The sequence below is a fragment of the Phyllobates terribilis genome, unplaced genomic scaffold, assembly GCF_046119375.1.
Source record: "Phyllobates terribilis strain yellow unplaced genomic scaffold, ASM4611937v1 Scaffold_7__3_contigs__length_470593459, whole genome shotgun sequence".
Taxonomy (NCBI): domain Eukaryota; kingdom Metazoa; phylum Chordata; class Amphibia; order Anura; family Dendrobatidae; genus Phyllobates; species Phyllobates terribilis.
In genome coordinates, this window is record NW_027362767.1 from 111,149,208 (window position 1) to 111,274,455 (window position 125,248).

Genomic DNA, 125,248 nt, shown 5'->3' on the forward strand with positions numbered 1-125,248 from the left:
TGCCATCCATAACTGTATTGTCGTGCACATTATATATTTAGTTATACTTTGTGGCAGCGCAAGGAAAAATGGTCACGAGAATCCTGAGGAGGCAGATTGTCAAAAACCCATGAGTGACTGCTAAAGACCTGCAGTAAGATTTGGTGGCAGCAGGAACTGATCCAAAAGCACAATAAAAGTTAATGTCAATATCTCTGTAACTGGTCTGGGAGGCGGAACCTCTGAGCTACTATACAAGGGGGCGGTCCTTGTAAGGGAGCGGGTGGCGACCAGGGTAGACGGGCAGGCAGTCACAGCAGGTGACTGGGACAGTCTCTGAATGAACGGACAGGAGGTCACGGCAAGTGACCGGGGCAGTCTCTGGATGAACGGGCAGGAGGTCACGGCAAGTGACCGGGGCAGTCTCTGGATGAACGGGCAGGAGGTCACGGCAAGTGACCGGGGCAGTCTCTGGATGAACGGGCAGGAGGTCACGGCAAGTGACCGGGGCAGTCTCTGGGTAAAGGATTGGTACGACCTTTGGCGGCAGATGATAGACGTGAGCTCCCAGGTGAGCAGGCGAGAGTCTCTGGATAATCGGGTGGTCACAGCATGTGACGTCGGAGCCTCCAGGAAGACCAACAGACAGGTAGCAGATGAGCGCTCCCAGGTGAGCGGGCAGGAGTCTCTGGACAGGCGGGTGGTCACAGCACATGACGGCAGAGCCTCCTGGTAGGCTAGCAGACAGGCAGCAGATGAGCGCTCCCAGGTGAGCGGGCAAGCTGGTCCTTAGACAGACTGACAGGAGTTGGAAGGCAGACCGTCGGACCTCTGGCAAGCAGGCAGGTAGAAGATGTGCGCTCCCAGGTGAGCGGGCAAGCTGGTCCTTAGACAGACTGACAGAAGTTGGAAGGCAGACCGTCGGACCTCAGGCTAGCAGGCAGGTAGCAGGATATCAGGCAGGAATTAGACAGCAGACTGGCAGGAATCTGGCAGGTATCTGGCAGGTAACTGGCAACGGGACCTGAGGGCTGAAGCAGAGTAGTGAACAGTGCTACAACATTGCTCGGGCACCTCCATTTTGGAGGAGGTGCCTTTTATATGGGAGGTCCTCCGGCAATTGGCCGGGGACTCCTTAGGACGGCGCGCGCGGTCCCTTTAAGAGAGGGGGAGCGCGCGCGCGCGCCCTAAGCACACTGCCGGGGAAGGAGCGCGTGCCGGAAGCAGCGGGGAGAGAAGCGCTGGGGGACGCCGCGCCAGGAGCGGGGAGGTGAGAGGGATGGCGTCTCTGCCTAGAACGGGGCAGAGACGCCGATGCTACAGTACCCCCCCCTTTAGGCCCCCTCTTTTTTTGGCCAGAAAGAAATTTCTCAAGGAGAAGCGGGGCGTTGATGTTCTCCCTGGGTTCCCAAGTTCTCTCCTCAGGACCAAACCCCTTCCAATCTACCAGAAAAAAGGTTTTTCCTCTTACCCTCTTGGAGGCCAGAATACTCTCTACCTCAAAGATGTCATCAGCGGAAACCGGAGCAGGAGGGGCACCTGGATTTTTGGAAAAAAAGTTAAAGACAACGGGTTTGAGGAGAGATACGTGGAAGGAGTTGGGGATCCGTAGGGTGGCCGGGAGTTTTAATTTGTAGGCCACAGGGTTAATTTGCCTGAGGACTTCGAAGGGGCCGATGAATCGAGGACCCAACTTGTAAGGAGGGTACTTTGAGCCGCACATGTTTGGATGAGAGCCAAACCTTGTCTCCCGGACGGAATTGGGCGGATCCAGACGTCTCTTATCAGCATATCTCTTCATCCGCTCAGAGGAGAGAAGAAGAGCGGACCTGGTGCTCTCCGAAATAGTAGAAAATTCGCTGACAAGAGACTCCGCAGCAGGGTTGTCCACAGAAACGGAGACAGGAAGTGGAATCCGGGGATGTTGGCCACCGACTATAAAGAACGGGGATTTGGAAGAGGACTCGCTCTCATGGTTGTTATAAGAGAACTCGGCCCATGGTAGGAGATCCACCCAGTCCGAGTGGTGAGCATCAACGAAGTGTCGGAGGTAGCTGGACAAGATCTGATTGATCCGCTCCACTTGACCATTGGACTGAGGGTGGTAAGCGGAGGAGAAATCCAGGGTAATGTCCAGCAGCTTACATGTGGCTCTCCAGAAGCGAGAGGTGAACTGAACCCCACGATCCGACACGATGTGGAGGGGCAGACCATGGAGACGGAAGATGTGGCGGATAAAGTCTTTAGCCAGCTCGGGTGCAGACGGAAGACCAGGCAGGGGAATGAAGTGGGCCATCTTAGAAAAACGGTCAGCGACAACCCAAATGACAGTACAACCGGCAGAAACTGGAAGGTCGGTGATAAAGTCCATAGCGATGTGTTGCCAAGGAGCAGCAGGTACGGGAAGGGGCAGGAGATGGCCGGCAGGTAGATGTCGGGGAACTTTGTTACGGGCACAGGATGAACAGGCCGCGACGAAGTCTACCACGTCCTTACGCAGGGTAGGCCACCAGTAATGCCGGGTAATAAGTTGGAAGGTCTTCTTTTGGCCAGCATGGCCAGCTAGTTTAGAAGAATGTCCCCAGCGAAGAACCCTCTCCCGATCTGGCACAGCTACGAACGTCTTACCGGGTGGAAGACGAGTCAGATCCAAGGGGGCCACATTCATCACCTTGGAGGAGTCGATGATGTGCGTAGGTTCCTCCTCTTGATCGGAGGACAGGAAGGACCGGGACAAGGCATCAGCTTTGACGTTCTTGTCCGCCGGACGGAAATGAAGAATGAAGTCGAAGCGGGCAAAAAACAACGACCACCGGGCCTGGCGAGGATTGAGTCTCTGGGCATTTTGGAGATATGCCAGGTTTTTGTGATCCGTGTAGATAATTACCGGGTAGAGAGCCCCTTCAAGCAGATAGTGCCACTCTCCCAGTGCCAATTTGATGGCTAGCAATTCCCGGTCTCCAATGGAGTAGTTGCGCTCCGACGAGGAGAAGATTTTGGAGAAGAAGCCGCACGTTACCATTCTCCCGGTAGAAGACTTCTGGGTGAGCACCGCTCCGGCTCCAGAGGAGGAGGCATCAACCTCCAGGTAGAATTGTTTATTACAGTCCGGACGGTGCAGGACGGGAGCAGAGGCGAAGGCTTTCTTTAGGGAAAGGAAGGCCTCCTCGGCTTCAGGCGACCATGTCCTGGGGTTAGCCCCCTTACGGGTAAGTGCAGATATGGGAGCAGTCCGAGACGAGAAGTGTGGGATGAAAAGACGATAATAATTAGCGAAGCCCAGGAATCGCTGTATCGCCTTCAAACCTTCAGGACGAGGCCATTTTAGAACGGAAGAGAGCTTCTCGGGATCCATTTGCAGACCTGTTTGGGAGATGACATAGCCCAAGAACGGAAGGGAGGTCTGATCGAAGAGGCACTTCTCGTATTTGGCGTAAAGGTGGTTCTGCCGAAGCCTAAGCAGGACCTGACGAACATCCCTCCGGTGTGTGGGGAGATCCGGAGAGAAGACCAAGATATCGTCCAGGTATATGTAACATACCTGGCGGCGTCCTTGCATGGTGGTCCATCTCCCACTGTGCAAGAGGGCGCACTTGATCTCCTGTCCAGCATGTCTCTCTGGCTTCCCTCCATGCTGTCTGTTTGTGTCTGTCTCTGCTGCTTAAGGGCGGCGCCCGATCACTTCCTGCTTTTTGTACCTGCTGTGGGTCACACCCCTTGTGCGTCCTCAGCCTATTGCTGTCTGACACTTGGTATATAGCTCAGCAGCTCCCTTCTATCCCTGCCTGAGCATATGTGTTTCTTTCAGTGTGTGCTTGCACTCTGAAGATGCCAGGTCCCGTTCCTGTTTCCCTGTCCGCCTTTCCTGGAGGCTGTATTTCCAGGCCTGTCTGAACTAAGTCCTGTATTTCTCCTGCCTTGCGGTGTCAGCTCCCGTGTCTGAACTGTGTCCTGTATGTCTCCTGCTTTACGGTATTAGTTCCCATGTCTGAACTAAGTCCTGTATGTTTCCTGCTTTGCGGTATCAGCTCCCGTGTCTGAACTGTGTCCTGTATGTCTCCTGCTTTACGGTATTAGTTCCCGTGTCTGAACTAAGTCCTGTATGTTTCCTGCTTTGCGGTGTCAGCTCCCGTGTCTGAACTGAGTCCTGTATGTCTCCTGCTTTACGGTATTAGTTCCCGTGTCTGAACTAAGTCCTGTATGTTTCCTGCTTTGCGGTATCAGCTCCCGTGTCTGAACTGTGTCCTGTATGTCTCCTGCTTTACGGTATTAGTTCCCGTGTCTGAACTAAGTCCTGTATGTCTCCTGCTTTACGGTATTAGTTCCCGTGTCTGAACTGAGTCCTGTATGTGTTCTCTTGTCTGTCTTGTCTGAACACGCTCCTTGCCTGTTCGTTCCGCCTCTCTGGGGGCCGTATTCCCAGACCCGCTCCTGTATTCTGCTGCAGTGTCGGTCTCCTCCGTACACTCAGTTCCAGTCTGAACTCTCTCCTATCCTTTACCTGTTTTGCCTCTTTGCCTGTTCCCTTCCTTTTTCTGCAGTGTCTGAACTCGTACCTAACTCCTGCCTGTTGTCTCTGTACTCCCGTTTGTGAGTTTGTGGTCCACTCGCTACTTCACTGTAAGTACCCTGTGGGTGTCTGGCTCTGCCTTTCCCTTCCTGTCTGTTCAGTGTGAACAGAGCCCTGTCCTCCCTGCTCAGTCTTCTGCACTCTAGTTGTGCTTGCCTGTACCCCTCTGCCTGTATTGTTCCTGATTCCCGGTGTGTACTGGGTCCTATCCCGCCTGTGTTCCTACTTGCTAGTGCCTCCCTGTCTGCTCTCTAGCTGTGCTTACCTTTACCCGCCTGCCTGCCCGCCTGCCTGCATACCCGCCTGCCTGCATACCCGCCTGCCTGCATACCCGCCTGCCTGCATACCCGCCTGCCTGCATCCCAGTCTGTGTGCCAGTCTACCAGTCTGTTCCTGTATTCCCCTGTGTGGGTCAACAGCCGTGTCCGGGGTCTGTCCTGGAGTAGCACCTGGTCCCTCTGCTCGGTTCCTCCTTGGTGCTCTGGCGTCGTATGCCGTCGTGCCACCTTGGTCGGATCGGGCAGATACTTAGTTACGCCCCTCCAGGCATTCACTCTCCGGCACGGTCCAGTGGAATCACTACCAATCACACGCACACGCCGCTTAGCCCGGGCGTGTGCATAACAGCATGCTCAGGCCATGGTTCCCGTTGAGCCCCACGGCCTTCGCCCTCTGAGAAGTTTTCCAGCGAATACATGCATTAAAATAAATAAATAATTTTTTTTTCCCTTAGCTGAGTTCCAGGCGAATTACGCACCGTCCAGATGGATCTATCAGCTCTCGTTCCTGCGGATCCGCCACGTTACTATGGGGATCCAAGACAGTGTCGTGCATTTGTGGAGCAATGCATGCTACACTTTAAGGCCTACCCTCTTTATTTTCCTTCCGATTGGGCTAAAGTGGCCTTTATTATGTCTTACCTGGTGGGGGATGCCTTGGAATGGATCAACCCCCTATATGAGACACAGGATCCGATCCTCCGGGACCTAATGGCCTTCCTGGTGGCCTTTCTAATGGTCTTCGATGATCCTAACCCGGAGGCTCCTGCTGAAGCTTCACTTCCCAGTATCCCGGAGCAGCCCCAATGGGTAATGTGTGTGGGTAGCGCAATAGTTCTCCAGCCCAATGAGACTACTGCCCACCCAGAATCCTCACAGGGTGACTACGCTTTCCGGAATACTTCTCCCAACCTCAAGAGGCAGTCCAGACGTGCTAGACTTAGAGGCAAGCAGTCACGCCTGGGTCTGTCCTCCCTGAGACCTCCTGAACCCTTCGGGGTGCTACCTGGTAACGAAAGGACAGAGACTCTCCTATACTCTGTACCTGATACCTCGCTCGCTTCGTCCAGTGAGTCCAACCTAGTGTACTCCGAAGCAGAGGTTACTTCCGAGTCTCTACACCCCTCCGACCAGGCGGAGGACCTCCAGTTGTGTTTAGAACCCTTCGGGGTGCCACCTGGTGGTGAATGGACAGAGACTTTCCTATTTCCTGTACCTGATACCTCGCCTGCTTCCTCCAGTGAGTCCAACCTAGTGTACTCCGAAGCAGAGGTTACTCCCGAGTCTCTACACCCCTCCGACCAGGCGGAGGACCTCCAGTTGTGTTTAGAACCCTTCGGGGTGCCACCTGGTGGTGAATGGACAGAGACTTTCCTATTTCCTGTACCTGATACCTCGCCTGCTTCCTCCAGTGAGTCCAACCTAGTGTACTCCGAAGCAGAGGTTACTCCCGAGTCTCTATACCCCTCCGACCAGGCGGAGGACCTCCAGTTGTGTTTAGAACCCTTCGGGGTGCCACCTGGTAGTGAATGGACAGAGACTTTCCTATTTCCTGCACCTGATACCTCGCCTGCTTCCTCCAGTGAGTCCGACCTAGTGAACTCTGAAGCAGATGTTTTCTCTGAGCCTCAGTACTCTTCTGACCCGGCGGAGGACCTCCAGTTGTTTCCTGAATCCTCCGGGGTACCACCAGATAACAAAGAGACAGTGACTTTTCCTCATTATGTACCTGATAACCCGTCTATTTCTTCCTGTGAGCTTGACAAGATGTACCTCGAAGCAGAGATTACCCTCAAGTCTCTGTTCCCCTCCAACCCAGTGAACGACTGGTCCTCGAATTCCCTGCGGAAGATTCTGGCAGGCCTGAAGAAGAGGGGGCGTAAGGGGGGAGGTACTGTAACATACCTGGCGGCGTCCTTGCATGGTGGTCCATCTCCCACTGTGCAAGAGGGCGCACTTGATCTCCTGTCCAGCATGTCTCTCTGGCTTCCCTCCATGCTGTCTGTTTGTGTCTGTCTCTGCTGCTTAAGGGCGGCGCCCGATCACTTCCTGCTTTTTGTACCTGCTGTGGGTCACACCCCTTGTGCGTCCTCAGCCTATTGCTGTCTGACACTTGGTATATAGCTCAGCAGCTCCCTTCTATCCCTGCCTGAGCATATGTGTTTCTTTCAGTGTGTGCTTGCACTCTGAAGATGCCAGGTCCCGTTCCTGTTTCCCTGTCCGCCTTTCCTGGAGGCTGTATTTCCAGGCCTGTCTGAACTAAGTCCTGTATTTCTCCTGCCTTGCGGTGTCAGCTCCCGTGTCTGAACTGTGTCCTGTATGTCTCCTGCTTTACGGTATTAGTTCCCGTGTCTGAACTAAGTCCTGTATGTTTCCTGCTTTGCGGTATCAGCTCCCGTGTCTGAACTGTGTCCTGTATGTCTCCTGCTTTACGGTATTAGTTCCCGTGTCTGAACTAAGTCCTGTATGTTTCCTGCTTTGCGGTGTCAGCTCCCGTGTCTGAACTGAGTCCTGTATGTCTCCTGCTTTACGGTATTAGTTCCCGTGTCTGAACTAAGTCCTGTATGTTTCCTGCTTTGCGGTATCAGCTCCCGTGTCTGAACTGTGTCCTGTATGTCTCCTGCTTTACGGTATTAGTTCCCGTGTCTGAACTAAGTCCTGTATGTCTCCTGCTTTACGGTATTAGTTCCCGTGTCTGAACTGAGTCCTGTATGTGTTCTCTTGTCTGTCTTGTCTGAACACGCTCCTTGCCTGTTCGTTCCGCCTCTCTGGGGGCCGTATTCCCAGACCCGCTCCTGTATTCTGCTGCAGTGTCGGTCTCCTCCGTACACTCAGTTCCAGTCTGAACTCTCTCCTATCCTTTACCTGTTTTGCCTCTTTGCCTGTTCCCTTCCTTTTTCTGCAGTGTCTGAACTCGTACCTAACTCCTGCCTGTTGTCTCTGTACTCCCGTTTGTGAGTTTGTGGTCCACTCGCTACTTCACTGTAAGTACCCTGTGGGTGTCTGGCTCTGCCTTTCCCTTCCTGTCTGTTCAGTGTGAACAGAGCCCTGTCCTCCCTGCTCAGTCTTCTGCACTCTAGTTGTGCTTGCCTGTACCCCTCTGCCTGTATTGTTCCTGATTCCCGGTGTGTACTGGGTCCTATCCCGCCTGTGTTCCTACTTGCTAGTGCCTCCCTGTCTGCTCTCTAGCTGTGCTTACCTTTACCCGCCTGCCTGCCCGCCTGCCTGCATACCCGCCTGCCTGCATACCCGCCTGCCTGCATACCCGCCTGCCTGCATACCCGCCTGCCTGCATCCCAGTCTGTGTGCCAGTCTACCAGTCTGTTCCTGTATTCCCCTGTGTGGGTCAACAGCCGTGTCCGGGGTCTGTCCTGGAGTAGCACCTGGTCCCTCTGCTCGGTTCCTCCTTGGTGCTCTGGCGTCGTATGCCGTCGTGCCACCTTGGTCGGATCGGGCAGATACTTAGTTACGCCCCTCCAGGCATTCACTCTCCGGCACGGTCCAGTGGAATCACTACCAATCACACGCACACGCCGCTTAGCCCGGGCGTGTGCATAACAGTATACCACTACGCAGGAGTACAGGAGGTCACGGAAGATGTCGTTGACTAGTTCCTGAAAGACCGCGGGAGCATTACAGAGACCGAAGGGCATCACAAGGTACTCGTAGTGACCGTCCCGGGTATTGAATGCCGTCTTCCACTCGTCTCCTTGACGGATACGGACCAGATTATACGCTCCTCGTAGATCCAGCTTGGAGAAGATCCTGGCGCCCTTGAGACGGTCAAACAATTCGGAGATGAGTGGCAGGGGATATTTGTTTTTTACCGTGATGAGATTGAGTCCTCTGTAGTCAATACAGGGACGTAGCGAGCCGTCTTTCTTTTTGACAAAGAAGAATCCGGCTCCAGCCGGGGAGGTAGATTTTCGGATAAATCCCCTAGCCAGATTCTCTTCAATGTACTCAGACATGGCTTGGGTCTCGGCTGCAGACAACGGGTAGATACGCCCACGGGGAGGAGTGGTGCCAGGTACCAGGTCGATCGGGCAATCGTATGGCCTATGGGGTGGCAACGTCTCAGCTTCCTTCTTACCGAAGACGTCCGCATAGGGCCAGTAGGGAGCCGGGAGACCAGGTAAGTTAGCTGGAGTAGGCTGAGGGCGAAGTGGACGGACCGGGACCAGGCAGGTCCTATGGCAGTCAGGACCCCATCGGAGTACTTCACCGGACCGCCAGTTCAATACGGGTTCATGTGTCTGGAGCCAAGGTAGACCTAGCAACAGGGAGTGAGAAAGTCCGGACAGCACATGGAATGAGATCTCCTCAGAGTGCAGCATTCCCACCTGCAGGGTTATGGGTTCGGTGACGAGCAGGATGGTCTCCGAGAGAAGTCTTCCATCCACGGAGGCGACTGACAATGGTTCAGCCAGGGACTTGGTGGGAATATGGTATCTCTCTACCAGAGACTGGGAGATGAGGTTTCCAGCAGCTACAGAATCCAGATGGGCGAGTTCAAAGAGACGGTTTTCTCCCCAAGCAATAGAGACCGGTAAGGTCAGAGATGGAGAGGGCTTACTTTTGTCTAGGACGACCTCTCCGAGTGGTCCTAGACACTGGCGTTTCCCGGCTTTTCCGGGCAGGAACGGATGAAGTGCTTCATACTGCCACAATAGAAACAGCTTCCCTCGGCTCGGCGAGATTCTTGGCGAGAACCGACCATCTTGGTCTGGTCGACCTGCATAGGCTCAGGAGAGTGTAGCTGAGGAGAGACGGAGGGAGTGACGGGTTTCTGAAAAGTAGGAGCTAGACGTGGAAACCTCCTCTCACGGGTGACCTCTTTGGCACGCTCCTGGAACCGCAGGTCAATCCGGATGGCAAGAGTTATTAGGTCATCGAGAGTGGTAGGAATGTCCCGACCGGCAAGTTCATCTTTAATACGGCCGGACAGACCCTCCCAGAAGACGGAAACCAGAGCGTCATTATCCCAGGCCAGCTCCGAGGCAAGGGTACGGAACCGTATGGCATATTGGCCCACGGTGAGACTTCCCTGACGGAGGCGTAGCAGAGATGATGCGGATGAGGTCTTCCGTCCGGGTTCGTCGAAGACTTTCCGGAAAGCCGTGAGAAAGGCAGGCAAGTCGGACACCAGGGGGTCTCCTCTCTCCCATAGAGGATTTAGCCAGGCCAGGGCCTCTCCGGTGAGATGGGACATGATGAAGGCAATTTTGGCCCGGTCGGAGTTAAACTGGTGAGACAGGAGTTCAAAGTGCAGGGTGCACTGATTTATGAAGCCCCGAGCCTGGGCGGAGTCGCCTCCGAAACGAGGAGGTGCAGAAAGCCGGGGTCCGGGGTAGGACACCATGTTATTAGTGGGCAGTGGAGCTGCCGGATTGCGAGTCATGGCACTGGCGGTGGTTGCAGGCAGAGCAGTCAGAGTGTCCAAGCGAGAATTGACATTCCGCAGGTGACCCAGGATGGACTCCTGTTGGGACCTCTGACGGGACAGTTCATGACACAGGTCCGAGAGCGAGGGAGCTTGGGTGCCACCGGGTTCCATGGCCCGAGCAAACTGTAACGGGTCTGGGAGGCGGAACCTCTGAGCTACTATACAAGGGGGCGGTCCTTGTAAGGGAGCGGGTGGCGACCAGGGTAGACGGGCAGGCAGTCACAGCAGGTGACTGGGACAGTCTCTGAATGAACGGACAGGAGGTCACGGCAAGTGACCGGGGCAGTCTCTGGATGAACGGGCAGGAGGTCACGGCAAGTGACCAGGGCAGTCTCTGGATGAACGGGCAGGAGGTCACGGCAAGTGACCGGGGCAGTCTCTGGATGAACGGGCAGGAGGTCACGGCAAGTGACCGGGGCAGTCTCTGGGTAAAGGATTGGTACGACCTGTGGCGGCAGATGATAGACGTGAGCTCCCAGGTGAGCAGGCGAGAGTCTCTGGATAATCGGGTGGTCACAGCATGTGACGGCGGAGCCTCCAGGAAGACCAACAGACAGGTAGCAGATGAGCGCTCCCAGGTGAGCGGGCAGGAGTCTCTGGACAGGCGGGTGGTCACAGCACGTGACGGCAGAGCCTCCTGGTAGGCTAGCAGACAGGCAGCAGATGAGCGCTCCCAGGTGAGCGGGCAAGCTGGTCCTTAGACAGACTGACAGGAGTTGGAAGGCAGACCGTCGGACTTCTGGTAAGCAGGCAGGTAGAAGATGTGCGCTCCCAGGTGAGCGGGCAAGCTGGTCCTTAGACAGACTGACAGAAGTTGGAAGGCAGACCGTCGGACCTCAGGCTAGCAGGCAGGTAGCAGGATATCAGGCAGGAATTAGACAGCAGACTGGCAGGAATCTGGCAGGTATCTGGCAGGTAACTGGCAACGGGACCTGAGGGCTGAAGCAGAGTAGTGAACAGTGCTACAACATTGCTCGGGCACCTCCATTTTGGAGGAGGTGCCTTTTATATGGGAGGTCCTCCGGCAATTGGCCGGGGACTCCTTAGGACGGCGCGCGCGGTCCCTTTAAGAGAGGGGGAGCGCGCGCGCGCCCTAAGCACACTGCCGGGGAAGGAGCGCGTGCCGGAAGCAGCGGGGAGAGAAGCGCTGGGGGACGCCGCGCCAGGAGCGGGGAGGTGAGAGGGACGGCGTCTCTGCCTAGAACGGGGCAGAGACGCCGATGCTACAATCTCAGTGATGCTCTTTTGCTAGAATGCTTTCACACTGGAAATCTGCATGGTAAAGGCAAGATTCAGTTAGGTATAAGAAATTTTAGGAGAAAACATCATGTCTTCTGTGAAAAAGTTGAATCTTGGCCGCCATTGTCCAACTGGACAATGATCCCAAGCATTCCTCAGAGTCTGCGAAGGTTTGGCTTCATGAGAAGTCCTCAAAGATTATGCAGTTGCCCTCACAATGATCTGACTTGAACTTCATAGAAAATCTTTGTTGGGTTTTGAAGAAGGTGGACTGCAACCCCAAGAATATTAGTGAATCAGAGGCCATTGCCAATGAGAAATGTGCTAAAATACCCCAGGAACGCTGCCAGAAGCTGCTGTTTGGCTATGCATTACATCTGCATCAAGTCATAACAACCAGAGGGGCTTTACTAAGTATTAAAGACCCTTGTCATGAAGGGAGGAATAATTCTGAGACTGCAGGAGTCAGTAAATGTGGTATTTTGTGATCAATTTGGAGAAACATTTGTTATATTAGTTGTGTTGAGCTTTCTATATTGTTCTTGTTTCATTGTTTTATTAGAAACAGCAGAAATTTGTACATTTTTGCTAATAAACCTAATCTTCAATGGGGGGAGGGGTGTGTGAATATTTTGATTGCAAATTCAACTATATAGAATATATATCATTGGACAGTTAGATATACATATATGGGTGAACATCTGCCTTCCCCCTCCTCTTGTTTTTTAATGCTTTTATGTGGTTGAATAATTATACAATAAGCAGATATATTTTTGTCACTTTGTGTATAGTTTTCAAGAGGAAAAAGCTGAATGGTAGTAATAATATTTTATTTGTGAAGTCATGAAAATTACTTGAAATTACAGTGTAAACCAAAAAGAGGAGCCCATCCGAAAACTTCAGTACAATCCAATACAACATGTAGATTATACTGCTATAAATAATACAAACATCTTTATTCAATCATGAGTATATTAAAAATTTCAAATTAAAATAATTTTATGAGTCATCGGGGAGTGGCGGGATGACACTCATTGGACGCCGAACCCGGAGTCTTTGGTGCGCAGCTCTGCGATGTGAGCGCCACACCAAGCTGTCTCATTAGAGGTGAAATCACTTCAGTACTGACGTCTCTCGGTATTCTGTGTATAGACAAGCTGTAGGCCCATCATACTGTGTATTGAGGAGTTGTGGGCTCATCATGCTGTGTATATGGGAGCTGTGGGCTCATCATGCTGTGTATATGGGAGCTATGGGCCCATCATACTGTGTATAGAGGAGCTTTGGGGTCATTATACTGTGTATAGAGGAGCTTTGGGGTCATTATACTGTGCATAGAGAGGTTGTGAGCCCATCATACTGTATATAGAGGAGCTTTGGGGTCATTATACTGTGTATAGAGGAGCTTTGAGGTCATTATACTGTGTATAGAGGAGCTGTGGGCTCATCATACTGTGTATAGAAGAGCTTTGGGGTCATCATACTGTGTATATGGGAGGTGTGGGCTTATCATACTGTATATAGGGAAGCTGTTGGCTCATAATACAGTGAATAAAGGAGCCGAGGACCCATTATACTGTCTATAGGGGAACTGTGCACGGGGGGCATAGCGTACATTATTAAATGTTAAGTGGGCACTTAAGAAGCATTATTGTTATAGGGCCACTAAGGGTATTGTGACTGTCAAAGGTTTACACAGGCATTATTACTTTCTAGGGGGAAAAATAAGCGCACTGTTTTCTAGGGCACTTGCACAGGGCATTAATATTTTCTAGAGGGCAATTTTACCATCTGGAGGGCACAAAGAAGCATTTTACTTTGTAAGGAGCACAATAGTGGGCAATATTGTGTGAGACACTAAGAGGAACACTTTTCACATAGCAGATCCTGTAATTGAGGAAATTCATTTCTAAAGTCGATCCTCAACAAATTGATCCGCTCATCTAATGTTTGCATTAATATGCATATGTATGTTTGGGCTAAAGGAGTGCACACTCTTTGGTATGCATGAAAATTATTAACACCACACACTTAGGAACAGGTAGTTAGTAATTGTTGCGCTTCAGTGCTTTCCTTTAAACTATGTGACCCGGACATGCCTCTTCCTAGAACCTGATTTTCAGTTGAAAGGAAATGCTGCGAAGTGTTGACACATAAGATAACTCCTGCTGGACACCTCAATGTTTGTCTTCCTTGCCTAGCCGCTTTGTTTTGTTTTAAATTTTTAGTATAGCCGCTGCATTCTTTTGGTATGTATGTGACTCACCCCCTGGGCCATGGGGCACTCGGAACCGGGCTTCTGCGCAATGATGGGTGTAGTAGTGGCAACCCGATCCTGTGGCTCAGGGTGGTCAGACCAGTGGCAATCTTTTATATGTTCTAGGTTAATGTCCGACTATGCCACCCGTGGATTGCGGTCAGGGCTAACCGCCGCTGCAGTGCAGACCGCTGGGGCAGATGTAAATGTGCAGCACTGAATAGTACAACTCCCCACGGGAGGAGTGTGGCCCCAGGGCAGTATATAGATGGATGATGGAGGGGATGATTCCGATCACAATAGCCAGGAGACGGAGGCCTCTTAAACAGTTCAGGGTCTTTATTTGAACAGGTGAAATGACCCAAAAACAGTCCCGGCTAGGAGGGGGCCTGGATGTCTGAGAATAAGTGGGAAGCCCTTCTGGTCATTGTGAGGGTGTAGGCCTACCGTGCTCTCTGTGCTCCTTCTGGCTATTTCCCTCCTCGTGGTGTAATAGCCCACGTTTCTGAGCTTGCCGTGTCTTCTCGCCCGTATGGCTTGCAACTTGGGTCCCTTTCTACTCTTGGCCTGGTACAGCCTTGCTGGTCCCTTCTGCTGTGGCGGAACCTCCGGTTTTCTTAGGCCAAGGGACATACAATCCCCTGCGGGCTGGTTATTTGCTGTAGGACTTGGAATCCTAACAGCCTCGGACATCAAAGTCCAGTAGTTCAGTTCCTCTCTCAGCCAGGACAGGCTCACGTTGCCTTCCTTCCCTGGCTCGTGGCTCCTCTACTGCCACTCGTCCTCCTCAGCCTCAGCTGAACTGGCTCTCCCTTCTCTGGGACACCTCTCACTCCAGAGACAGGTCGTCCAGAACTCCCTAACCCTGCCCCCAGTTCCAGCTTTTATAGGGGCAGCCTGCTCCCCCTACTGACCTGGGACAGGAGGTGCTGCATGGTAATGGTCCCTGACCAGAGAACCTCCCTCTTGCTCTCAGACACAGCTTTATTAAACATTTGTGGCATCCAGGCCTGGGTGACACATTCCCCCCTAGTAAAACTTAGTACTCCGGGACTAAGCGTAAAACAAGAGTAACATGCATGACCATAAAAACATTATTAGGCAAGTAAAAGCAAACGACGCACAGGTTGAGTTCTTAAGGTCACAGTGTGGTCTGTGACCGGGTGTCCATTTCACCAACAACAACGGGGAGCTTTAACCAGGTGGGGGGTCTGCCTTAGCCCCAAGTCCTTGACAGTCCTTGTTCATTCCGTTGGTTAAGCTCCAAACATATTTGCAGGAAAGTCTCGGTTACTCACAGTTCATAACCTGTTAGTCCATGTATTAACTGAAAGAAACTGTGAAAACGCGTAGTTACTGGTCATGCAATTACATTTTAAACAATTCAACATTTTGCAGGGTATTTACATTTTCTATCACACCCTACACTCTCCAGCGAGCTGGTATTTGCCCCTTAGTGCTCCGGGTTGACCTACGTAACCCACTGTCTGGTGGTGGTCTAACCTGGCTTTTCTCACTAGCGCTCGGGGTGCAGTCACTGGCTAGACTTACAGGCAGGGCAGGCAGCTGTCTGCGGGTCCTTTGGCTTATCGCAGGCATGGCAGGCTCACTGTCAGCAGAGGGTTGACTCTCCTGGGCTGCTGGTACAGGCTCTTCTGCCTCTGGGGCTGCTTGTTCTTCTTCACCTTCCTGCTCTAGTGTAGGTTGTTGCTGAATTGGTTGCAGGAAATGCAGGACGGGTACCACTATGGCATCATTTATTCGAGTCCAGGACTGAGGGAACTCCCCAAGAACACTGCTGATCATCTCTTCCTTGTCCTCTGCGGGTTCGAGGTCACTTTGATCCTCTTGTGCACTTTGTAGTTGCTCGGGGCACCATTTTAGGTGGTCTCTGGAGACGGTACTAGTGGTTTCTCCTCCATCCTTGGTGATCACGCACACCTTCGGGTTGTCGTGATCAGACTGCAGTACTGTGTAGGGTTCCCTTTCCCACTGGTCGTCCAGCTTGTGTAGCCTTCTCTTTCGCTTCAGGACTTGCTCACCAGGTTCTAGGGAACCAGCAGTGGCGTGTTGGTTGAAGAGTCTCTCTTGCCTTTCTCTCACCTGGGCCAGGCTCTTCTCCACACTCTCCTGTACCTTCTTGTACTGCAGTCGCCTTTCCGTATCCCAGTCTGCATCTGGGGAGGTGTCCTCGGGTGTTAGGACTCCCATCTCCAGGTCTATGGGCAGCTTACCTGGTCTGGCTCGCATCAGGTAAGCCGGGGTGCAGTTTGTAGCATTCACCGGGATATGGTTGTATAAGTCTACCAGGTCCGGCAGTTTTTCTGGCCACAGGCTGCGTTCCTCCAGGGGCAACGTCTTCAGGAGATCAATGACTATATTGTTCATTTTCTCACACATCCCGTTGGTTTGTGGGTGGTAAGGCGTTGTCCGAATCTTCTTACAGCCATAGAGGTTGCAGAACTCGTGGAAAATTTCAGCCTCGAACGCTGGACCCTGGTCTGTCAGGACCTGTTCCGGATACCCGTGTGGGCGGCAGAAGTATTGCTGGAAGGCTCTGGCCGCCGTTTGAGCTGTCAAGTCTTTTACAGGGACCACCACTAGAAATCGGGAATAGTGGTCCACGATTGTCAGGGCATAAACGTATCCTGACCGGCTTGGAGCCAATTTGACGTGGTCCAGAGCTACCAGCTCAAGAGGCTGCTTGGTGACGATGGGCCTCAAGGGTGTCTTCTGGCTGGTGTGGTCCTTCCTCCTTAGATTACAAGGGCCACAGTCTCTGCACCACTTCTCTACAGCCCCTCTCATGCCGATCCAGAAGAACCGTCCTCTTAGCAGGAACTCCAGTTTCTTCCAGCCGAAGTGCCCCGCTCTGTCATGGTAAGCCTCCAGGACCATAGCTGCATCATGCCTTGGGACCACGACTTGCCAGGTCAGCTAGTGCGTCCGGTGGTTGACGAGACTCCTGCACAGCTTACCTTCATAGAGGAACGGCCTGCTCTTTTCTTTCCATAGCTGCTTGGCTTCCTCTGGAGCATCCGGATCTAGCCGGTTGTCTTCCCGGGTCAGCAGGTCTTTGGCCCAGCTGTGGTGAGGTAGGGGATTGATCATGATGGTTGTTAAGTCTTCCTCCTTCACGCGGTGGGAGTATTGAGTGGCTCCATACCGGTGAAACGCAGGGAGTTCTACCTCCTCCAGCTCTTCTGGGTCTTCGCCTCCGTCAGGTAAGTGAGGCATTCTTGATAGGGCGTCAGCGTTGGCATTTGTTCTGCCTGCCCGGTACTTGATCGTGAAGTCATAATTCGAGAGTCGCGCCATCCACGTCTGCTCTAGGGCACCTAGTCTTGCATTGTCCAGGTGTGTCAACGGGTTGTTGTCCGTGTACACGGTGAACTTTGCGGAGGTCAGGTAATGTTTAAACCGTTCTGTGACGGCCCACACCACTGCCAAGAATTCTAGCTTGAAGGAGCTGTAATTCTCCGGGTTTCTTTCAGTGGGCCTCAGCTTCCGGCTGGCATATGCGATCACCCTTTCTCTGCCCTGTTGGTTTTGTGACAGTACGGCTCCCAGCCCCACATTACTGGCGTCTGTGTGGAGGATAAAAGGCTGGCCATAATCAGGGTAGGCCAGGAACTCATCCCCCGTGAGGGCCATCTTCAACTGGCGGAAGGACTCCTCTTCCGGCTTGTCCCACTTGAAGGGTGGCTTTTGACTTCTGGATTTGGATTGACCTATCAGGAGGTCCTGCATTCGAGCTGCCATCTTAGTGAACCCAGGGATGAACCTTCGGTAGTAGCCTACCAACCCGAGGAACTGCCTCACTTCTTTGATGTTTGAGGGGCTTGGCCAGCTCTTGATTACTGTGACCTTGTCAGGGTCGGGGGCTACTCCTTCTGCACTCACCACGTGCCCTAGGTACTGGACCTTCGGTTTCAACAGGTTACACTTTGATGGTTTCACCTTCAGGCCATAGCCTGCCAGGGCTTCGAACACCTCCGCCAGGTGCTTCAGATGGTCCTCGTAGGTCTTCGAATAGACGATCACGTCGTCCAGGTAAAGTAGGACCGTCTCGAAGTTTCGGTGCCCAAGACCGCATTCCATCAGCCTCTGGAAGGTCCCTGGTGCGTTGCAGAGCCCGAAGGGCATGCAGTTGAATTCGCTCAATCCCATCGGGGTGGTGAAGGCAGTCTTCTCCTTGTCAGTCTCTGCCACAGGAACCTGCCAGTACCCGCTAGTAAGGTCCAAAGTAGAGAAGAAGTTAGCTGATTTTAGGGCTGCTAAAGACTCCTCTATCGTGGGTAATGGGTATGCATCTTTATGGGTGATACGATTGATTTGTCTATAGTCCACGCACATTCTCATGGTACCGTCTTTCTTTTTTACCAGAACCAAGGGGGCTGCCCAGGGGCTACAGCTATCTCTAATGACCCCAGCTTCTTTCATTTCTCTCAGCATGCCCTTTGCGTTCTGATAATGTGCAGGGGGTACAGGTCTGTGCCTCTCTTTTATTGGTGGGTGGCTCCCGGTGGGGATGTGGTGTTCTACTCCCTTTACTCGGCCGAAGTCTAGCGGGTGTTTACTAAAAATTCTCTCGTACTCCTGAACCACCCGGTAGACTCCTTGCTTTTGGTGCAGGGGAGTGGAGTCAGCACCCACATGGAGTTTCTGGCACCAGTCCTCCTTTTGTTTCTGGGAGCCATTACCCTCCGCCTGTGGAGATGGAGGCAAAGGTTCCACGGCCCGGATAGCTTTGTGCTCAACAGCAAACAGTTTGGCAAGTGTAGCGTACCTGGGTAAGTGTACCTCCCTCTCCCCAATGTTGAGAATGCGAACGGGCACCCTCCCATGACGGACATCAACCACCCCCCTGGCTGTCAAAATGGTGGGCCTGCTGTCTGAGTACACGGGTTCTACCATGGCTTGGTAGTCTCTGCCTCTCAACCCGATCGCAGTCCGACACCAGATCATCATTTCACTTTTGGGAGGCATGGAAATGGGGAATGGGTCACTCATTCTTACGCTACCGATCTCACCACCAGACGGTTCTACCTGCTGCCGTCTCATCAGAGCCTTTATCTCTTTGTTGAGGACTCTCTGTTGGCTGGAACTAGCATTCACCGCCACCTGCTGTAAAATTACAATTATCTCTGAAAGACAATTTTCAATCACGTTAGTACCCACAGTTATTTTAGGGTGACTTTCACGACGGTCAATGTCCACAATAATCACCCCCTGTGCAGGCAGTTCAACTTTACCAATCTTAATGGTCATCTCTTTGAACCCCATCTGCGGCACGGGCAAGCCATTACTGGCGATGATGCTCAAGTCATTGTCTGGATACCGTGTTATATCAGCATCAGTCCAATACTGCTTAAAAAGTACATAAGGGATAGTGGTTACTTGCGACCCGGTATCCAGCAAGGCGCTCATGGGGATACCGTCCAGCACCAAGGGTAAAACCGGGCGCCCCCCAACGTACTTATTACGCCAATTGTAAGGGCCTGGTGATCTTATGCCTGGGGGTTGGCCCTCTGCCCCAGGTTGGACCCGTTTAAATTACAGCACCTGGAAACGTGTCCGGGCTGGCTGCATCGACGGCAAATGGGCTGGCCATCCTCTGCGTAGCGGTCTGTGGGCCTCCCTCGGAACGACGGGGTCCTCCTCTGTCGACGCCACGGGACATCCTCCGGACTTGAAGCCAACTCGATGGGTCTTGACGGGTCCACTTGTAACGCCTGGACGTTCCTGGTCAACGCCGCGACGCTCCTGGTCAGCTCCTGGACTTGGTGGTGCAGATCTTTCGACGGGGCTTGGTTCAGGGCCTGTGCATCGGCCCCCACAGAGTCCATAGAAGAGGGCGCCGCCTCCTGGTGGTAGGTGAGAGCAGGGCGCCGGGGGTTTATAGCGCCACTTGGTGCAGGTTCACGGAGCACCCTTATGGCCCTGTCCTTGAATTGGGCAAAGGTTAGACCAGGGTTTTGAAAGAACATGAGGCGCAGCTGGGTTCTGTGGGCGGTAGACAGCAGACCTTCTATGAACTGTTCTGTTAATAGCTGATCTGTATCCTGCACGCTGCCAGGGTCAGCTTGTTTGGCTCTCAAGGCTTCCTGCAGATTTAGGGCATAGTCTCTGATGCTGTCCTGTGCCCGCTGTTTACAGCCATAGAACCGCATTTTGATCTCTGCTGAGGTACGGGTGTCAAAGGTACTCCGCAGCCGAGTCAGAATGTCCCTTACAGTCCTTTTCTCCTCATCTGACCATGATTTCACTTCCCACTGGGCTGCGCCGGTTAACTGCCCCGTCAGAATGCTCACTTTCTGTTCTTCTGTCAGGAAATAAACTTTAAATAGACTGTGTAGTCTTTCTTTAAAGTCAGTTAAGGTATGGGATTCCCCTGAGTATTGGGGCAGCCAGGCTGCTCCGGGGATGTAGGGCATGGAGAACGGCATCACCGCTGCTGCAGCCACGCTGGTGGTAGAAGGTCCCTCCGCGTCCGTCATCTTCCTCAACCCTAGTTAAGCGTGGCCTACCTTCCGTTGATCCTCTTTCGTAGGCCGCGGCTCCGCTGGTGCTGCTCCGGGCGAGGACCTTGCATCGCGTCCTGGTGACGTCAGCGTCGCTCTCACTCCTTCCAGGACCTTGCGCAGCGTCGGTGCGTAGGGCGGGGCTTCGGGTCTCACGCGGTTTGGACGTCCACGCCCCTCCTCTTCCCGCGCGGCGTCCTGAAGATGGCGTCCTATGGCGGGAAACGGCTGAAGATGGCGGCAAACGGCTCCGGATGGCGGGAAACCTCTTTTTCAGGTAAGTGTGTAGTCTTTTCCAGGCACGCAATACCCGTTTGTGGCGGATTGGTCACAATCCTGACGACTACGCCAAAGCTGACTCGCCCCCTGGGCCGTGGGGCACTCGGAACCGGGCTTCTGCGCAATGATGGGGGTAGTAGTGGCAACCCGAGCCCGTGGCTCAGGGTGGTCAGACCAGTGGCAATCTTTTATATGTTCTAGGTTAATGTCTGACTACGCCACCCGTGGATTGCGGTCAGGGTTAACCGCTGGGGTAGATGTAGGTGTGCAGCACTAAGTAGTATAACTCCCCACGGGAGGAGTGTGGCCCCAGGGCAGTATATAGATGGATGATGGAGGGGATGATTCCGATCACAATAGCCAGGAGACGGAGGCCTCTTAAACAGTTCAGGGTCTTTATTTGAACAGGTGAAATGACCCAAAAACAGTCCCGGCTAGGAGGGGGCCTGGATGTCTGAGAATAAGTGGGAAGCCCTTCTGGTCAGGGTGAGGGTGTAGGCCTACCGTGCTCTCTGCGCTCTTCCTGGCTATTTCCCTCCTCGTGGTGTAATAGCCCACGTTTCTGAGCTTGCCGTGTCTTCTCGCCCGTATGGCTTGCAACTTGGGTCCCTTTCTACTCTTGGCCTAGTATAGCCTTGCTGGTCCCTTCTGCTGTGGCGGAAACTCCGGGCTTCTTAGGCCAAGGGACATACAATCCCCTGCAGGCTGGTTATTTGCTGTAGGACTTGGAATCCTAACAGCCTCGGACACCAAAGTCCGGTAGTTCAGTTCCTCTCTCAGCCAGGACAGGCTCACGTCGCCTTCCGTCCCTGGCTCGTGGCTCCTCTACTGCCACTCATCTTCCTCAGCCTCAGCTGAACTGGCTCTCCCTTCTCTGGGACACCTCTCACTCCAGAGACAGGTCGTCCAGAACTCCCTAACCCTGCCCCCAGTTCCAGCTTTTATAGGGGCAGCCTGCTCCCCCTACTGGCCTGGGACAGGAGGTGCTGCCTGCTAATGGTCCCTGACCAGAGAACCTCCCTCTTGCTCTCAGACACAGCTTTATTAAACATTTGTGGCATCCAGGCCAGGGTGACACATATGTATATATATTTATAGAGGCAGCATGGTGGCTTTGCAGCACTGGTGTCCTGGGTTAAAATCCCACCAAGGACATTGTCTACAAAGAGTTTGTATCTAGTTCTCATGTTTGCTTGGGTTTCCTCAAGGCCACATATGTCAAACTATAGCCCGTGGGCCAAATCTGGCCCACAGGGTGAGTATATTTGGCCCGCTACACACTTTCACCCATTATCGCCTTTCAACTTCCTAGATGCCAATACAGTTGAAAGCAATGATGGAGGAGGGAGCATCAGCTGACGCTCTCTCTCCCATCATTCCCCCTCTTCATCTGACATCTCAGCACATGATCATTACAATGTGCCAGCTGTAGCGAGATGTGCAGAGGATCTGAAGACACCATGAAGAGACTGGAGGAGCGGGGTACAGGCAGAGGTATTTATCTTTTTAAATGTGGGGCCCATTATACTGTATGGAGGACTATGTGGGGCCATTATACTGTATGGAGGACTATGTGGGGCCCATTATACTGTATGGAGGACTATGTGGGGCCATTATATTGTATGGAGGACTATGTGGGGCCCATTATACTGTGAAGGCCAGACACTCTTTATCACCACCTATAACACAAAGTGGAATGATATGCGGGCAATTCTTAAGAGACATTGGCCTATACTCCTTACAGAACCCTCTCTTGTAGGATCCATCGGAGATTCTCCATCCATGACGTCCAGGAGAGCAAGAAACCTTAGTGACCTAATTGTTAAGAGCCACTATGTTCCCACTAATAAGACCTTTCTCTCCTCATTTCAACCCACGTTGGGTTGTTTTCCTTGCGGCCATTGTCTGGCTTGCGCCAATGTCCTGCGTACCCAAACTTTTGACTCTGCAGCAGGAAATAAACGGTATCAGATTGAACACCGTATCTTCTGCAGTTCCACTAATGTCATTTACTATGCCACTTGTGATTGTTCACTTATTTATGTTGGCCTTACATCTAGGGAACTCAGAGTCAGGGTTCGGGAACACGTAAGGGACATTGCCGCAGCCAGATTAGTGGTGGATCCCTCTGAGTTAAAAACTCTTCCGCGCCAATTCTGTCAATTCCATGACTGTAATCCTTCATCACTCTCCATCCGCATTGACGTTGTCCACTTTGGGGCAAGAGGTGGTAATTCTAAACGCATCTTGGCTCAACGTGAAATGAAGTGGATCGTTACACTGGACACTTTGTCCCCGAAGGGATTAAATGAGACCCTCAGCTTCGAACCATTTTTGTGATTGACACGTGCGTTCTCTTCCTCCATTACAATTTATTCTTGTCTCTCTCTGAGACTTAGTGGTGTTGTGTTTGCAGCTATTTTATTCTATTTTATATTTGTGTGGTGTTGTTTTTGATTGTTAATATGTGTTTTTCTTTTCCTTTTTTGTTTATATTTGCCCATGTTGGCCTTCTTGTTTCAGAGATATGCATCAACCCATTCATCATATTCCACAGCTCATCTCTCCTGATTATACGTCCCTCTATTTAACCTCAGTGATTAATATCCCCGTGTTTTATTTCATTCATTCTGTTTCTGGTTTCTCTGCTTGTATCAATATCTCTATTGAACTTGAATACTTACCTCTTTGGCATTCTGAGCGCGTGCGCCCGGCGCGGTCACGTCCCTGGCTTGGGCGCGCGGCGTTTTCCCATCTGTGGCCGCCGCGCTGCTGTTGCGGGACCTGGTCTGCTCAGTGCGCATGTGCCACATACATTATGCCATTGGTCGGGTTCCGATCATGTGGTGCATCACGTGACCGCCCTCCTGGGTATTTTAAGGTCCCTCTGCCACATTTGTCTACCTTCCCTTGATAAAGCCGTCCATACTTCATGCGAAACGCGCGTTGGGAAGCGGCATATACTAGATATCTTTGGCTCCGTAGATATACAGGGTAAGCGATGATTTTTCTCTACAAATAACTTTGCTTGGTTTCTTTGCTGACACCAATCCTGGCTACAGACCTTTTCCTTTACATTGTATCATGGCCAATACATATTTATTATACTGTTTATTCATTTAAAGGCCATGTTAAATGTCTTAGGTCCACATTTAATTTATGCCTGTTGATTTTGTCAGCTTCCATGCCATGTGACATTTGATACTTCCCCTGGCCTTGGTTGCGCCTTTACTGCTATTTTCCAATTCCTTCTATCCATGTCTGTTTTATATGCACTGTTGTAATGTAATTATTAATAAAGTCTATATATTTTTTACTCAATTTGAAACGCTGTGTTTTTCGTGAATGGAGGACTATGTGGGGCCCATTATACTGTATGGAGGACTATGTGGGGACATTATACTGTATGGAGGACTATGTGGGGGCCATTATACTGTATGGAGCACTATGTGGGGCACATTATTCTGTATGGAGGACTATGTGGGGCCATTATTCTGTATGGAAGACTATGTGGGGCCATTATTCTGTATGGAGGACTATATGGGGCCATTATACTGTATGGAGCACTATGTGGGGCCATTATACTGTATGGAGGACTATATGGGGCCATTATACTGTATGGAGGACTATGTGGGGCACATTATTCTGTATGGAGGACTATGTGGGGCCATTATTCTGTATGGAAGACTATGTGGGGCCATTATTCTGTATGGAGGACTATATGGGGCCATTATACTGTATGGAGCACTATGTGGGGCCATTATACTGTATGGAGGACTATATGGGGCCATTATACTGTATGGAGGACTATGTGGGGGCATTATACTGTATGGAGGACTATGTGGGGCCATTATACTGTATGGAGCACTATGTGGGACCATTATACAAGATGGAGCACTTTTGTGGCCACTATACAAGATGGAACACTTTTTGTGGCCATCATACTGTATGGAGGGGGAACTGGCAGAGGTATTTATCTTTTTAAATGGGGGGCCCAATATACTGTATGGAGCACTATGTGGGCCCATTATACTGTATGGAGGACTATGTGTGGCCCATTATTCTGTATGGAGCACTATGTGGGGCCCATTATTCTGTATGGAGCACTATGTGGGGCAATTATTCTGTATGGAGCACTATGTGGGGCACATTATTCTGTATGGAGGACTATATGTGGCCATTATACTGTATGGAGGACTATGTGGGGCCCATTATTCTGTATGGAGGACTATGTGGGGCCATTATTATGTATGGAGGACTATGTGGGGCACATTATTCTGTATGGAGGACTATATGTGGCGATTATACTGTATGGAGAATTATGTGGGGCCATTATTCTGTATGGAGGATTATGTGGGGCCCATTATTCTGTATGGAGGACTATGTGGAGCCCATTATACTGTATGGAGCACTATGCGGGGCCCATTATTCTGCATGGAGCACTATGTTGGGCCATTATACGGTATGGAGCACTATGTGGGGCCATTATACGGTATGGAGCACTATGTTGGGCCATTATACTGTATGGAGCACTATGTGGGGCCATTATACAAGATGGAGCACTTTTGTGGCCACTATACAAGATGGAACATTTTTTGTGGCCATTATACTGTATGGAGGGGGAACTGGCAGAGGTATTTATCTTTTTAAATGGGGGGCCCATTATACTGTATGGAGGACTATGTGGGGCCCATTATACTGTATGGAGGACTATGTGGGGCCATTATACTGTATGGAGGACTATGTGGGGCCCATTATACTGTATGGAGGACTATGTGGGGCCCATTATACTGTATGGAAGACTATGTGGGGCCCATTATTCTGTATGGAGCACTATGTGGGGCCATTATACTGTATGGAGGTCTATGTGCGACCATTATACTGTATGGAGGACTATGTGGGGCCCATTATACTGTATGGAGGACTATGTGGGGCCCATTATACTGTATGGAGGACTATGTGGGGCCATTATACTGTATGGAGGACTATGTGGGGCCCATTATACTGTATGGAGGACTGTGTGGGGCCCATTATACTGAATGGAGGACTATGTGGGGCCCATTATACTGTATGGAAGACTATGTGGGGCCCATTATTCTGTATGGAGCACTATGTGGGGCCATTATACTGTATGGAGGACTATGTGCGACCATTATACTGTATGGAGGACTATGTGGGGGCCATTATACTGTAAGGAGGACTATGTAGGGCCCATTATTCTGTATGGAGCACTATGTGGGCCCATTATACTGTATGGAGGACTATGTGGTGCCATTATACAGTATGGAGCACTATGTGGGGCCATTATACTGTATGGAGCACTATGTGGAGCCATTATACAAGATGGAGCACTTTTGTGGCCATTATACAAGATGGAGCACTTTTTGTTGTCATTATACTGTATTGAACACTTTTTGTGGCCTTTATACTTTAGGAGTGCTTTTTGTGGCCATTAGACTGTATGGAGGACTATGTTTCTTTGTAGCAATAATTTGTTTGCAAACACCAGATGGCTGTATTAAAAAATCCAAAAAAATTAAGAAGATAACTCGATCCGTGTGCAGCCCCATGTGTTCGTCCGCATTGAGGAACGGGTGCCGGAGCTGCCTTACATTGCATGCATAATTCTGATCTGTAAAATGGGGTACAGTAGTGCATGCTGTGATTTTTTTCATGAAGACCACAAGTCCACATGAAAAATCATCCATGTGCACTGGTACATCATTGGCTATAATGGGGCCATGTGCTGTCCGTGGTGCACATGGACTGATTATACAGTTCTCTTAATGAGCCCATATGTGGAGAGTTTGCTATGGATTTCATCCTTTCATTGCAAAAGAGTGAAATCTGCAAATCTTCAGCATGGTAGGCAGGTTGTGGATGTGAAAGGGGTTTTAAAAAGTGCCCTCACTTACAACGGACTGTCATTTGTCATGGACTTTCCATGTAAATCCATAACAATAGCCACATCTGAATGTAACTAATATCGGTGGCCTCACAGCAGCGTGTGCTAAAGGTTTCTTTGGAAAGTAGTGAGATGATCCAAAAGAAGCATTGTCAAATATATTACTGATACTATGAGTTATTCTTCAGTCTATTTTTCCTCTTGTCCCATGGTTTTGACCCCTAATCTGTACACAGGAATCTTGTCTTCACTGCAGATTGGGGTCCCTGGAGTAGTCTCTGATTGGTATCCAACAAACGTTGAAGGGAATCTGTCAGTAGGATCATCGTCTATAATGGCTTGTAGGTCATAGGAAGCTGAATAAAATGATAACTTGATATCTTATATGTAAATAAGCTGTTAAGATCTATGGGCCGGACATAGCTCTCCCTGAGAATCTGCCTCCAGAGATTATTTTAAATGAAAGGAGGCGTTACCAGTGTGAACTATGTAACTAACACAGAACTGTAGAACTGAACTTTGTCTTACAAACAACACTTTAACAGCTGGAGCTCTCACAGCTCTGCTGTATTTCAACCCTGTCCGCCTGTGAGCTGGAAGCTGCAGCACTGAGAGGAACCTGCTCATGTGTCCGTAATAATCACACACAGCTCTGCAGTGAGATCAGAGAGTGGCCATCACACATCACACTGGTAACACCTCCTTTCATTTAAAATAATCTCTGGAGGCGGAATCTCAGGGAGATCTATGTCCGGCCCAGAGATCTTAACAGCTCATTTACATATAAGAAAAATTTGGATTTCTCTGGAATAAGACATCAGATTTCAGATATCAAGGTATCATTTTATTCAGCTTCTTATGACCTACATGCCCATACAGACGGCTTAGAAGGATTGATCCTTCTGACAAATTCCCTTTAAGGATGCATAAAGGCTAACAAGAGTGTAACAAGAGAACCATGTCAGAATAAGGTTAGAGGCAAGGATAATAGTTCTGTGTGAGTAAAACCTGCTTCAGGCAAGGGCATTGGGACAGTGCCTGTGTTTTGAGAACCGATAAACGTTCTAAATCTGTCGTCTTGCTTAACTACAGGAGGAAAAATACACTCAAATTAACACCAATGTTGTGGAATCGGTCTAAAAGTAAATAATTGGTCTAAAAGTGTAATTGGAGTAAAAGTTACCAGTACAGAAGAAGGTAACCAGTTTGCGTTAACAAAAATCTTAATTAATGTTTTCATTCACTGGAGAGGACATGGGGGGTGCTTACACTGTTTTTATTTGTTTCCTTATTTGAATGTATCTGATGTGTTTAATTATTCATTACTTGATATAAAATCTCTTATTGTAAGATTGAGGTTATTGAAAAAAAAGAAAACAATAAAGAGATTTGCAAAAAAAATTTTATTATTTTTTTATTATGTTTTAACCTTTATGTTTAGTCCCTTGAATAGAACTATCATTTATTAGAGCTCCAACAATTTACTGCACCCGTGGATGCAGACTGAAGACTCACCGTCTGTAGGTGTTATTACAGGATAGCCCCCAAAGCATTACTCAAGGGGTTGTCCATTTAAAACAAGTTATCCGCTATCTGCAGGTGTTAGTGGTCCAGAAAAAGGACAATTTTCACTGGTTTATACAAATCAAAGGAAAATAAAGCAACTGCATTGGAACAACAAGATAAATTTGACATCTCCTAAAATCCGAGCAGCATCACATGAAGAAATCTCAGAATAAACGTAATTTAATGTGAATCTCCCAGTCCGCAGAGACTCCTAAGGACATGTTCTCCAGACTCAGGACAGAGAGGTTTTCGTTGTAGGTGTAGCTAAGCTTTCTCTTCTCTCTACCTGAAGTAGAATATAACAAAGATGTTGAAAGTTTTCTACAATAAATATTAGTCACAGATCACTGAGAACAACATTGATTCTTTATTGGGAGATTCTGCATTAATGACAATTATACATAATATCACTTGGATTGTTACATTTGCAACAAATAAAAAATTATAATACAGTGTAAGGCAGCGCTAGTCATCATAATGGGGGTAACTCGCTTTGCTGCGACAATCAATGCACACGTGCAATGTCTTTACGTTTTTCTCACAATGTTACAGTTTATTACATCATAAGCCACAGTTCACCGGGTCCAACTCAGTGGCACGCCGACACACATATCTACAATATTCATGAGACAAGTGGCACACAGGCCCACTTGCTCCAGGTTACAGCCTACGGCAAGGTAATAATAGCAATGTTCATATCACAATGTCCATATAGCACTGGGTATTACCTTTGCCGGGTTTAGCTGTCTCAGTCCATTACGCTTGCCACCACTGTGGCTTTGTGGCTTCCCAGGTGGGGGTCTCCAGCTGTCGTTCCCTCAAAGGCCACTGACATCCACACAGGTTCCAGGCTCTGCCTTTCAGGACTCCTCACCAAGCCGGCTCTCCCTCAAAGGCCACTGACATCCACACAGGATCCAGGCTCTGCCTTTCAGGACTCCTCACCAAGCCGGCTCTCCCTCAAAGTCCACTGACATCCACACAGGATCCAGGCTCGACCTTCCAGGTACTAGGCTTCACTCCAAAGCCGCTGCCTTGCAAGGCCACTAGCATCCGCACAGGATCCAGTCTTTGCCTTTCAGGCACCAGGCTTCACTCGGCCTCACTAGGCCTCTCACACACACGGAGCACAGGCCTTAAGGCCCTGTCACACATAACAAGATCGCTAGCGAGATCGTTATTGTGTCACGGTTTTGGGATCGCTGGGGAGATGTCAAACATGCAGAACTTTCCAACGATCTCGGCCGCCCCAGCGATCTAACCAATGATCTCGGTGGTCGTTGGGACGCTTTCACACAGCAGCTATTTCAACGATCCACACCTTGATAGGGACTGTACTGTGTCAGAAAGGCGTGCATAAAATTGCTTTTCCGCGCCCCCCTCATCTCCAGTTGGTGGACGCTACTGCATTCAGATTGGGTGGCCTTGGTTTAACACTGCGTCTCCGGTCAGATGGGATCTCTACTGTGTCTCCATTAAAAATGAAAACTCATTTGAGACCCCAAACAATACCTACCTCGCTAAAGATGCCTGATTTCTTCAAAGAGGAGTCACAGCCGGAGAACGCTGGTGGGATCTGAAAAAACAAGGACGCAGTAGTGACCACCAATCGGGGACGAGGAGCGCAGAAAAGTCCAATTTATGCACGCCTACATGTCTCAGTTCTGAATCGCTAACGAGGTCGTTGATAAGGTGTCAAATACAGCGATGCACACTGCCCAGTGGGAGCGCAACGACCCAGGAATGGTCCAGGAAGCTTTGTAATGATCAGCGATCTCACAGCAGGGGCCTGATCGTTGCTACCTGTCAGACATAGCGAGATCGCTAGCGAGATCGCTATTGCGTCACCAAAAATCGTGACTCATTAGCGATCTCGCTAGCGATCTCGTTATGTGTGACGGGGCCTTTATGCCTCACACCAAACACACCTGTCTCAAATTAAGCAGGGTTTATATATCCTGTGCACACATACACCCATACTGACAGGACCTAACTGTGTGCATCAGGACCTGTGTGATGTCACAGTCATGTGACCAGTCAGTTAAAGGGGAAGGTACATGGTCCGGTAAACACATCCTGGACCATTTACAGTAATGCTAGCAAGCTGCTGCATTACAACAGTCATAATCCACAACTGATTATCACAGGATCAAAACTATAGGGGCCTAAATAATCCCTTATGTAGGGACCAGAACGAATGTAGAATAGGTCAGGGCCAAGTTACAGATTTTATCTGATCTAATAACAAAGTAATCAAGTTATAGAAATATCCAATCTGTTGAATTCTGAAGGGAATCTTAGGTTATGTGCACACAGTGCGTTTTTGATGCGTTTTAGAAATGCAGAAATGGGCCAAAAAACATTGCAAACCTTATCCCATGGTTTCCTATGATATTTTGCAAGTTCTGTGCACATGATCAGGATTTTTTCTGACTGAATTTCATGTTCAGAAAAAGAAGCAGCATGTCCATTCTTTGTGCGTTTTTCCTATATAATGCATTGGAAAAAAAAACGCATGGCAAATCCGCAGGCAAAAACGCATCAAAAAATGCATGAAAACCCATCAAAAACGCTGCGGATTCTCAGCTATGATATAAGCGTTGCCCTCCTGTCCCCAGAGTCAGAGAGTAACTATTGTTTTAATTTTTCTTTTATAAATCAATAGTACATATGAAAACAAAAAACTTTGCAATGTATCTTATCAGAAATATATGCATCTTTCTCCTCCAGGACTGATCTTTCACTCTCAATTCAGGGGTAAAAGCAGTGAAGACAGATTTTTGTATTACTGAGATAGCAGATGACAATTGGTGCTTTTAAAATTCTATAGAGAAGGGGGAGGAGCTAGAGGCCAAAACAGGCATTCCGCTGCCTGTTCTCCTGAAGTGACAGTTACAGTTCTCCATAGAACTTTGTGAGCACCAATTGTCATCTTCTATCTCAGTAATGGGAAAATCTGTATCCATTGAAGGCAGATGTTACCCATGAATTGAGAATGAGAATGAATGATCAGTCCAGGAGAAGAACAAAGCAGATTTCTCTGATAAGATATATTACAAAGTTTCTTATTTTCATGTGAACTATTGATTTAAAAAAAAAAAATTAGACTGTTACTGTTTAAGCATCGTAGTCCAGTTCCAACTACTCATCCATGCCCCTTCATTTTAGTGATCAGAAGGGGTCTTATGTCACATGGCAAACTTATTAAAACGTTTATTTAGCCTCCATGTGGACACTGCTGACAAGATCTTTAACTTTATGACAAATGCTCATCCAGAAGATGTTCTTTCTCCAAAAATGTTGCTACTCTTTTGGAGTATGTGATCTGTTTTTAAATACATTTCTCAGTCCTCTCCTCACTATTTTGATGATTTCCTTTTTGTCTGCCCCCTACCCCCTTACCCCTCATGTTCTTCCCACTGTCAGATCTTGATGGTTTAATTTGGTCATTTTAGCTGGGGATTTTGATGACAAGTGCAGTTTCTTGTTGGTCATTCCTGGGCTTGAAATTGATGCTGAAGCCACTTTTGCTTTCTTTTGGGGCTTTATTATGCAGTTTCTTCCCTCTTGGCACCGTAGATATTGTTTGTGACTTATTACTGACTTTAGATATTTGTCCAGTAGGAAGTTCATTGTATTATATATTATAACTAATGTCTGGCAATGGATTTACTGAAAGCATTTTTTATATTTGGTCATTAGGGCTGTGGAATATCATAGAAGTTGAAATCTATGAATTATTCATTATGGGATTATTTATCAAGTATTATTTTTGATCTATCGGTCTCAGTCCGGTGCTTAACGATCACGGTGGCAGAGGGTGTGACCACTACCAGACCCCTGCAGGTGGGGTGCCCGCTGATGTTAGCGCCTATTTTAGCTAATTGTGTGTCCGACGAGCCAGCACCTGCACTGCAATACAAACCGCAGGCCGACAACTGACATCAGCATGCTCATCACGGGCGGCACATGGCAGTGACGTCATGCGTCACCCAAGGCTGGCACGCTGAAGTCAGCTGCCAGCTATAGAAGAGGACGCCAAACGTTGTGGGAGCAAAGGAAGGTAAGAAGCATCTTTTTTTGGGAGTTTATAATTGGAAGAGTTCCATGATTGGGGGACATTATTACTGGTAGGGGCCAGGATGAGGACATTATAACTGTAAGGGGCCAGAAGATGAGGGACGTTATACCAGGATGGGGACATTATTATTGGAAGGGTCCCATGATTGGGGGACACTATTATTAGAAGGGGCTTAAGATGGGGGACATTATACCAGGATGGGAGACATTATTATTGGAAGGGTCCCAAGATTGGGGGACATTATTACTGGAAGGGGCGAGGATGGAGGACATTATTACTGGAAGGGGCCCAGTATGGAGACATTATACTATGAAGGGGCCTAAAATGGGGGATATTTTAATAGGAATGGACACATGATGTGATACATTATTACGGTAAGGGGATATTGTTAGAAGAGGCCAGGTCCAAATTCTTCTGGGGTCCATTGGACTCTAGTTATGCCACTGGTCCCAGGTTTTGATGTATAGGAGTCAGGTGTTTATTCTTTTGCCTCATCACTTTTTATATTGTGTTTCATCAAGGTTTTCGAGCTGTAAATAAAGATTATGGTTTATTTCATTACTTTAGAGGTTTTGACTCTCCTCTTTGTTGGATATTTGCTTGACTTGATGCATTAGTTCCTCTTTGTGCCCAAGGTGCCATCTTTAATCCCATAGTCTGAAGCTGTTTACACACTGGATATGTCCTGGGGAAGGGTTATTCTCTTGGTGGTTTTCTTTGGTTACTATAAGAATCATGAATTTACCAAGTCCTGTTTTTTATACTTTATTCTCATGATCAAAGAGTCATTCTGCTTTTATTTTACATTTTATAATAGTCAGTGTAGTTATATAAGGGCCTGCTTCTTTTGTGTAACGAGTTGTATATTTCAACATTTCCATTCTGATGAACACATAATTTATCGATTTATTTTCAATAAGCAGATGGCACCACTGTCTGATCACTTGTTAATTTTACTTTATGTTTTTTTTTTTTTATATCATGCAGCAAGGATCTACGTCTTACCAGCTTGATGTACAATGACCTCAGATGGTGATTTCTTGAAACCCATTATATGAACATTTTCTAGGGTGGATTTCACTGGGAAACAACCTAGTTTGTCAGCAGAACTAAGACGAAAAGTAAAAAAAAATGGAATTTTTTATTGGAAATGTATTAATCATTTTAAAATAAATTTAAAGCCCATATATTCTTTAATAGACATAATTGAGCAAGCAGAAGTCTACTATGAGTTAGTACATAATGGTGGTCTTCACTGCACACATGGTCCTGCCATAGAAGTCCTCCCACGTAATATACAACATAATAGGTCATGTACTGTACGGACATTGCTTCTATAAACTATTAGGATTGACTGCTTGGCTTGGATGACATCATTTTTTATAACTAAAATAACAAATATATCTTATTAAAATAGGAAGAGGAGAAACATTCCCAAAATGTGTGTTTTCAGGGTTACTAACGGCATAAACTGATGTATATTGTAAGAATTATTAGAGAATGTTTCGCCCTCTCCATTGTGCCAGGGTTTAACCCTTCTTTTGATTCTTAAACGACTACTTGAGAACTAGTCCGATGTGATATAATCCTGGCCTTATATACTGGTCCCAAAACTTAGAATCTAGTTGATATTTTTGTCATTCTCTTACCGTGAGTACAAAACATTTTTTTTAAAAGTGAATTTTCTGTGGCTGAACATGTGCTCGTGGAGGTACTGAAATGAATGACCATCATCAATGTAGATTTCTCCCACAGCTGTACCCTGAAAATAAATACAAGAGATCCATTTAGGGTAAGACCACAGGGGCGGCTGGCCCAGCCAGAGATAGTGGCATAGGTCTCATGGAGTCTATGATCCATGCCAAGCAGACAGTGAAGTAAATGGAGGCAGACAGTGAAGTAAATGGGGGCAGACAGTGAAGTAAATGGAGGCAGACAGTGAAGTAAATGGAGGCAGACAGTGAAATAAATGGAGGCAGATAGTGAAGTAAATGGAGGTAGATAGTGAAGTAAATGGAGGCAGACAGTGAAATAAATGGAGGTAGACAGTGAAGTAAATGGAGACATAGCAAATGGCTCCAGTTTCCAGTATGGGACCCTTAACTGTAATGATTCTGTTATCATTCATGTTTAAATTTTTTTACAAATATACAACATTACTTATTGATCATGGAAATTTGACTCCCACTCTATGATCCTTAAAGTGCCCATACACCTATAATGAGTAGTAGCTAGAGATAAACCTACACGAGGAAAGACTCTCATAGGACAGTATCGTATACACTTAATCTCTGAGAGTGGGTAGAGTTGAGATACCCGCTGGTAACCATAAGGACTCATTCAGACGTCCATGCAAATCGGTCCAAGGCCGGCTGTCCATGGGTTTCCCGAACATGACGGCCTTATAGAAATACATAAAGTTGTCATGCTCCAATTGGGAGAGCCATGTCCAGTTCGTTAATTGCGGTCCGTGCTCAGATGTCTCAATTAGCCCTTAGGTGTTGTGTCTAGAAGTTGATGGTCCTGTTGTTGCTGCCCGTCCGATTTAAACAAGTAAGAAGCCTTACAGATCACAGTCTTGTAGATCAAGGCTGAATATGCGGTTGCAATGCGGACAAATGAAGATCCGTAAGCCAAAGGATGCAGGAACAATAGTGACTTTATTTAGGATGTCCAATCTACGCGTTTCAAACTGGTAATGTGTTAATCCTGATGAATGGTTCTGTTCATCCCTGACATGCTTAGATATGGACATCCTCAATAAAGTTAATATTGTTTCAGCATCCTTTGGCTTATGGATCTTCATTTGCCTTAAGCATCCAATCCTGATGCACAATATTGATCTTTTTAAAGAATACACCTTCAACAGCTGTTGATCAAAAGTTTGTTCAGCCGACAACTATTCCCGTTAAGCCTGCCACTCACATGCACACTCAGTTCAGTCGAGAATGCATGTGTTCGACCAGTGCGACCAAAATTGGGGGATGTGGTCGACTTTGCCCATGTGTATTTAAGCACCTTTTAAAATGAAATATTTACAATATTTCCATGCACAACAATGCAAGAAAAAGCCTAAGAGACCTTGATCTTTGTGTTCTCAAGCTTAGAAGTGTGCCATAACATTGTATGGGACTACTCATGTTAATAAGTGGTGACGAAGACGAGGGTTGGTTTAGCTGATGAACTGAGCCAAACAGACAGTGGCTTCAAACATGTCACAGACACACAGGAAGCGGGTGGAGGCTACATGCCACTTGAGGCTGCAAGGAAAACTTCTTGGACCACATGAAATTGAGTGTAATTGGGAGATCCTTGAAGTTTTGAAAAAAATGAATTTAATGCCATGTCATGATTAGGAGTGGGTTAAACGCGTAGGCTCTGTACCTCATTTTATGATGTTACTCTGTTACAATATGTTTGTGCTCAGTCAATAATGAAGATTTCATACTTTATCCATGTGGCTGGACTAAAGATGCATTTTTAAATTAATTTAATATATTAAAACTTATTAGCAAGTTGTTTTATTTCACTTCTGCCCAGCACAGAACGTTTTTCTTTTGACAAGAGACAACCACTTTAGTCAATGCCACAGACAATATTCTAATTAACCAACTTGTCATTCTTCCTGAGAATGAAGCCATTCACCTTACGATCTAGTGCTACACGTAGCTCATATGGAGAATTGTCCATCCAGCCTGATGATTTCCCAATTGTTGTCTGTAAAGGAATAATAGATCCTCCACGTTGATAAACTGGAATCTGCATGAAAAAAAAACAATGTAGTTATAGTACACCACCTAGTAATGGCCTCCAGGCTTACAATGCCCAGGTCTCACATTCCATACTCCCAAACAGATTGTTCTACAGAAATAGTCAGAAATCTAGAACTCATTTCTACACCCAGTTCAGTGCAATATGAAGGTATTGTGGAAATGCAGGTGACACAAGAGGATTTCACACTGAACTGAATTTTATGCTTTACTCTAGAACAATATTTTGGGGATAACAATTCACTTGCAAATGACAGGTAATATTAAGGCTATGTGCCCACGTTGCATTTATGAAGCAGAAAATTTCTGCTGCATAAATGCAAGTCCTCTCCCGGAAAAACGCATGCGGAATTCCGCACGCGTTTATCGCGCATTTTTCGCGCGTTTATCACGCGTTTTCCACATGCGGAATTGCCTTGCGTTTTTTATGCATTGGACAAAGGCAATTCCGCTTGCGGAAACGCAAAATTAAATGACATGCTGCGGATTTTTGAACGTGGCATAAACGCTGCGGAAAAATCCGCAGCATGTGCATAGAACTTGCGGAATCCCATTGGGGACCATGGGGTGCGGATATACATGCGTTTTTCAAGCGTTTACGCTGCGGAAATTCCGCAGCATATACGCTTGAAAAATGCTACGTGGGCACACAGCCTTACTTCTGTCCATCATCTCCTGTGCAGGTGCAGCTATCAGGAGTTGTATGGTGAAGGAGTCATGAGCTGAGCTTGACCTCTTTCACCTCTCGGACCCACTACAATATGAGCATGGGGTGTCATTGGCAGTCTGCAGTGAAATAATGGTCTCTGTGTCAGCCATACTGCTATAATAAGTCCTGTCAGGCATATAGGAGGCACTAAGTGCAATCCCAGTGTATATCATGGACGAATGAGCCTGGCTTTGGTGATGTCAATGATTTGACCCTAAAAGTTTCGACCCTAGTACCAAGTTAAAAAGCACAGCAAGAGGACACAAAAAATAACAAAAAAATAGCAGAAAAAAGGCAGCCGTACTTACCAATACAGGCACAAAATGAATGCACTCATAGGATGCAACAGTTCCCCAGGCGGAGGGGCAGCACAGGTGCAAAATAGTAATGGAGCAATCACTCACACACCGACCAATTCATGGAGGGGGTAGCTGCCTAGTATTATAAATGCACACAGATGAGGCTTTTATAGAACGCCAGTCACACAGATACCTGTGGTGCACAGTGTCTGGCTTATAGCCTATTAGTGATGCTCATACTATGAATATCAGGCGGGCTGCCCAGCAGTATATAAGTGCACCCCACAAGGACAGACAACCTTATATACAAGGTCATCATTGATGGGCACAACTGCATAGAAATGAAAGAAAATGTGCAGTATAACATATATGAGGTATTACATAAATGGAATACAAAAATATAACCAGCCGCCCCTTACCTCCTCTAGTGTGACCCCTTACCTCCTCTAATGTGACGTTCACTGTTTGTTTGTGGGAGATACCAATGGAATTGAAGTTTCGAAAGTCATACCAGTGCTATAGAGGAAAGATATTAGAATAGTTACATAGTTTGTGAGTTGAACAAAAACATAAGTTTATACATTTCATAAATAATTGATCCATAGAAAGGCAAAGTGACCTGTGAACTCCAAACACAAATTCCTACCTGACCTCATGTCAGGCATATCGCTGGGTTACCATTGTCCTTGTCCAGATCCCGGGCTGTTAGTCTGTGTGCCGCTCTCTTCTGTTGAGAGCACATGCCAGTTTAGCTATGTGAAGCAAGGCACGTGTACTGGGCTATGGGGGGCTCAGACAGGATAGGGCCACCCTTACTGTTTTACACAGCAGAGGGGAGGGAAGAAATACTCCCATATCTTTGATAATAGTGAGAAAGAGAAAATGCTCTTTACATCCACCCGCTTTTAAAAGAGTTTTTATGCTAAAACTGTGCGCAGTCCAGTGATTTTTTTTCATTCACCCTGTCACTAGTCCCCTAATATATATAATTATATTTATTTTTTTCCTTCTATATGAAATTTCATGGTTTGCTTCTCTTCAGTTAAGTCATGTGACCTCATGGTGACCCCCTGGGAATGACACGGCTTTATGATCTCTGAAGGTGGTCACCACCCCAGTCTCCAGAACTGCCTGTATGATGAAATTGCATGGACTGTAGCAATTAAGTTCTTCATAGGAAGGAATACAAACTCCTATCACCATTACTGATGATGACTAGTCAGCACTGGTTACAAAATTATAATGAAGGTGGTCACCATCCCAGTCTCCAGAACTGCCTGTATGATGAAATTGTGTAGCACCCTGAGGATTCGGCTGCTACAGGGGTATTGCACCTCAACCCAGAGGTGTGGTATTCCACTCCCGGGTAAGGATGGAGTGTGGAACTGAGCTCAGTTAGCTGCATGCACTACACACATCCCATTTCCGGAGGACAGACCAATGGTACTCCCACTTAATAATGTGCAGGTACGACCGAGTCTGTCCTTGGCTGGAGTGGGAGGGGGGTGGTACACCCCAGTAGTGTAGGGGCAGATAGGGGGAGCAGCCTGGGTAAAGTTAGGAGCTCATTGGGTGCTGGTCACCTGAGCTCACACATAGAGGGAGTATTTAAGGTGGGCGCCATCTAAGATCAGGGTCAGTCTGTGAGAAGTCAGCCAGTCAGTAAGTCTTTGCAGAGGAGTGGAAGAGAGCAGAGGAGCAGAGCAGCCCCAGAGCCAAGAGTGAGAGAGGAGTTTGAAAGACCCAGAGGGGGAGAAAGAAGGAACTCTGAGAGCCCAAATTAAATCAAAGGGTGAAGAGTTGGCAACAGGGTACCGGATCCCAAGCTGGCAGAGGCTACAGCACACCTTAGCCAGGAACCGGAGGCCGTGGGCAGAATCTGCCACGGCCACCCACTATATCCACCCAGAAGGCAGACCACGCATAGGGTCAGGGAACCCAGAGGCAAGGGTTCGCCAACAAGAGGCCCGAGGGAGCCGGACATAGGTGGATCCCTGGTGGGGAAGGCCAGAGACGAGGACAGGACAGAAAGGGAGCTCAGAACCACGCTCCAGAACTACTTGGGGGTTGGCCGAGTCCAGGACCTGGTGGACGCAGCACGGCTCGGGTGGTCACTCAAGGCCGGAGTGACCGGTACAAGAACAGCAGTAAGTAAAGAACCCTGAACTGCACAACCCGACTCTGACTCTCATTACCATCTTCCCTGCACTTCCACAACCACCATCCTCTGCACCTGACCCCCTGAGGCTATACCCCTCCCGTTGGGGGTTATACTACCTAAGCTGCACAAACACCATCAGCCTCAGCGGACCCTGCTGCAGCGGCGGCCGAAGTGACCGCAATTCAACGGGTGGCGTAGTCGACATAAAGAACTTTAGTAACATCAGTAAGGACTGCCACACACTGAGCTTGACACCCTGGGCACGGACCGGGTCACAGCCACTCGGAGACTACAACCCCCATCTGATCCGGCTCCGGGTATCCCTAACAACACTGGCCCAGGGGGCGCGTCAACTTTGGTGTAGTCGGCAGGATTACGTGCCCGCAACAACCGGGTACTGCGTGCCTGAAGAAAAGTTCACCGTTACCTTAAAAAGAAGTCTCCTGCCGGTTCCGGAGGGTCCCCGCCATCGGGCCCCATCACAGGTCGTTTCCCGCCGGTTGTCCGCCATTTGCAGCTTTTTCCCGCCATCCATGGAGTTTCCCGCCACTGGGAGACGATTCCCGCCATTTCCGAAGATTTCCCGCCTTGGAAGAGCGGACGCCATTATGGGCGTGCCAGAGGGTGGCAAAAGGCCACCTCCCATCGTGGGCCAGGTCGAAGAATGGCGCCAAAAGCGGAAACCGCGCCCACCAACAGAGACTGTGATGCTGGAAGTGTCCATCAGCGTGAGAGAACTGCCCCTGGAACTGACAATCACTAAGTTGCCCCGGGACCACCCTCGATGTGGGCGGAGACAGAAGAAGAGAACAAAGATGGGTGTCGCCTGGAGCAGTCTGGAGAGAGCGCACCCGGAGACAAGACGTCTGGAAGAGAGTCCAGAGAGAGCACACCCGGAGATGGAGGGAGAGCCAGGCAGCACCGACCCAGTGGTCAGGAGCCTGATGCGGGCCGCCACTCCAGGCAGCACCGACCCAGTGGTCAGGAGCCTGTTGCAGGTCGCCACTCCAGAAGGCCTGCTGGAGATCCTAACACAGCTCCCCCGAGACCGGGAGTGTGCACAGACCGCGCTGGAGGGCCTCGCACGGAGGATGGCCCGGGTGCAGCGAGAGACGTTGGCGGAGTGGAGCCGAGAGATGGCCCAGCAGACCGAGACTCGTCAGCGGAGCACGCCACCCGAGACGAGGAGACAGACCGCCTCTGAGGATGGCGCAGGAGGACTGAAGGCCGGAGACGGCGCCGAGAAGGGAGCCGAACGAATGGAGGCAGGTAAAGGGGACGTCACTACCCCGAGCCGGGAAACCGCGTGCCTGCCCCAGCTCCCCGTCGCAGAGCCCGAAGTACCCCCTGCCGTGCCCGTCGCTGCAACGTCACCGCCGCAGACTAGGCCTCAAACGGAAGCCGCGACCCCTGTGACGTCACACGCCTCGACCCCGAGCGTGGCCAAGCAGGAAGTACCATCGGCCTGGTCGCAAGGCCTAGTACCCCCGGGCGACGCAATACCAACAGCGCCCCCTACCTCCGCGGAGCCCCCGGCCTGGTCGCAGGGCCAAGTAACACAGGGCGCCGCCGTTCTTACGGTGCCCTTTACTTTCAAAGTGCCCCAAGCCTGGTCGCAAGGCCTGGGCAACCTGGGCGCCGCTACCACCACGGCGCCCATAACACCTAAAGTACCGCACCTGGGTGAGGACCTGTTCGCCCAGCATACGTGCCCGGATGGGCAGCCCTTCGTATGGCCCCAGGAATACATCCAGCTGGAGCTGCAAAAAGCAAGGGCCATGTGCGAACCCCTGATCCCGGCTCCAAAGCCCATGAAGAGGATCTCGCCCCCGCTAGAAGAGACCCAGTTTGAGTGGGATCCCACCGGAGAAGACCTCATGGGGTTCACTCAGGAGACTCGGGCAGCCGCAGCGGAGCGTGCAGAGTGCTGCCGCCAGCAGCTCGAGGTCTTTGAGAGGGAGCGGAGAGAGAGGCGGGTCCGGGAACAACAAGCCCAAATAAGGAGCGCGGAGCAGAAGAGCCGGACCAGGAGAAACCCCCGTGCAGCGCATGGTCCCCGTACCATCGGGACTGTGATAAAGTTCAATCTGCAGCATGGGTGGGGTTTCATCAGGGATCACCGCACCCCAGGCGACGTCTTCGTGACCAGGAGAGACGTTGAGTCCCACCTACCGGAGGGACACAGAGGTCGTGACCTGTATTTAGGGGACGAGGTCACCTTCACCCGGCACAAGTGTGCCAAAGGACCCTACGCCCTCCATGTGCATCGCCTGACGGAGGAGGAGCTGCGGTGTGAGGAGGAGCAAGAGGACCCGGACGGGTCTGAAACTGAAACTGTCCACAAAGAAAGGGCAGGAGGACGCCGTCGTTGAGTACGGTAGTGAAGAGACTGTATAAAGTTACCCGTTAGGGTATATGCCATGCTGCTAATTTAAATATGGTCCCCGTTGGGACAAGTGTGAACTGTTCCAGTGTGTCCCATTTCCCCACTGACCGAGGACTGAGAGCGGTCATCCCTTTCCTAATATCTGGCCGAGGACTGAGAGCGGCCATATCCCCTTGTATATAGTTGCGCTTCCTAAAGCGCCCCCTACCGGTTTTATAGGAAACCGTGTTTCTTCAAGAGACTGTCGCACTTTACCCGGTCACAAGTTGCACCGTGACCGGAGGTACCAGAAGACAAGAATGTTTTTATGAAAAGTTTATATGAAAAGTTTATGCTGATATGTATGATGTTTTATATGTTTTATATGTTTATGTTTATGAAAAAAATTGTATGTTTTGGTGTTTTTTTTTTTATCTTACAGCCCGAGGACGTGCTGTGATTTACCAGGGGGGAATGTAGCACCCTGAGGATTCGGCTGCTACAGGGGTATTGCACCTCAACCCAGAGGTGTGATATTCCACTCCCGGGTAAGGATGGAGTGTGGAACTGAGCTCAGTTAGCTGCATGCACTACACACATCCCATTTCCGGAGGACAGACCAATGGTACTCCCACTTAATAATGTGCAGGTACGACCGAGTCTGTCCTTGGCTGGAGTGGGAGGGGGGTGGTACATCCCAGTAGTGTAGGGGCAGATAGGGGGAGCAGCCTGGGTAAAGTTAGGAGCTCATTGGGTGCTGGTCACCTGAGCTCACACATAGAGGGAGTATTTAAGGTGGGCGCCATCTAAGATCAGGGTCAGTCTGTGAGAAGTCAGCCAGTCAGTAAGTCTTTGCAGAGGAGTGGAAGAGAGCAGAGGAGCAGAGCAGCCCCAGAGCCAAGAGTGAGAGAGGAGTTTGAAAGACCCAGAGGGGGAGAAAGAAGGAACTCTGAGAGCCCAAATTAAATCAAAGGGTGAAGAGTTGGCAACAGGGTACCGGATCCCAAGCTGGCAGAGGCTACAGCACACCTTAGCCAGGAACCGGAGGCCGTGGGCAGAATCTGCCACGGCCACCCACTATATCCACCCGGAAGGCAGACCACGCATAGGGTCAGGGAACCCAGAGGCAAGGGTTCGCCAACAAGAGGCCCGAGGGAGCCGGACATAGGTGGATCCCTGGTGGGGAAGGCCAGAGACGAGGACAGGACAGAAAGGGAGCTCAGAACCACGCTCCAGAACTACTTGGGGGTTGGCCGAGTCCAGGACCTGGTGGACGCAGCACGGCTCGGGTGGTCACTCAAGGCCGGAGTGACCGGTACAAGAACAGCAGTAAGTAAAGAACCCTGAACTGCACAACCCGACTCTGACTCTCATTACCATCTTCCCTGCACTTCCACAACCACCATCCTCTGCACCTGACCCCCTGAGGCTATACCCCTCCCGTTGGGGGTTATACTACCTAAGCTGCACAAACACCATCAGCCTCAGCGGACCCTGCTGCAGCGGCGGCCGAAGTGACCGCAATTCAACGGGTGGCGTAGTCGACATAAAGAACTTTAGTAACATCAGTAAGGACTGCCACACACTGAGCTTGACACCCTGGGCACGGACCGGGTCACAGCCACTCGGAGACTACAACCCCCATCTGATCCGGCTCCGGGTATCCCTAACAACACTGGCCCAGGGGGCGCGTCAATTGCATGGACTGTGGCAATGAAGTTCTTCATAGGAAGGAATACAAACTCCTATCACCATTACTGATGATAACTAGTCAGCACTGGTTACAAAATTATAATGAAGGTGGTCACCAGCGCAGTCTACAGAACTGTCTGTATGATGAAACTGCATGGACTGTACAAATGAAGTATTCAACAGTGGATGATGAAATTACTATCACTGAAACTGATGAATGCACAGCTCCTCTCACACATTATAATGGAGCAGCTCACCCTCTCTGAGTGTATACTCACAATCTATTAGCTTATCTAAGAGAAAATAGAGGAAAGGATATCCTCTGTGCTTCCACAGCAGGCAGAGATGATACTGATACTATTTGCCCATGTGATGCTGTACTGATGCATTATGAGATTTATAGCAGAGCATGTAGGAGAAAGAAGCAGAGTGAAATCTGGGAATCAAAATGGAGACTGAAGAAAAGCAAGGAGGATCCTGAACTGCATTTATTTAATTACGCCATATGCAAAAGAAGTACAGAATGTGATAGACAATCGGGTGTGGTGCAGGGATGGAAAACAAGTCATTAGACTAATCCTTTAAAAAGGTTATTACAACATACACCAACTGTCCTATGCATAGACCATAGACCATATCATTAGAATTTAGCAAAAAGATTTACGAGACCCAGGTCAATTTTGCCACAATGGTAGTTAATAGCCATGAGACCAGAGCACTGTGAACCTCCAATTACCTGCAACATCCTTGGGGCCTCCTCTCATTATTAGGCTGCCACAATGTCATGTGTGGGTTGTGCTGCAGTGTAAAGCCATCGGGGGTCTACTAATCAGAAGAAGCATCGTGGATGCTGCAGGTAGAAGGAAGGTTCACAGTGCTCTGGTCTGATGGCCATGGACTACCAACATGGCTGTTGGACAAGGATCCTCTCAATCTTTTTGCTGAACTCTACAGATTGTAGATCTGTAACAGCTCCATGTATTATGAGTTTTTGATGACAGTAATGCCATCTTATAATGCTTTCTTTACCTCCTTGCGATTGTGTATTTCGGCACATAGAGTTTTGTTATAGAGGCAGTCTAAAATTGCTGCATCCATCATTTTCCATATGTAAGTAATTTTTTCCTTTAGTGATTAATAAAGGATGTATAATTAGGTCCATATGTGAGCTATAACAGTGGCAATTTCACTCCTAAAATATGATACATCAGTTGTAAAGAAATAGCTTTAAAAATGATCTGCTACCTTACAATACCTTTACTGAATAAATATGGTACCATACAGAGCTGGAAGGGTGTAAGATGATACAATATGTTCCATAGTATTATGTGCATAAAGCTCTAACAGGAGAGAATGCCTACAGGCACACACCCAAAAGCAAACTGACAACTAGGCACAAACACTTCCATTCAAAGACTCATTTCAGTATTGACTTTGAGCGATATACCTCTCCATGGCCAGGAAAAATCACATCAATGGAAATGACTCCCGGGTCTAAAACTGGGGCAACTAATAAAGCATTTCCTATGAACAAAAATATAATAGTTATTATATTGGTAGCAGGCAGTGCTATGCATGACAAACGTGAATGCATGCGTCAGAATTCAGACTAGTCTTCATTGGAAAAAAAGGTGACAAACTTATAAACTTAGTAATAACAGCACTTTAAGTAGCCCTCAGGCTCACAATAGAAAAATCACAAACACATGATGCATATACAAAATATTTGGTGCCATCCTTTTTACTCTTTCTGGTGCAGCTCCTTTGATTTCTAGTTCCATATTAATTTCTGTAACTTTTCTGCCAGAGTTTAATCTATGCCCGCTGCTTCCAAGAGCAAGAAGAGAGTGTGCGAGACTACAATATACAAATAGCTCCTTCAGAGAGGAAGAGGACAGAACTCTAATGCCACTTATTGGAAGTAGCAATCTTAAAGGTCAATATCGACCCCTCAACGAGCCTTGTCACATGGCTATGGATACAAAGCCAAAACAGATTCTGCATTTGCAGACATATGTTTGAGGTGCTTGCCAGACAAAGTCCTCTCACCCTGCCAATCCAGTCTCCCTGCTTTACACTAATGAGGAGCAAACACCCTGAAACATGTGTCTGCAAATGGAGTTTCTGATTTGGCTTCTTATCCCATGTTATATGGCAAGGCCCTTTAAAGGATCAATATCGACTATTAGCTTTGGCTCACAAATACCGATGTAAAATACTGGCCAAATACTGAATGTATGAACATGGCCTTATAGTTTAGAGTTCTAATTCTCTTCCTCTCTGAAAATTATATTTGCATATTTAAAGAAGCCCTCCCATGAAGTTTTTTTTTCTACAAATGTGTATATAGTGTGTATGTAGTGAATATATTCACCTACTTTTTCCTTCTCCGGTCTACAACGCCGTTCCACTCCTTTTCTAAGTGACGTCACCGCTCTGCAGACTCCTCAGGTCACACTGCGCTCTGAGTGACCCGGAAGCCTATTTTACAATGAAGTCTGTAGAACATCAGAACAAAGCTCAGAACGAGGCTCCATAGGCTTTCAGGCTTATAATGTAAAAGAGACTTCCGGCTCATGCACAGAGTTATCCGAAGAGTCTGAATAGTGGTGACGTCACTGACAAGAGGAACTGAAAGGTGCTGGATGCCGGAGAAGATGAGTATATTAACACACACGCTACACTACATACACATTTACACACATTTAGTTAAAAAAAAAAACTTTAATGGGAGGGCTTCTTTAAATTCCCAGAAGAGCATTACTTGGCATGTCGATGGGTTACCATGTTGGTTCGGACTTGCTGAAGACTCCCATGACTGCCATCTTGGTACTCCTGCAACAAGCTGAGCTTCATAGGAGATTATCATTTACACTATATATTCACAGGTTCGAGTCCCCTACCTGTTTTATCACAGGAGTGACTGTTTTTACCATGTTTCTAGACCTCTCAGTTCACCATAAATGAAGTCAGTGACATATAAGCTCACTGGCCATTGGAGCTCGTACGTCATTGACTTCATTTTGGATGAGCTCAAACGGCCAGTGAGCTTATTTGTTACTGACTTGATTTATGATGAGCTCACAGGACTAGAAACATGGAAGAAATACTCACTCTTGTAACAAAACAGACAGGCATTGAAATTGTGTTCCCTCACACAAACAAACATCTGCAGCCCCTGCTGTTTCCTCTGATCGCTCACTTATCACAAGTGACTTATGTCCCCACTACCCCACCTCAGCCAGTAGCGGTGGTATGCTCCAACCATGAACTGGAGCAGAACTGTGTGGTCAAACACATCGCAAATAACAGTACGTAGCAGGAGCGCATTTATAAGATTATCTCAGCACAGGAACGTTTTTTTTAACACATCCTATTGTAGAAATTATTATTACTCCAAGATCTATTAATTAAAATGTGTTTTGATTGTGGGAAAACCTTTATAAGCAGCTATTCCTTTTGACTCCACAATAACCTTAACCTTGACAAGCCAAGCATGCAGAATGGAATTAATTGCATTGCACAAAAAAATAAATATACTTGTTTCTGTACAATCATTTTAATAGTTTTTTATTTCCTGTACAGGTTCCTTGGTGGGTCATGACAACTTGCAGTAGTGGCATACTAGAAGGTCCCAATGGATTCCCACTGCATTGAGGACACTGTAAGTACAACTTTGGGATGGGGTGGGTGCCTTTTGTTTTTTTGCAGGATTGATCACTTTAAAACTTCCCAAAGTTGAGGGACTGTTTCATGAAGACGATCCAGTCTACCTGACCATCAGGCCATTAGACATTATTGAGGGTAGTCCCTCTCCATAAGCCAAGGTGAAGAGCTGCTCTGTAGGGCCAGACTTGCCTTCTTCTGGCCATATCAGATGAGTGTTGTGTATACGATGCTTTTTTATCATCGCATTCTTACCTGTCAGAGTCTACATTCTATTTCTAGTTACTTTCAGTTATATCCAACTTACATTGTTTCTATTTGTAGTTACTTTCAGTTACATCCAAGTTACATTGTTGCTATTTCTAGTTACTTCCGGTTACATCTCCTTCGCATTGTTGCTTTTCCTGTTTTGTTGGATTGCAACCAATTGGAATGAAAATGTGTTTTAAATTTGACTTTATGAAATGGTTCTAGCAAAATAGTTAACATGGTGTGTATTATGGCATCCAAAGAGTTCAATTTTGGTCTCATCTGACCAGACTATATTCTTCCAGTATTTCACAGGCTTGTCTAAATGTTGTTGAGCAAACTGAACATGCTTTTTGTTCAGCAATAGAGTCTTGCATGATGAGTGTGCATACAGGCCATGGAGGTCAAGTGCATTACTTATTGTTAGCTTTGAAATAATTGTACCTGCTGATTCCAGGTCTTTCTGTAGCTCTCTACAGGTGGTCCTTGGCTCTGATAACTCAATTCACTCCTCTGTCTGAAATCTTGCGGGGAGCACCTGGTCATCGCCGGTTTATGGTGCAATTATGTTCTTTCCACTTCCAGATTATGGCCCCAACAGTGCTCACTGGAACCTTCAGTAATGTAGAAATACACCTCCATACACTTGTATTGAGCAAGGCCACGCCGCCCACCGGATGGTCACATCACTAGACAGGGCTCGGCTTCGCTTTATACAAGTGTATGGAGCGAGGCCGCGCCCACTAAACGGGCTCTGGCCAGGTGTACGCATAACGTATACGTGCCCGCCAATCTCGGCTGAGAATCCGGCTCACCACGACAGCAGACAGTACCTGCACTGGAGAGATTCATAAATCTGCAGTCGCATAGAGTGACTGCGGACTTATCAATTTAGACTGGACAACCTTTTAATTATTGATTCTCTCTTAAAACATTTTTTGCACTTTCGGTGTAAATAAAATTATAAAACCTCTCCTCAAAATCAATCTGAAATCCAAGTTGTAATACAACAAAACAGTAAAAAAAATATGAATACTTTTTGCAAGGCGCTGTACACCTAATAGCGGCAGCCAATTTTTTTTTTACTATTAAAAGTAATAATTGCAGCATATGACTTTATAAGTGTCTCACCGAGCATGTACTGCTGATCTACTCCAAAAGCATCCTGATACTTGGGAAATTCCACCCACAAAGGCCTGTTGGTTGAAAAAAAGAGGAATATTAATTATAGACTCACACACATACACACGTGGTCAAAATTGTTGTTACCCCTCGTTTATTGAAAGAAAAACCCACAATGGTCACAAAAATAACTTGAATCTGGCAAAAGTAATAATAAATTAAAAATCTATGAAAATGAACAAATGAAAGTCAGTCATTGCTTTTCAGCCCTGCTTCCACAGAATTTTTCAAAAAATTAACCTCATGAAATAGGCCTGGACAGAAATGATGGTTCTTCTTAACTTAATATTTTGTTGAACAACCTTTTGAGGCAATCACTGCAATCAAACGATTCCTGTAAGTGTCAATGAGACTTCTGCACCTCTCGTCAGGTATTTTGGCCCACTCCTCATGAGCAAACTGCTCCAGTTGTCTCGTGTTTGAAGGTTGCCTTTTCCAGACGGCATGTTTCAGCTCTTTCCAAAGATGCTCAATAGGATTTAGGTCAGGGCTCATAGAAGACCACTTCAGAATAGTCCAATGTTTTCCTCTTAGCCATTCTTGGGTGTTTTTAGCTGTGTGTTTTGGGTCTTATCCTGTTGCAAGACCCATGACCTGCGACTGAGACCAAGCTTTCTGACACTGGGCAGCACATTTCTCTCTAGAATCCCTTGATAGTCTTGATATTTCATTGTACCCTGCACAGATTCAAGACACCCTGTGCCAGATGCTGCAAAGCAGCCCCAGAACATAACAGAGCCTCCTCCATGTTTCACAGTAGGGACAGTGTTCTTTTCTTGATATGCTTCATTTTTCCATCTGTGAACATAGAGCTGATGTGCCTTGCCAAAAACTTCCATTTTTGTCTCATCTGCCCACAGGACATTCTCCCAGAAGCTTTGTGGCTTGTCAACATGTAGTTTGGCAAATTCCAGTCTGGCTTTTTTATGATTTTTTTTCAACAATGGTGTTCTCCTTGGTCATCTCCCATGAAGTCCACTTTGGATGAAACAACGACGGATGATGCGATCTGACACTGATGTTCCTTGAGCTTGAAGTTCACCTTTAATCTCTTCAGAAGTTTTCCTGGGCTCTTTTGTTACCATTCATATTATCCGTCTCTTTGATTTGTCATCAATGTTCCTCCTGTGGTCACGTCCAGGGAGGTTGGCTACAGTCCTATGGATCTTAAATTTCTGAATAATATGTGCAACTGTAGTCACAGGAACATCAAGCTGCTTGGAAATGGTCTTAAAACCTTTACCTTTAACATGCTTGTCTATAATTTTCTTTCTAATCTCCTGAGACAACGCTTTCCTTTGCTTCTTCTGGTCCATGTTGAGTGTGGTACACACCATGTCACCAAACAGCACATTGAGTATCTATAGCCCTATATACAGGCCCACTGACTGATTACAAGATTGTAGACACCTGTGATGCTAATTAGTGGACACAACTTGATTTAACATGCCCCTTTTGTCACATTATTTTCAGGGGTACCATCATTTCTGTCCAGGCTTATTTCATGAGTTTATTTTTTTTTTAAATTCTGTGGAAGCAGGGTTGGAAAGCAATTTCTGACCTTCATTTGTTCATTTTCATAGATTTTTAATTTATTATTACTTTTGTCAGATTCAAATTATTTCTGTGACCATTGTGGGTTTTCTTTAATTAAACGATGGGTACCAACAATTTTGACCACGTGTGTATATATATTCATAGCTAGCAAACATGTACAGTAGGTAACTCCACCACTGAAGCTAACTGACAGAGGCCACATTGATTAATAGTGTCGTAAGAACAATACAGTCACAATCTACATATACAGTTGTGCTCAAAAGTTTACATACCCCAACAGAATTTTTCCTTTCTTGGTATTGTTTCAGAGAATATGAATGATAACAAAAAAAAATTTTCTCCACTCATGGTTATTGGTTGGGTGAAGCCATTTATTGTCAAACTACTGTGTTTTCTCTTTTTAAATCTTAAATGACAACCAAAACATCCAAATGACCCTGATCAAAAGTTCACGTACCCTGGTGATTTTGGCATGATAACATGCACATAATTTGACACAAATGGGTTTGAATGGTTCCTAATATAACATCCTCACCTGTGACCTGTTTGCTTGTAATCAGTGTGTGTGCATAAAAGTTGAGTGAGTTTCTGGGATCCAGACAGACTTTTGCATCTTTCATCCAGCCACTGACGTTTCTGGATTGTGAGTCATGGGGAAAGCAAAAGAATTGTCAATGGATCTACGGGAAAAGGTAGTTGAACTGTATAACACAGGAAAGGGATACAAAAAAATATCCAAGGAATTGATAATGCCAGTCAGCAGCGTTTAAACTGTGATTAACAAATGGAAAATCAGGGGCTCTGCAAAAACCAAACCACGGTCAGGTAGACCAACAAAAATTTCGGCCACAACTTCCAGGAAAATTGTTTGGGATGCAAAGAAAAACCCACAAATAACATCAGCTGAAATTCAGGACTCTCTGAAAACTAGCGGTGTGGCTGTTTCAAGATGCACAACAAGGAGGCACTTGAAGAAAAATGGGCTGCATGGTCGAGTCGCCAGAAGAAAGCCATTACTGCGCAAATGCCACAAAGTATCTCGCCTAAAATACGCCAAACAGCACAGAGACAAGCCTCAAAACTTCTGGAACAAGGTAATTTGGAGTGATGAGACCAAAATTGAACTTTTTGGCCACAACCATAAACGTTACATTGGGAGAGAGGTCAACAAGGCCAATGATGAAAGGAACACCATTCCTACAGTAAACCACAGAGGTGGATCGCTGATGTTTTGGGGATGTGTGAGCTGCAAAGGCACAGGAAACTTGGTAAAAGTTGAAGGAAAGATGAATGCAGCACGTTATCTTAAGATACTGGGGGAAAATTTGCACTCATCAGCCCAGAAGCTGCACATGGGATGTACTTGGACGTTCCAACATGACAACGATCCAAAACACTAGGCCAAGTCGACCTGTCATTGGCTACAGCAGAACAAAGTGAAGATTCTGGAGTGACCATCTCAGTCTCCTGACCTCAATATCATTGAGCCACTCTGGGGAGATCTCAAGCGCGCAGTTCATGCTAGACAGCCCAGGAATTTACAGGAACTGGAGGCTTTTTTGCCAAGAAGAATGGGCAGCTTTACCATCTGAGAAAATAAAGAACCTCATCCACAACTACCACAAAAGACTTAAAGCTGTCATTGATGTTAGAGGGGGCAATACACGGTATTAAGAACTGGGGTATGTGAACTTTTGATCAGGGTCATTTGGATGTTTTTGGTTGTCATTAAGATTTAAAAAGAGAAAACACAGAAGTTTGACAATAAATGGCTTCACCCAACCAATAACCATGAGTGGAGAAAAAGTTTTTTTGTTATCATTCATATTCTCTGAAACAAGACCAAGAAAGGAAAAATTCTGTCAGGTATGTAAACTTTTGAGCACAACTGTACAGATGCTTCTCACAAAATTAGAATATCCTCAAAAATGTAATTTATTTCAGTTCTTCGATACAAAAATGAAACTCATATTATATAGAGTCATTACAAACAGAGTGATCTATTTCAAGTGTTTATTTCTGTTAATGTTGATGATTATGGCTTACAGCCAATGAAAACACAAGTCATTATTTCAGTAAATTAGAATACTTTATAACAACATCTTGAAAAATGTTTTTAAAATCCGAAATGTTGGAGCCTACTGAAATGTATTTTCAGTAAATGCACTCAATACTTGGTTGGGGCTCCTTTAGCATCAATTACTGCATCAATGCGACAATGTGGCATGGAGGCGATCAGCCTGTGGCACTGCTGAGGTGTTATGGAAGCCCAGGTGGCTTTGATAGCAGCCTTCAGCTCATCTGCATTGTTGGGTCTGGTGTCTCTCATCTTCCTCTTGACAATACCACATAGATTCTCTATAATAGATTCTCTATGGGGTTAAGGTCAGGCGAGTTTGCTGGCCAATCAAGCACAGTGATACTGTTGTGTGTAAACCAGGTATTGGTACTTTTGGCCGTGTGGACAGGGGCCAAGTCCTGCTGGAGAAAGACATTTCCATCTCCAAAAAGCTTGTCGGCAGAGGGACTCATGAAGTGCTCTAAAATTTCCTGGTAGATGGCTGCGCTGACTTTGGTCTTGATAAAACACAGTGGACCTACACCAGCAGATGACATGGCTCCCCAAACCATCACTGATTGTGGAGACTTCACACTAGACCTCCACCGGCTTGGATTGTGGCCTCTTCACTCTTCCTCCAGACTCTGGGACATTGATGTCCAAATGAAATGCAAAATTTACTTTCATCTGAAAACAACACCTTGGACCACTGTGCATCAATACGGGTCTTTTTCTCCTTGGACCAGGTAAGACGCTTCTGCCGTTGTCTATTGGTCTTGAGTGGCTTGACACAAGGAATGCGACACTTGTAGCCCATGTCCTGGATACGTCTGTGTGTGTTGGCTCTTGAAGCAATGACTCCAGCAGCAGTCCACTCCTTGTGAATCTCCCCCAAATTTTTGAATGGCCTTGTCTTAACAATCCTTTCAAGGCTACGGTTATCCCGCCTGCTTGTGCACCTCTTTCTACCACACTTTTTCCTTCCACTCACCTTTCCATTAATATGCTTGGATACAGCACTCTGTGAACAGCCAGCTTCTTTAGCAATGACCTTTTGTGGCTTACCCTCCTTGTGGAGTGTGTCAATGACTGCCTTCTGGACATCTGTCACGTCAGCTGTCTTCCCCATGATTGTGGAGCCTACTGAAACAGACTAAGGGACCTTTTTAAACACTTAGGAAGCCTTTGCAGGTGTTTTTTGTTAATTATTTTAATTTACTGAGATAATGATTTTTGTGTTTTCATTGGCTGTAAGCCACAATCATCAATATTAACAGAAATAAACACTTAAAATAGATCACTCTGTAATGACTCTATATAATATATGAGTTTCACATTTTGTATTGAAGAACTGAAGTAAATTCACTTTTTGATGATATTCTAATTTAGTGAGATGCACCTGTATATACTCCTCAACATTGAAATTGCAACAACAAAAAGGAAAAGTTGTGGAATTATGGAAATTACGGGATGGATAAACATGTTACTGATATGGAAATGATAAAAAAAATGAAAACAACATTTTCAAAATATCTTGATTTATTCAGTATGGAGTATGAGCGCCAAGGGCAGAAATCCCCACACTCACAGGCTTTGGCTGCTATCATTTGTTAATGGTTGTTGATGAACATTCTGCCACACTGAATACACTTGGCCAAATTATCAAGATCTGCTGCTGGCAGCTCCTTTTGAAAATACCAACCAATGGCATCTCAGATGGGAGACAAGTCTGTAGACGCTGCAAGTCTTGGTAGCACGTTTAGGCCACGCAGGCTGCTCACAGCAGCATGAGCAACATGCGAGCCGGTGTTGTTGTGTTGAAAAATGTCTCCTGGACACAATGGAAAATGGCCGTACCACTGGTTCCACGACTGATCTATTCTGTACTAAAAGTGAAATTGGAAGTCAGATACCAAGCCCAAGGTGCCAAAGTGTGTCTGCACAAACCAACAAAAGGCGTTTAGGCTACGAGCCAGATGTCTTATAACCACAGCAGCCATTTGGGCTACATGCGGTGCTGATTTGGTGGCTTCCTCTCCTTAAGTATTCCCCACCTCTCTCACATGGAGCCAAATGATCTGTACCGAGAAAAGGTCACTTCTTAAAACAAGTGCATGCGAGGCCCTCTTTCTCTGACCCCTCTTGAGCTGTCAGGAGACGGTAAGGCTCATCTCTCGCCCCCTTTTGGTCTCTGTTCTAAATTAGGTATTTATGTTTACATACTTCAAAAGTGCTGAAACATAAGCTTTTTTTCTAACATAACTTGTTTTTGTTATGTTATGTTAAGTAATATTTTATTGCAAATATTATTTTGGGAAATTGTCACAGCTGGTCAGTGGGAAGACCTTGGAGGAAGAACTTCCCAGTCATCAGGAGAGGCACCAAGGCAAACCATCTAAGTCATGATCACCATAGGAGTGGTGGCACCATGCTGGTGACCTCTCAATCATATTCACTCACGCCAAGCAAAGTGTTTCTTATTTAATGCTTTGATAAATAAATGCATTTATTTATTAATGGAGGGACATCATGCATGCTCTTGCGGTCTGGCAGGTCGGGTACAGAGTCCCATTGACCTTAAGCAATGGATTTCAAAGGCTATAACGGTGCAGCGCAGGACAGCAATGGAGGCTGAAGTGGAGGTTTATCCTGTTCAGCATTTAGTCCTGCTTTTCTGGAGACCACAAAGGAACTCCATCAGAGGGCCTTCACGAGGGAATGTTACATGGGTCCTACTCTCAGGATTAAGGTGAGGGATGGCATAATGTACGTTAGGATCCTCCTAGTCTTTCTAGGTACACTAACAGCTTGGGGTTACATTGATTTGGTCCTGGAACCAATGATTTGGTCATAGTGTCCCAGGAGTTGTTTTTTTTCACGACAACAACACCAGGTTGCATGTTGCTGGTGTTGCTGTGAGCAGAGTGCATGGTCTATACGTGCTACGATGGCCTGCAGCGTCTCTGGACTTGTCTCCCATCTCACGTATCTGGAAAGTCATCGGTCGTAAATGTTTTGATTTCCAGAATTCCACAACTTTTCCATCTTCGTGTTACAATTTCAATGTTGACGAGTGCATGTAATAACGATGAGATGTTGGTGAGTTTTTGATATTGCAGAATTTCTTGTGTTGTAAATGTTCAACACATCATGTACAAAAATAGATTAAAAAACTACAATTAGAAAAAAACAGATATGTTTCATTATCTGGTGGTACAAATTAACAAATATATAGGTGATACATTCACTTTAGGTAATGAAGTAAGGAATAATCAGTCTTACCTCATCACTGGCTCAGCAGATATGTGTGCACGATAAAACAGCAGATACCAAAATGGAAGCAGAGAGTAGCGTTCCCTTATTGTTTTCCGGATTATAGCAGTGTTGTCTTCACCAAACAACCAAGGCTCCCTGCGCCGCGTCCCCTGCATCGCGTGAGCTCGAAAAAAAGGTTGGAAGGAACCAGCCTGGTACCATCGGACAAGAAGTTCCGTGTCTGGGTCTCCAACAAAGCCTCCTACATCGGCTGGAGGAATGTGACAAAGAAGAATGAATCTTAGAAACCTCTTTCTATTGTTTATGACTGAAGAATACCTATATAGACATGTGCAAAGCTTAAAGTTACTCCCTGATGAAGCTTGATGCGAAACGTGAGTCAAGTGCATTTTTTTGATAGGTAAAGTGTACTCCATGTCACTGTGCATTAATATCATTATGTGAACATTTATGTGATATCACTTTCTCGCTGTTTATCTGTATGTACCTTAACCCCTTCAGAACCTTGCGATTTTCCGTTTTTGCGCTTTCGTTTTTTGCTGCTATTCTTCCCACAGCCATAACATTTTTATTTTTCTGTCAATATAGCCGTATGAGGGCTTATTTTTTGCAAGACGAGTTGAAATTTCAAATGACACCATTGATTTTACCATATAGTGGACTGGAATAATGGAAAAAAATTTCAAGTGCCGTGAAATTGCAAAAAAAGTGTAATTCCACAATTGTTTTTTGTTTTTTTTATTTATCATATTCACTAAATGCTAAAACTGACCTGCCATTATGATTCTCCAGGTCAGTACGAGTTCGTAGATACCAAACATGTATAGGTTCTTTTTTAATTAAGTGGTGAAAAAAAAAATCAGATATTTGTGAGAATTTTTTTTTTACTTATGGTCACAACTTTCCGAGCCACGTGAGGGCTTATTTTTTGCCTACCAAGCTGATGTTTTTATTAATACCATTTTGGGGTAGATACAATGTTTTGATCACTCGTTATTACACTTTATTGCAATGGTGCGGCAGCCAAAAAAACGCAATTTTGACATTTTGATTTTTTTCTCGTTATGCCGTTTACCGATAGTCATGCAGAAGACCCCCGTACCTGTCTCCTATGAACGCCGGCTCGTGGCTGGCATTCATAGGAGATCATGATTTCTGCTATACATATCAGGGCTGAAACTCCTAAGGAAACTATTGAAGCCAGTAAAAAAAAAGTTTTAAAAAATATAAAAAAAACCCTCACAAGTTAAAATACCCCCTTTTGCTCCACTGAAAATAAGACAACTAAAAAAACAAACAAACAAATTTAGCATCGCTAGGTTCAGAAACGTCCGACCTACCAAAATATAAAGTAAATTAATCCAATCGATAAACAGCTTAACGAGAAAAAAATCAAAACGCCAGAATTGCGTTTTTTTTGGCTACCGCAACATTGCAGTGAAATTCAGTAATGGGAGATCAAAACATCGTATCTACTCTAGAATGCTATCAATAAAAATTTAGGTCAGTGGGCAGAAAATAAGCCCTCACACAGCACTATATCTTGAATGTTAAAAGCGTTACGGGTCTTGGAAAATGGCAACACAAGCAAAGTTTTTGTTTTTTTTATACAAATTTCCCCCAAAATTTTCACCACTTAAATAAAAAAAAACCCAATACATCTCAGAAATCGTACTGACCTGGAGAATCATATTGTCAAGTTATTTTTAAAGTATAGTGAACATGGTTGTTACGGGTCCGGGTGGTGGAACCTCTGTGCTTCGGTGCAAGGAGGGACCAGAGGGGCGTGACTAAGTATCTACTCGACCTGACCAAGGTCGCACGGCGGCTCAATCGACTCCGTGAACAAGGGATGGACCGAGCAGAGGGACCAGGTGCCACTCTGGGACTGACCTTGTGTAAGAGCAGGTGACTCCCACGGGTCAGATGGCAGGAACTGATCGGTACAGCGGATGAGTACAGCAAGAAGGCTGACGGGTGGTCTGGGTAGATAAGCAGGCTGATTCAGCAGATAGCCAGATGGGTGCTCCGGGTAGGCGAGCTGGCGGGCACGACAGGTAACTGGCAGGTGCTCCAGGTAGGCAGGCTGGCGGGCACAACAGGTAACAGACAGGTGCTTCCAGGTAGGCAGGCTGGCGGGCACGGCAGGTAACTGGCAGGTGCTTCCAGATAAGCAGGCTGGCGGGCAGAACTGACAGGCAGCGGGACCTGAGGGCTGAAGCAAGTGTTAGCATACAGAACAACAATTTTGCACAGGCACCTCCATTTTGGAGGAGGTGCCTTATATAGGAGAAGTCCTTCCGCCATTGGCAGGGGACTCTTTAGGACGGTGCGCGCGACCCCTTTAAGAGGGAGGGAGCGCGAGCCCTAAGCACAGTGCCCGGGAAGCTGCGCGCGGTGTGTGCCACAGCAGCAGGGGAGCGGGAGGACGCCAGACCTGGACCACGCCGGTGAGTGGAACGGCATCTCTGCCCGGCAGGAGGCAGAGACGCCGATGCTACAGTACCCCCCCGTTATGCCCCCTCTTCTTCAGGCCCGCAAGAAATTTCTTAAGAGGATGAGGGGCATGAATATTCTCCCTGGGTTCCCAAGACCTCTCCTCAGGGCCAAACCCTTCCAATCCACAAGAAAGAAAGTCTTTCCTCTTACCCTCTTGGTGGCCAAAATGTTTTCTACCTCAAAGACGTCCTAAGCAGAGACTCTGGCTGGAGCAGTACCTGGATTGTCAGAGAAAGAATTAAGGACAACAGGTTTGAGGAGGGATACATGAAAGGAGTTGGGAATCCGTAAGGTGACCGGGAGCTTCAGCTTGTAAGCCACGGGATTGATTTGGTTCAGAACCTCGAACGGACCGATGAACCGCGGTCCCAACTTATAGGAAGGTATCTTGAGACGAACATATTTGGAGGAAAGCCAGACCTTGTCTCCTGGACGGAATTGAGGCGGATCCAGGCATCTCTTATCAGCATGTTTCTTCATTCGCTCGGAGGACTGAAGAAGTGCAGATCTAGTGTCTTCCCAAATAGCTGAAAATTTGCTGATCAGAGACTCTGCGGCAGGATTGTCCACTGAATAGGAGACGGAAAACGGAATCCGGGGGTGTTGACCATAGACCACAAAGAACGGGGATTTGGAAGAGGACTCGCTTTCATGGTTATTATAGGAGAACTCGGCCCAGGGCAGGAGCTCAACCCATTCGTTATGTTGAGCGTTGACAAAGTGCCAAAGAAAGCTGGTAAGAACCTGGTTGATACGTTCCACTTGACCATTGGACTGAGGATGATAAGCAGAGGAGAAATCCAAGGAGACATCCAGCAGTTTACACATAGCTCTCCAGAAGCGCGAAGTGAACTGAACCCTGTGATTAGACACAATGTGGAGGGGTAGGCTGTGGAGACGAAAAATGTGATGAATGAAGTCCTTAGCCAGCACAGATGCAGACGGAAGACCAGGCAGAGGGATGAAGTGGGCCATTTTAGAAAAGCGGTCAGCGACCACCCAAATAACAGTACAACCGGCAGAAACAGGGAGATCCGTAATGAAGTCCATTGCAATGTGTTGCCACGGAGCGCAAGGCACGGGAAGAGGAAGAAGACGGCCGGAAGGAAGGTGCCTGGGAACCTTGTTATGGGAGGAACAAGCCACGACGAAGTACGCAACATCCTTGCGCAGGGAAAGCCACCAGTTATGTCGGGCGATGAGCAAAAAGGTCTTCCTCTGGCCAGCATGACCGGCTAGTTTGGATGAATGGCCCCAGAGTAGAACCTTGTTACGATCCGGAACCGCTACAAAGGTCTTACCGGGTTGAAGATGAGACAGGTCAAACGGGGCCACAGTCATTACTTTGGAGGGGTCGATGATATGTAGAGGCTCTTCCTCTTGGTCGGAAGACAGGAATGAGCGGGATAAAGCGTCAGCTTTAATGTCCTTGTCTGCCGGGCGGTAATGCAGAGTGAAGCAGAATCGGGCAAAGAAAAGAGACCACCTGGCCTGGCGCGGATTTAATCTTTGGGCGTTCGGCAAATAAGCGAGGTTTATGTGGTCAGTGTAGATGACCACCAGGTGCAGAGTCCCTACCAGCAAGTAGCGCCACTCCTCCAGCGCTCACAATCTCCTATGGAGTAATTGCGCTCAGACGAGGAGAAGAGCTTGGAGAAGAAGCCGCAGGTTACCATTCTCCTGGACGAGGACTTCTGGGTGAGCACCGCTCCGGCTCCGGAGGAGGATGCATCAACCTCCAGGAAGAACTGCTTGTTGTAATCCGGACGGTGTAACACAGGGGTGGAAGAGAAGGCTTGTTTCAGGGAGACGAAGGCCTCCTCCGCTTCGGAAGTCCATTCCCTGGGATTTGCTCCTTTAGTGGTGAGCGCGGAGATGGGAGCAGTCCGGTAGGAGAAATGAGGAATGAAGAGGCGGTAATAATTTGCGAAGCCCAGGAATCGCTGAATCGCCTTCAACCCCTACGGACGGGGCCACTTTAAGATGGCAGAGACCTTCTCGGGATCCATCCGCAGACTAGTCTCAGAGATACTATAGCCCAGGAACATTAGACAGGTCTGCTCAAAGAGGCATTTCTCGAACTGAGCGTATAGGCGATTCTGCCGGAGACTTAGCAGAACCTGACGAACATCCCTCCGGTGTGAGGGCAGATCTGGAGAGAAAACCAAGATATCGTCCAGGTATAGCACTACAGAAGAATACAGAAAATCACGGAAGATGTTGTTAACCAGCTCCTGGAAGACGGCTGGAGCATTACAGAGACTAAAGAGCATCATGCGGTACTCGTAGTGACCATTCCGGGTGTTGAATGCCGTCTCCCACTCGTCTCCCGGGTGCCGGCAGACAAGGTAGATTAGCCGGAGTTGACGGGGGTCGAGCTGGACGAACCGGAACCAGACAGGTCTCATAGCATTCCTGACCCCAACGGAGCACTTCACCAGATCTCCAATTCAGGACGGGCTCATGTCTTTGTAACCAGGGTAGACCAAGCAAGAGGGAGTGAGAGAGACCGGACAGCACATGAAAGGAGATCTTCTCCGAGTGCAGCATTCCCACCTGAAGAGTTACAGGCTCTGTGACGAGTAAGATGGTCTCCGGAAGAAGCCTCCCATCCACGAAGGCAACTGCCAACGGTTCAGCCAGGCGTACAGTAGGAATCTGATACCGCTCCACAACTGAATGTTGAATGAGATTCCCAGCGGCTCCGGAATCCAGATGGGCAATCTCGAAGAAGCGGGTCTCACCACTGGAAATAGAAACAGACAGAGTCAAGGACGGAGAGGATTTACTCTTGCCTAGGACAACCTCTCCGAGTGGTCCTAGACACTGGAGTTTCTCGGCTTCACCGGGCAGGAATGGATCAGATGCTCTTTACTGCCACAGTAGAAGCAACTCCCCTCGGCTCGGCGCGTCTCCTGATGAGACTTGACCATCCTGGTTTGGTCAATTTGCATGGGCTCAGGCAAACATGCCCAGGTTGCTGGTTGCGTGGCTGGCTTTTGGAATACAGGAGCGAGACGCGGAAATCTACTCTCCCGGGTAGTCTCCTTAGCACGTTCCAGAAAACGGATGTCAATCCGGGTAGCTAATGACACCAGGTCGTCCAGGGTGGAAGGGATGTCACGACCGGCTAGCTCATCCTTGATCCGTCCGGAAAGACCCTCCCAGAAGGTGGACACCAGGGCCTCGTTGTTCCAGGCAATCTCAGATGCGAGGGTTCGGAAATGTATGGCATATTGGTCCACTGAGAGACTCCCTTGACAGAGACGGAGAAGTGAGGAGGCAGTAGAAGATTTTCGTCTGGGCTCATCGAAGACCTTCCGGAAGGCAGCGAGGAAAGCAGGAAGATCGGACACCAGGGGATCCCCTCTCTCCCACAGAGGGTTTAGCCATGCCAATGCCTTCCCGGTGAGGTGGGACAAGAGGAACGCCACCTTGACCCGGTCGGAGGGGAACTGATGTGCCAGGAGTTCAAAGTGCAGCGTGCACTGATTTAAGAAGCCACGACATAAGACGGGGTCACCACCAAAACATGGAGGCGCAGAGAGCCGGGGTCCAGAGCCGGGTGCCATAGCGCCAGTAGGTTGAGGTGCCGCCAGAGCGGGTGCCGCTCGGCTAGAGACGGACACAGACGGGGTGGACAGCGTGTCCAGGCGGGAGTTGACAGTCCGCAGATAGGACAGGATAGTTTCCTGTTGGGATCTCTGACGTGAGACCTCCTCGTACAGGTCAGAGAGTGAAGGAGCTTGGGGGCCACTGGGTTCCATGGCCTGTGCAAACTGTTAAGGGGTCTGGGTGGTGGAACCTCTGTGCTTCGGTGCAAGTAGGGACCAGAGGGGCGTGACTAAGTGCCTACTCGGCCTGACCAAGGTCACACGGCGGCTCAATTGACTCCTGGGACCGACCTTGTGTGAGAGCAGGTGACTCCCACGGGTCAGATGGCAGGAACTGACCGGTACAGCGGATGAGCACGGCAGGAAGGCTGACGGGTGGTCTGGGTAGATAAGCAGGCTGGTTCGGCAGATAGCCAGATGGGTGCTCCGGGTAGGCAGGCTGGCGGGCACGGCAGGTTACAGGCAGGTGCTCCAGGTAGGCAGGCTGGTGGGCACTACAGGTAACAGACAGGTGCTTCCAGGTAAGCAAGCTGGCGGGCAGAACTGACAGGCAGCGGGGCCTGAGGGCTGAAGCAAGTATTAGCACACAGATCAACAACCTTGCACAGGCACCTTCATTTTGGAGGAGGTGCCTTATATAGGAGAAGTCCTCCGGTCATTGGCCGGGGACTCTTTAGGACGGCGCGCGCGGCCCCTTTAAGAGGGAGGGAGAGCGCGCGCACCCTAAGCACAGTGCCTGGGAAGCTGCGAGCGGTGCGCGCAACAGCAGCAGGGGAGCGGGAGGACGCTGGACCTGGACTGCGGCGGTGAGGGGAATGGCGTCTCTGCCCGGCAGGAGGCAGAGACGCCGATGCTACAAGGGTAAAAAAAAAAATTATGGAATTTTTTCCTGCTTCCTAGTGCATCACATGATAAAATTAATGGTGTCTTTCAAAAGTACAACTTGTCCTGCAAAAAAACAAGCCTTCATACAGCTATGTGGAGGGAAAAATTTTAAAAAAAGTTATGGTTCTTGGGAGAAGGGGAGAAAAAAACGAAAATGAAAAAATGAAAAATCATCCCGGGGTTGAAAGGGTTACGTAAAGGAAAGAATTCTAACCTGTGGAAACAGCCCAAATTTCCATTGTGTAAGTAGAGCTACTTTACCCTTTTCTGGATCAAACAGCTTGGTATGAGAGAGATTGGATGTGTCTTTTATCAACCTAATTAACAACTCAAGTCATGTAATTAACATCTTTTGGGTCTCGATGGTTTAATTTACCTCCACAAAAGGATATTCCGGCCACACTGAGAGTTAGTAACATCGGTACAGAAATTTTAAGATACTCCCATTCTGCTTTATTATCTCCGGTCCATACAGCACCTAGAGTACAAAAACAGATGGATGTTTGAGGGGAATTTCTGTAGACATCTCACCTACCTTATGTTTCAATGGACACAATGTATTAATGAATGAACTTCAACTCCCGTAAAAAAACAAGCCCCAACTCAGATCCATCATCTGTCAATTAAAAAATCGGGCGTCTTCACATTACTGCCAGCTCAATGCTTTGGAAAATAAACATGGCCCACAAAACCCAATCCAGCGAAATCCATTCTCCCAAACTCAAATGAGCCAGTTAGCATCCACATGTTTGGCATTGGGGAGAGCCCACTTAAACAATTTACGGGGCGCATGTCTCCAGAAGCACAAGCTGGGCACAGTGGGGGAAATTTATTAAACTGAAAGTGCCAAAATTATAGCTTAATTTTCATCACAAAACTGTCCTTCATGACGTGCACTTTGGGCGAAAAGTAGGCCATGGCCTCACCAAAAGCGGTGGCATGGTCCAACATGAGAAACAATGGGCCGAAAAAACTCCCCATAATTGTGGGGCACATTTCTGGTACAAAGTAAGCCAACTAAAAAGTGGTGTAAACTTTGTCTGGACAGTCATAAATTTAGACAGTTTTATCAAAGTTTGTGATCTCTAAGAATTTAACAGTGTTTATAAATCAGCCTCAAAGTTTTTGCACACAAAGTTGGCATATTTGTAATTTCCATTCTGCAACATCCAACATGTGGAAAACACCTGTAGGGTCAGTAGAATTCCCAGAGGGGTGTAATTTCCAAAATGAGGTCACTTTTTGGGGGATGGTTTCTGTTGTTCTAGCACAACATGGGCTCTGCAATTGGCACCCCTAGACTATGCCAGCCAAATTTGACTACCAAAGTCAAATGGTGCCCTTTATCTTCTCTACCCTGCCATATGCCCAGTTTCCAACCACATTAAAGTTATTTCCACGTTCTGTAGAAATTGTGGAACAAAATGTGGGATTCACTTTCTCCTATCACCCCTTGTGAAATTGAAAAATTTAAGCTGCATGAATTTTTGGGTTGGTCACTGTTTCCTTGGATGGGTGACTTTGATCAACAAAATAGATCAAAATAGGACATGTCACCATTATTGTCACATTACTCATATATCTATGAAGATCGGGAACCCTATATATATACATATGGGGTTCCCTTTGTAGATGAAAAGGGGTTGTTCCCTTTTAGAAAAGCATTGTGTCCGACTGCAGTTTGTTATAAAATAACAAATTGCTCTTTACTCAACATCACCGGGTCCAGCGCAGAGTCTCTGGTGCTTCTCCCAATGTTTGGTATTTGCTGTAGCGCTAGTGCAGGGGATCAGTGAACTCAGCGTCTCTGCCCATATAGATGACACCCTCCTCAGAGCCGCTAAGCACACTTATTGGCTGCGGTACTGTGGACGTAACATCTGTGCCACAGCCAATACCCAAGACCGGGAGCAGCTCCAGAGACTCAACTGTGGCCACGATAATGATGAGTAAAGGTCAGTTTAATTTGTACCAAACTGGTTTTCTGATAGTGGACAACCCCTTTAATGTGAGTCTGAAGTGATCCATCTGATTACCATCCTTACACTGACTTGTGTCTTTATCTGTGATTTGTTAAATAGCATAAACATGCATGTTTGTCGCATAAGCAAAACTTTTCATGTTTACTGCAATGGAGATGGGGAACAAAACCCTGCCAGATATCTCAGGAAACAAGTCTGATCCTACCCACTCCCCTACAGCAGATATCAGGAGACGGTTCTCTGCCCCGTACACATTGTATTGTTGGCTGATCCTGGGAAAATTGTCAGGATTGGTGTGTTTGACCAAATGGTTTTGACAATATGTGCAGGTAACTGTAGGGAAGACTTTCAGTGGAATAAAAAAAAATGTTGAAAAACATTGTGATGAAAACTGTAAACCTCACCATAACGCTGAGACCCAGCAAAGAAGGACCGTGTCAGAACAAAGGATCTTTCCCTTCCTCCTGAACGTTGAATTAGTCCCTCAGAGGTTGCCATTTGCTAAGGAACAAAAGATTTGGATGGTAAGTAAGACTAAAGAATATCAGATAAAGATACACACCGAAACATGTAAAGATATTGTCAATGACGCGCCCCCTGGGTCGTGGGGTACTCGGTGCCGGGCCGGTCGTTGCTAGGGGTGATGTCACAGTGGCGGTGACCCGGTCCGTGAACCAGGGCGGTCATTCAAAAGGGGAATATTTACAGGGAATTTATGTACAAAGTTCGTGACGCCACCTGTGGTATGCGGCTAAAGGGAGCCGCCGCTGCGGAGCAGGTCCTCTGGAGCTGGTGTTACTGCAGCAGGGATGGTGTGGCTCTCCACAGGTAGAGCTTAGCTCCAGGGCAGTGTAGATGTATTAGGTGATATAGGTGATGCTGGGCGTTGTAGTGCAGGGGTGATGGCGCAGATAATAGTCACAGAGACAGTGGGGTGCAGTCTTCCGAGTTTACTCACAGTTATTAAGTTCCTCAGGTTACAGGTTCCGGACTACAACCTCCCACGTCGTGCTGCGTTCACCAGGCAGGGGTTCAGCAATCCCTCAGGTAGTTCAAGAGTGCCTGACAGGACCCCTTTCTATGTGCCTTCCTCAGTCGTCTTCCTGCGCTGGCTCTCGCCCTCCTGCCCTGTGCCTCACAATCAGTGTCCCAATCCAGTAGCCTCAGGTCTTGTCGGGCGACTTGCAGTCCCTTGGACCCTCTGTGGCGATATAATTGTGGTTGTGGCCACTGCACTTGCAAATACAGCAGCCTCCGGTTCCTAGCTGAGCCTTGTAGTTCTCCACTAGTTTAGGGGCCGGTCCCCTCTGCAGCTCGATCCCTCCACCACCTGGCAGATTCGGGCGTACGGGTGGCCTCCAGCACTTCCCATACCCCTGGTATCCCTTCTGTTCCTGGAGGCTTTCTCCTGCTCCCTCTCCTCTCTCAGTCCTGTGCCTCTCTGCTAGGCCCACTCTGGGGCAGAGCTCGTGCCGAGCCCCTGCTCCCTCCACTCCTCCTCTCAGACTGAACTCTCTGACTGGACTCAACTCACTTCCCAAGATGGTTCCCCTTTTTATACAGCTTCCTTTCATGCTCCCCTAATCTGCTTCCTCCACCCACACCCACTACATGGTTCCCCCTCACTTGGTTCCCCTCCACTCCAGCCAGGGACCAGGGACTGTGCTCTCCTGTAGGAGCAATCTCGCCATGCCCTACTGAAGTGGATGTGTTGGATGCAGGTGTTAGGGTCCCGGGCAGCACTCTATCCTTACCTGAGAGGGGGATACCACACCTCTGGGTGAGATGCAGTATCTCTGTGGCGACCGAACCCTCAGGGGCGCCACATCAACGTATCCTCCATAGGCTGAAAATGGTACAATGGTGAGCCCCATTCCCCCAGCACACTACTCTAGTCTGTGCTGCGTGAGTAGTGAGGCTTCAGCACAGCAGGCGCGATATACAATAGTGTCACAAAAATATTAAGGAAATATTAAGAATTTCTCTCTCCCAGACCCCACTTCATCCTCCCTCCCCTATAGTATTTGTCAAAGGAAAAGAGCTGACACTTGGCCAGTGGCTCCATGCAAATTAGCCCACACAGCAGAAGTAGCTTGTAAGCAAATGCTAGCACAAAAGGTGCTACTGACCCAATTAGCAGGCTAGTGTGTTTCCCAGTGACACAGGCTTGTGATAAAATTACATCTAGCTGAGGAAGATTAATCCAGAGCTTCAAAAGAATTCAACAGAAATCTGCAGCTGGGCCGGCGCAGACATAAAATATGGAATATCTAAAGTTCTATGCCTCCGATAATAATGGGGCCCATATTTTTAGCGGCAGAATCAGCTAAGGAACAATATGCTTATTTTCCTATGGCTGTGAGCCCCTCTGGTGAGCTGTGGCACAAAAGTAACAGAATAATGGACTGCAGCCAGGTCATGTGTGGTCTCTGGAGAAGGGTAAATTCATAATAGAAAATATGGTACCACTTTCGAGCCTCTGCGATCAACCAGCGATAAGTTATCCCAGAAGTTAGAGATTCTAATAAAAATATGAAAGCTGGAGCCCAGACCATTACAGGTGGGGTGGGGGCAGGCCTCTCCCTTCGGCATAAAATACACAGCGGTAGGGGGGTCAGTATTCATTGCTGGGGGGTATAGAGACTATAAGCAAAGGATCACGTTCGATAACGGTCAAATCAAAGTGGCCCCCCCCCTCCAGCTATACTGAATCGTCTCTGTGATCTTATAGTAAGTTCTCCTTTAATCCTTATTATTTTGTGTAACTGCATATGTATTGTATTGTCTCCTTTTGTAAAACCTTTTGTACATTTTTCCTAAACACTGCCTCCCTTTTGGATTAAATATAAAATTTAATAGTCCTGTTTCTTTTGCTCTGTAATTGTTCGCTTTCTCGAAGCCATATACATTACCAGAACACAGGCGTCCGACCCGGTCTGTATTATATTTCAAAGTGGGTTGGTGGTGGCAGCGACTAATAATAATTGGTCTATCGTGAAGCTAGCAGTGATCGTACAGGGGCATATACACATATTCCATGCATTGGGATTCGGAGGTGTATACGCCACACGCTCACTGCGTGCTTGCCGATACCTACGTAGTGAGTAATCGGGATCGTGTGCGCGCAAATCCCTGCTCAATCCTGACAGAGTGACGACAGCGGTGGGATACTGTTTGATCTCCACGGTGTCGTCACTGATGGTCCCTGAGAAATCGTAATATCATTGTGCCTGCAGGCTCAGACTCACTGACACAGGCTGAAAGGTGGATCAGGGAGTGTTTGGCTCCCGTGGATCAAAGGCTCCCTGATCAACTTTTCTGTTCAAAGATATCTGCGTCCAGAGGATATGGATACCACTGAAATTGGGATGACTGGAGGGGAGTGGATACACAGTGCCAAGCAGCCCTGCGCCCCCCGACACATGGGCCCCACAGTGGCCGCGTGGGCGGAAGCTATGGATAGTATGCCCCTACTCACGAGGCATAAAGTAGTGATATCTATAACTTTGTAATAAAACTTATCTAACAATTTACCTAGTATTCTACTGGAATATTGTTAGATTTTCAGTGGTAATATTACACTGCCAAGGCACCTGCACAATAAAGTGAACTTTGGATCGAGCAACATGTACCCACTGCCAGGTTCCCTTTAAATTTTCAGATTGACAATATTTTTTTCTAATGCATTTTATGTTATCTAGTCCTTCTTTTCATGATGAGCAGAAGGACTTCATGCTATATGTTCTAAAAAAATCATGAATCTATGAAGATTTTATCCGATGGATGGGTGCTAACTTGTTCCAATACCAAGAGATGAGGGCCATAATATATTATTTACCACATGTAACTTCTACATGCTCTGCCTACTACAATGACATTGTATTTGTCTCAAGTCCTACTTTCTATAGCATCGCAGTACATATTTTATACCTATCCATCTGTTTTGTTTCTGTCACATGCCACATAGTAATGATACAATGCATTGCATTATTTCTGGCATTATTATTTCTACCCATGACTATAATTCTCTATCACTGACAAGTGAGATCAAGGATCAAGAATATAATTTCTGTAATGTCACAACAAACGGTACTGCAATTTCTACAATCCGAATTTGGAATTATGTTCTGCTAATAAAGACCCATTCTCCATACAAACATATAATTGCAAAATACAAGCTGTGACATGTGCTTCCTATCAGGCTTAAAAGTCTCCTCACATAGGCATGCCAAGCTTGGAATATCAGTCTCCACAAGGAGAAATGTTACCCTTTGGATCCCGGTCAGGAGCCACTCACCTAGCCAAACTTGATCTCACACTTTGCACTGATGAGGGGCAACACCCTGAAACAACATGTCTGCAAATTGAGATTCTGGTTTGCTTTTATCCTAAGTCATATGGCAAGGCTCGTTAAAGGGTCGATATTGACTTTTAGGATCGCTGCTTCTAATAGGTGGCGCTATAGAGTTCTAGTCCTGTCCCTCTCTGAAGAGACAATTTGCATATCCTCTCATTTATTCACAGCAGCGCTCAGGTCAGGGGATGCTCTGGGGATGGAGGGAATACTTGTATTAGTGTATTGGAAAAGTACTTATTGTTCATAAGTACGAGAACTAGATTAAAAAAAAAATGTCCAAAAACTTAGACGGTCTAACATGTCCTGTTTCCCTGGAAATTAAAATCTGGTGTATTTTTTTAAGCAAAAAGTAGGTCCGCTATACACAGATTCTGTCGCTCATACAGTACACTCACCTGGTAAAATCCATACAGGTTATGGAGTTCTCTATGGTCCCAGCCCTGGTGGTGCACAGCGTACTTTGGCATCGTCCCTTCAGGTGATTCAAACACTGAGGGCTCATTCATGTCGTTCCAAATAAATAAGACATCAGTGGAATCCTGAAAGTCAAGATGAAGATATCAAAACATCAACAGGTTTATTAATAATTTAAAGGGCTTTTCCAGGCTTAAGATCGATTTCTGCAGTCACTCTATATGATTGCCAATTGGCAAATCATGAAAGTCTGCATTACGCACACTACTAGGATTGCCCTCAATGACCAGATAGGGTGGGTGGTCACCATCAATAGCCATTCTGCAATTTTCATATTCAGTGACTGCAGAAATTCAACTCAAGCCCAGAAAAACCCTTTTACGTACCACTCTAGTGGTTTTTTTTATTGCCCCCTCCATCAGCAATCAGAAATATGTGTATAGTGTGTGTATTACAATACTTGCCCATCGCCGTCTACCGCCGGTTCCAGCGCTGCTCCAGTCCTCTACTACATCATGTGACTGCAGCTTTGTCTTGCCAGCTCACACAATGGACCATTATTTTCTTTATTATTCTGAGTCTCATAAACTTACACTGATAAAGTAATAGATCTGGTCCACACAGAAAGTGCAGTGAGTCAGCTGGTCACAAGAGCAGTCACGTAATGTTGGAAAGGGACCGGGGCAGCGCTGGAAACAGCAGTAGACAACAACCGGTAAGTATTTTAATGCATACACTGAACATACATTATTTATGGCTAATGGAGGGGTCAATAAAAATGCTGGTGAGGTCCTTTAAGCAATCCTTAAAAACCCTTACTAAAACTGAGACTTTTTTCTACTTTATGTTGAATTGATCTTGGTTGCGTTTTTTCTTTAACCTTCCTCCAACTTAATGGGGATTGTAAGTATGAATTCAGTGAGACATTCCCCACTAACTTCTATGAAAACTAATGAAACAAAAGCTGTGCATGCTTAATTGGATGCTACCATAACTCTCATAATACAGAATTAAGTGACATAAACAGGTCCCTCGCTTTCTCTCTTTCTTTTTTCTCCATCTGGATGCCCTGAGAAGCAACCTCATCAGACTTGGGTAGGGTCAAGGGATCCCTGCTCTCTACATAAGTTTGGGTTCCAAAGGTGAGACCTGCTTCTACCAGACATATATTGTGAATGTCACGATTTCTTCTATCAGTGTGTCTGAATGCAGTGATTGACAGCTCAGCCGTCCAATCGGATGTGGGGGCGGGCTGAGCTGTCAGTGTCTGGAGTGACAGATTAGCCGTCTAATCAGAATCAGGGTGTGCTGGGGCTTCAACAATGTGTCTCCTGTTCAGAGTAATTACCTGGCTATTTAGCCAGCTCTCTGCCTTTGATTGCTGCCAATTATAGCTTTGCTCATGAGGTGTTTGCTCTGTGCTCCTTGTCTGGTATTCTGATCTTTGCTGCCCAACCTAGGATTTGCCGTGACCATCCATTTGCCTAGCCCTTTTGTCATGATTTGCTACCTTCTTGGAATTTTGACCTCGAGTTGAGTCCTGATGACAACTTTGTCTCACCCATGTGTCTATGATGCACCCTCCTGGCTTTTAACCTTGGACCTCTTGACTACCCAGCGTCACGCTTGTCCGTGAGTAGTGACTAGCGTCACAGTGAACATGCCAAAAATGGGATAGTAATACCCATTAATCTACCTCTTTTGGTGACTCATTACACAGATTGACTACTCTAACTGTAAAGAATCCTTTCAGAATCACCTTTCGTTCACATGTAAATTTTGCCTTTTTCTTTGCTACCTGGATTAAATGTGTCAGATCTTTGTATTGACCTTGTGTATATTTATTCTCTTTTATGAAAACAGGTGAAAATCAGGCGCAAATTGACATTCAAACAAATCACCAGAAAATTGACCTTCAAACAATCCTCATTACAGTGAAGCAACAAGACACAATGGCCACATTGACCTCGCTAGCTGGAACCTCAACAATCATTATCCCCTTAGGAAAGAGTTGTGGAGACTCCTTTCTTGTTGAGATCAGTGGAAATGCCAGCTCACAATAAAAGGAAATACATCAACCACAATTAGGGCACTATTTACTAAAATGAATTGCTAACATACAATTAATTATTTAGAAAGTATAAGTGGACAGATGAAGACCAGACACTACTCTAATGCCATGGAGATACATAGATTTTATTAGGCGCTGTGAACAAAATTATATTTTCTAAAAATCATTTGCAAAAGTAGTTTCCTTTTTTATTTTACATGCATTTGAGCAACAAAAATTTTTTTAGACACTTACTTTGTATTTGTCAAATGAAAACTGAGAAGAGTACCATTCTCGAACAGCGGGGCTGGTAAAGTCCAGATAGCTGGAGACACCTGGAAAATAGCTGAAATTTAATGAGTTGTTCTAAGGCTGAAATACTGTCACGCCAGCAATGGTCAGGCCAGTTTCAGACAAGTGCAATATGGCTGCATTTCATTGTAATTTTTGTAAAGCCGAAGGAGCTGGACCCCTTTGTTTCTACTGAATTGAACATCCATAGAACCCTATTGCGGTTCTGTTCAGTAGACCCATGGGGGTATATAAGCTTATTGTTCATCAGTTTTCCTTCTATTTTTTTTCTCTGTGTTACAGAGCAGACATGTTTTACCACATATATAAACATTATACTATTAAGTTGTATTATGGGTTAACTGCAAAATAAAAGGCAACTGCACCATTTATCGATCACGATAAGTTAAAGGGGTATTCAATTCTCCAAGATCCTATCCCAAAATGTAATAGGTGTAATGTTAAAAATATTAGCAAACACCTCCAATTAGAAATGTAATACAGTTTATCTGATTCACTATGTTTATTTCCTCATTCACAGGCATTGCAGGACCTTAGCTATCCATAGTTACAACCACTAGCAACTAGCTGACTATCAGTGGTCGTAACCATGGATATCTAAGGTCCTGCAATGCCTGCACATGAGGAAAAAAACATAGGGAACCAGAAAAACTATACTACATTTCTAATTGGGGGTATTTGCTATTATTGCTATTATTAAACCTACTACATATTGGGATAGGATCTTGAAGATGGGAATACCCCTTTAAGTGGACCCTGTATTGTACTGGTTGTTGTGATTACAAGGATATATATATATATATATATATATATATATATAATCTACTGTTTTGTAATATTTATTTACAAAGTGCATTAACAATGCATAACAATTGTTTTTCATTGTTATATATTAGTAACTTTCTGAAAAAATTAAATATTTGTTATTTGTTTTTTTTTTAGCAGTACAATGAAGAAGAATATCCTTTACATCTTTAGGCAGAAATATAATTGCATCATGTGGCTCACTGTTAGAGCTTCTGCCTTCCTCACTACAGGTCATGAGGTTTAATCCAGTCAAAGATCAGCTACAAAAACTAAAAATATAAAGAATTAACTAAAATTCTAAAAACATCAACTGAACTCAGAAAGAGTGTGGGTATGGGAGGACCCCCATTCTCTGTGATATTTGGGAGATAACATAGAAGTGTCCTGTATATAAAGTAGTTGCTGATAATGTACTGTGACTGGGCCCCTGTGAAACTGAGCCACATTCATTATGTCTGCCTCTGTTATGATGACCTTCACAAGTGTGTAAAAATATCATGCAACCTGTGCAGATGCACGGGGGCCACCTATACCTCTAAAACAGGTGAAATTGTGCATTAAATCCATATTTTATGTATGCCATCACCATTGCAACATTTTTTTCTAATGGGTTATTTTATGTAATTCAGTTCCATCCCTAGAAGATAACCCATCAATAATTATTGATTTTTAATACTGATGCAATGTCACGGGAATAATTCTGATTAACATTTCATAATATGTTTGTATTGCAGGTCTGTATTAAAATTATTTTCAAATACACTAATGTGAATCTAGCCCCCAACCAATTACACAATTATGGTATATGATATTTAGGGTTAAATCCACTAGAAACTAAAGGCGCCTTGCATTTTAGAGGGTGTTAATGATACTGAATACCCCTTTCATCAAAATTAAGGCAAGGCTTACCAGGCTGCACTAAAACTAAGCCAGTCGCGTCTGCAACTTGCAGATAAGTTCTGGAGCTGCCCGCTATTGACCAACGGCCTGGTGAAAAATTATTGGATCAATGTGCTATCCATTGCGTACAAGGACAATAGACTGATGAAAAATACTATGGTCTAAGCCCAACCTAAAATTATGCTGAAAAAGACTTGGCAAATTAGCAGCAACTCTTTTTAGAATCAGGCAATTGAAAAGTTCTCTTCTTCCGCGCTTTTAGCTCCGAGCTGTCTTTTCGAGGTTCGGAATTTGCAATTTGAGGGGACACATGCAAAACCTATGGCCTCAACAATTACCTGCAGCTGTGTTACAGCCATAGTATATAGCAAAAAGGGCAGAAGTAAGTTCACTTTAGAGTTAATTTAACATAATATAGTGTAAGGTGGCTAAAGGTCGCATAGTCGATGGGAGGTATGTGTCACAGAGATGGCTGTCCTCTGTTATGTAACCCTGAGTGTTTCTCTAGTGCAATTAAGCACCAAGAGGACTGATTGGTGCACCTGGGACCGGGTTAAGGGTAGCTTGGAGATTTGGGCGGGTCCAGCTACCCACATACCTCACCTCTGGGTTTGGTTAACAGCCTTTAAAATGGATGCCGTTGTTTGGCACATGGTCTGTGTGTCTGGAGGGAGAAGGCCTCCTGTGTGTGGTTGTCTCCAGACTGGGTCGTGTACTGGATGCCTACCAGCCTGTGTGACCACAGCGCTGGCTAACCAGAGACTTTGCTCAAAGGACTGTTTTCTTTGTTTTTGCCAGCATTAAAGGCTGTTTGTTTGTATTTTGCTTTGGACCGGTTTATGAAGCAAATAAACCATTATGGACATTTAAAGGAACATGCCTCCTGTTTGCTTCCCATCGCACCCAAGAGAGTACAATCCCTACAATAGGTATGGATAGATAAAAAGGGAAAAGGGAAAAAAGTAATAAAAAAAAAGTATTTTAGGATTAAGACCTAAAGGCTGTTGCATTCTCTGAAAACATGAATTGCTACATTACTAATTATTGCTTCAACACACGATTATACAGAATTTGCACCTGGCCAGCAGTTGCCTTCAAAGTTCTGTCCAGTTACGTTCTTTACAAAATAACCCTTTTCTTTGGCTTCTGTGTATATGGGATACTTTGGATCAACTTTTATGTGAGGATCAGAGATAACTACCAGCTGTGATTGAAAAAGAATATTTAATTAGGATAAATATATAAAATAGGTAATAGCAGCCGAAGCAAAACCAAAGATCAAAACTACGTTTGAATATAAAATATCATTAAGGCTTTAACGTTGCCTTATTTTCAAGGTGTTGTCCACTACTAGGACAACCCCTTCTTATTCATCATGTTTGGCTCGATAAAATAAAAGCAATTATACTCACCTCCAGTGCCGGCGCTGTTCCAGCGGTGTCGGCACTCACTTTCCCGTGGCTCACGTAGGTTGTCATGACACGTGATCCCGACTCCCAATCACCGCTGGCGTCACTGTCCCGCCTTCAGACGTACTAGTAATCAAGAGGAAGTGAGCGGCCCCACCTCCTCTTGATTACGTATATGTCCGAAGGCGGGGACAGTGACGCCAGCGGTGATTTTATCAGGCCAAACATGGGGAATGATAAGGGGTTGTCCTAGTAGTGAAAAACCCCTTTAAGGTCTGTATTTTGGCTGTAATACTTGGACCTCCAACAGGTCTTATGAGCTCAAACATAGGGTTCTGTTGTCTAAGGCCAAGTCAGCAGACTTACAGGATGTCAAGATACTGTCGCCATAAAGTTAGGGCTAAAATGCATCCACGTTCAGTCATCTAAGAGCATTCTCAAAAACCATCCTCAAGACAGGCTTTGGCCAGGATAGAGCATTCAGCCATCTAATATGTATAATAAGCCTTACCAAAGGAGAAGCAGTAAAAATAAATGTTTTATGTTGAACTAGACACATGATGTAATAGGTGCTGCAGAGTGAAATAAAACATTTTTGTTCTTTTTTTAAAATTTCACCTCTCCGTTGCGGAGATGTTAGCCATCAAAGTATTTTGCACTTAAACAGCTGGTTTTTTTTTAAGTCCAAGTGGGCATTATCAGAGAGATTTCAGTGGGGGCATGTACTTCTTTCTTTTTCTGATGCTGACCAATGATAAGCATGTCCCCAAATCGCATTGACAAACAGTCTGCTCTCCTCACTGCAAAGTGACAAAATGTGCTGGAGCACAGCAGACCTGAGTGTGTTAGTATAACAGCTTTCAGCTCTAATCTCTGGCAATGATAGGGGAGAGGCAGTGCAGCAGAAGTTGAATCTCATCACAAACACCTCTAGATCCTCTCATCTGAATTTCAAATGAGCTTTATTGGCAGGACCAAATACACATTAGAACTGCAAAAGCAAGTGTAGTGTACAATAAAACTTTAAAACTTTGCTATACTGCCCCTCCCCCCACACTGAATGCGTAGTCATCTTGTCTCACTCAAAGACTGTTCTAAGCTATGGTGGGGGTGTGTTTTTTTCCTCTTGTATGAGAATGCTTGCTTTATGAGGACAGAGCTGCTAGCACTATAAGAGGAGAGAAACTAGATGTATTTGTAATGAGACTGCCAGAGATGATAACTGAAAGCTGTCACTTAATCACACTCAGCTCTGCTGTGCTCCAGCACATGTCACCACACTGCAGTGTCCATGCTATTGTAGGGGCATATTCTTCTTTCTCCTGTCTGTTGCTGCCTGTTTATCATTGGTCAGCATCAGAAAGTGGAAAAAGTACACGCCTCCAGTGAAATCTCTCTGGTAATGCCCACTTGGATCTAAAAATAAATTAACTGTTTAGGTTCTAAATACTTTGATTGCAAATATTTTTGCAACGGAGAGATGAAATAAAAAAAATAAAAAAAGTTTTATTCTGCTCTGCATCATTTATTACATCGTGTGTCCAGTTCAATGTGAAAAAAGGGTTGAAAGGTGCTCTTTAAAGTTAACCAGTAATGGATTTTTAATTATTACTATCAATACTTTAATGTTGGGGCATTGTAGGGGCCGAGAGAAGCAGCAAGGTGACTTTTTGTCTCGTGTCAGAGTAGCTCTGAGGGTTATTTGTACATTATTTATTAAATGTAAATTAGTTTTAGTACAAAAGCCTAGTGGACCATAGACAATACACACTGTTGCCCACAATTCTTCAACGTCAATCTATAATACTTCCGTGGATGCTTACCTTGCGTCTTTTCTCCTGAAGCTTCTTTTGCATCTTAACAGGGTTAGGAAATGTTTCTGGATCCCATGTAAAGTATCTCTTTCCATCTGTGTGTTCAATATCCAACCATATGACATCATAAGGGATATTGTTATCATCAAATCCTGAATCTACGGCGCCAACATCTGCTTCATCCTCATAGTTCCATCGACACTGGTGATAACCCAGTGAGAAAAGAGGAGGAAACATCTGGGTACCTGTGAAGACATAGAATTTTGTTGTACGGTTGTATTCCCCAGTTCAGCAAGAAAATACACATTTTATGAATATGTAGGGGATCAGCTCTTATCGGACATTGAATGTGTGCACTGTGAATTTAAGAAACAATGCTCCCTTCAGGGTTTTCTGCTTTTGGACTAGTTGCTCCCCCCCCCCCCTCAGGTTGCTTGGTGTGTGCTGGGAGAGATGAAGAACCAGGATGCAGAGAGACCTCGTGTGTGACTGAGGGAACAGGGAGATTGCTGCGGGTTCCCTGATAAGGGTATGTTATAAAAAGAAACTGTTAATCTATGAGAGATAAGAGTACAGACTTTAGAAAGATTTGTTGCCAGGATTGTGCAAAGAGTAGAGAAATTCATCCCTTGTTGAAGAACAGTTTCCCTGAAAACTTGTGATCTGATGCAACAGACAACACAGAGTGTCAGCCATTCCTCAATAGTGAAAGTGAAACAAGATTTGCCTGCTTGCAGAGGAAAGAGATCCAATATACAGGAGAAAGGACTCAAGTGAATTGATTTGGGACAGTTACACCGGGAACAAGCGGCGGCCACCATCTGCGCCTGATCTGCGCAATTGTGAGTGACTCACCGGTGTTGAACTGTGTTAGGGTTAAGTGTAGTTTTTCCTTAGTTAGGACACTGTAGCAGCGTGGACCGAATAGCAAAAAGCCAGATAGAGAATTAGCTTAGAGTAGTTTGTGAAACTTGATGTGTACTGTTTTATTGAGCTTTCATTGCCATAGCTGGAGCATAGTTTTGTGACTCGCTTCAGCTATTTCTTCCTATGTTCATGTTATTAATACTGTCATTGTAAATACTGTTATTCTCATTATCCGGCATATATCCCCTTTGTACATAATAAAGACGGAGTCTTGTTTCAGCCTTCTCGTCTGCGGTGCCATACTTGAATCCTGCCTTGCAGTGTTCTTTGGACACCGTTACAAATACTTGCCTGTTAGTTGTGCATATTGCTTAAATACATTACAAGGAGCAGGTCCATTTAAGAAAAAGAAATCTACAACTCCACTCTCCGACATCCATCTGATGTCTTTTTTGGGCACAGCTTTTTGTTTCTGTAGATCTGGAGTGGACAACTGCAAGGGAGGCTGTTGATCAAAAAGTTTTCCATATTACATAACAATATATGCCGCATGAACAGCAATCTGCAGTATTTTATTACTATATGTACAAAAATCCACAAGTTTTTAGATCTACCTCTACAATCTTGGGCATCTGCAATAAAAAAATTAAAGTGGGTACTGTGCACATAAACACTATACCCTACTGCTGGACTAGATTGCCTCCAAATGGGTTTTCCACAACTTTTCAAAACGTCTCAGAACAAAGAGATCATTATGAAATAAAAAAATAGGTGTTCTTCTTACTCCAATCACCACATTTTCCAGCTATCCCATGTAGTCTTCTTTATGACCTGGGAGAAAGGATGACGTTCTGTACATTCAGTGGCCAGACCATTGAGGCCACTGACTGGCTGAAGGTTTTGGTGACTGATGGATCCAGAGCAAGTGGAACGGGAGCGCTAAGCAATTGGAGTGGAGAGTAACACTTATTTCTTTATTTTAGAATGTTCCCTTCATTATGGAAAATTTAGAACACTTCTGGAAACCTATTTAAGAATTGCTGCTGAAGAGAAGTAGATAACTAATAACTCTTTTTCATGTGTTGGTCAAACATCAGAAGAGGCTCGGTTCACGCCATATGTGGTGTAAATGGCAGATGTAATACTCTGGGAAAATGTCACTATGTGTTGGCTCCACACACTTGCATACAACTGCATGAACTGCCAATTAGTGATGAGCGAGTATGTTCGGTTAACCCTTTCGGCGAGTATGCTCGGGCGAGTACCGAGTATCTTCAGCGTAATCGGTGATATGTTTGAATCACTCCCGTGTGCATGATTTGCGACTGTTTGACAGCTTTAATACATGTGAAGAATGCAAAAGAAACAGGCATTCCTCACAAGTATTAAAGCTGTCAAACAGTCGCAAACCATGCACACGGGAGTAATTCAAACATATCACCGAGCAGCTGTAAATACTCGGTACTCGCCCAAGCATACTCGCCGAAAGGGTTAACCGAACATACTCGCTCAACACTACTGCCAATGCAAAAAAAAAGTAATGAGGGAAGGAGGGGGGCGATAAGTTTCAGCATCACAGAAAAATATATTCAGTTAAAAAAATCTATCTTTTTACGAAGCTTACTTCATTAAAAGATATATGAAAAAATATATATAAAAGAAAGAGAAAAGAACTCATATGAGCCATATACAATTCAGACTATAGCAATTTGCTATGAATAATGACTTGCTATAGTCCGAAACGCGTAAGTTCATATGTGTTCTTTCTCATTTTTCTATAGATTTTTTCATACATCTTTTAATGAAACAAGCTTTGCAAAAAATGTGTGAATATATTTTTCTATAGTGCTGGAAATGATCCCTTCCCCTTCTTTCATTACTTTGGTGTCTGCTCCAGGTTGCTGGCCTGGAGGATTCTATACACCAACCTAAAGGACATTGAGGCATTTCTTGCAGTGCTTTGTTAAGCTGAATTTTCCTTTTCATTTTTCATTGAAACAAAAAAGGTATATTAGGTTCTGCAGCCTATCCCGTACCAGCAGGCTCTATTTTAGGCAGCTCCTCTCACCACTCCTGGCCGAACGTTGGTCCCTAGTCAGTTTGCCTGCTAGTGACTTGTTTGTGTGTGTTTTTGCTTCTCCCGTTATCGACCCAGCTTGTTTACCCGTCCAGTCTGACCTCTCTGCTCCTGACCTTGGCTACGTGTATTGAACCGGTGCTGCCTGTCCAGATCTTGGATTGTCTGACCATGTCTTTGTCTCTGCCCTCCCGTACCTCATACCCGCGCCCCTGCCCCTTCCGGTCAGCTGCTGTAGTCTCGGGGACTGCCCTGGAGTGGTACCTGGTGTCTACTGGCGGCAAAGCCTATCCTTACCATCAGAAGCTCTAGTGAAGACCCGGTAGACACCTAGTCCCACCCCCCCAGGGTAAGCACGGCCAGTGGTGCAGGGGGTCCACAACATCCACCGTTACAAAGTCTATGGACAGGTCTAGTTATAAGTTGTAAAATTTTTCATAAAGTCCATATTTAGGTAAGTTTTCATGACGCTAGGTTTATGGTCTAATTTGTCAGGTTGTGTTGCTCTCTGAAGGCCAATATTGGGTAGTCTGCTTCACTAGTCTTTCCTGTTAAAGGGAACCTATCAGCAGGTTTTCGCTACCTCATCTGAGAGCAGTGTAATGTAGAAGGAGAAACCCTGATTCCAGCAATGTGTCACTTAGCTTTCTGGGTGCAGTAGTTTTTAGATGTAGCATGTAGCAGATTTCACAAAGCTGACCTACCCACACCACAGCTTTTTGTGTACATAGTCTATTGACAGTGAGCTGCTTATCACAAGAGGGGTCATGGCTGGACCAGGGCTCATGCGAGCATCAGTCCGGGCAGTGATAATCTCCTGGTGATAAAACCTTCATTGCATGGAAATGATAGCGCAGAGCCTAATAAGTGATACATCCCTGAACTCTGTGTCTCAGCCCCTACCTCATGGTGTCCTCAGATTTCTTAGCAAAAACCTGCTGACACCTTCCCTTTAATGGGAAGACATATAAATGGGAATAGAGGACATGCAATTTCAGGGACATTCTGCAGCCTATTTACTCACAAGCTGTTAAACGTTCATCGACAAGCTGAGGGAAATTTTTGGCTCTGACACTTCCTAACAAACTTTTTGACACAATTTAGAAAGCCTTTCATGCCTTTAAAAAACGTTTCATGAGTCCGAGTTTAATATGGGAATTTGGGGTGGAAGGATTACTTTATCCGGAGTGACAAGCGTCTGACACGCTATATTCTTCTGGTCCTTGACAGTCCCACCAAAATAGTGATAACTTTGACATCAAAACACACATCATCAAGTTTTTTAATTTTAGCTGTTTACCAAAACATATTCAAGATACAGTTATATATTCAATATGGGCTTGAAGTGCATTCTCTCAGCTTTAATTTGAGGGTATTCACATCCTAACTGGAGTAAGGGTTTAGGAATTACAGCTCTTTAATATGTAGTTGCCTCTTTTTAAAGGGACCAAAAGTAATTGGACAAAAAAAGAAATCCATAAGAGAGATGGCAGAAATATTTGGAGTGGCCAAATCAACAGTTTGGTACATTGTAAAAAAAAAAAAAAAAAAAAAACGCACTGGTGAGCTCAAAAAGACCTGGATGTCCACGTAAGAAAACAGTGGTGGATGATCGCAGAATCCTTTTCATGGTGAAGAAAAACCCCTTCACAACATCGACCCAAGTGAAGAACACTCTCCAGCAATTAGATGTTTCAGTATCTAAGTCTACCATAAAGAGAAGACTTCATGAGAGAAAATACACAGGGGTAACCCAAGGTGCAAATCATTAATCAGACTTAATAGGCCAGATTAGACTTTGCCAAAAAACATCTAAATAAGCCGCCCAGTTCTGGAGAAGCAAAACCAAGATCAACCTGTACCAGAATGATGGGAAGAAGAAAGTATGGAGAAGGCTTGGAACAGCTCATGATCCAAAGCACACCACATCCTCTGTAAAACATGGTGGCGGCAGTGTGATGGCGCGGACATGCATGGCTTCCAATGGTGCTGGGTCACTAGTGGTTATTGATGATGTGACTGACGACAGAAACAGCCGGATGAATCCTGTGTGTACAGGGAGATACTTTCTGCTCAGATTCAGCCAAATGCAGCAAGGTTGATTGGACGGCGCTTCACAGGACAGATGGACAATGACCCAAAACATACTGCGAAGGCAACACAGGAGAAGGCAAAGAAGTGGAATATTCTGCAATGGCCGAGTCATCACCAGATCTCAGCCCATCGAGCAGCATTTCACATACTGAAGACAAAACTTAAGGCAGAAAGACCCACAAACAAGCAACAACTGAAGTCAGCTGCAGTAAAGGCAAAGCATCACATAGGAGGAAACCCAGCGTTTGGTGACGTCCATGGCTTCCAGACTTTAGGCAGTCATTGCCTGCAAAGGTTTCTCTGCAAAGTATTAAAAATGAACATTTTATCTATGATAAAGGTAATTTGTCCAATTACTTTTGAGCCTTTGAAATGAGGAGGGTTTGTAGAGATATGGCTGCAATTCCTAAACGTTTCACAGGATATTTTTGTTCAAACCCTTTAATTAAACCTGAACGTCTCCACTTCTATTGCATCTCGGTTGTTTCATTTGTGACAGAGTCACTGGTGTGCTATACGAGGGGAGGTATGTGTCACTCAGGTTGCTGTCCTGTGTGAATTGAAACCTACTGAATTTCTGCCAGCATGTTATATGCTGGGGTTTAACTCTCTTAAAGGGTGTGGTTTTATGGGAATGGCAAAGTGGGTGGGAGGCCATTCCCCTACCTCCCCTCAGGGTGTGGCTGGGCAGGGTTAAATGCTCGGTCAGCTTTGTTTCTGTGGAGTGTGTGGTCTGGAGAGGGAAGTCTCCAGGCTGTGTTTGGGTGAAGCCAGAGAGCAACACTGGAGGACTGGTGTTTGCTGAGACTTTACTGTGCTAACCGGAGCGGGCAGAACCTCGCTTGCTAATGGACTCTGTCATACTTTATCTTTTGCTTTCCCGTTAACCCCGAGAGGGTCTGTTTATTTTTATGGGACACTGCTAGAGTTTATGCCACAGAATAAACGAGAAGGAAGTTAACCCGAACCGTGTGTCCTGTGTCTGCCTCTGGAGAGCTGAGCAAGTCACTTTACCACACATTTTAAATAAAAAAGTGGCATGCAGAGCTCAAATTACCAAGATTCGGTCACTGTCCAAATATTTCTGGACTTAACTGCATATACAACTGTAATTGTGTAGGCAGATGTAAAATAAAACATTGTAACAAAGATGTGGAGACAAGTACTTTATTTCCCAACATACTGCTATTGAAGAATTGTAACAAATACGAGGAGAGTAGTTTAAATCCCCAAAAATACTGCAATTTTCTGCTTAGCATAAAATTATGTAAAATGACTTAATCATGTCTCCGTTACAAAAACAACTTTATCATTTTTGTAGAAAAGTGTAATTGAAAATACCAAATCTATTCAGCCAATTTTTTTTAAACTGCAGGAAATCAATGGCTTGGTTTTTTTAGACCTTACCTGCAAGGCAGCTTTAGAGTGAATTTCTACTAAGGTCTCTGATGCATTTAGCCATAAAATGCCACACGTGTGTGACAGGTTGTGTGCCAGCATCAGGGGCACAGATCCATAAGTTCCCATTTTGTCATAGATGGAGTATCCAAATACATCTAGATTGTAGAGCCGGTATGCCTCATTTTCTCTAAGCAGAAGGAAAAGTCAGATTACTTTGAGACAATCTTCAAGTAAATGCAGTACGTCTACAATTTTTATCAACTGAACACTCACTTTGTTATTATTTTGTAGCAAAAAGGATAATTCAGTTGAGGCTGTCCTTGAAGCTGTCAGGCACACTGTAGGCGATATTATTTGATATGCCCTTTTGAGTATTTTGTGCCACTGCACCACTCAATGAACCTACCATAATATCTAATATATACTTACCCAGTTTTTACATTTTCCCCTGATTAGGCCTATGCAAAAAGGCTGAAACGTGTAGGGAATGGCTGGGGTTCACTATCTATAGGGCCATACTTGGTTACTGCCCTTGTTAGGACGGGAATCCTGGATATGGGGAACAACAGGGGATATTAGGGACTGAACCCTTTATATTATCCTCGTCCTCCAACGCTGTCTTCTATGGGTGATCTTCAAAGACACGGGTGAGATCCCCTCAAAATTTATTACCTGCACTGTTTTCGTCGTGAGCACTTTATTATTGTGTGTTACAAATAATACATATTTTATTGGTGTTTGCAGTATATTTTATCTTGTCTTTATTAAAAGCTAAGTTTTATGGTATCCCATGCTGTATAATTATACTGGCGATAGGGAGTTTGGTCAATACATTTAGTGGCCATATTTGCTTTGTTTTGCTTTTAAAGAAGTTGTCCACTACTTTTACATTGATGGCCTATCCTTAGGGTAGATCATCAATGTCTGGTCGGCCGTGGTTCGACACCCAGCACTCCTGCCCATCAGCTGTTATCGGTGGCTGCCGCCCAGAAGTACTTACCTGCAGAGCTGCTCCATCTACTTGCAGTGGCCAGGCTTGGTACTGCACATCCGCTTCCTATTCAAATCAATAGGAGGCGAATATGCAGTAACAAGCTGACCAATGACATCCCAGATGTGCTTGATGGTAGACAAATCCGGAGATGCAGCAGGCCATGGTAGCACATTTAAATCATGCAAGCTGCTCACAGCAGCATCAGCAACCTGCAGCCTGGCTTTGCTGTGATGAAAAACACAGCACTTTGGAGAAATGTTCGAACCACTGGTTCCAGTACCAGATCAATGTAATACCAAACTGCTAGTGCACCTAGAATAAAGACTAGAGGGGTCCAGCAACCATATATTATAATCCTTGGAGTGATGTTCTCTCATGAAGGCCTCTTCATGGCATTACCCATTTTTTCTTGTCAGATTCAAAGAATGCGGGTAATCATCCATTCTCTACTGCAAATGCATACCAAGGCTAAATAGTCAATCAGTGCCTACACAAACCATCAGAAGGTGTTTGAACAAAATTGGGCAATGAGCCAGACTCTGAGCTACAGATGTTCCATTGACCTTAAGACACTGCTCTAAAAGGCTATCTTGGTGCAGAGCATGACGGCAATGGAGGCTGGAATGGAGGTCTCTCCTCTTCAGCGGTGAGTCTTGCTTTTGTCTTGGATGCAATAATAGTCTGAGATTGATCTGGAGACCATGTTGGAATGCCATGAAGAGGCCCTCACGATGAGGAGTTAAAGTGTCTACTGTGAGCAACCTGCGTGGCCTAAACATGCTACCATGGTCTTCAGCGTCTCGGGATTTGTCTCCCACTGAGCACATCTAAGATGTCAGGAATTGCAAAAGGAGCTGCCAGCAGTGGATCATGATGATTTCAGTGCAGCAGAACCTTCCTCAGACAACCATTAATAACCTCCCTGATGGCAGCCAAGACTGTAAGTGCTGGGATTTCTGTGTGTGGTGCTCATTCTGGAATAAATTGAGATATTTAGAAAATGTTGTTTCCACTTTTCATCCTTTGCATTGTATTAACATGTCTATCCATCCTAGAATTGTAATGATTCCACAACTTTTCCTTCTTAGTGTTGCAATTTTAGTTGAGGAGAATATTAGTTTTGTTTCATATATTTCCCTTTACGCATCACTTACAGATCAAGTCATGATATGAATTTGAGTGAAGTTGAAAAAATGCTGGCCAGCTCGGACTTATCTCTCATGGATCATTCTGACTAATCTTGGGTACAAACTTCATAATAAGTCTTTTTCTTTATGGGAATAATTTTTGTAGCCAGTGTCAGGGGACAGCCATGGGGTCCTATGGGGCACCCATATATGCTAACATCTTTATGGTTGTCTTCAAGGGTTAGTATGTGTAAACCTCGGATTTTTGCAGACATGTTCGAAAAGGTTCAGTGATGAATTATTACTTTTTCAGATGGAATAAACAATATTTACAATTACATTGCATTACATCACAATTTACATTGACATATTCAAGGATGAAGGTGGATACACTGATGTATTGTGAAAGATAAATTCATCAAAAGAGGACATCCAAGTAAGAGAATGGATGAATATATTTGCAAAGTCTTTGGTATGTAGGGATTTTTGTTGAATTCCAAGAATAAGGCACAAAATAAGAATGCTCCTTTTGTATCTGCATTCAGTGGACCTAGTGGTTTAAATTTGTCTGTTGGTTCCTGAGTTTCAAACTACATCTTCATCTTTGATGTCCTACAAAGATAGTCCACATCTAAAGAATGGACTTGTAAAATCTTATTAACTGATTCAGTCATAGATGCAAAGTTTATTTCCTGATAAGATCCATAAATTGAGTAATTAACGTACCCTGTATCTTGGAGCTCGTGTGTGTCTGCATGTTCTGGTAGTCCATAAACATTCTCAAACCCATGTAAGGTAAAATCCAGCCCCACAGAAGAGGGACCTATGCCAAGAAAAATACAACAATCTGTACAAGTATCAAGAATGATTGCGTACATTCCTAAATATATTGTGCAGTTTTCCATTACATTTCAAGTCCAGATAATCTTTCTGGTTTCCTTCCCATAGTCCAAACAGTTTCTATGAATAAAGATAAAATAGTGTTTCATTAACTATGAAATGAAAAAGCAAAATATTCTCTCAATACGTCACAACTTAAGGATTTCTTAAAATGTCTGATGATTTGAACATAATTTAATAAAGATTTTGATTTACCACTGAGCCCTATACTACTGCAGAATCAATCTGGACCGGTACGCCAGGCAAAAGAAGGGCATCAGGTAGGGTGACTATAGACAAATGATTAGTCATTTTTCAGTGCCAGGGAGGAGGGTCACTTTAAAGGGGTGGTCCAACAATCAAAGTAATTTTCCTCCTAAATCCCTATTTAGTGCCATAATCTAAACTATTTTCTAAAATACTTGAATTAAAAATTCCCTATTTCCCTCAATACACTATCTAACTGCTTTTTTTTTTACCACTTCCTTGTTTCATGATGCTTTGTTTTGAGAATCCCTAGTGCATGCTGGGATACTCAAAGCGTTATCAGGGGGCAGAGGCTTCGGTCACTGCCACAGCCTCTGCTCCCTCAATGAAGCAATGAAGCAAAGTGTCATCAGTAATCTTTGTTTCAGGGGCTGGGCTGGTCTCTGCGCAATGTGCACTTTGTGATGTGCACAATGATGTGCACAATGACAGCGCACTCTCTGTTGCCGGTTCAGATTGGCAATAACAAGCCGGCACCACAGCGCACTGGTAGTGTGTGGCAAAAGACTACCCAGCGTGCAGAGACCAGCGTCAATCCCGCAAGTGATGTCAAAAAGCAGAATCTTTTTCCTATTCCGTGACAACTACACCGCACTTTACTCTAGAGCTTACTATTCTGATAAAGTGCCATACTGATCAATACAGGATCCCAAATAGATAGAGTGCATCCTGAAGACTAGGCAGTATCAGAAACTAGGTGCATAGATATAAAGCCAGCGCCCAACTCACATATGGCCACTGCAGTCCCTTCTACTTCCATCCCCAGCAGAGGAGTCACCAACATTTCCTTCTAACATAACATCAGCCAGAAGTTACTTTTTCATTAATTTTCCATGTTATAAAGACCCTCAACACAACCTAAGATAAAAACAAAGTGAGCAAATACCCTGCAATAAGTAACTAGTAAGTAAATAGTTCATGTAAATAACATAGAGGACTTAGTTAACACTATTTTAATAAAAAGAAACAAAAAAAAGCTATCCCACCGCGGCAAGGTGAACCCAATCGTGGCAGTCCCATTTCTAGTGATTTACTTCTCTAATTGCCAGCAAACCTCCACAGATGTGTTTTGTTAGTGGCCGCTGTGTGAACATGCACCAACACGTTGCACTTACATAAATATGTGCTCCAGCTCATGTCCTTGGTTTTTCTTAATTTTTTTGTACTTTTTACATATAGGGGAGTGGCTCCCCCTTTCTGGGCTGTACATAAATTTATATAGCTTTCCACAGGCAGGTGTTTGAGCAGTCAAGCCTGTTTCCTGCTCTGCCTTATATATTGAGGCTTCATAGCAGTTAGAGAGGTAAATCACTGGAGATAGGACCATCCTGACTGGGTGCACCTTGTCGTGGTGGGACTTTTTTTTTACACTTTCTTGATCAAAATAGGGTTAACTAAGTATTCTATGCAATTACCATGTACTATTACTATTTACTTACAACAGGTTATTTGCTCTGTTCTTATCTTAGGTTGTGTTTGTTAGTGGCCACAATGTGAACATGCAGTCTTAATGAATCAGACGAGGCACGGAGTGGCATACACCTTCATGTGTGCCTCGTCACAAGTCTTACTCCAGTCAGTGACTGGAGTAACATTTGTGACATAAGGAACACCGCCACTCGTCATGAATTGGACAAGTAGCGGTCCCCATGCCCTTACTTTGTCAGAACTGGGTGAAATTACAGTCTACGAGCCACATGTGGTCTCTGAGCCAGAGGTTGGGGACTCCGGCCTTAGGATGAGTTATTAGAGCAGATTTGTTGCAGAAATATTTTAAGTGAATAGTTGAAGGTTGTAGGATGTGATAAATATGCAGGAACAGGAAACATCACATACATTAAACAGTACTATATTTCCATGTAATCACTTTCTTGACAAAAAGAAAAAACAACAATTGCTTAGAAATGTAAACCATAAAAAAAATCTGTAAAAATGCCAGTATAGTGCATCACTACATTATAATAATCCTGGTCTTCATGCATAAATATGTCATTTTCTAGGTTTCTACCTCAGACGACGTTGTTTCCTCCGCAGGGTTAGTGACTGTCAGGCGACTGTAATGCACAAAAAATCAACAGTATAAAGAATGATTAAAAAATATCTGCATAAAACTCTGCATAACATTACAGGCCCGATTCATAATTTGCCTTTTTGTTAAGTCACTTTTCATTTTTGTCTTGTGATATTGGTTGATGTTGCTCAACTTCTTCAAAATGGCACATTTGGGTCATGAATTTTGCACAAAATAAATAACACTCTTTATTTTTGTCTTCTATCTTTATCACGCTATTTTAAGAGCAAAAAGTCACATGTTCTACTAAAAATAACACAACTTCTGAGCAAAAATTACAAGTGTACATAAAATCATTCCAAAAAAACCAGCAAAAGTCACAATGTGGCCACAAACATTTGGAAAGTAAAACTCTCGCCAACAATGGTAAACATTAAAAAAATATAAGCAAACACATTTAAAATGGACTTAAAATGGAGAATGTTAAAATATGAATTTGCTACATATGAAAAATATGCTATAAATAATAAAAACTAGACAAAAAAAGATGCAAATGGGTTACCACAGGGGTCAATATTGGGCCCTCTTCTTTTTAACATGTTTCTTAATGACCTTTTTAGGGGGCATACAGAGTAGAATTACAATATTTGCAGATGATACTAAACTTTGCAGGGTAATCAATACAGAGGAGGATAATTTAATATTACAGAAGGATTTATGTAAGCTGGAGGCTTGGGCTGAGAAATGGCAATTGAAATTTAATGTAGATAAATGTAAGGGTATGCACATGGGCAGAGAAAATAAAATTTATCATTATGTACTAAATTGTAAAACACTGGGTAAAACTGTCTCTGAAAAAGACCTGGGTGTATTGGTGAAAGGCAAACTCTACTTTAGCAATCAGTGTCAGGCAGGTGCTGCCGAGGCTAATAAAATAATGGGAAGCATTAAAAGAGGCATAGATGCTCATGAAACAAAAATAGTTTTGCCTCTACACAAATCACTAGTGCGACCACACTTAGAATACTGTGTACAGTTTTGGTCTCCGGTGTATAAGAAAGACATAGCTGAACTAAAGTGGGCGTAAAGAAGAGCGACCAAGGTTATTAAAGGAATGGGTGGACAGCAGTTCCAAGACAGGTTATTAAATTTGGGGTTATTCAGTTTGGAAAAACGAAGACTTAGTGGTGATCGTCTTACAATGTACAAATATATGAGAGGACAGTACGAAGACCTTTCTAATGATATTTTTACACTTTGGCCTGCTATAGGGACAAGTGTACATCATCTACGTTGAGTAGAGATGTCAAACTCAAACACACAGAGGGCCAAAATGAAAAACTTGGACAAAATCGCAGGCCAATCAGTATACAGTATAATGGGCCCCACATAGTCATCCAAACAGTATAATGAGCCCCACAAATTCCTCCATACAGAATTATAAGATAAGGGTGGTGTTTCTGATGTCGTGGGCCAAGTATAATCACACTGCAGGCCAGATTTGGCCCACGGGCCAGAGTTTGACATGTATGGTCTAGAGTAAAGCAGGCTTAATCATAATCATAGATAACCAAGAAAGAAGTATTGGAGAAGGAGGTTATACGTGAACAAGAGAACCACTAAATGTTAAGTTATGAATTCTTCAATATAACTGTAAGTTATCTCCAAAACAACAACAAACGGGATTTAATCATAAAAATATATACTTTATTGAATTTTTTTTATTATGCACAAAAGTTACTCAAATATAAATATTGGGGGAGGAGTTTTGGGGGGGGGGGGAGACAACTAAAGGAAGAAAAAACCGGGAAAGGCAGAAAAACCCTGCAAAGAGACTTACATCCCCTATGTGGCACTCAGTGGGTAGTGAGTGTTGACATATTCTACCAGCCAGATAGTGTAAAAAGATTAAAGAAAGATCGAGATACCGTGTATGTCTATCTCGTGACTTATTATACAAATATCCAGACATGAGCCCGACCAGGGGGCACTCAATCAGAGGATCACAGAAGAATATTCCATCAGTGGGTCATAAATAAATATTTCATATGACAGCTCTCCATGTGAGAGATATATAGCCCAGTAATAGAAGTTCAAATATACTGTAATGGATTATTGTCTAAATAAGTGCACTCTAAAAATAAATCAGTTAGACTATAGGTTATTAATGCAGGAGGGGCGCGGATACGCCGCACTGTCAGTTCAAAGTTAGTGGTATTAAATCTCCATTACCTTGAGTCAAGCTGGAAAAGTATATGGCGGCGTGGAAGGAAATGCTGGGGATGTGTAGCAGCCTCTGCATAACATTACAGGCCCGATTCATAATTTCTCTTTTTGTTAAGTCACTTTTCATTTTTGTCTTGTGATATTGGTTGATGTTGCTCACTTCTTCAAAATAGCACATTTGGGTCATGAATTTTGCACAAAATAAAAAACACTCTTTATTTTTGTCTTCTATCTTTATCACGCTATTTTAAGAGCAAAAAGTCACATGTTCTACTAAAAATAACACAACTTCTGAGCAAAAATTACAAGTATACATAAAATCATTAAAAAAAAAGCAAAAGTCACAATGTGGCCACAAACATTTGGAAAGTAAAACTCTCGCCAACAATGGTAAACATTAAAAAAATATAAGCAAACACATTTAAAATGGACTTAAAATGGAGAATGTTAAAATTTGCTACATATGAAAAATATGCTATAAATAATAAAAACTAGACAAAAAAAGGTGCAAATGGGTTACCACAGGGGTCAATATTGGGCCCTCTTCTTTTTAACATGTTTCTTAATGACATTTGTAGGGGGCATACAGAGTAGAATTAGAATATTTGCAGATGATACTAAACTTTGCAGGGTAATCAATACAGAGGAGGATAATTTAATATTACAGAAGGATTTATGTAAGCTGGAGGCTTGGGCTGAAAAATGGCAATTGAAATTTAATGTAGATAAATGTAAGGGTATGCACATGGGCAGAGGAAATAAAATTTATCATTATGTACTAAATTGTAAAACACTGGGTAAAACTGTCTCTGAAAAAGACCTGGGTGTATTGGTGAAAGGCAAACTCTACTTTAGCAATCAGTGTCAGGCAGGTGCTGCCGAGGCTAATAAAATAATGGGAAGCATTAAAAGAGGCATAGATGCTCATGAAACAAAAATAGTTTTGCCTCTACACAAATCACTAGTGCGACCACACTTAGAATACTGTGTACAGTTTTGGTCTCCGGTGTATAAGAAAGACATAGCTGAACTAAAGTGGGCGTAAAGAAGAGCGACCAAGGTTATTAAAGGAATGGGTGGACAGCAGTTCCAAGACAGGTTATTAAATTTGGGGTTATTCAGTTTGGAAAAACGAAGACTTAGTGGTGATCGTCTTACAATGTACAAATATATGAGAGGACAGTACGAAGACCTTTCTAATGATATTTTTACACTTTGGCCTGCTATAGGGACAAGTGTACATCATCTACGTTGAGTAGAGATGTCAAACTCAAACACACAGAGGGCCAAAATGAAAAACTTGGACAAAATCGCAGGCCAATCAGTATACAGTATAATGGGCCCCACATAGTCATCCAAACAGTATAATGAGCCCCACAAATTCCTCCATACAGAATTATAAGATAAGGGTGGTGTTTCTGATGTCGTGGGCCAAGTATAATCACACTGCAGGCCAGATTTGGCCCACGGGCCAGAGTTTGACATGTATGGTCTAGAGTAAAGCAGGCTTAATCATAATCATAGATAACCAAGAAAGAAGTATTGGAGAAGGAGGTTATACGTGAACAAGAGAACCACTAAATGTTAAGTTATGAATTCTTCAATATAACTGTAAGTTATCTCCAAAACAACAACAAACGGGATTTAATCATAAAAATATATACTTTATTGAATTTTTTTTATTATGCACAAAAGTTACTCAAATATAAATATTGGGGGAGGAGTTTTGGGGGGGGGGGGAGACAACTAAAGGAAGAAAAAACCGGGAAAGGCAGAAAAACCCTGCAAAGAGACTTACATCCCCTATGTGGCACTCAGTGGGTAGTGAGTGTTGACATATTCTACCAGCCAGATAGTGTAAAAAGATTAAAGAAAGATCGAGATACCGTGTATGTCTATCTCGTGACTTATTATACAAATATCCAGACATGAGCCCGACCAGGGGGCACTCAATCAGAGGATCACAGAAGAATATTCCATCAGTGGGTCATAAATAAATATTTCATATGACAGCTCTCCATGTGAGAGATATATAGCCCAGTAATAGAAGTTCAAATATACTGTAATGGATTATTGTCTAAATAAGTGCACTCTAAAAATAAATCAGTTAGACTATAGGTTATTAATGCAGGAGGGGCGCGGATACGCCGCACTGTCAGTTCAAAGTTAGTGGTATTAAATCTCCATTACCTTGAGTCAAGCTGGAAAAGTATATGGCGGCGTGGAAGGAAATGCTGGGGATGTGTAGCAGCCTCTGCATAACATTACAGGCCCGATTCATAATTTCTCTTTTTGTTAAGTCACTTTTCATTTTTGTCTTGTGATATTGGTTGATGTTGCTCACTTCTTCAAAATAGCACATTTGGGTCATGAATTTTGCACAAAATAAAAAACACTCTTTATTTTTGTCTTCTATCTTTATCACGCTATTTTAAGAGCAAAAAGTCACATGTTCTACTAAAAATAACACAACTTCTGAGCAAAAATTACAAGTATACATAAAATCATTAAAAAAAAAGCAAAAGTCACAATGTGGCCACAAACATTTGGAAAGTAAAACTCTCGCCAACAATGGTAAACATTAAAAAAATATAAGCAAACACATTTAAAATGGACTTAAAATGGAGAATGTTAAAATTTGCTACATATGAAAAATATGCTATAAATAATAAAAACTAGACAAAAAAAGGTGCAAATGGGTTACCACAGGGGTCAATATTGGGCCCTCTTCTTTTTAACATGTTTCTTAATGACATTTGTAGGGGGCATACAGAGTAGAATTAGAATATTTGCAGATGATACTAAACTTTGCAGGGTAATCAATACAGAGGAGGATAATTTAATATTACAGAAGGATTTATGTAAGCTGGAGGCTTGGGCTGAAAAATGGCAATTGAAATTTAATGTAGATAAATGTAAGGGTATGCACATGGGCAGAGGAAATAAAATTTATCATTATGTACTAAATTGTAAAACACTGGGTAAAACTGTCTCTGAAAAAGACCTGGGTGTATTGGTGAAAGGCAAACTCTACTTTAGCAATCAGTGTCAGGCAGGTGCTGCCGAGGCTAATAAAATAATGGGAAGCATTAAAAGAGGCATAGATGCTCATGAAACAAAAATAGTTTTGCCTCTACACAAATCACTAGTGCGACCACACTTAGAATACTGTGTACAGTTTTGGTCTCCGGTGTATAAGAAAGACATAGCTGAACTAAAGTGGGCGTAAAGAAGAGCGACCAAGGTTATTAAAGGAATGGGTGGACAGCAGTTCCAAGACAGGTTATTAAATTTGGGGTTATTCAGTTTGGAAAAACGAAGACTTAGTGGTGATCGTCTTACAATGTACAAATATATGAGAGGACAGTACGAAGACCTTTCTAATGATATTTTTACACTTTGGCCTGCTATAGGGACAAGTGTACATCATCTACGTTGAGTAGAGATGTCAAACTCAAACACACAGAGGGCCAAAATGAAAAACTTGGACAAAATCGCAGGCCAATCAGTATACAGTATAATGGGCCCCACATAGTCATCCAAACAGTATAATGAGCCCCACAAATTCCTCCATACAGAATTATAAGATAAGGGTGGTGTTTCTGATGTCGTGGGCCAAGTATAATCACACTGCAGGCCAGATTTGGCCCACGGGCCAGAGTTTGACATGTATGGTCTAGAGTAAAGCAGGCTTAATCATAATCATAGATAACCAAGAAAGAAGTATTGGAGAAGGAGGTTATACGTGAACAAGAGAACCACTAAATGTTAAGTTATGAATTCTTCAATATAACTGTAAGTTATCTCCAAAACAACAACAAACGGGATTTAATCATAAAAATATATACTTTATTGAATTTTTTTTATTATGCACAAAAGTTACTCAAATATAAATATTGGGGGAGGAGTTTTGGGGGGGGGGGGGAGACAACTAAAGGAAGAAAAAACCGGGAAAGGCAGAAAAACCCTGCAAAGAGACTTACATCCCCTATGTGGCACTCAGTGGGTAGTGAGTGTTGACATATTCTACCAGCCAGATAGTGTAAAAAGATTAAAGAAAGATCGAGATACCGTGTATGTCTATCTCGTGACTTATTATACAAATATCCAGACATGAGCCCGACCAGGGGGCACTCAATCAGAGGATCACAGAAGAATATTCCATCAGTGGGTCATAAATAAATATTTCATATGACAGCTCTCCATGTGAGAGATATATAGCCCAGTAATAGAAGTTCAAATATACTGTAATGGATTATTGTCTAAATAAGTGCACTCTAAAAATAAATCAGTTAGACTATAGGTTATTAATGCAGGAGGGGCGCGGATACGCCGCACTGTCAGTTCAAAGTTAGTGGTATTAAATCTCCATTACCTTGAGTCAAGCTGGAAAAGTATATGGCGGCGTGGAAGGAAATGCTGGGGATGTGTAGCAGCCTCTGCATAACATTACAGGCCCGATTCATAATTTCTCTTTTTGTTAAGTCACTTTTCATTTTTGTCTTGTGATATTGGTTGATGTTGCTCACTTCTTCAAAATAGCACATTTGGGTCATGAATTTTGCACAAAATAAAAAACACTCTTTATTTTTGTCTTCTATCTTTATCACGCTATTTTAAGAGCAAAAAGTCACATGTTCTACTAAAAATAACACAACTTCTGAGCAAAAATTACAAGTATACATAAAATCATTAAAAAAAAAGCAAAAGTCACAATGTGGCCACAAACATTTGGAAAGTAAAACTCTCGCCAACAATGGTAAACATTAAAAAAATATAAGCAAACACATTTAAAATGGACTTAAAATGGAGAATGTTAAAATTTGCTACATATGAAAAATATGCTATAAATAATAAAAACTAGACAAAAAAAGGTGCAAATGGGTTACCACAGGGGTCAATATTGGGCCCTCTTCTTTTTAACATGTTTCTTAATGACATTTGTAGGGGGCATACAGAGTAGAATTAGAATATTTGCAGATGATACTAAACTTTGCAGGGTAATCAATACAGAGGAGGATAATTTAATATTACAGAAGGATTTATGTAAGCTGGAGGCTTGGGCTGAAAAATGGCAATTGAAATTTAATGTAGATAAATGTAAGGGTATGCACATGGGCAGAGGAAATAAAATTTATCATTATGTACTAAATTGTAAAACACTGGGTAAAACTGTCTCTGAAAAAGACCTGGGTGTATTGGTGAAAGGCAAACTCTACTTTAGCAATCAGTGTCAGGCAGGTGCTGCCGAGGCTAATAAAATAATGGGAAGCATTAAAAGAGGCATAGATGCTCATGAAACAAAAATAGTTTTGCCTCTACACAAATCACTAGTGCGACCACACTTAGAATACTGTGTACAGTTTTGGTCTCCGGTGTATAAGAAAGACATAGCTGAACTAAAGTGGGCGTAAAGAAGAGCGACCAAGGTTATTAAAGGAATGGGTGGACAGCAGTTCCAAGACAGGTTATTAAATTTGGGGTTATTCAGTTTGGAAAAACGAAGACTTAGTGGTGATCGTCTTACAATGTACAAATATATGAGAGGACAGTACGAAGACCTTTCTAATGATATTTTTACACTTTGGCCTGCTATAGGGACAAGTGTACATCATCTACGTTGAGTAGAGATGTCAAACTCAAACACACAGAGGGCCAAAATGAAAAACTTGGACAAAATCGCAGGCCAATCAGTATACAGTATAATGGGCCCCACATAGTCATCCAAACAGTATAATGAGCCCCACAAATTCCTCCATACAGAATTATAAGATAAGGGTGGTGTTTCTGATGTCGTGGGCCAAGTATAATCACACTGCAGGCCAGATTTGGCCCACGGGCCAGAGTTTGACATGTATGGTCTAGAGTAAAGCAGGCTTAATCATAATCATAGATAACCAAGAAAGAAGTATTGGAGAAGGAGGTTATACGTGAACAAGAGAACCACTAAATGTTAAGTTATGAATTCTTCAATATAACTGTAAGTTATCTCCAAAACAACAACAAACGGGATTTAATCATAAAAATATATACTTTATTGAATTTTTTTTATTATGCACAAAAGTTACTCAAATATAAATATTGGGGGAGGAGTTTTGGGGGGGGGGGGAGACAACTAAAGGAAGAAAAAACCGGGAAAGGCAGAAAAACCCTGCAAAGAGACTTACATCCCCTATGTGGCACTCAGTGGGTAGTGAGTGTTGACATATTCTACCAGCCAGATAGTGTAAAAAGATTAAAGAAAGATCGAGATACCGTGTATGTCTATCTCGTGACTTATTATACAAATATCCAGACATGAGCCCGACCAGGGGGCACTCAATCAGAGGATCACAGAAGAATATTCCATCAGTGGGTCATAAATAAATATTTCATATGACAGCTCTCCATGTGAGAGATATATAGCCCAGTAATAGAAGTTCAAATATACTGTAATGGATTATTGTCTAAATAAGTGCACTCTAAAAATAAATCAGTTAGACTATAGGTTATTAATGCAGGAGGGGCGCGGATACGCCGCACTGTCAGTTCAAAGTTAGTGGTATTAAATCTCCATTACCTTGAGTCAAGCTGGAAAAGTATATGGCGGCGTGGAAGGAAATGCTGGGGATGTGTAGCAGCCTCTGCATAACATTACAGGCCCGATTCATAATTTCTCTTTTTGTTAAGTCACTTTTCATTTTTGTCTTGTGATATTGGTTGATGTTGCTCACTTCTTCAAAATAGCACATTTGGGTCATGAATTTTGCACAAAATAAAAAACACTCTTTATTTTTGTCTTCTATCTTTATCACGCTATTTTAAGAGCAAAAAGTCACATGTTCTACTAAAAATAACACAACTTCTGAGCAAAAATTACAAGTATACATAAAATCATTAAAAAAAAAGCAAAAGTCACAATGTGGCCACAAACATTTGGAAAGTAAAACTCTCGCCAACAATGGTAAACATTAAAAAAATATAAGCAAACACATTTAAAATGGACTTAAAATGGAGAATGTTAAAATTTGCTACATATGAAAAATATGCTATAAATAATAAAAACTAGACAAAAAAAGGTGCAAATGGGTTACCACAGGGGTCAATATTGGGCCCTCTTCTTTTTAACATGTTTCTTAATGACATTTGTAGGGGGCATACAGAGTAGAATTAGAATATTTGCAGATGATACTAAACTTTGCAGGGTAATCAATACAGAGGAGGATAATTTAATATTACAGAAGGATTTATGTAAGCTGGAGGCTTGGGCTGAAAAATGGCAATTGAAATTTAATGTAGATAAATGTAAGGGTATGCACATGGGCAGAGGAAATAAAATTTATCATTATGAACTAAATTGTAAAACACTGGGTAAAACTGTCACTGAAAAAGACCTGGGTGTATTGGTGAAAGGCAAACTCTACTTTAGCAATCAGTGTCAGGCAGCTGCTGCCGAGGCTAATAAAATAATGGGAAGCATTAAAAGAGTCATAGATGCTCATGAAACAAAAATAGTTTTGCCTCTACACAAATCACTAGTATGGTCACACTTAGAATACTGTGTACAGTTCTGGTCTCCGGTGTATAAGAAAGACATACCTGAACTAGAGAGGGTGCAGAGAAGAGCGACCAAGGTTATTAAAGGAATGGGTGGACAGCAGTTCCAAGACAGGTTATTAAACTTGGGGTTATTCAGGTTGGAAAAATGAAGACTAAGGGGCGATCTTCTTACAATGTACAAATATATGAGGGGACAGTACTGTTAGGCATCAGGCATTTGCTGGATCTGAAATTAGTTCAGAATCATCAGTGGATTCTGTGGTCTCCCATTCTGGTCCAGCCAGGGCAGATGCTGCTCAGCATCCCTGTCGGTCCCAACGCCTAGCTGGTGCATGAGATATACAAGTTGTCTCTCAGGTCTTTGTTCCTAGTAGTGTCAAGCATAGGTTGCAGAGGGGAACAGGCCTACTACAGCCCAAGTCCGGGATGCACTGCACTGAGCATGCCCGTGACATGGCGGACCGTGATTGGTGGTTTGGTGTCAGCTGATCCGGTGACCTGGCACCGCCTGATTGGCCACGGGTGATGTCATCAGTAGTGCGACCAATAATGCGATGGTGGGCAGGGCTTAGTCTTTAAGTAGCCCGCCCACAAACATGGCAGTGCGCTCTGATCATTGAGCTAAGGTTGTATTCATGTGTGGACGCTTGTATGTTTGAGCTCCACGAGCTCTCTTGCTGCTCTAGCTTCAGACAGGCAGGTTTAGATGGGGATAGGCAGTGTTAGCTGGGGGAGTCAGGTAGTTCCGTTTGACAGTCTGGCTCCGACAAGGGGGTCGCTATACACCCCGAGCGGACTGCGGACTCCGTATTCCTGGCACCGCCTGTTAGCCACGTGGAGAGTTACTCCGCAGTCCGGTAGCACACCGGCTGGGAGCACGTACACGCCGGCGTGAGTCACACACACGTCCTAGCGCCTACTGCGTAGCCTCTGTGCAGTTAACAGGGCTACGGCTACATTATTTGTCGCACATCTCTCATGCAGTTAACAGAGATAGTGCGAATCCCTTTTCTCGTCCCGGTGTGCAGTAACACTGGAGGGATTTATATATTAGTTGGTTGTTTTACCTTCTTACCTGGAAGGTGTTCGGCCGCAGTCTTCCAGGCTGCATCGCGGACCCCGGGTTCGGTTGCTTTCCATTATTAATAAAGTTGTTTGCAACCGTCCCCATAACAAGTACAAAGACCTTTCTACTGATCCTTTTACACTTTGGCCTGCTATAGGGACAAGTGTGCATCATCTATGTCTAGAGTAGGGATGTCAAACTCAAACACACAGAGGGCCAAAATGAAAAACTTGGACAAAATCGCAAAATAGTCCTCCATACAGTATAATGAGCCCCACAAATTCCTCCATACAGTATAGTGGGCCCCACATAGTCCTCCATACAGAATCATGACCCCACATAGGGGTGGTGTTTCTGGTGTCGCGGGCCAAATATAATCACACTACGGGCCAGATTTGTCCCAGGGGCCAGAGTTTGACATGTGTGGTCTAGAGTAAAGCAGGCTTAATCATAATCGTAGATGCAGATTCTTTACTGTAAGAGCAGTGAGACTATGGAACTCTTTACCACATGTTGTAACGGTTGATTCACTACTACTATTCAAGAAGGGTCTGGATGCCTTTCTTGATAAATATAGTATTACAGGTTATGGAAACAGGATTTTGTGATGGGACATTGATCCAGGAGCTAATCTCATTGCCGTATGGAGTCGGGAAGGAATTTTTCCCTTAATATAGAGCTATTGATGTCTGCCCCATGGGCGTTTTTGCCTTCCTCTGCATCAACATGTTAGGTTATAGCTTGAACTCAATGGATTAAGTCTACCTTCACCCTTAAAACTATAAAACTATGAAATGTAACAAGGAATGAGGCCAAATATGTGTCCTCTGTTATATACTCAGTTCTGCCTCGGATTTCACCTAAATCTAATGTTTGATCGGGGCCATGTTTATTTTCTCCAAACTTCAACCAAACTTTAGGCTTGGATGGGTTATGTCATGCAAACAACTTTGTCCATCACCTCACACTTGGTGATGACTAAGTTGACCTCTACAAGGAGACACAAAATAATACACACGCAGTTGTCAATGTTTCGCCTAGTCAACTTTATCTAGAAAGGACCTGGTGTGAATCACTTAGTAACCCTTGCTGTAAAGGGAGCCTATACTTGTCTGATAATTATAAGTATGTCAATGTAGAAGGCATTAGTAAAAAAAAAAGAGTTGGCAAGATCTGTTAGTCCGAGTTCACACAAGTTTATTTCATGGTCCGTAATACGGAACCGAAATGCCTGTACTGACCGCGGGTCTCCCATTCCGAACTTCCAGCCTCCTATTTGTCTATACACTCATGTAAACCTGACCTTTGCAGAAGTCATTGTACACAGGCGTATTTATGAAATAAGATGCCAATATCTCAGCAAATGTTCTATCCTACCTTTCTTTGGATGGAGAGAGAGCATTTTCAAAGTATAACATTCCCTGAGAATTAACGCTGATCAGTTCCTTGTCATCCTGGAGAAGCAGCAGAGAGAATGGCTTGGCAGTAAGATGGATTTTACATGAGCTATTCGGGTGTTCAAGAACTAAAATGTTGGTTTCCAGGTTGGATATTTTCAACCTAAAAAAATAATGCAGCCATTACCAAGGTGTTTTTTGCTTTTCAGGAAAGCTGTGTACTATTAGCTCCAATTGTCTAGCTGAGGTCCAAGTGGACAATGCATTATTTAAAACTTTATGAAAACTTTATAAGGGCCAATAAAAACTGAAGAGAAGTATAGTTGTCCAAAGCAACCAAATTCAGATTTTGTTACCACTGAACCACCATCTTTTTGATAGTATTGCCTGCGTTTTTGCTTCAAAAAACAACGTTTCTTTATTGTTGAATGGTGTTAAAAACCATCCCGAAAAAAAAACAGTACAAAAGATGCCACCAAAAATGCTAGAAAACAAGCAAAATACCCACTGTAGGTCTAAAATGTTGAACAAGCATTTAGAAGATGACAAAAACTGCTAAAGAATGATAGTTCAGGTTTACAAAACACCAGAAAAATTGGAGTTTCTGGAAGCATCTTCAACTTGAAAAAGTTGAAAAAAAAATGTTGTGTGCACTTAGCTCCTTCAACCCAAAATGTATCACTCATAACACCCTCTTCCTAAAGACCTGGATGCTCCCAATTTCTCTCAGCATTCTTGTTTCCCGTTAAAGGGGATGTCTCAGGATGAATCTTTGGGAACGTACTACCTCTGTCCTCTGATGCAGGACTTTTACCTCTTTCTTTCCTACAATGGTAAAAGAACATCATAGTCCTGGCCGTTATAAAACTACATTTAGGGATCATCCTGGGTACACCTTGTTACGGTGGGATGGCTTTTATATTTTTTTATCAAAAAAATGTTAGCTAAGTACTGTATGTTATTTTCTTATTGCAGAGCTTCTATGTATTGTCTTTATTCAAGGTCAGAGGTGCACAACGTTTTTAGGTCCAAGTGCCAAATTTTGTGATTTTATCACTCCAAAGAGCTGCATAAAATGTACAGCAGTAGTCTGATACAAGGTATATATCAACTTTATTAAATGTATCATAATTTATAAAGTTGAGGTTCGATATCTGGAACTTCCACTGCTGTAGACAAATAGGTGTTATGCACACGCCCGGGCTGAGCGGCGTGTGCGTGTGATTGTAGTGATTCCACTGGACCATGAACCGGAGAGTGCCTGGAGGGGCGTGACTAAGTATCTGGCCGATCCGACCAAGATGGCACGACGGCATACGACGCCAGTGCACCAGGGAGAAACCGGGCAGAGGGACCAGGTGCTACTCCAGGTCAAACTCCGGACACGGGGGTTGACCCACACAGGGATTACTGGATCAGGCTGGTTAGGCTGGCGCACAGACTGGAGGGTATAGGCAGGCACGACTGGTATGCAGGCAGGCGGGTAAAGGCAAGCGCAGCTAGAGTGCAGACAGGGAGGCACTAGCAGGTAGGAACACAGGCGGGATAGGACCCAGTACACACTGGGACTCAGGAACAATACAGGTAGAGGGGTACAGGCAAGCACAGCTAGAGTGCAGACAGGGAGGCACTAGCAGGTAGGAACACAGGCGGGATAGGACCCAGTACACACTGGGACTCAGGAACAGGCAGGTTAGGCTGGCACAGACTGGTGGATATAAGCAAACACGGCAGGTATGCAGATGGGTGGATACAGGCGAGTATGCAGGCAGGGAGGTACTGGCCGAAAGGACGGGCTGGAGCACAGAAAGGTTAAGACCCAGTACAGACTGGGTCACAGAACCGCAGATGCGGTAGACAACCACAGCAGAGAGGGAACGCCCGAAGCGGTGGGCAAGAACAGAGCAGGACAGGGCTGCAGGAGCAGCGAGCACAAGCAGGGCAGGACAGGACTGCCGGAGCAGCGGGCAGAAGCAGGGCAGGACAGGACTGCCGGAGCAGCGGACAGAAGCAGGGCAGGACAGGACTGCCGGAGCAGCGGGCAGAAGCAGGGCAGGACAGGACTGCCGGAGCAGCGGGCAGAAGCAGGGCAGGACAGGACTGCCGGAGCAGCGGGCAGAAGCAGGGCAGGACAGGACTGCCGGAGCAGCGGGCAGAAGCAGGGCAGGACAGGACTGCCGGAGCAGCGGGCAGAAGCAGGGCAGGACAGGACTGCCGGAGCAGCGAGCAAAGGAGTCAGAGCAGGCTAGGCTGAGTAGGGGGGACAGGGCTCTGTTCACACGGAACAGACAGGAAGGGAAAGGCAGAGCCAGACACCCACAGGGTACTTGCAGTGAAGTAGCGAGTGGACCACAAACTCACAAACGGGAGTACAGAGACAACAAGCAGGAGTTAGGTACGAGTTCAGACTCTGCAGAAAAAGGAAGGGAACGGACATAGAGGCAAAACAGGTAAAGGATAGGAGAGAGTTCAGACTGGAACTGAGTGTACGGAGGAGACCGACACTGCAGCGGGATACAGGAGCGGGTCTGGGAATACGGCCCCCAGAGAGGCAGGACGAACAGGCAAGGAGCGTGTTCAGACAGGACAGACAAGATACAGAAGCGGGTCTAGGAAATCAGCCCCTAGAAGGCGAGAGGAACAGGCTAGGAGCGTGTTCAGACAGGTCAGACAAGATACAGGAACAGGTCTAGGTAAACGGCCCCTAGAAGGCGAGAGGAACAGGCTAGGAGCATGTTCAGACAGGTCAGACAAGATACAGGAACAGGTCTAGGTAATCGGCCCCTAGAAGGCAGGAGGAACAGGCTAGGAGCGTGTTCAGACAGGCCTGGAAATACAGCCTCCAGGATAGGCAGACAAGAGAACACAGAACGGGACCTGGCACCTTCAGAGTGCAAGCACACACTGAATGAAACACTATGCTCAGGCAGGGATAGATGGGCGCAGCTGAGCTATATACCAGGTGACAGACAGCAATAGGCTGAGGACGCACAAGAGGTGTGACCCACAGCAGGTACAAAAAGCAGGAAGTGATCGGGCGCCGCCCTTAAGCAGCAGAAACAGACACAAACAGACAGCATGGAGGGAAGCCAGAGAGACATTCTGGACAGGAGATCAAGTGCGCACTCTTGCACAGTGGGAGATGGACCACTATGCAAGGACGCCGCCAGGTATGTTACAGTACCCCCCCCCTTACGCCCCCTCTTCTTCAGGCCTGCCAGAATCTTCCGCAGGGAATTCGAGGGCCAATTCTTCACTTCGAAGAGATCACTTCCACTGTCCACCGGAAAAACTGGTCTCCTCTGGGTAGCTAGGATGCTACCTCCCATCCAGTCACCCTTAGCAACAGACGAAACGGGTGGAGTACCAGGAACAGCACACAAGGAAGTCTCTCTCCACATATTTTCAGGTGGCACCCCAGAGGGTACAGGAGACAACTGTAAGTCCTTCACCGGGTTGGAGGGGGACAGAGACTTGGGGGTAATCTCTGCTTCGAGGTACATCTTGACAAGCTCACAGGAAGAAATAGACGGGTTATCAGGTACATAATGAGGAAAAGTCACTGTCTCTTTGTTTTCTGGTGGTACCCCGGAGGATTCAGGAAACAACTGGAGGTCCTCCGCCGGGTCAGAAGAGTGCAGAGGCTCAGAGAAAACATCTGCTTCAGAGTACACTAGGTCGGACTCACTGGACGAAGCAGGCGAGGTATCGGGTACCGAGTATAGGAAAGTCTCTGTCCATTCTCCACCAGGTGGCACCCCGAAGGGTTCTGGAGACAACTGGCGGTCCTCCGCCTGGTCAGAGGGGTGTAGAGACTCACGGGTAACCTCTGCTTCAGAGTACACTAGGTCGGACTCACTGGACGAAGCAAGCGAGGTATCAGATCCAGGATATAGGAAAGTCTCTGTCCATTTACCACCAGGTGGCACCCCGAAGGGTTCTGGAGACAACTGGAGGTCCTCCGCCTGGTCAGAGGAGTGTAGAGACTCGGGAGTAACCACTGCTTCAGAGTACACTAGGTTGGACTCACTGGACGAAGCGAGCGAGGTATCAGGTACAGAGTATAGGAGAGTCTCTGTCCTTTCGCTACCAGGTAGCACCCCGAAGGGTTCAGGAGACAACTGGAGGTCCTCCGCCTGGTCGGAGGGGTGTAGAGACTCGGGAGTAACCTCTGCTTCGGAGTACACTAGGTTGGACTCACTGGACGAAGCGAGCGAGGTATCAGGTACAGAGTATAGGAGAGTCTCTGTCCTTTCGCTACCAGGTAGCACCCCGAAGGGTTCAGGAGACAACTGGAGGTCCTCCGCCTGGTCGGAGGGGTGTAGAGACTCGGGGGTAACTACCACTTTGGGGTACCCATTGTCAGGCTCACAGGATGAAGCGGACAAAGTATCGAGTACCGGGTGTAGAGAATTCTCTCTCCATTTGTCATCGAGTGGTATCCCGGAGGATTCAGGAGGCAACAGGGGGTCCTCCGCCAGGTAGTAGAGGTGCACAGACTCTGAGGTAACCACAGCTTTGGAGCATCCTTGGACATGCACACCGGTTAAAGTGGGTGAAGCATCTGATGCCGGGTGCAGGAAGTTCTCCTGTGTGGAGTCTGGATGGGCAGAAGTCTCTTCGGGCAGGAGAACTGGTGCACTACCCACGCACATTACCCGTTGGGGCTTCTCCGGGATACAGGGAGATGAAGCTTCAGTAGGGACTTCAAGGTTGGGGTCAGGAGGTCTCAGGGAGGACAGACCCTGGCGTGACGGCTTGCCTCTACGTCTAGCACGTCTGGACTGCCTCTTGAGGTTGGGAGAAGTATTCCGGAAAGCGTAGTCACCCTGTGAGGATTCTGGGTGGGCAGTAGTCTCATTGGGCTGGAGGACTATTGCGCTACCCACACACATTACCCATTGGGGCTGCTCCGGGATATTGGGAAGTGAAGCTTCAGCAGGAGCCTCCGGGTTAGGATCATCGAAGACCATTAGAAAGGCCACCAGGAAGGCCATTAGGTCCAGGAGGATCGGATCCTGTGTTTCATATAGGGGGTTGATCCATTCCAAGGCATCACCCGCCAGGTAAGACATAATGAATGCCACCTTAACCCGATCGGTGGGAAAACATAGAGGGTAGAACTTGAAGTGTAGCATGCATTGCTCCACAAATGCACGAATTTGTCTAGGATCCCCATAATAACGTAGCGGATCCGCGGGAACGAGAGCAGATAGATCCATCTGGACGGGTGCGTAATTCGCCTGGAACTCAGCTAAAGGAAAAAAAAAATATTTATTTATTTATTTTAATGCATGTATTCGCTGGAAAACTTCTCAGAGAGCGAAGGCCGTGGGGCTCAACGGGAACCATGGCCTGAGCATGCTGTTATGCACACGCCCGGGCTGAGCGGCGTGTGCGTGTGATTGTAGTGATTCCACTGGACCATGAACCGGAGAGTGCCTGGAGGGGCGTGACTAAGTATCTGGCCGATCCGACCAAGATGGCACGACGGCATACGACGCCAGTGCACCAGGGAGAAACCGGGCAGAGGGACCAGGTGCTACTCCAGGTCAAACTCCGGACACGGGGGTTGACCCACACAGGGATTACTGGATCAGGCTGGTTAGGCTGGCGCACAGACTGGAGGGTATAGGCAGGCACGACTGGTATGCAGGCAGGCGGGTAAAGGCAAGCGCAGCTAGAGTGCAGACAGGGAGGCACTAGCAGGTAGGAACACAGGCGGGATAGGACCCAGTACACACTGGGACTCAGGAACAATACAGGTAGAGGGGTACAGGCAAGCACAGCTAGAGTGCAGACAGGGAGGCACTAGCAGGTAGGAACACAGGCGGGATAGGACCCAGTACACACTGGGACTCAGGAACAGGCAGGTTAGGCTGGCACAGACTGGTGGATATAAGCAAACACGGCAGGTATGCAGATGGGTGGATACAGGCGAGTATGCAGGCAGGGAGGTACTGGCCGAAAGGACGGGCTGGAGCACAGAAAGGTTAAGACCCAGTACAGACTGGGTCACAGAACCGCAGATGCGGTAGACAACCACAGCAGAGAGGGAACGCCCGAAGCGGTGGGCAAGAACAGAGCAGGACAGGGCTGCAGGAGCAGCGAGCACAAGCAGGGCAGGACAGGACTGCCGGAGCAGCGGGCAGAAGCAGGGCAGGACAGGACTGCCGGAGCAGCGGACAGAAGCAGGGCAGGACAGGACTGCCGGAGCAGCGGGCAGAAGCAGGGCAGGACAGGACTGCCGGAGCAGCGGGCAGAAGCAGGGCAGGACAGGACTGCCGGAGCAGCGGGCAGAAGCAGGGCAGGACAGGACTGCCGGAGCAGCGGGCAGAAGCAGGGCAGGACAGGACTGCCGGAGCAGCGGGCAGAAGCAGGGCAGGACAGGACTGCCGGAGCAGCGAGCAAAGGAGTCAGAGCAGGCTAGGCTGAGTAGGGGGGACAGGGCTCTGTTCACACGGAACAGACAGGAAGGGAAAGGCAGAGCCAGACACCCACAGGGTACTTGCAGTGAAGTAGCGAGTGGACCACAAACTCACAAACGGGAGTACAGAGACAACAAGCAGGAGTTAGGTACGAGTTCAGACTCTGCAGAAAAAGGAAGGGAACGGACATAGAGGCAAAACAGGTAAAGGATAGGAGAGAGTTCAGACTGGAACTGAGTGTACGGAGGAGACCGACACTGCAGCGGGATACAGGAGCGGGTCTGGGAATACGGCCCCCAGAGAGGCAGGACGAACAGGCAAGGAGCGTGTTCAGACAGGACAGACAAGATACAGAAGCGGGTCTAGGAAATCAGCCCCTAGAAGGCGAGAGGAACAGGCTAGGAGCGTGTTCAGACAGGTCAGACAAGATACAGGAACAGGTCTAGGTAAACGGCCCCTAGAAGGCAGGAGGAACAGGCTAGGAGCGTGTTCAGACAGGTCAGACAAGATACAGGAACAGGTCTAGGTAATCGGCCCCTAGAAGGCAGGAGGAACAGGCTAGGAGCGTGTTCAGACAGGTCAGACAAGATACAGGAACAGGTCTAGGTAATCGGCCCCTAGAAGGCAGGAGGAACAGGCTAGGAGCGTGTTCAGACAGGCCTGGAAATACAGCCTCCAGGATAGGCAGAAAAGAGAACACAGAACGGGACCTGGCACCTTCAGAGTGCAAGCACAAACTGAAAGAAACACTATGCTCAGGCAGGGATAGATGGGCGCAGCTGAGCTATATACCAGGTGACAGACAGCAATAGGCTGAGGACGCACAAGAGGTGTGACCCACAGCAGGTACAAAAAGCAGGAAGTGATCGGGCGCCGCCCTTAAGCAGCAGAAACAGACACAAACAGACAGCATGGAGGGAAGCCAGAGAGACATTCTGGACAGGAGATCAAGTGCGCGCTCTTGCACAGTGGGAGATGGACCACTATGCAAGGACGCCGCCAGGTATGTTACAATAGGTTCCTGTGCTCCTCCTTTCAGTAGTAGAGAAATAAGGAAACAAGATAACCATACAATAAATGCAACTATGTTCATAGCTTCTGAGAGTTACTGAACACAGAAGAGTCAGAGAAGGCTGGGGGCCACAAAGAATGGCATCGTGGGCCACGTTACTCCTAGAGAACAGGAGGGAAGAGTGTGAATTACCTACAAAAGGGAAAGTGTGCTGAAAAATGAGTGAGTGAGCAAAATAAACCACGAAATACAAAATAATGTATTAAGTACGTACTGGTAGATAAAATGCAGCCTACTTCCAAGAAAGAAACAGAAGATAGGTGCAGAGTACAGAACAGAAACAGCAAAGAGATAAACAGGAAGCTGGAATTACACTGACTGGCTGAACATCCAAAAGAGACCATTACCAGCAGGAAAGTATATAAAGCCGCACCCGAAAGGTGATAGGGCAGACAAATGAAAACACCTGTGTTATGCTAAACAGACTGAGGCCAGAATAACAGAACCTAAACACCTACTGAAAAGTTCTGTCTGCTTTGGCTCAGCGAACAGAGAAGTCAACCAAAAAACATAGGCTCAAGGGTTCAAACCCATAAGCATGACAGTTGTAGGTTGCGCACCCCTCTTCTAGGTGATACATGTAGAAATGAGGGCCCTCCTACATGTTCAGAGATGGTCACACCAGCTGCCTGAACAATCATTATTCTCCTTTTGCTTCCCTAATAATGTTACGGTCCAGCATTAATAAAGAGGTGAGTCTTACTGCTTAACAGTTGGTTCCTTCACCAAAACATCAGGGACCTCAAATCTGGGCTTCAAAGAAGACTCTTCATTGATCTTTATTCTAAAGATGTTGCCTTGGACTGCCATGATTTGTAGCTTTAGTTTTACCTGGAGGGAAATGCAATTATGATAATTACACATATGGCCATAGAATTGTGAATGTATGCAAAATGTCAAAAAACGATGCAAAGAGATTATCCAGCAGTCTTAGAAAAGACGTCATCAACACAATAACCACAGGTGAAATGATAGTGCTAACCTGTGTTTCTTGATGAATCAGGCTTAGAGTAACAATGCCATTCTCTGTATTCAGTGTGTTCAGCTCAGCACAGTATGGCGACCGGTCTGGGTGAAAGAGCTTCTGTCTCCTAAATACAAACACATTTAATATAACATAACATACACATTTGTAAAAATCTGTAACTTTAAAAACTTAAACTGCAAATCTCTTTAAGGTACTACAAGTTTACTATATAAATTAGTTTTATCATGGGTTCAATGTGGATAGGGCATATAAGTGCAGGTGTTAACTCAGTTATGTGTTTCAAAATTTGATATGTTTATTTCAGCCCAAAAAAACGAATCCTATGTAATTGATATATTTTATGCCCTATATAATAATATTTTTAGCCTGATTCCAAACTGAAATCCATAAAACCAATAAAAGCTCTAAAGATTTCATACAGTAACCTGAGAAGTCTGCGAAGCTGTGGGGCCCTGATTTCTGAGGAATCAATTTTATTTAAAATCCTATTTTTCTTTATTGATGACTATGCATTATGTACTTGTAATGTGTTAAATGGAACCTGTCGGAGAATTACAGAAATCACTTCATAAAAAACTGTATATAAGATTACCATAGAATATCCATCAGGGTGGAATGCACATCAGGAACACTCAAGCGGTCAATAATCCACTTCTGAATTGATTGACATCTCCACTGCCACTATAGGTCACGAGCAGCCTCCACCAAGAAGATGTCAATAAAACCAGGAGGGATTGGAACATTGACTACATACTTAAAAGTACTGTTTGTACTGTAAGAAGGCAGGAGGTAAGGTGCTGGATGTGTCACCGAGGCGGCTGGCTTCGGTAGTGTAAATTCAATACAAGTAGCACTAGGTTACTGAGAGGGTTTTTATTTGACTGGATTTTGGGTACGGGATTTAGGAGCAGCCAAAAGAGCCTGGGTGGGAAAGGTTGTTCCCAGTCCGAGTCTTACAAGCATAATAATAGGCAGCTGGGTTCCCTTAGCAGAGTGTGCTGGAGAAAGACCATTAATGGTGGACAGTCTACGCTAGAGACTGAGAAGTGCCTGTAAATACCAAGTTGATGAGACTGTTTTGATTTACTTAGCTTTACCTACAGAAAGGACTTTTTTTGTCATTCATTTGCGCTGAAGAAAGGACCATGAAGAAAAGCTGCTTTCAGTTTGAGCTGTAAAGTTTATGAAGGACAATAAATTATATTCTGTTTTGATATAAACACCTGATGCTTGTGCGTATCTAGGTGGTTACAAGAGAGCAGAAATCCCCACATTACTTAGAAGAATAAAGATTGCAAACTATGAAGGGTTGCATTACCTCATCCAATGTGTCAACTGCTAAGATGTTGCTGTGTTTATTGGCTGTGTGGCATCTAAGCTGTAGAGCTGTCAAACCTAGATCCCATCACTGCAGTTACAGACACGTCAAAGATCTTAACAAGTTCACAAAGTGAAGCATTCTAAAATCAGTATATTAGTTTTGAACACCTAAGTTGGCACACAAAGTAATGCAGTTAGAGAATCATACCCATTTCACATATTCTTATCCTTGCACTTATGAGTGAATTTAGTGATAACTAAATACAATATACATAATAGTTTTCCCAGTCACTGTAGATTTACCTGTAAAACGCAATCTGTTCACATGTCTTAAATTTACTCTTGTTCTCAATAAGGACACTACAAAATAAAAAAATATATTTTCTATTAAAATAATATGCAATATTTTACAGTTTAATACACTTACAAAGTGGTTTCACGTAAAGAAGACCTTTCACCAGTTTCAGTATTTTAAACTGGCCACATCATGGAATAGCATCTGCAGAGCTGAATAAAATGTTTATTATTATTAATTTCTCTTCTCTGCTAGTTTGTAAAGTTAAAATTCTACTTTACGATAAATCCAAGGGCGTGTTACCAGAGATTCTTGTCCTTGGGAGTGTAATTTTTCCCCTGCATGACATTGACCAATCATAAGCTAGAGGCATTGTGAAGAATATTCAAGATAATCCCATGTCAATCACTGTGCACTGTTTGGCGGGCTTTACAGAGTTCTTCAATGCAAAGTGTAATTCGACACTTTTTGCACCAAGCAGAAGGGAGGAGGCTGAGAAGCAGGGAGTGACATATCTCACAGCAGCTGTGAGTGGCACAGGACGACCCTCCCCCAGGCCATGTGCTCTTTTGTGTAAGATACCATAATTCAACATCAAGTTATGGGAATACGATACATCCTAATGACAAACGAACTAGATTTTTGGAAACCTAAAAGAATGGAGAATGTCACCCTAGCTTTCCGAACAGTCCAGCACATGCAGAAAGGGCGATACCCAGCACAGCCTTGTGGGGGCCCCTCAGACCCCAGTGCTTGGTATCCACACGTAGCAGGGGCCCAGCTGGGTCCAATGACACCAGAACTGGCTCCCTAGGACCGTCCAGTAAGGAGGCATAGCCCATTTTAGTTTTTGGAAGTTTTAGCTGAGAGAGACCAGGGGAGGAGATTTGGGTGCAGCTGGGAGGCAGGAGTGGGAGTAATTCAGAGGGGTTAAGAACTCCAGTAGCCCTGGCTCCATTGTCTTTTTTCCTTGGGAGGTCGTGACGTCACGTCGTGGGGGGAAAAGTCCGGCAACAACAAAGAAAGGGCCCCCAAGCCTCCCATGTGGCAGCCCTTCCCCTGAAAACCAGGTTGTCCATCTGATCGGTAACTGATTCGTAATAACTGTTTTATATCTTTTGTACCCCTACCATTGTGCTTGCAACTCTGACCATTGTGTATGTATAACCCTTATGTATATAGTGTTTGTCTAGTGTGCCCTTAAGACGATTAAATATATAATTTAACCTTGGTCTGTTCTTTTATCTCGATCCACGAACCCTCACATCCATTGTTCGGCCCACAATCACGCTACCGGGCCAGTTTCTAGCCCGATATAAGTCCGTTATACCTAATAGAAACTGGTGGCAGCTATCCCAGGCCGACCAGGCTCTGCTTCCCTGGAGCTAATGAAGGAGCCTCTCTGCTCTCAGGGGGTGTCTGTGCAGAACTGCACCAATCTGACCTTACGCGTCCTCGAGGGGGTGCGAAACGTCACATTGGTGCAAAGGGAAGATCCATACCACGTGCTTCGTCTGACGTAATTGTGACGTCGGGCAGGTGGCGGGGTGTGGATCCATCACAAGTGGTGGCAACAGTGGGATTATGCGGGGTCCCTCTGGTGCCATTTCATCACATTGGTGCCAGCGGTGGGATTCTGCGGGGTCCCTCTGGTGCCATTTCTTCACAGGCATCATGCAGGCTTAGAAGTACACGCCCTCAGAGAAGAATCTCTGATAATGCCCCCTTGGACATATATAAATTATGACCTAAACTTTACAAAATAATATCCCAACAACAGAGAGGAGAAATGAAAAATAAAAATGACATTTAATTCAACCCTGTACCAACTATTCCATGATGTCACAAGTTTAACATACTCAAACTAGTGAAAGGTACCCCTTAAAGGGAACCATCCTCAGCTTTTTGCTTATGAAGCTGACGCCATGCTTTAATAAAAGTTGTCCCTTTTGTTTGTTTTTTTTCTGTAGTTAAAGGAGCTGTCTGGGACTTTTACATGGCCCATCCTTAGGATACAGCAATGTTTGATTGGTGTGGGCGTGACACCCAGCACCTCCGCCGATCAGCTGTTCTCAGTGATAGCAGTGGCCAGAACTGTTCAGTAGCTGTGCAGCACAGACCCATCAATTGTATGATGGCCGCAGCTGGGCACAGCATATCCAACCTTTATTGGAATCACTAGGGTGCGGATGTGCAGTACTTAGCTGCAGTCAAGTTAATAGATCTGTGCTGTGCAGCTCCACAACTGAGCCCTTCTAGTCAATGCTGAAACTGGGAACAGCTGATCGGCAGGGGTGCCAGGTATCGCACCCCCACCAATCAGATATTGATGACCCATAGTCCATAAAGCAGCTTTTTAATACCTTTTCATAGAAATACAAGGTACTCAAATCCTATTTTTTTGGTATTATTATTGGTATTAATTTAGGTGATTAACTCTTTACAAGATGAAACATTATAGATAAACAAACCACTATGAAAACATTCTGAACACTTTCTATTCTAATAATGTAGGTTTACATATACTTTATAATATATCCCATTAGACTTACTCCTTTAGAGGATCATCTGATTGGAGAATCTTGGGGGTCTCCAGTTCGGTAGACGCCATATTTCTACAGTCTTAATTTCTAGGTGTTTGGGTTTTTCTTTCTATTATTACAACTGTGACACCTAGTGGGCAAAATCAATATTACAATTGAAATGTATACTGAATTTAAAGGGTTATTCTCAAGTTGTCTCTTGGGCAGTACACAATGCTGCAATCTCCTCACCTCCTGGTTTCCTGCTAGGCGTACTCTCCTCCTTGAGTGACAGTTCTAGCAGAGTTGTTTTATTAGTAAAACTATAAAGCTCTGCTGTAATGCATTGAGCTATCAATGATTGCTCTGAAGTTTACACTATAGACTCTGTATTTACATATATCGATAATAGAGCATGTGAGAAAGTGCACAGATCCAGACAGCTAGAGCAGTGATTAGGAGGTCTGTTCTGAAAGGTGCTGATTGTGGGGTCTGGAGATTTTGCAAGATTTATAACAGCAGCATGTCAGGAGCTGAGAGAATGGGGGAGGTGAGCAGATAACTGCTGTATAGAAATCAATGAACTGGAGAGAGGTGGCTGGTATGTTAGGAGTTAACCCCTTGCCTGGAATATAACTACTGTGCACACTCAGCCAGGTTTTTGTAGCCCAGGTCCATGAAAACCATGTTTACACTGTGTAAGACAAAAACTCTCATTTCAGGGGAATTACAGCAGATAGAAAAATTAAGTCAATTGCAATGTTGCTTATTTTGTTTATGTTGTCTAACTATAGCAATACCCCTTAAAAGGGAAGCTGTTATCAGAAAATGACCTATTATTTAAATCAGGTTTTGGTGTTTCATGTATTTTTTTAAATATTTTGGCATTTTTTTATTCCTATAAAGATCTGTATTTAAAAAAAATTGTAATCTTGCAGTTTTCACACTGGCCACTTGATATATTTAAAGGGAATCTGTCAGCAGGTTTTTGCTGTGTATTCTGAAGACAGTAGGAGATAGAGTCTGAAACACAGAACTCAGGAATGTGTCACTTGTTAAAGTGCGTGCTGTTGTTTACTAACTGTGAAGGATTTATCACTAAGAGATTAACAGTGCAGGACTATACTAGTCCGGCAACGCCCCCTCCTGTGATGAGCACCTGTCACGGGTGTGTCAGATGTGACAGACAGTCGCTCTGCAGTTGGCTGCAGAAGATCTCTTCGTTTAGCATTGCAGACACCTTCTTAAATCTGTATTTCTTTAGGACCCAGCGGCTACCTCACTCCTGCTCTAATTGACACCCTGGCCTGGGTGTTTAAATACTTTCAGTTTGCTACAGGGAGGCACTGGTGATATTCACATGTTCCATTGTGAAGGCTTGGAGCTATTGCAGTCTGCTTACTTCCTCTCTGGTGGTTGGAGGACGTTTGGTGTAATCTCTCTGAAGTCGGCTCAAGCTAAGTTGCTTCCCCCTGTGTTTGTCTCCCTTGCTGTCCTTAGTTGTTAGTGGGGACTGACCAGTGCGCATCCTCCCATTCTCTATCCAGGGCCTCGCTCTAGGGAGATACAGGGCTTAGGTTTCTTGTTCGGCGACTGGTGAGGAACCAATATAGGGATGGTAGGGGAGACAGGGTGATATCAGATCAGCCTAGGAGGTCTCCACTCCCCCTTTCCCTAGTGTCTGGACTCCCTTCCCCTCATCCCGTCGTGTTTGTCTTTCCTACATTGTGCGTGACAGCACCTCACTGTCTATAGACTTTGTACACAGAGAGCCTGGTGTGGGTGAGGTTAGCTGTGGTGTGGGCGGGGCTAGCTTCCTCAGCTCTGCTTCATTCTAAATCTAAAAGCTCTGATTGTGTCAGAACAGCTGCACCCAGTAATCTAAGTGATACATCGTTGGATTCAGCTTCTCTTTCACTACATCAGGCTGCTCTCAGATGTGGTAGCAAAAACCTGCTGATAGATTCCCTTTAAGACTCACACTTTCCCTTCTTTCGGGATGAGTTTTCAGCAGGCTCCATATTAACATAGGCAGGATTACAATGACAGGTAAACACCTTGATACACAGCTGATAATACAGGGTCCACCAATCACAATAGGTGACCCTGATCCCCCTCCCTTCACCATGACCTTTCCACATGCTCATTAGACATTGCAATACAAAAGATAAGGTGATGGTCTAACAATTGTGGCAAATTGTCATTTGATTATTTATAAAGTTTTTTATTGACAGTGGGTCAATGCCTCTACTATTTTTAGGCCTTTTTGGGGAATCCCAAAATAAGTGTGCTCCATGTGATGGTTTGGAAGGGGAGATTGAAGATACTGCCAGCTGCATTGCTTTTTTTGGAAGAAGCAGTCAAGAAGAGTGCTTCTTCAGATGTGATGGTGGACAAAGATGAAATCTATGCTGATGAACAATGACATTTGAGAGGAGATGGGTGGTTGTTTGGCCAAAAGTAAAAGTTATTTGGTCATGCATGAGACAGAGGATGAATGGAGGTCTGCGGTCTCAATGCCGAAGGTGGAGAGGCTCAGGAAAAAGTTTACTAAGGCTATTGGTCAGCAGTATATAGTGGGATTAAAGCACCACTCCAGCAATTTTTCTTTGATCCCTTTGCTAGGGATCATGTATGTGTACTGCATGTAGTCACATACTCACCAGTAGCAGCCGTTGTCACCCGTTTTCAGCCCTGCTCCAGCACTACATGACTGCAGTTGTGACCTGCCAAATCACACAGCTATACAAAAAAATTCAAATAGTGTCAATTTAGATCACCGCTCCTGTGTAGAGATAAGTATCTCAGGAGACTTCCAGGGCAGACGGTCTGTGGTCTGGGTCTGTGCTCTAAATGGATGTTCTCCAGCACCAAATGAAAGTGTTAGGAATCATGGTTCTGTGCTCCCACCTGGGAATAGAGCAAGTACGGTGCTATGTTACTCAGGTCACAGGCACCGCCATTGTCCTGACACTGGAGGTGGCTGGTGCCCAGTTGAGGACCAGGTGATTACCTCTGCAAGAACCCCAGGAAGAGAAGCCAGAAGATAAAATGAGAAAACCCCTGAAAAGATAGCAAACCCTAATGCTAGCACCACTCATCACCAAGCACATAGGGAACTGCAATAAACAGCAAAGGACTGAGCAGGGAGCAGGATTATATAGCCCGCATAATGATCAGGTGTTGATTACCTCCCAATCATCCCCAGACAGCCACTCCCTGCTAGTTTCAACAGCAGACTGGACAAAATCCCACCATTTCTTAGTGCCAGACAAAACAGCGTCCTGTGTTGCCTGGCAACCCGGGAAGACAGCTTCCCATCTTCCCTGGGCAGAGAAATCAGTGAGAGACATGGCGTCCCGCGTCCTCACACATCCCACAACACCAGAACGCAATGCTCCACAAGATTGGAACAGTTTCCCTGCACGCGTGGTAACTCCGACTCCAAGGTCAGAACAATGGCAGTGCTTGCGACCGGAGTAGCGTAGCACCGGACCTGCTCCATTCCCAGGTGGGAGCACAGAACCACGATTCATAACAGAAAATAGTTAAAACTTAGCCTTAAATCATATAGGATAAAAAAATTTGGCTGAATGTGAACATATTAAAATAACTCATAATGCTTACGCGTTTCGGGTATAAAAATGTCTACCCGTAAAGCTTAAGCATTATGTTTTTTTTAATATGTGCTCATTCAGCCACATTTTTTTTATCCTACAGGTGCATCTCATTAAATTAGAATATCATCAAAAAGTTCATTTATTTCAGTTCTTCAATACAAAAAGTGAAACTCATATATTATATATATAGAGTCATTACAAACAGAGTGATCTATTTCCAGTGTTTATTTCTGTTAATGTTGATGATTATGGCTTACAGCCAATGAAAACACTAAAGTCATTATCTCAGTAAATTAGAATACTTTATAACAACAGCTTGAAAAATGTTTTTAAAATCCGAAATGTTGTCCTACTGAAATGTGTGTTCAGTAAATGCCCTCAATACTTGGTCGGGGCTCCTCCTGCATCAATTACTGCATCAATGCGGCAATGTGGTATGGAGGCGATCAGCCTGTGGCCCTGCTGAGGGGTTATGGAAGCCCAGGTTGCTTTGATAGCAGCCTTCAGCTCGTCTGCATTGTTGGGTCTGGTGTCTCTCATCTTCCTCTTGACAATACCCCATAGATTCTCTATAATAGATTCTCTATGGGGTTAAGGTCAGGTGAATTTGCTGCCAATCAAGCACAGTGGTACTGTTGTTTTTAAACCAGGTATTGGTACTTTTGGCAGTGTGGACAGGTGCCAAGTCCTGCTGGAGAATGACATTTCCATCTCCATAAAGCTTGTCGGCAGAGGGAGGCATGAAGTGCTCTAAAATTTCCTGGTAAACGGCTGCGCTGACTTTGGTCTTGATAAAACACAGTGGACCTACACCAGCAGATGACATGGCTCCCCAAACCATCACTGATTGTGGAAACTTCACACTAGACCTCAAGCAGCTTGGATTGTGGCCTCTCCACTCTTCCTCCAGACTCTGGGACCTTGATTTCCAAATGAAAATTGGAACTCTGGGACCTTGCGGAGTGTGTCAATGACTGCCTTCTGGACATCTGTCAAGTCAGCAGTCTTCCCCATGATTGTGGAGCCTACTGAAATAGACTAAGGGACCTTTTTAAAGGCCTTTGCAAGTGTTTTTTGTTAATTATTTTAATTTACTGAGATTATGACTTTTGTGTTTTCATTGGCTTTAAGCCATAATCATCAACATTAACAGAAATAAACACTTGAAATAGATCACTGTTTGTAATGACTCTATATAATATAGGAGTTTTACTTTTTGTATTGAAGAGCTGAAATAAATTAACTTTTTGATGATATTCTAATTTAGGGAGATGCACCTGTATATGACTAAAGGCTAGATTTCAACTACTTTCCTTTGATGCTGGAGAACACCCCCTTTTGGACCATTTAAATCACACAATGGTTGCTGTGTGAAGCGGAGGTTGCTTTTATAAATCTTCTGCATGCAGGTCTATGCAGATGCTCAGTAGCCTTGTTCTGAGTCCCATAGACTCATATTGAGAAAAGTGACTTCCAGATCCTATGTGATCCGGCGGCTTACAAAAGTCATTACATGGGGATGATTGACCGGAGCACGGCTGAAAACAGATGAAGACACCGACTGATGAGTAAGTAACTACATTCAGTGCACTCACAAAGGGATTGAAGAAGAAAAGGCTGGCGGGGATTTAAAGATTAGAAAAATGGACTAGTGGGGGCTCTGTGTGCTGCAATACAGGGTCGTAAACACGTCTTTGTATATGACCCCTAACAAAAGCAAATTAGAAGTACGTCACGTGCAGGTTCTCTAACGTCACAAAAATACAAGTGACACATTCGTAAAACAAAGTGACACCCACCATGCAACTGACCGGTAATATACACTAGTACGTAATATCACTCAGTAACTATAATTAATGATAGATTGGTCTATACAGTGACTTACAGCACAGCTTTGCCGTCACCACGTGCCTTTTACTGCACAGTGGTTGTAACTTGCTATGAAGTAACCAGGGAATGGTGGATATTCTTTGTAAGCTGTCCCTGGATGGCAGAACTCCACAGTGTCTGGTGGGAAATTATACTGAAAAATTGTTAAAATTCCCTGTGGGTGTTGGGGCAGTTTATACAATCATGCCCAGCTTTCCAGCAAACCGTAAATATTTTTCCTACTGATTTACCTCTGGCCTGCCCAGTGTACAGTCTGCTTCCTGAGTGGGCGGACAGTGTCACTGTGACGTCTGCCTTCATAACAGTCAGCGAGCTCCGCATATTTAAAGGGAACCTGTCACCAGGTTTTCCCTGTGTAAACTAAATTTACAACCCTAAGGGTATGTGCACACTCTAAGTATTTGCTGTAGACACATCTGCATAAAAAATATGTTGTTTTTCATGCATTTTTTTTATGCATGTCTTTTCCCATTCATTAGAATAGGTGAAAATCGCTGAAAGATCTGACATGCTGCAGATATGAAACAGCTTCAAATCTGCAAGAAAAAAATAATTTCACTCATTCGCTTTGATGGTACAATAAAAAGCTGCATTTTGGGGGCAAAAACATGAAGTGTGAACGTACTCCTAGGTTGAACTTGTCACCTGATTCAACCATGCGCTGCCTGAATCAGAGGCTTGGTGCACGATTACAGCCCGGTATATTTCTCTCTGAAACACTCCGGCATATCAGAAAAGATATGTTTTAAAGATTGGGCCAGGGACCATAGCCGGAGACGAGGCTAGTCCAGCGGCGCCCCCTAGAGGGCTTCTCCCAATGCTGCTGATGATTGACAGATCTCTTCTTTGTGTTTACATAGGGAGAGACTTGTCAATCAACTGTAATGACACAGGAAAAAAACTGGCTGGGGGAGGCACTGCACTCTCTGAAACTGGCTGGGGGCGGCCCTGCACTCTTTGAAACTGCCTGGGGGCGGCACTACTCTCTCTGAAACTGGCTGGGGGCGGCACTGCACTCTCTGAAACAGGCTGGGGGCGGCACTACTCTCTCTGAAACTGACTGGGGGCGGCACTGCACTCTCTGAAACTGGCTGGGGGCGGCCCTGCACTCTTTGAAACTGCCTGGGGGCGGCACTACTCTCTCTGAAACTGGCTGGGGGCGGCACTGCACTCTCTGAAACAGGCTGGGGGCGGCACTACTCTCTCTGAAACTGACTGGGGGCGGCACTGCACTCTCTGAAACTGGCTGGGGGCGGCCCTGCACTCTTTGAAACTGCCTGGGGGCGGCACTACTCTCTCTGAAACTGGCTGGGGGCGGCACTGCACTCTCTGAAACTGGCTGGGGGCGGCACTACTCTCTTTGAAACTGGCTGGGGGCGGCACTGCTCTCTCTGAAACTGACTGGGGGCGGCACTGCACTCTCTGAAACTGGCTGGGGGCGACACTGCACTCTCTGAAACTGGCTGGGGGTGGCACTACTCTCTCTAAAACTGGCTGGGGGCGGCACTACTCTCTCTGAAACTGGCTGGGGGCGGCACTGCACTCTCTGAAACTGGCTGGGGTGGCACTGCACTCTCTGAAACTGACTGGGGGCGGCACAGGACTGTCTGGTCTCCAGGTATGGTCCCTGGCCAGATCTTTAATGTGCATATTCTCTGAAATGCTGGAATGTTTTACAGAAAAATATACTTGTCTGCACTCGTGTAGCCAGACTTCATTTCATGCTGCCTTTGGTTTGGGCAGCATGAAGCAGGTGACAGGTTCCCATTAAGGTGATATATTAGTCAGGCATCCTAAAAGTGACGGAAAGCTACAGTCTGGGCTGCATATCGTGGTAGCATGTCAGCCATCCCAGTATGCAGGAAGTCAGGAGGCAGGGAATGGGTGTGCCTCTGCCTCAGAAGCTGTGAAAACCCCCATTAAGATCTCTCTAATGGTTACAACTACCAAAATGGTTGTCAGATGTCCTGTTCCTAAATCCATGCCTGTGACCCAAGAGCAAACGTAGGCTCAGGAAGTCATGTGACGTCATGTGGTGAGTAATGGGCTCTACTACTGATGCTTCTCCATATTACTGCTCTGGCGAGATACAGGTGCATCTCACAAAATCAGAATATCATCAAAAAGTTAATTTATTTCAGTTCTTCAATACAAAAAGTGAAACTCATATTATATAGAGTCATTACAAACAGAGCGATCTATTTCAAGTGTTTATTTCTGTTAATGTTGATAATTATGGCTTACAGCCAATGAAACCACAAAGGTCATTATCTCAGTAAATTAAAATAATTAGCAAAAAACACCTGCAAAGGCTTCCTAAGCGTTTAAAAAGGTCCCATAGTCTGTTTCAGTAGGCTCCACAATCATAGGGAAGACTGCTGACTTGACAGATGTCCAGAAGGCAGTCATTGACACTTCACAAGGTCCCAGAGTTGCAATTTTCATTTGGAGATCAAGGTCCCAGAGTCTGGAGGAAGAGTGGAGAGGCCACAATCCAAGCTACTTGAGGTCTAGTGTGAAGTTTCCACAATCAGTGATGGTTTGGGGAGCCATGTCATCTGCTGGTGGAGGTCCACTGTGTTTTATCAAGACCAAAGTCAGCGCAGCCGTCTACCAGGACATTTTAGAGCACTTCATGCTTCCCTCTGCCGACAAGCTTTTTGGAGATGGAAATGTCATTCTCCAGCAGAACTTGGCCCTGTCCACACTGCCAAAAGTACCAATACCGGGTTTACACACAGCAGTATCACTGTGCTTGATTGGCAGCAAACTCGCCTGACCTTACCCCCATAGAGAATCTATTATAGAGAATCTATGGGGTATTGTCAAGAGAAAGATGAGAGACATCAGACCCAACAATGCAGACGAGCTGAAGGCTGCTATCAAAGCAACCTGGGCTTCCATAACACCTCAGCAGGGCCACAGGCTGATCGCCTCCATGCCACATTGCCGCATTGATGCAGTAATTGATGCAAAAGGAGCCCGACCAAGTATTGAGTGCATTTACTGAACATACATTTCAGTAGGCTCCAACATTTCGGATTTTAATATCATTTTTCAAGCTGTTGTTATAAAGTATTCTAATTTAGTGAGATAATGACTTTTGTGTTTTCATAGGCTGTAAGCCATAATCATCAACATTAACAGAAATAAACACTTGAAATAGATCACTCTATGTGTAATGACTCTATATAATATACGAGTTTCACTTTTTGTATTGAAGAACTGAAATAAATTAACTTTTTGATGATATTCTAATTTTGTGAGATGCACCTGTATTATTTAAAGTTTTTTTTTTACTTAAATACATGTTTTTGGGGCTAAAAATAATGTTTTTAATTGGTTTTCATTAAACATTTTGCTCCGTTTGTCTTCTGTTTCCTCCGTGCTGTCTATTACTGGCTGCAGACTGAGTCAACTAAAAATCCATCAGCGAGCTTGCTCTGACGGTCCAATTTAAGACTTTCTAACTGTTTTATGTCTATTTCTGAGCTCCTCTCAGCTGATGTACGACCACAGACCACATCAAAGTTGAGTGTGCTAGGAAACAAAGAGCCTGTAAAAGCTGAACTGTACAAAGCTTTTTATGAAACCCAATTACAAAAATGATTTTTAGCCCCAAACGCATGCGTTTAAATAATAAAAAAAAGTGAATACCACCTTTCATTTCGGTATTTCATCTATTCTCACTATAGTTAATATCCTGAGCAGAGGCCTCATAACTAATCCTGTAAATTGTGTGTGTGTGGGGGAGGGGGTTCAGTTAGTAGGGATAGCATATTTTGTTTTTTTTTAAAAATTTTTTCTTTGTATTTTTTATTATTTTTATTATTCTGCTGTTTACAAACTGGCGGTTGCCCAAAACAGAATCTAATTTTAGGAAAGGGTTTTTGCAATAAGCCTGGCCAAATACCTTCAGTATGCTCAAAAAAGAAGCATAATCTCCAGCGAGACATAATGTGGCCATGACCATGTGGACTTTATCATTTCCATGTTCTCACACGCCGGCTCCTGATGACGGCAGATCAGCAGCGCTCCCTCCATATTGATCGCTTTGTCCTTGCTGTCAGTCCACCTCGGCCCTGACCCTTTACACCGTTGCTTTCTCTGCTCTTCTGCCCCCTCTTAATGACTGTACAGAGCTATCCCGTCACTGTCAGGTGGTAGGAGACTATGGGAGGGTCGTGGGACTTTATATAGAATTCACAATCCTTCCTGCTATTTATGTCATGACCTGGCTGAGTAATAAGGATGGGAGATAATGGATAGATATAAAAAGTTTACACACCCCTGCTAAAATGCAAGTTTTTTGTCATGTAAAAAAATCCTACCAAGAAGAACCATTTTAGAACCTTTTCCACCTTTTAATTGAAAAACAAAACAAACAAAAAAAAACCTACAATAATGCGGTCGCATAAATCTGCATACCATTAAGCTTTTACTTTGTTGAAGATCCTTTTCAATTTATGACAGCACTCGGCCTTTTTGGGCAGGAGTCTATCAGCATGGCACATCTAGAGTTGGCAATATTTGCCCGTTCTTCCTTATTGTAGCTCCATAGCTATCTGATTGCAAGGGTACCTCCTGTGTACAGCGCCTTCTTCAAGTCACACATATATTTTCTATTGGATTAAGGTCTGGGCCTTTCCAAAACTTTGATTCTCTTCTGGTGAAGCCATTCTTCTGTTGATCTAGAGGTCACTTTTAGGGTCGTTGTTGAGCTGAAAAGTGAAATTCCTCCTCATCTTCAGCTTTTTAGCAGAAGCCTGAGGGTTTTGTTGCAAAATTGACTGATATTTGGAACTGTTCATAATTCCCTCCATCCTGAATAAAGCCACAGTTCCAGCTGTCTAAAAACAGCATAATTCTGCCTTCACCATGCTTCACTGTAGTTATGGTAGTCTTTTGGTGATGCACAGTATTAGCTTTGTCCCAAACATACCTTTTGGATGCTGGACAAAATGTTCACCTTGGTCTTATCAGAACATAACACATTTACCTACATGCTTTTAGTAGACTTAATGTAGATTTTGGCAACACATACAGTACAGACCAAAAGTTTGGACACACCTTCTCATTTAAAGATTTTTCTGTATTTTCATGACTTTGAAAATTGTACATTCACACTGAAGGCATCAAAACTATGAATTAACACATGTGGAATTATATACTTAACAAAAAAGTGTGAAACGACTGAAAATATGTCTTATATTCTAGGTTCTTCAAAGTAGCCACCTTTTGCTTTGATGACTGCTGTAGCATCGGCGTCCCTGCCTCCTGCTAGGCAGGGACGCCGTTCCCCTCACCTTTCTGCTCCGTGCCCGGCGTCTTCCTCCCGCTCTGCTGGCAGCGTGCGCTGCTTCCCGGCCTCTGTGCTTAGGGCGCGCGCGCGCTCCCCCTCTCTTAAAGGGGCCTCGCGCGCCGTCCTAAGGAGTCCCCGGCCAATGGCCGGAGGACCTCACCATATATAAGGCACCTCCTCCAAAATGGAGGTGCCCGAGCAATGTTGTTGCAAAGCCTTTCAACTCTGCTTCAGCCCTCAGGTCCCGTTGCCAGTCACCTGCCAGATTCCTGCTTGATACCTGCCTGATATCTGCTTACCTGCTTGCTATCCTGTGGTCCGACAGTCTGCCTACCAGCTCCTGCCAGTCTGTCTATGGATCAGTCCGCCTGCGGACCAGGAAGTACCTGCCAGATACCTGCCCGCTAGCTTACCTGGAGGCTCTGCCGTCACTTGCTGTGACCACCTGCTTGTCCAGAGACTCTTGCCCGCTCACCTGGGAGCGCTCACCTGCTACCTGCCTGCTAGCCTACCTGGAGGCTCTGCCGTCACTTGCTGTGACCACCTGCCTGTCCAGAGACTCTTGCCCGCTCACCTGGGAGCGCTCACCTGCTACCTGCCTGCTAGCCTACCTGGAGGCTCTGCCGTCACTTGCTGTGACCACCTGCCTGTCCAGAGACTCTTGCCCGCTCACCTGGGAGCGCTCACCTGCTACCTGCCTGCTAGCCTACCTGGAGGCTCTGCCGTCACTTGCTGTGACCACCTGCCTGTCCAGAGACTCTTGCCCGCTCACCTGGGAGCCCTCACCTGCTACCTGCCTGCTAGCCTACCTGGAGGCTTAGCCGTCACTTGCTGTGACCACCTGCCTGTCCAGAGACTCTTACCTGCTACCTGCCTGCTAGCCTACCTGGAGGCTCTGCCGTCACTTGCCGTGACCACCTGCCTGTCCAGAGACTCTTGCCCGCTCACCTGGGAGCGCTCACCTGCTACCTGCCTGCTAGCCCCGTCTAGAGACTCTTACCCTGCAGTCACTTGCCGTGACCACCTGCCCGTCTAGAGACTCTTACCTTGCTGTCTTGCCGTGACCACCTACCCGTCTAGAGACTCTTACCCTGCTGTCACTTGCCGTGACCACCCGCCTGTCAAGAGACTGTCCCTGTCACTTGCCGTGACTACCTGCCCGCCTTCCCTGGGAGCCACCCGCTTCCTTACAAGGACTGCCCCTTTGTATAGTTGCTCAGAGGTTCCACCTCCCAGACCCGTTACAGTTTGCTCGGGCCATGGAACCCGGTGGCACCCAAGCTCCCTCGCTCTCGAACCTATGCCATGAACTGTCCCGTCAGAGGTCCCAACAGGAGTCCATCCTGAGCCACCTACGTAGTGTTAACTCCCGCCTGGACACACTGACTACATCTTCGGGACCGGCTTCCAGTCGCACGACTCCTACCCCGGCAGCGCCGCTGCTCATCAATTCCATGGCATCTCTTCCCGGTCCCCGCCTCACCGCCCCGCCTCGTTTTGGCGGAGATCCCGGTCAGGCACAGGGCTTCATTAACCTGTGCACTCTGCACTTCGAACTGTTGGCACACCAGTTTTCCACCGACCGAGCCAAAGTAGCCTTCATCATGTCCCATCTCACGGGGGAGGCGCTGGCTTGGCTAAATCCTCTATGGGAGAGAGGAGACCCCCTGGTGTCCAATCTGCCAGCCTTTCTCTCGGCTTTCAGGAAGGTCTT

General features: G+C 45.5%; 1 protein-coding gene across 3 annotated transcripts; it reads right to left on the minus strand.

Moving 5' to 3' along the window:
• Window positions 1-27,916: 27,916 nt before the first annotated feature.
• Window positions 27,917-118,519, minus strand: GANC (glucosidase alpha, neutral C). 3 transcript variants are annotated; one of them, XM_073639091.1, is made up of 26 exons: window positions 118,463-118,487; window positions 118,228-118,349; window positions 112,753-112,873; window positions 110,209-110,265; window positions 108,580-108,688; window positions 108,301-108,428; window positions 100,078-100,260; window positions 87,867-87,912; window positions 85,621-85,672; window positions 85,439-85,535; window positions 82,598-82,778; window positions 77,371-77,524; window positions 76,162-76,397; window positions 74,007-74,133; window positions 71,166-71,245; window positions 68,842-68,985; window positions 64,494-64,590; window positions 62,484-62,585; window positions 55,116-55,359; window positions 48,167-48,231; window positions 44,568-44,644; window positions 37,344-37,418; window positions 35,770-35,883; window positions 33,774-33,886; window positions 33,130-33,233; window positions 27,917-28,329 (listed from the first exon to the last, which is right to left on the minus strand). In XM_073639091.1, the coding sequence occupies exons 3-26, from the start codon at window positions 112,809-112,811 to the stop codon at window positions 28,208-28,210; spliced, it is 2,766 nt and encodes a 921-aa protein (XP_073495192.1). In that variant the 5' UTR covers window positions 112,812-112,873; window positions 118,228-118,349; window positions 118,463-118,487; the 3' UTR covers window positions 27,917-28,207. The 3 variants fall into 3 exon arrangements, with proteins under 3 accessions (XP_073495192.1, XP_073495191.1, XP_073495193.1); XM_073639092.1 differs by lacking the exon at window positions 118,228-118,349 and adding an exon at window positions 29,556-29,619 and having other exon boundaries at window positions 28,253-28,325; window positions 118,463-118,519; XM_073639090.1 differs by lacking the exon at window positions 118,228-118,349 and having other exon boundaries at window positions 118,463-118,519.
• Between the last annotated feature and the right edge of the window lie 6,729 nt (window positions 118,520-125,248).

Coding starts and splice junctions, on each gene's coding strand:
- GANC (XM_073639090.1), bottom strand. CDS start 112,811: ATGGCGTCTACCGAACTGGAGACCCCCAAGATTCTCCAATCAGATGAT. Junction 87,913..100,077: donor CTCTCTCCATCCAAAGAAAG/GTAGGATAGAAC, acceptor TGTGCATTACAG/TCGCCTGACAGTCACTAACC. Junction 35,884..37,343: donor TGAACGTCACATTAGAGGAG/GTAAGGGGTCAC, acceptor TTTTTCATGCAG/ATTCCAGTTTATCAACGTGG.